Genomic DNA, 144,179 nt, shown 5'->3' with positions numbered 1-144,179 from the left:
GTCCCAAGCAATCAGTGATGCTTCCCCTTTTCATGAGGAGGAGGGCCCTGAGGCACTTTTGCCAGACTGAGGAGCTTATGGCCACATGGTTGTGAAATCCTCAGGGTGGCAAAGTTCAGTTCAGGCAGCCAGGAGCTCCTGGCTGCCTGACCTGAACAAGAAGAGTGCCTGTCAGGATCACTTTTGTTCAGTCTGACAGACAATCTCCTTGTTGGGATAAAAGGAGAGGGACTTTGTCCCTCAGGTAATACGGATGGGCCACAGTTGAAACGGTGTGCACCTTATATTGTTTTACTTCATAGTTAAACATATTTTTCTATGAGTTTACACTGTGGGCCTAGATTTACAAGGCTGTCCTACATCACAGTACAGCAATCAAAATTATATATTTAGGCTAATTTTAAAACATTTTCTACTTTGGATGTACTCTACAATTCAGCACATATGTAACGTGGGAAATGTTAGAAGAAATTGAAGCTTTTTTCCTTTTTAAGCCTGCTTCAAAGTGACATTATTTTATGGTGCAAAACTATTTCTACTATTGATAGTAGATAGAGTAAAGTGTCAAAAACCATGGGGCATATTTAAGAGCCCCCTAGTGCCACCAGAGCGTCACTTTTAGTCACGCTCGGGTGGCGCTAAGCACTGCATCGTATTTAAAAGGTGGTGCTAAACCACTTTTTGTGGCTTAATGCCACCTTGTACATGCAGAATCTTCACACGCAGCACTTTGCTTGGAAGGGGCATGCAATGGGTGTTACTGTGGGCGATCCACAGCAAAACCCATTGCCTTTTGATGCTGCCCCAGATTTACAAGTTTTCGTAAACCTGAGGCAGCGCCAAAATCTAACGCCACCCCAGGGGTGGCATTAGCATGGCACAACGAGGAGAAATGCTTTCATTTTGCATCGTTTTTTGTTTTTCTAGGTGTGCTGCATTCTGCAGCACACAAAGAAAGAGTAAATTGCCATTTAAGATTGTTTTTGTGCAGGAAGGTGCTCCTACCTGCACAAAAGAATCTTCCCTTCAACTCAGCCATCCTTACACACTGGTGCAAGGGTTGCTGCGTTGGTGTACTGCAGCAAATACATCGTCAGCACAGGGGGAAACACAGGGGTGCACTGTATTCTTTTAAATATGGCGTATCCCTGTGATTTGAAAATGACGGCGCTTGACACTGCCAAATTTGGCGCAGCGCCATGCACCGTCATTTTTTTTTTAATTTCGCCCCATCGGTGGTTGCATGAGAACACCTGTGTACCACCCATTAAACACTTCATTGGCACAGAGTAACACAAAGCAGCACAAAAAGTATACCGCTAGCTAGCGCCATTCCAAGATGCCGGCCAGGCATCATATTTATGGACTAGAGCAATCCGACGCAAAGGGTGGGCTTCAAACTTTCTTTGCCGACTGGGACAGACATGGCTGATCCCTTATGTTATGGGTAATAATAGGTTAGACATTTAATTCCAATAATATGGAAAGACAATAAATTTAAAGACCATGCAAATATAAGCCCTGAAGAAGTCCTTTTGTGTAGGACGAAACGCGTTGGCTGGTTGCTCATTTGTTCAAGAAAAAGCAATAATAAAAAATGAAGATTTTTAAAAGACAACGTTGTGTTATTAAACTTTACTGACTTTGCGCAGTGGTGCACTATCCATATCTTTTTGCATGTGTTCCTTTCAGGATTGCCCCTGTGGTGGCAGGTGCCATGATTTGTGCACAGGTATAGCCATAGATATTGGGCGACAATATAGTTCACAAAGTTTTAATATTTATGGTAGTCCATGACAGGTGCGTTTGTAAGGTTTAACCCGCCACCAATTCAGTAGCAGTTTTTTTTCCTCTTTGCAAGTCATTTCAAGTTCGTAGCCAGTTCTGGTGTAAGGCCAGGCCCTGTTGATCGCTCCTAAGGCCATCATTTCTATTGATTTTGCTGATAACTGGATTAGAAATGTCTCATGAACCTTATGTGTTAATAAAATTATGATATTAGCCACAGAGGAAATAACCTTTTACCTTAAGTTTTGAAACACACTTGTTATGCATGCTAGCCTGTTTGAAACATATCAAACTGTGAAAATACAAAGTCTAGTCTGCAAATTAAACTATGAAAACTATGAAAATACAAGGTCCAGTCTGCAAATTAAACTTACATAGTGAATTCTTCCCATTTCAAAATGAAAGTAAATAGTTCATGTAGGAGGCTGGCTGTTCCAGCTGCATATCTGTAAACTAGGGAATTCACCTTCATTATCAATGGGTCAGAAAACTGGGTCAGAAAATTGGGTCAGAAAATTATTTTAAAAAAATGTGTTCTGAATTCTCTCGAACGTTTCTGTTCACAGATACCCATTGTGGCTGGTTTTGCACTATACAAGAGGCCTGTGATGATGGTTATGACGAAGATGATGAAATATTTTCTTCTTGGATAGTTGCAATGGAAGGAACTCATTGTGACATGCAGAGCTTAACGTTATATATGTGTGCACTGTATTTTATTGTTCTCACATATGCGCTACGTGCATTCGTGCAGTGGCACAGCTCAAATGACGATTGATTATTGCACATGTGATTTCGCTGTTTTGAAACACAAAAACAAATCTGCACAAATGCTACTTCCTTGTGCATGTACCCAAATAAAACTTAAGATTCAAGAGCAATGACAAAGTACTCAAAATCACCAATTCCAAACCATCCCGTACCTCTATTGTGCTAACCTTTGCAATTGTCTTGTTGATTAATATTTACGAGTGAAATACTGTTGATGAAAATACATTAACTAGACTTACCTGAATGAAACATAAAATTGACATTCTCAGCCCTGGTGAACATGGGATCGGCCACCTTGCAAGTTACACATTCTCAAACAAACTAGCCTGGTTTGGACTATGACCATTTTCCATGCTGCTTGTGATAAGAAGCACACCTAGGGCCCAGTTTAGAATTTGACACAGAGGGTACTCTGTTGCCTCATATTGAGTCCGGTGGACTTTCAGTATGTCGACAGGTCTGATGGACTAAGGGCAATTGGAGATTTTGGCCCTCATTATGACCCCGGTGGTCGGCGGTGATGTGGAAGAAAGTACTGCCAACAGGCTGGTGGTACTTTTCTCCTTATTATGACATTGGCGGTTTAGCTAAAGCCAAAGCACCAATGTACCACGCCAACCGCCACGGCAGTAACGACCGCCGTGCTGGAGACTTTACTTTCCAGGCCGGCGGCCGGCACTTTCCCGCCTGCAGGATTATGACCCCACCGGCTGCCATGGTTTTCGTGGCATCCCTACTGCAACGAAAACCATGGCGATACGCACTATCAGTGACAGGGAATCCCTTCCCTGTCACTGATAGGGGTCTTCCCTGCCCCCCTCCACTACCTCCTCCCTCTCCCCAGGTTTTCCCCCAACCCATCTTCCTCTCCAGACCCCGCTTCATACACACCCCTCCCTTCACACACCCACACACACATACAAACACCCATTCCAACATTCATCCACACATGCATACATCCATTCACACACACATCCGCACACACATACATACAAACATGTATTCACACAACACAACGTACACGCACTCACACATCCATACATGCACACACATACAACATGCAACACACACCGGCATACACGCAAGCACAGACATACACAGCCCCACACACACACAACATCCCCCACCTCCCTCCCCTGTCAGAGCACCCGACTGACCTGTAGTCAGGGGGTCCTCTGGCAGGAGACGGGACGGGGCACTGCTGCCAGCAGCAGCGTCTACCAGCAGAACACCGCCAGGTTGTATCTTGTGTCATGATATGGCCGGTGGCAATCTACTGGTGTGCCATTGCTGCTGGCAGCAGCGCCACCTTACCGTTATCCGCGGGCATGGCAACTGGCGGATTTCACCATCCTTCTGGTGAAAATCCGGCTGTGGTCATAATCCGGCGGACAGCTGGTAGCTGTGGCGACAGTCTTTTGGAGGCCGTCGCCGCGGCGGTATGTTATTTTTACCACCGGGGTCATAATGACCCCCTTTGTAATTTGTCTATCCACCCTATTTATATTGGGAGAACAAATGGCAGGTATTTACAGTCTGTCATGTTTTTCACTGCCTGTCTATGTCTTGGCATGAGATGATCTTTTCAGAATACATTAGCCATGGAGTTTCACCATTAATTGACAATTAGGCAAATGCTTGACTTTAGGGCCCCCTGCTTAGTCTATAATTTGCAATGCACTGCTCCATTGCACCTAAATTACTTAAACTATAACTCCCGAGTAGGTACTCAAGGTAACTCTATCAGGATCACCTCAAACAGCTCCTATCCAGGTAGAAATGGGCTGGGTGATAGTCTCTTTTTTTAAAACTTAAACTAAAGATTTTGGAACAGAGAAACATGCACAGAAATGCAAGGATTCACATTGCATCTTCATTATAAGTGAATCAAATAGGAAGTTTGAAGTGAGACACCAGTTCAAGAGTGTTTTACCAATTGTTTAAAGCAGTACAAGGGTAATGAAGGCCATCAAGTTGTTAATTAAGCTAATTCAGGATTTACGGCCCACACCTGTGAAAGTCATGGAGGGAGATCATGTGACAAATATTAATTTGGTGTATGTTATGGGATACATATCTTACATCATTTATACAATTCCCATCTATCTTGACTTGTACAAAAGGGAGCCAAAATCTTTTGTATATTCTTATGTAAAGATACTACTAAAAAAAAACCTTTGTGAATAGCAAACAGTAATAAGCTTACACAAAACTTTAAGTTTACCTTTGTGATTCACGCCATCTGTGTCTAAAGAGCTTGTCTATGACAGCAGCTGCTACTTTTTATACAGCGCACGCTTTTGGAGGTGGTCCAACTGCCACATAACAACTGTGGTGGTCCGACCACCAGGGAACCGTCAGCTCCACCAGGATCTTGGATCCTAGTGGTCTGGTGGTGGCCAAGATCCTAGTCCACCAGGACAGCGCTGCAAGCAATGCTGCCCTGGGGATTATGACTTTGTTCTCCTCCAGCCTTTTCATGGCGGTAACACTGCCATGAAAAGGCTGTTGGAAAACAGGTGCAGGAGGCCACAGGGGGGCCCCTGCTTTGCCATGTGCTTGGCATGTGCAGTGCAGGCCCCCCCCTGCCCAGCACTTTCACAATGTTCACTGTCTGCTCTGCTGACAGTAAATATTGTGAGGGTGCTGGTGCACCCTGCAGGCTACAGCATTGCCGCCGGCTCTATTACAGGCCAGAGACAATGCTGTAGCCTAATTCCCGCTAGGCCAGTGGGTGGAAACTTAGGTTTCCACCTGCCGACCCAGTGAGAAACCCTTAATAACTACGGCAGGGAAGTCGCTGCGTAGGCGGCAGCCACCGTGTCAGGATTTTGGCAGACAGAGTTTTTCATCCGCCAAACTCAAAATGACCCCCTTTGTTTAGAAATAAGAGCTGATTAACATAGGATTTTATATCAATGGAACTTTGGTGTGCACAATGTGCATTAATTTGAGATAATACAATCCTAATCAAGATATAATGTATCTGAAATGGTGCCAATTTACAGAAATAGGGTGCTTAAAAAGCTTGTATTACTTTCAAATTCCAGTATTCATGAGTTTAGAATAGGTGTTGAACTGATGATTTTCTCTACAGGTGCGCGACTACAAAAGTAGCTGAACACCCACTAGTGAGCAAAAGTGCATGTTTATAGGTTTTCATATATCAGGTTAGATTCAAACCTAGAAACAAAGGCATATTTAAATATTTTAGTGGTAGAGTAAACATGTTTCCAAGGTGAGAAAATTTTGTAACAGACACATGTTTGATATGGTCTGCAATGGGAGAGATTTCTACATTAGGAAAACATTTTACCTGTGAATCAAAAACAGACGTGCATATTCAGAAGTGCAATTAGGTTCAATTTGCAAATATTCCACCTTTTTTCCAAATAGATAAATTACCTTGAGTACGCCGCAAATTCTAAGATTATTGTAGATTTTCAGAAGATCCTTTGCGGGTCTCTGAAATGTGCTACAAACATAGGAGTAAATCTGCAGAAGCACACTTCTGACCCTTTCACTCTGCCTTTGTGAACTTTTTCACTATGGGCTTTGTGAATTTTGACTTACTGCCACCTGCTAGTGCAGCATGTGGTGACATTCCCATATATGTTGCCATTTATCTAATTTCCTTTCCTTTGATTAGGCACAGGCTTCATCGAAGAATTGCCCCAGCAAGATATGTTCAGTTGTCAAACGTTACCTGAAAGCTACTGTATGTAACACTAATTACCCTATCCGAGAAAGTCTGCTCATCTCTCTGCTTTTTTCCAAGACAAAATAAAAAAACACAATCTGGCTTCTTAGAATAACCTCCTCTAGACCTGTCATTCCTCAACTCTCAGGTCTGCTTCTCCAAAGGTCCGCCACATGACTTTCTCAACTCCCTCTTTAACTGAAATATCCTTGCTTGTCTCTACCTTTAAGTCTGATTCTCCTCTCAACCCGTGCTCTGCGTTCATATTCACTCTTACTACTGAGGCTCTATTTCCTGCTTTACCCAACCCTTGCAAGTTATCTCTTGCCTGTGCTACTGTTTCCGACTTATGGAAGCTTGCTTTAGTTATGCCATTCTTTAAAAAAAACGACAGTTTTTCCCAAAACACACAGCATTTATCAACCCATTTCACCATTCCCATTTCCATGTACACTTTTAGAAAAAGTTGTTAATGCTCACTCTACAAACTATCAAGAAGAACAAAATATGTTATTGGATCTGGTTCAGTCAAGATGTCTTCCTGTGCACTTTCCTCTTACCTGTGGAGTGCCTCAAGGGACTTTGTTCAGCCCCACTCTCTTTAACTGATACATTGCCCCTCTTGCCACCCTGTAAGCCACGTGGGTTTTTGACATACTGTCTTACACTGACAATACTCAGAAGATTATTTCTATTCACAATAATTTCGTTTAACAAAAATGTGATGCTTGCATGACCCAAGTGAGTACCTTGTTGCAAATAAACTGTTAAAAATGTAAATTGACCAGTCAGAAGTCCTTATCTTTGGAAAAGATGCCCATCTGGTCCTCAGCATGGCCTGCAGACCTGCACCTTCTCTGGCCCCATGGCCTCTACAAAGTCTTGGTGTTACAAACTCTTCCATAGCCTCTCACTGCAACCAAGTCGCTGCTGTCAGTTTTTCCTTGAATGAGATACTCAGAAGTGTTATTCCATTACCCTCAACAACTCTCGGAAGACAATTTGACAGGAATTCATTATTCTTTCTCGATTACAGGATATCTCCTTTTTGGCACTCCAGACTCCCTGATTCAAAGATTCCGCACAGTGTCAAAACTCTGCTGCCTACCTAATTATGAAATCTCCTCTATGATCTCATGTTTCCTCTCGGATAAAAAAAGAAATCACCGGCTCCCAATTCAGAAAGGGAGAATGTTTAAATCCTGTATTGTACACAGGGCCTTACAAAATCGTAGTGCACTCTATTGAAGACACAATTTGCACTTGTATCAACTTTCACCCTGCTCATCCTTTGCCCACCTGGTCACTTTTTCCAATCCTCGTACCCATTCCAGTGGCGTTCCTTCTCTTTCTTAGCTACCAAATCGTGGACCTCCCTTCCACAACATCTCATGTGTCCCAATTCAGAAAAAAGCTCATTACATGGCTTTTTAACTATTACCTTCTTGGATTTTCAACTTCCTATCCTAATGCTAGGACGCCTGTGTGGGTAAAAGTAGCATTTTCTAAATAGACATTCATTTCTTCATCACAAGAGAACTCGTCTTACTATTCACATAAATTACCTAAACTTCCTGCGTTTTTGAGTCACTATTGGTATGTCACCGCACAATGAGGAAATTACCAGGAAGAGATGAGCACAAACAATTTGGCAATATCCAGGCTATTCAACATTTTTTTTATGTATGATCAAATGAACTTGCGTTAAGGATGGCGCCAAACTGAATATATTGATTTAGAAACTCGTCATTCTCTTCTATCGTTTTTTAAATTTATTTTCTATTGATCATGTTTATTGCTAAAACTATAAATGGTAAACTACCTTTCATATACTTTTTTGACAATTAATCAGTGGTAGAGATCACTTTTTGTATCGTGTACGGCCATGTATTTCGTTCTGTGCTTCTATTTATGTATTTGTATACTTTCTGGTACTTGAAAGAAGTACACATGATCTTCTTTGTCTAAGCACATTTGACATATTATTCTTGAAGGATTTCTATTCCTCTTACTAAGATGCAGTTCTAATGCTGCAAACGTTTCGAAATATATTGACAAGCTTACATTGAAATATTACATTATATTTACAAACGAATATAAAAAATAGGCAAAAAAGCCAATTTTTATTTAATTCGTATAAAACATTTTAGCAGCAGGGAAGCTATTGATAAACTACAGCTCATTTTCAAGAGTGCTTTCGTCCAAGGCAGTAAGGAATTAAATAGAATTTAAAAGTTCAAGGTCAGTCAAAAGCTCTTCTCATGGGCCTTCTTTCAACCTCAGACAATATTACTTAAGAGAATCCGTCTTTGCTGACTATCAGAGACTACAAAGAAACGTGTTTCTGGGAGAGAGGTAGGCTAGCTTAGTCCAATATGGCGATGGGTTGTGGGTAATGGCTCCATCAATAAATTAAATACTGACATAAATACCTCCTGAAAAGCAGTGAATACTTCGGCAAGCAAGCAATTGAAATCGCATGTGCCAACACGCGTCAACAATATTATGCAACATTGTTTTTTTGCATTTATATATCTATTAAAACTAAAATTAAATGTGACATTCATATGTTTCAACACTATCTGATATTTGGTTATTGTCACCGACACGCTTAACGTTATTTTAACACAATGTGCATGTTTATGTTTTCGGTGTTTGTTGTCTTTTTCAGTTTTGTTAGACATCCCTCCTAAAGAGAATGATATTTTCTGTTTTAACAATATTTTATACTGAATATTTAGCCCTTTAGTAGTAACCCCTTAATTGCTGGGCATTCACGTCTTCCCTTCCCACCCTCTACCCCCTGTGCTGAGCCTTTTTTTGGCAATTAGGGCTAAGGCAGCTTAAGGCTCCATAACCTTTTGTTCATATATATTATCCATGCCAAAAATATAGCCTTGTTTCAATATCATTGCCGTTTTAAAATTAAAGGTACATAGGGTTTCTGGATTTCCCGGTTAGGGGATGGAGAAAATATGCAAAAGATAGCTGCATTTGAATATTTTGGGAAAAATAGGAAAAAAATGTTCCCCATAAAAGTGTCTGTTTTGTTGCTAAAATGGCATCAGAGAAAAGTTTGTTGCACTAAAGTCACCATCCTCCCAGCTTTCAGGAACATGCAGAGCTGAATCATAAAACCTAATTTGTTCCCACAGTTGTGGCATTTTTCAAAGAGCTAGCACTTTTTTCCTTATTTTGTGCTTTCAACATATGTCCAGTTTGTGGGTGATACTAGTATGAAAGCCATGGGAACTGCAAAAAAATCCCATATTTAGCACGGGGTGATATGTGTAGATCTCTCAAGATTTTCTCCCCAAAAACTAACTGTTGAAATAAAAAAAAATTGAACATTAGTAGGAAAAAATGGAATTTGTGACAACGTTTTCATCTGTAACTTTTTGTGATAGTGGGCAATTTATAAAAGCAATATACCATTATATCCAATATACCCATCTGGTTGCAGGGATATGTAGGTTTTGTACGTTCTCCCAAACCCCAAGGCACATAGAGTGAGCCTCCGCAAACGTACAATGCTTTTTCATTGTGTACCAAGTACAGACCAATTCATATGGTGAAATATGTAGAGTGAAACAGAGGTATCATGGAGAACTATACATTGTTGAAATCGGCATAAGATGTGGCATTTAAGAGCAGTGGTTATTTGTACACCTCTGACTTGGTGACTATCCATACTAGCATATGATTTAGAGGGTGATTTTCAAAATATCTTCTTTCTTACACACTGGCTTACATTTGGAAGGCACTAATGCATCATAATCTAAATTGTAATAAGAAATGCTCTACTATTCCATGCTCCCACATGTCTTCCTATAAAAATGGTGCCTCATTTGTGTGGGAAGGGCCTAGTGCCCATGACAGGAAAGAGGCCGAAATGCAGCATGGACACATCACAGTTTTCTGTTAAAAATTGACCCTTTATTCTCAATCTAGGTAGCTGTGGATTTTGGGCCCTAGCACAGGCGACACCTAGGGAAAGCTATTGGACCTGTATTTTTTTTTTAAACTAGGGCCCGAATTTAAGAAACATGGGGCCAGATTTATGGAAAAGTGGCACACTGCTGTGCTATGCCAAAATTGGCAGTGCCGCATTGCGTCACCTTAGAAATGCAAGGATGCACCGTATTTAAGTGACTACGGTGCACTGCGCTGGTGCTAAATTCAGCTGCCAGCTCCAAAGCAGGCATGCTTGCACCATTGTCCAAGGATGTCTGCGTTTAGGGGTTTGATTGTTGAAGGTGTCCCTTCAAGCACATAAACAATCACTAATGGCACTTTGGCACTTCTATGTGTGATGTACAATGCAGAACACACAGAAGTGCCAAAGTGTAATTTTCAAATGATTGTTTATGTGCAGGAAGGGACACCTTCCCGCACATAAACAATCATTTCTGTCATTTTGCTCTTTCTATGCCTGCTGCAGAATGCAGCACACATAGAAAAAGCAAAAAACAAGGAGGAATAAAAGTATTCCTCCTTGTTGCGCCCTGCTAATGCCACCCCAGAATCCATTGAAATCCTCTAACTTTGAGTAAAAAGACATATTCTCCATATTTCTGTGATGGAAAGCTCTGGACTCAATGGGAAGCCACAGACCTCCTACTACGTATCATTCCCCTGGTTCCAGACAAAAATGATACCTCACCTGGATGCCTAGTCATAATGCCTGCAAACAAGAAAGGACCCAAAATGTAATATGAACATATCACATTCTTCTATAGAAAACTGACCCTTTTTTTGCAAAGTTGGCAGCTGTAGATTTTGGGCCTAGGTCATGCTTCAACTACAGAAATCTAAAAAACATGCACATTTTTCAAAACTAGATACATGGGCAAATTCAGGTTAGGGTGGCCTGCAAGGTTTTCACAAGGTGTCCTTACCCAGAATTCCTTGCAAACCTCAAAACTTGATCAAAAACACACATTTCCCTCACATTTCTGTGATGGAAAGTTTCAGAATCTGTGGGATGCCACAAACCTCCTTCCACCTATCATTTTCACAAGTCTCACAATAAAAAATGGTAACTAGCCAGTGTGGGTAGGCCTAGTGCCTTTTGCAGGAAATGGCCCAAAAAGGAACTTGGGCTTATCACATGTTTCCACAGAAAAAAACCTTTTTTTGCAATATGGATACCTGTGGATTTTAGGGCCTACCTCAGCCAGAGCCTAGGGAAACCTTGCATGCCCAATGCATCAGTTTGTAATCCCTTGCATCACATTATACCTGCACCAGGCATAATGTATGCAGGGAAGGAATTCCCACAGGAAAAGCCATGCAAAACTGACACAGTGAAATTTACAAAATTTCAATGTATCATTCTGCGACTACACTGCATCAGAATTTTACCACCTACTCAGAACAGGTGTGAAATTGATGCAGGGCTTTTCTTTATAGGGTCTGCCTCACATTGCTGGAGTAGTATCATTTTTTTATGCTAGTCCAACAATGCGTGAGTTTAGCGCCAACAGAATTTCTGACGCATCTGTGAAAACATGCATTATGGAGCTCTGTATTGTATATATAGTGCATTCATGGCATTGTTAGTGGATCGTAGGGCAGTGCAAGAAGTCTGATTCATCTCGGCCAATGTGTCAGATTCATGTAAATGAGGCCCTTAAGTTCAAACTTAAATTTACAAATTCAAAGAGTTAGTGCGTGGCGTGGACTGTCTGGGCTCTGCCTTCTTAATATTCATTAAAGAGGTTTGAAAGAGGGGCTTATAGAGGAACAAGTTCGAGGCTGCAGCATTGATTCCCTCAACAAACTAATCATATTTGTCATTCTGATTGACTGCAGGATCTGGGATCAAAGATCAGAATAGAGCGAACAAGCTTTTACAGGTCCTCATAACAGAGCCATCTTCAAACGTCCAGCTAAGTCTTCTGAAATGAAAGAAGAACTCATGCAGATAGGTCTAAGCAAGAATAGGAAAGATGAAGAAGTAGAAAACTTGGATTATGCCCATGTTGTGGAGAAAAAGGGCATCTTTTGCGTACATGCCCAAGTCATCCTTCTTGTAATCAATGACCTCCAGAAAACTATTTGGCTTGTCTCTTAAACAGGGAAAAGGAACCAGTATATTCAAAATGTAGACCCTATGAAGCACATTACATTCTTCTTGATTTAGTATCTTGAAAGGAGAATTGAGTTATTCAGAAACAACCTACCTTGTCTCTGTCTTTGAGGATGTTGGTGCCTCCAACTCTTTTATGGATATTAAGTGGGCTTAACAGCTTCAGGATTAGTTACTGAGAAAGTCACTAACCTTCAGCTAATGATAACCACCCATTATGAAACCATTAACTTTGACCCAATATCTATACCACATTATCCAGTAGTTCTGGGGATTACCTGGCTAATAAAACATAAACCTTATATCAGTTAGGCTGCCCAAACATTATTTTTAGGATTTGACTGTTGTGTTTCTTTTTTACCACAACAGGAACAAAGGATTACATTTTAGAACCTGACAAAAACAAGTATCTGTCTTTTAAAATGAGTGTCCAGGCCTCTACCAAGAATTATTGGATGTCTCTTCTGGAACAAAAGAAAGATAACCTTTCCCTTATTGCCCGGAGATTGTTCAATAGCTCTAGTCACAGACAATGGTGTTCCTTTTGTTTGAATTTTCTCATTGTCATCCTTGGAGTAAACAGCCCCCTGGAATATCTTGACTGCTTTGTTTGTACAATCAAAATCTCCAGCAGGAAGATCCTTATTTTTTATACCAAAGATGGATTCAACTGAACATCATCCTTACATCAAATCTGATCAATACCAAAGACCATTATCCATTGACCTTGATATCTGATATTCTTGGTGCAGTTCAGGGTGCCAAGGCTGTAACCAAACTAGACTTAAGGGGGGCGTATCACCTGTTGTGCATCAAGGAACGTGAGGAGTGGAAAATCACTTTTCAAACTCCCTTGGGCCACTTTGAATACAGAGTGATGCAAGTTGGTCTTAGTAATATCCCATAAATTTTTCAAAGATTCATGAATGCAATGTTTACTAATCATCTCCTGCAGTCAATGTTTCTCTACCTAGACAATATATTGTTTTTGCTAAAGACCACCTTCCATCATCAAAGACATTTAGCTAAACAAGAAACATGCATTTTTAGTCAGTCCCTGTATTAATATTAAAGATATGTCATCTCAGTAAATGGTTTGTCTAGGATACTAGTAAAGTAACTGAAGTTTGGATTGGCCGGTATACACCTCAATCAAAAAAACTCAAAATGTATTTGGCATAGCCATCTTTTTATCATAAATTAATCAAAACAATCTTCTATCTAGTTTTCCAATTAAGGATTTATTGAAGAAGCACAAGACATTTATCTGATTCCTCAAGCCGATTCCACATTCACAAATTTGAATAAAGAATTTGCCTTTTCTACTCCAACAACACAACATCAATGTTTCTGATTAAGGGGTTGGCATCGTCCTTATTCAGGAGGACTCCGATGGAGGAGAACATCCTTGTTTATTTATTTTTTTAATTTGTCCTCTGCAGAAATACATTATTCTGTGCTAGTAAAGAGCTTTTGGCTATTAAGGATGCCTTTATTAAATGGCCACACGTTTTACTGGAAGACCCATTTAGGGCTGTTGTTTGGGCTGATCACTGCTTCATCAAGCAGAGTAATGGAACAGAAGCCAGGCAAGATGGAAATATTTCTTCATGCAATTAGATTTTTTCATCACATATATTCCTGATGACCACAACATGTTTACTGATAGTCCTTCTCAAAAGTACCCTGGAGAAAATTGGAGGCCAGAGAAAACTTTCCTTCCATAGAAAGCCTTTACTGCAACCCTGACTACATCTTTATTTGAACTCATTCAAAAGCAAACCAAATGCTGGATAACTACCCTTTTAGTTAACAGTTTCACAAGTCAAATGTTAAAAAATCCATGGCTTTTTTCAAGGAAACCTGTTTGTATCCACTTAGGAGCGCCAAAAGATATGCTTAGACATGCTTCAAAATGCTCCATGTTACCAGAACAGGAGGCCACAAAGGTCACTGGGCAACTCAGGACCTCCTTAGGCAAACAAAATGATGATCTAAACTATGGTGTTCAAAATTGTGGTGTCAGAGCTAGAGACGTGTGCTCAAAGTAACACTGCAACCCACATAGCTTATTAGGAGACCCGGTGGCACCGGCAGTGCAGGCCTCTCAACACTGAAAGGGAGACAGCTGTCTATTGCGACAACGGCACCCTGGGAGGGAACATAGAGACCCTGCACGGATGAATGACGTCTGTAACCTGTGTCATATAGACAGATCTACCACCACACTACCATTTAGACTGAAAGCTTTTGGGGCAGGGGTGTTTAATTTCTAAGTTTTAAAGTATTGGCATGTCTTTCGCTAACAATAATACTATGGCTGAAGCAAGTAATGAAGATGATAATATGGAACAATAATTACGCTGCATCTTAAAATTGCTTGTTGTCTTTGTATGATGATTATCTGCTGTAACATAATTGTGAAAATGGCAATAAAAACAATTTAAGAAAAAAAGATCCCTGAACTAGAAAAAAATGTTCACGCTGTTTGAGATATTTTGAAAAAGCTAAGCAAAGTACAGGGAAACATGATGTCTAACTCACAGCTTTCTGAACTAAAACAAAATAAACAGGCCAATCGCCCTAATTAACCTGCTCCTGAATATAAACTAGGAGATACGGGTTGACTACCTTCTGCCAACCATTGAAGTTCCATAAACAAATCTATGTTAACTCCAATATTCTTTGGTTCCTTTTAAATTTCCAGCATTATTAATCCTGTTATGGCTCTTCTGACAACTTGAAAAGTTCAGCCTTCCTTCTATGTTTCACTCAACAAACCTTACATTCATCATTCAGAATCTTCCAAGAAAAAGGCCTCTTTATCAGTCTTAGTCAATGACCAACAGGAAAATAAGGTTAATGAAATCTGTGATTCCTGCTTCCCATCCTATTTTGGCCAGGAAAATCGTTTTTCTTTTCTTTTCTTTTCTTTTCATTTCTCTTCTTTTCTTTTCTTTTCTTTTTTCTTTTCTTTTCTTTTCTTTCTCTTCTTTTAGTTATTGGGCTTTGTACTAGCACTGTGTTTTTACTACTTTTTGACTTGTATGTGGCTCTTTTGCAATACCTTTGAGTGGTCATGTGTGATATTTGACTTACTCCAAGGATTGGCTTGAGTAGATTTGAGCTTCCAAATGTAGGTGTGCGTTTTGTGTATTGCAACTAACTTATGGTTGTGTTTTTGCAGCTTTTTTTCCATCCCGATTGTCATTCCCAATTGTATCTTTCCTCCTCCCACTGTGTGGTACTCATTCACATTCACTCCAACTTGACACGCCCAGATTTTCAACTAAAATATATTAGAACCCAGGATTTTTTGCATAGATTTCCAAGCACTCTTGACAGTAAACTCCACTAATGAGAAATAGTTCTGGCATAGTCATAGGTATACGCTTGTAACTACTTGAGGTGCGTTAACAATTACATGGAGTTGTATTGCATCTGTACTACCTCGGATATTCATAAATACCCTTGTAAATTAGGCTCAAAGTCCTGATACCCATACTATCTGATATGAAGAGTCGAGTGCTCTGTACATCTTTTCAGTGATAATATTTGACTGCATTTGAGTATAAAGGTAAAGTGAGGCTTCAATTTGAATGATTATGTTACATTCATGAGCTTTCGTCTAATTCTCATTAGAATATTTGTTTCATTATTCAGTCATCTTTTTATGTTGGAGTTTTTGCCCTTGAATTTCATTCAGCTCCTAATAAAGTGTGCGTGACACATGGAATACACTGAGCTATGAATGAGAACTCATATCATAAATGACATTACATGAATCTACATTTCAGGAATGTGAAATATTTTTATAAAGTACTTAGCAACTTTACTGACATTAAATAAGCTTACATTTCGAAGATTGCTCTGTAGTCTTCAGTAAGCTCTTCCGTAGCTGCTTTCACGCATTCCACTAAAGACCATTTCATGTTCCGCTTAGTGGGCGCTATGATTCCTATTGGATTTAATATTACAAAGGCTTTGTCTTCTACTGCCGTTAACAACATGCAACTTGCTATGAAGTTAATTTACTGAAGTAGCGAATCATTATGTCTATTATGGTTGTGCAGGTTGTACTATTACTTCTCTCACAGTGACATGACATGTTTCAAAGCAAGCAGTGTGTAGAGATTATACAAGCATTAACCCACATGTACACATGCATGAAATGTCCTGTGTCTAAAACCAGATTTGCCATGCACGAGTTCCTGAGTACAAAGGATTTTTTCCGGTAACTCCGACTAATGAAATTTACCTTTGGAGCAGCGTTGCGGGTTTGAGTTAATTGCTGTTCCTACCAACCTTAGGATCAAACCCTCTGTTGAAAATATGCCAACATAAAAGAAGATTAAGATTCTGTTACCTGAGAAAGGGAAGAGCGGTGTATTTCAGGATCTGTTAGCTTCAACTATCTGTTAATTAGTAGAATGGATTTCCTCAGTCTGAACAGCAAAGAAAAATCAGACGTCTATCTTTAGTGTCCGCAAGAAACAAGATTGAAAAGTCTTTGTTCATAGAGACACGTCCAAATACATCTCCAAACAGCAGATGTGCACTGATGTAGACAATTTGCCACCTCGAATGCTTTCTAGCATGCTGTACATAGTACTTTAGAGGGAGAGGCGGAAGGATGTTATGGCATCTCTAAATTTGGTCAGTGCTTCTCTAACTGGGGAATTTTTCAACTCTTTATTTAAACTACTGTGCAGACAGGATGGTTGAGAAGAAGCCTTATAAAAAAGAGAAAGACAGCTGACAACACCGTCCTCAAGCACTAGTAAGCACCCACTTCGAACATGTTATAATCATGCCTGGTCATTTTGGATCTTTGCCTTTTAGAGTGAGACTGCATGTTATTTTTTGAGTATGGTTAGGATCTATGCAGTCTTTAGGCTGTCGTTAGGCTGAGATTTGATATTAACAAAAATTGCTGACGGGCTCTACTTTGTTAATGAAAAGTTATGTTCAAAATTGTAGGCTTTTGTTGTTCGTTTTGAAGAGCCTGCAGTAGGCTGCAATAAGCTTCATATATGTTGAAGGCAATTGTTTGTTAGGAGGTTTGTTGGAGGGGTGTTACTGTTTAACTATGTTAAGGCCTGCAGCCATGCAAAAGGTTGCATAGAAACCCCCAGATTATAGAAGCAGATAAGGTTTGTGGGGTTAGTTACCCTTCTAATAAAGCACTAGGGTAGATGATGTATAAACTGGCAATTATTGTGTGGCTTCTTCGGACGGGTTCTGAATTGTGTTACTATAATTTTTGATTTTGTGCATAGTATTTTTGCTAAGTATACATTATAGTACTTTTACTTTTTAAAGTACAATTACTGTTACACGTTAATTTATTGAGCCGTCTATCCACTCGCACCTCCCTGAGCCAGTCTTGAACTGCTCTGGCTTGATATCTTCAGAGTTGAGTGCTAAAAGTGGTTCCTAATTTGAGGGTCCACGGTACAGAGGCTTTAGAACACCTGAGATGAGTTCTCCACTTTACTGCAAAATATGCCATTTACTTCTGATTGCCCTGGTACCCTTTAATCTTATTTCCCACTCTAGTAAGGTAGTGGGGACACACACACACATACTACTAGACATGAATCTCTACCCAGAGTGTTTGAATTGCATTTAGGTGGAGATGTAAACTAGGAATAGGCATAAATGATTACTAGTGAACATTACCGCACATATAGATCTAGTTTATGACTTGCCCCCTAAATATACAGTCACATAATCAATTCACAAAAGTTTAAAACATTTCACATTCATACCTAGCCTGAATATGTAATGTATATCTAACACCAATTGTATTGATTTTTCAAAACTACATACAAAAGATGATACATCAGCTTGATCTTTAGTATTTCTGTGATAACCAATTCACATTGCTGCATATGTGCATATGTTTTATTTACCGCTTGTGGGAAAACTGGTCTGATTGCAGAAGCCCCGTAACTTTTCACTCCCATTTTTCACTCATACTGGTTTTTTTCTGACTCTGATGGTGCCCTGGGCACTGCTCAACAGTTCCAGGGCCTGTGCTTCGTATTAAAAAAATACATATGCAAATTAGACTAATTATAATTTGCTGTACCAACCTACCTTTAAATCCGTAGTATATGGTAGGGCATGTAGGTTTAGGGGCCCCAACATAGGTAGTACACCCATAGGTGCACTGCTGTGGTGCCCAGGGTCATTCTAAAGGCAGGCCTGTCTTGCTTGCTGCTCTTAAGTTAAGGTTAACCCCAAATTTGACTTTGGAATTAAAAGTACTTCCAAAGTCCTAAGCCACCATATTTTTACATATAAGTCACCCCTAAGGTGTGCCCTATGTGCCCTCAGGGTTAGGTGTGTCGCATAGGCTCTCATTATTCTAATGAGACTACTGGATTTGAGCGGCAGAATCGCCTGCGGTGTGGAAGACTGAGCCTTAACCCACTACAGGTGACACATGTCTCCCCAATCCAGGTTTTGCTCCGGCTAATTAGCAGTGCCTCATCTCTACCCAAGAGCAGGGATGATTGGGCAGCCGAGCGCATGACACAATTGACTTCTCAAGGAAATCGTGGTTACTCAGGTCTCATCCGTTTCTCTCAGTTACATTAGTCTCACATATACAAATGACAAACAGAGGCAGTATTAGTTTCAATAAGGTTTTAATGAAGTGACTGCATCTAAGACAATAAAGTATGTATTGCAATAACCAGGACGACAAAGCTTGACATAATTAGATTTGTGACAAGGAATAACGCTACCATATTGTCACTAGAGTCAAGTAGACTAATTCCTACCTAAGCGATATTAAAGCACAGCATGTTAAGCTCTAGTTCTATCCTGAGGTCCCCCTGCGAAGACGTCATCCCCCATACGTGAGCAAAGGTCTGAAGTCTGCATAAGCAGCTGTAGCGAAGCATTCAGCAATCAGCATACAGGCGTGGTCCTCTGGCTGGAATCTCCCTTTAACGTGTAAGGGACAAGGAAGTGTTTTTATAGTAAAACAGCTCATGTTCTGAGAAAAGGTCCCTACGTAAGGATGTGTAATTTTCTATGAATGCCAGAGACAAAACCTTTACCAGGTTCATCGGCAACCTATCTTACTGCAACCATGAAAGAAGCACAAAGTGAACAAGAATGTCTTGTTTGAGAACGTAGTGCTGGCCTAAGCAAAGAACAGCTAGATAGAGAGAAATAAAACAAGACCACAAGTGTGGATATTGTTAAAATTATAAACAAAGCTGAATAAATTATATCTAGGCTAAAGTGCACAACGGCAGGCCTGGTGTGCTAAAATAACATGCATGGAGCTAAAACTAAAATGGGTACACAACAGGTGCAGTGTAACTATAATCAGGGACTTCATAAAAGATGTTTTATAAGCCCTGTTGAGGGAAAAATAGCTACAGTCATAGGCTAACATGGAGAGACTTTATTTTTAAATAATAAAGTCTTATTTTCCAAAGGAAGGAGCTAAATATGGTATTTTTAGGATCAAATTAACAGTTATAATAAATCCAACAACTTGCTACTGTTGAATGTAATATAACTTGTACCTAGAAAGAGTTTTAGAAATCTTACTAAAAGTTACCAACTTCAGCCCTGTAGTGCTCTTCTCAGACTGGTCAGACTCTGGCAGCCCAAGTCAGGCTGCCTTGATGAGGTCTGAAGTGGCCTTGGCTGAAACAAAGGACGCATCTGGTGGGAGGAGATCTCCCTCAGCAGATGGTAGAACAGGAAAGTGGGGGTTGGGGGAATGGCCAAACTGGTCTTCGAAGGAGGGAAGGACATTTGGGACAGCAACTGTACCTCTCCATTTGCTGCAAACCCAGGCAGCCAGGTGCCCAGTGATTAGATTAAAGAAGGGGTGTGTTAAGGGAAGCTTAGCCACACCAGTGGGTGGGCTTAGCTGGACCTAATCTCTGAGAATTTCATTGTTGCCATTTTGGATTTTTGGAGACTGTTGCTCCCTGGAATTGATTTTTGCCACACTTCCCAGGAAGTGGTCACTCAAGCGAGTGGTGGCCTGCGCCTTATTGGAAAAGAGCCCCCCCCTGCTTTCCACCCCAGGAGCAAGGATAAATATGGCAGTGCTGCACCCTACCTCAGATCCCTACAGGAAAAGGACAGGAAGAAGAAGAACTGCCCTGCTGGCCCACAGCCTGCACTTGGAGACTGCACTCAGAAGAACTGCACAGCTGCACCCTTGTCCCACTGAAAAGCTCCGGAGCCCCAGACTTTTAGGATTTCACTGGGGGCTCGTGGAAAGGCAATCACATCCAGATCAGCTTGCTGTGGAGGGACGTCCGACATCAGTGAGAAAAAGCTCCCAAAAAGTGTTTAAGTCAGAACGTAAAAAGTTTACTGAGGCTTCCTGTGCAGTGGATCTGAGGAGGGCTCCAGGGAGGTCGACTTCAATTTCAACGTGGTCCCGAACAAAGATTTACGTCCCAAAAAATAATCCAAGCCCGAATGTAGAATCCTTTACCGAGGCTTCCTGCAACGTGTATCTGAAGAGGGCTCCAGGGAGGTCAGTGTCAACAGATGACCTCGTCCCAGTCGAGAAAATCTTCAAGAAAAAGACTAAGTCCAAAGGTAAAACTTTAACTAAGGCCTCCCGCTCACTGTAGCCGAGCAGGGCTCCATCCCGGTCGGCCTCAAATTTTTACTTTGCCCCAATTGGGTGTAACCAGATGTCCAGATTTGCGCTTTTGATTTCTGTGCACTAGAAAATATTTAGGCCCACATTACAACATTGGCGGTATTGGCCGCCTACCGCCATGGCAACGGCAGCCAAAATACTGTTGCCGTGGCTTCCAGCCACCCACCCACATTATGACGTAGACAGAATTCTACCGGAAGGCTGGCGGAATACCGTTGATGGTCATGGCAGAGGACGGCGCTAAGGTAGCGCTTCTGTCAGCAGCAGCACCATGCCAGCAAAGCACTGCCAACTGTATCATGTGCAATGATACAGCCTGGTGGTGTTTTGCTGGTGGACGCTGCTGCTGGCAGCAGCACCACGTCCCGTCTCCTGCCAGAGGACCCCCTGCAAGCAGGTAAATCGGGTTCTCTGACAGGAGAGGGGGTGGGTCGTGATGAGTGCGTGTGTGGGGGTGTTGTGTGTGGGAGTGTGTGTCTGTTTTTGTATGCGTGCAAGCGGGTGTGAGTCGCATTGAATGAGTGCATGAATGACTGAATGTGAGTGTATGTGTATGTTGTGTGTTGTGAATGCACGTGTGCAGCAATGTATGTTGTTGTGTGTTGCAGTGTGTGGGTATGTGTGTGTGCATGCATGGGTGGATGTGGGTATGCATGTGTGTATGAGTGTGTATGTGTGCGCATGTGGGTATGTAAATGTGTGGGGGGCAGGAGAGGGACTGGGAGGGTGGGGGAGGACTCTGGGGAGGGGGACAGGGGAGACCCCTATCTGTGCCAGGGAAGGAATTCCCTGGCACTGATAGTGCCTACCACCATGGTTTTCGTGGGGGTATGCTTGCCACGAAAACCATGGCGGTAGGCGGGGTCATAATCCCGAGGGTGGGATTATGACGGCCACCTGGCTGGAGACAGAAGTCTCCAGCCCAGCGGCGGTTACCACCCTGGCAGACGGAGTGGTACATTGGCGGTTTGGCTTGGGCCAAACCGCCAATGTCAGTATTTGGGAAAAGGTACTGCCAGCCTGTTGTCGGTTCTGCCAGCCAGGGTCATCATGAGGGCCTTAATATTTGAAAATTCATATCTCCGGTTCCTTTTATTGGATTTTTGTCATTTTAGTGTAATTTTAAAGATAGAAATATGATCTATTTCTATAAGTTGGAGGTGCAATTTTATTGTGTTTTGCTTTTTTACTGTTTTCTGATTTTTTAATGCTTAACACACCTGTCTCCTAAAATAACCCTAGCTGCTCATTGCCAAGCTACCAAGGGTTGAGCTGGGATTCATTTATTGAGACCCTGACTTGACCTAGTGGGGGATTGTGGCTTATTGCTAAGTGTAGTTACTTTCCTACGCTTACCAAAAACCCACTTTCCAAATCTTCTTTATCCCTGTATTAGCAATTCACAGTAGGATCAGTCAATCACAATGTTTTACCCTCCCTCCCCCCACCAATTGGTGCAATTCACCTGGGACTTTTTAAAGAATTATAGGGTCATTATGAGTTTGTTAGACAGAAAAGGCAATCCGCCAAACTCCTGCGGTCAGGTTGCCACCAGTGCAGCCCCCTTCCCACAGGCCCCATTAGGAGTTTATTGCTAGGTCAGATGGCAGAAATGGTGCCCGCTGGCCCGGCAGGAAACAGCCTACAACATTGACAGTGGCTCATAATTGAGCCGGCGGCAATGCTGCATTGCACAGGCTGCACCATCACCCGATGCACTGTTCACTGTCAGCAAAGCAGACGGGTCTGGCCATGGGGGTTCCTGCACTGCTCATGCCAAATCCATGGACAGTGCAGAGGCCTCCCTGGGGTCCCCTGCACCCCATCTCCACCAGCCTTTACATGGCGGTGCTACAGCCATGTGAAAGCTGGCGAAGAGGGAGGTCGGAATCCCCAGGGTGGAGTTGCTTGCAGTGCTGCCCTGGATGATTAGGACCACCAGCACTGCCAGTCCCTCCTGTGGAGAAAAACTGGCAGTGCTGGTGGTCTGACCGTGGCGCAACCGCCATAGTTGTAGTTTGGCGGTCAGATTGCCGCAAAGTGGTCAGACAAACGTTTTGGCCGCGGTCAGACTGCCACTGTGACCCTCGTAATGACCCCCCTTAGTGTTTTGGTAAATATTTTAAAAAAACATTCCACCTGGGTAGTCTGTATTACTGTTTCAGCATTGTGGTGAACCACTTCACTCGAAGTTTGTGCTTGGTTTACAGCAGTTGTTAATGAAAGCTTGAAGTATTTCTACTTCTTCACATGTAGCCTTTAATCTAAACTTAAAGAAAGCTTCCCCAATTCAAAATTCATTTTAAAATAGTGCCCCAATCCTCTCTTCTAGAGAGAGCATATAAGAAGCATTCTCTTTATCCATTCTAAAGAAGTATTTAAAATCAATATGTTCTTTGGAATGTTTACAATGCAATGTGTCAGGCTTATGGGGCCTTGTTGACAAAGTTAGGTAGGTGTGACTTACTCTTGTAGTACTCCTGGCTTAATTCCAGGTGCAAACTAACAGGATTCAGGTATTAAACTCAACCCTATTAGCTATGATCCACTAATAATCCTATCAATGTCATTTTCAGAGTGTTATTAGATTTAGGCGGTCATTCTGACCGCGGCGGGCGGCGGTCGCCGCCCGCCATGCGGTTATCGCCGAATGACCGCACCGCGGTCAAAAGACCGCACCGGTCATTCCAACTTTCCCGCTGGGCCGGCGGGCGACCGCCAAAAGGCCGTCCGCCGGCCCAGCGGGAAAGCCCCTGCAACGAGGAAGCCAGCTCCGAATGGAGCCGGCGGAGTTGCAGGGGTGCGACGGGTGCAGTGGCACCCGTCGCGATTTTCACTGTCTGCAAAGCAGACAGTGAAAATCTTTGTGGGGCCCTGTTAGGGGGCCCCTGCACTGCCCATGCCAGTGGCATGGGCAGTGCAGGGGCCCCCAGGGGCCCCACAACACCCGTTCCCGCCATCCTGGTTCTGGCGGTGGACACCGCCAGAAACAGGCTGGCGGGAAGGGGGTCGGAATCCCCATGGCGGTGCTGCAAGCAGCTCCACCATGGAGGATTCCCTGGGCCAGGGGAAAACCGGCGGGAAACCGCCGGTTCCCCTTTCCTGACCACGGCTTTACCGCCGCGGTCAGAATAGCCCAGGAAGCACCGCCAGCCTGTTGGCGGTGCTTCCGCCGCCCTCCGCCATGGCGGTCATGGACCGCCAGGGTCGGACTGACCCCCTTAATATTTCTGAATGTACAAAGAACCGGGATCCGTTTATTTTATTTAAGAATACCTAATGAAGAGTCACATATGGATGAGTTTCCTTTTGTTATGGAAATGATTGATTGTGCATTTCAAATTAATCCTTGGGAAACAAGTTCACATAGGCCCAAGTTCCTATGGGAATAGTCTTTGTATCCTATTATAACTTTAGCTGTTTAAATAAACAAATATTTTACAGAATGAAGGAGGGAAAAGCTTGAACGTTCTCTGTAAATACAATGATAACTAATTTTTCATTAGATTGACCCCTTCGCCCCAGGTCATCACAGATACTCTGCCGAGCCCTGAATTTTTGCCTACTAATCGTTAATTTGAGTTGTATTTAAATAATTTGTTCAGTGAAGGCAAAACAAGACTATATTTAGAATGCATTAGGCTTTCAAACAATAGTCCAATACTGGAAACAGGGTCTGTAATGAGCTGGAGAAGGTGGTCACTAGGCCTGGGCAAACCTTAAATTACACTTTCTTGATTTGCATAATCTCAAATTACTCAATAATGTTACTTTGCTTAATTAAGTGCTAGAAACAGTCAAAGCTTACAGCAGATTTGCCACTTGTGGTAAGAATTTACTGCAAATGTTTTTTTAAACAAAAATTAATGTAATGTTTTATTTCATACAAATATATAGCATTAAATGATAGATTTACATTTTGTGTAAATTCACATAATTTTGCCAAACGTTTGCAGAATTATGCAAAATTTAATTATGAGGATTTGGCACATGCCTAGTGATCATTCAATTTCTAAGATTCCTGTTTGGTTATTTTCTGTTTGGTTCTATGTGGGAGTACACAGTCATAGGCCCTCATTCTGACCTTGGCGGTCTTTTCGCAAGACCGCTGAGTTACCGCCGCGGTGAAGACCGCCGACCGCGGCGGTGTGCCGCTGTGCGCATTCTGACCGCTGGGAGCGTTCAGCCGGAAAACCGCCAGCAGCCACACTGGCGGTCGGCGGGAAAGTGGAGACTGGTCAACCTCCACCGCCACGCCAGCAGAACACCGCCCACAGAATTACGACCCACATTTCTGTGTGGCGGTCTTCTGTTGGCGGTCTTCTGTTGGCGGTCACGTCCCTATGGCTCCCGTCGCCTCCCGGAGGACCAACGCACAAGGTAAGTTGATCGTCCGTGAGGGGAGGGGGTGGGGGGGTGTTGTGTGATGTGGGCGTGCATGGGGGTGTGCGTGTGAGTGTGTAGAGGGAGTGTGTGAGTGCGTGTATGCGGGCGGGGGGTGCTGCTGTGTCTATGGGTAATGTGTGCTGTTCGGCAGGTGCGCATGTCGGCATGTATGTGTGCGGGTATGTGTCCCCGTTGTGTATGTGTGTGTAGGGGGTGTGTATATGTGCATGTTGGGGGTGTGTGCATGTCGGGGTACATGTATGTGCATGTCGGGGTGGGGGTGGGGAGGGGGTTCGTACCACCTCTGGGGGGTGGCAGGGGGGTGGAGGGTGTGGGGGGAGGACTCGGGTGGGTAGTGGGGGGTGGGGGAGACCCCTATCAGTGCCAGGGAAGGAATTCCATGGCCCCGATAGTGCTTACCGCCATGGTTCGCACGGCGGTTCCCGCCCGCAAGAAACCGCGGCGGTAGGCAGGGTCATAATACCCTTGGCGGTCTTGGGACGACCGCCGGGCCGGAGTGCGCAAACTCCAGCCCCGCGGTCATGACCGCCGTGGCGGTCGGAGTGGAGAAGTAGCGGTCGGTCGCGGCGGGGACCGCCGCGGTCAGAATGCCATTTTTAATACCGCCGGTCTGTTCGCGGTCCGACCGCCGTCTCTCCGCCGACCGCCAGGGTCAGAATGAGGGCAATAGTCTGCTATAGAGCTAGGCAGAGGTCAAGTGGGGGAGGTACATCTTCAGATCCCTGTGAAATTTAAATGGGTTACAGTTAGCTCTGAGATAGGGAGAAATAGTGTTTTCAAGACTGGCACCTTGAATAAGGACCAGTTCCCATATTTGTATTTTTTAGAACAGATGTTCAAAAAGGCTAATTTCAGTATGATAGTTGCAATGTATAGCAGGCCCATTGTGATCAGATATGCACAAGATTGGAATTATTTCACTTTACAGATAATATTTACTACATTGCATTCTTGAATTGCATTCTTTTTAAATGGAAACCACTGTGGAGCTTCCAATGCAAGTCTAATGTGTCCTTGACATATCAGACAAATAATTAGCAGGACAACAGTATTCTGGGTCATTCAGTGCTGTGACAAATACTTGTTTGGCAGACACAATTAGAGGGAATTTCAATAGAAAGAAATCACTATTGTGAGCATTACAGGAGTTTTCTGATGGCTGTTTTTTCATAAATGCCATAGACTATGGAAGGCACTGTATTTTTAGCATGTGCAATCATTACTACCAGACTAGGCAGCACTGACCAGACATTCTGGAGGACTCCTCTGCATAAGAGCAGAAAGGGGCTGGTATATAATGTCTATTTAGTATGTCCATAGGTCTAGTAAGCCGCTGAAGACCCTTCCTTTTTAAAGTGATTCTGGTGTGGTTGTGTCATTACACCATCCAGGCAGCTATGCTCAAAGCGACTAACTAGAGCATGGTGCATGTATAGCTCTAGTGATAGTTAATTATGATCCTCATGCCTGCTTTAATTCTCTTACCAGAAAGTAGGTAGCAAAACATAAAAGTAATGACACATTTGTTGAAACACAAACACACACACACACACACAGACCTTTCCTTGTACCATAGATACTTTTAGGATCTGCCAGAGGGAGAACAAGTCAAAAGAGGTAAACTTCATCTTGTTATGCTCTCAAAAGCTATGACTTTTTGGGGAATATTGATCCACACACATGGCATGCAATGACTACATCAAGCCACTTTTGTGATGTAGGGATGGCAGATGTTAGACCAGGCATCCTTGGTGTGGTTCCCCTGACTTTTTTGCCTTTAGAACTTTTGTTTTGCTGACGTTGGTTTTGCTGGCTTTAAGACTTTGGCCACTATACCACTGCTAATTAGTGCTAAAGTACATGTGCTCTCAGCTTAAAACATGGTAACATTAGCTTACTCATAATTGGTATATTTAATTTACTTATAAGTCCCTTTTAAGTGTAGCACCTGAGCCTAGTGTTTATAAATCAAATCCTTCTAGTAGGCCTGCAGCACTGATTGTGCCTCCCACGTAAGTAGCCCTTCAAACGGGTCTCATGCCTGACATTGCAGAGCCTGTGCATGCAGTTTAAAACTGCAATGTTCAAGTGGCAAGCTAACCCTCTTGCCAGGCCCAAACCGTCCTTTTTAATACATATGTCACCCCCAAAGTGGGTCCTGAACAGACCAAGGGCAGGGTGCAGGGCATTTAAAAAGAAGGACATGTACTTTTAAGGTTCACATGTCCTAGTAGTTTAGAAAAATGTAATTTGTTTTTCACTACTACAAGGCCTATCCCTTCTGCAGGAAAACAATGGGATTAACTTACTACATTTTATGAGTGTAATTTCCATTTGGATAGCAATGAGAACACCTTGGTTGGTGTCTCTGGAATCAAAATCTAAAATCACAACTTATGGTGAAGTCAGATTTTAAATTGATTCAAAGCACTGTTTAACAGTTTATTCTTTAAACATTCATAACTCACGTTCTACTTATTGGATTTTTTTCAGTTTGGTCTTGTTTTATTTATTAAATTAAGCTCAAGTTTTCTGACTAGATGTGCTATGTTTTGTGTGGTGTTTTCACTGTATTACTGTTTGAAGTGTTGCTCAACTATTTAACAAGTTGCGTGTTAAGTTGAGCCTGATTGCACTGTGCCAAGCTACCAGCGGGTGAGCACAAGTAAATATAGGGTATTGGTGACTTACCCTTACTAGGATTATGGTTCCTGATGGGACAAGATACATCCCTCTTCCAACCATAAACCCAATTGCTAACAGCAGCAGGAGTTTCTGCAGAACTCCTATTTTGTGTATGAATTTCAAATGGATCCGCTATCCAGTCCTGTTTGTTCACTGGTATTTGGCCCTTCTATGTGTATGTTAACCAAGTCTAGATTGAGAGCCCTAGATCAATTAAAGTGTAAAGCTGACACAAATAAAACTGTGGACGACTAGAGCAAGGGATACTAGGAGGACTGGGGACTACTGCAGGTACCACCATGCACACATTTTACCCATTATCAGGTCACGGATTTAAATACTGGCAGAGCCAATTCAGCCCTCAGTCCTTCTGGGTCAGTAAATTAAGCACATTGATTAATAATGACATATGTTATTTATGGAGCTTAGAGATGGCAATAGCATGGTATGAACTGTATTTAAAGACAAATTATACATGTGGGGTTGATCATACTAGATTGAGCACATTGTTACAATGGATAAAGGACGACCACTCAGAGTGTGAGACCAAAGAAACACTGCTGCAAGAAACTTCATGTTGAACTTTGCCAAATAGGCCAGATAGGTGCTTTATTCTCATAGCTTATCTCCCTCTCGGCAATAGGTGAGAAAACAGGCCTCATGAAATACAACAAGGATGTTAGCAAGTAAAATGGTTTATCAGTAGAAGGTTATGAAAAATAAATGCAGTCGAAGGCAAATATGATGGTCTACGTTTAGCCCCAGATAGGTGGCTTGTTAGTATGCAAGGATTGTGAAACCTCGCCTCTGGTTGTCAAATTTTATGGTGCCAGCCTGGATTGTTTTGCCAAAAGTGCATGGATTTGAACAGCAGAATCACCTGCGGTGTGTGAGACTGAGTCTTAACCCGCTACAGGTGACACCTGTTGCCCAAATCCAGGTTTTGCTCCGGCTAACTTTGCTCCAGCTAACTAGCATCTCTACCAAGAGCAGGGATGATTGGGCAGCCGAGCACATGACAGCATTGACTTCTCAAGGAAATCGTGGTTACTCAGGTCCCTTTTGTTTCTCTCAGTTACATTAGTCTCACATATACAAATGACAAACAGAGGCAGTATATGTTTCAATAAGGTTTTAATGAAGCAACTGCATCTTAAACAATAAAGCATGTATTGCAATAACCAGGAAGATAAAGCTTGGCAGAATTAGAATTGTGAGAAGGAGAGCAAAGCATAGGAATAAAGCTACCATATTGTCACTAGAGTCAAGTAGACTAATTCCTACCTAGGCTATATTAGAGCACAGCATGTTAAGCTCTCGTTCTGCCCTTCAGGTTCCCCTGGGAAAAAATCATTCCACATACCTGAGCAAAGGCCTGAGGTCTGCATAAGCAGCTGTAGCGAAGCACTCAGCAATCGGCATACATTCGTGGTCCTTTGGCTAGAATCTTCCTTTAACGTGTGAGGCGCAAGGAAGGGTTTTTAAAATGAAACAGCTGATGTTCTGAGAAAAGGTCCCTACATAAGGATGTGTAATTTTCTATGAATACCAGAGACAAAACGTTTACCACATTCACTGGCAACCTATCTTACTGCAGCCTTGAAAGAAGCACAAAGTGAACAAGAATGTCTTGTTTGAGAACGTAGTGCTGGCCTAAGCAAAGAACAGCTAGATAGAGAGAAATAAAACAAGACCACAAATGTGGCTGTTGTTAAAATAATAAACAAAGCTGAATAAGATATATCTAGGCTAAAGTGCACAGCGGCAGGCCTAGTGTGCTAAAATAACATGCATGGAGCTAAAAGTAAAATGGCTACACAACAGGTGCAGTGTAACTATAAGCAGGGACCTCATAAAAGATGTTTTATAAGCCCTGGTGAGGGAAAAATAGCTACATTCATGTTTCCACATTGTAGGGAAAGGGCTCCATAGGCTAACATGGAGAGACTTTATTTTAAAATAATAAAGTCTTATTTTCCAAAGGAAGGAGCTAAATATGGTATGTTTAGGATCAAATTAAAAGTTATAATAAATCCAACAACTTGCTAATGTTGAATGTAATATAACTTGTGCCTAGAAAGAATTTTAGAAATCTTACTAAAAGTTACCAACTTGAGCTCATAGTGCCCTTCCCAGATTGGTTAGCCTCTGGCAGCTAGGCTGCCTTGATGAGGTCTGAAGTGGCCTGCGCTGAACCAAAGTACACATATGGTAGGAGGAGATCTCCCTCAGCAGATGGTAGTACAGGAAAGCGGGGGGGCAAGCTAAACTGGTCTTCAAAGGAGGGAAGGACATTTGGGACAGCAACTGTACCTCTCCATTTCCTGCAAACCCAGACAGCCAGGTGCCCAGTGATTAAATTAAAGAAGGGGTGTGTTAAGGGAAACTTAGCCACACCAGTGGGTGGGCTTAGCTGGACCTAACCTCTGAAAATGTAATTGTTGCCATCTTGGATTTTTGGAGACTGTTGCTTCCTGGAATTGATTTTTGCCACACTTCCCAGGAAGTGGTCACTCAAGCGGGTGGTGTTCTGCACGTGATTGGAAAAGAGCCCCACCTGCTTTCCACCTTAGGAGCAAGGATAAATATGGAAGAGCTGCACCCCATCTCGGATCCCTACAGGAAAATGACAGGAAAAAGAAGAACTGCCCTGCTGGGCCCAGCCTGCATCTGGACACTGCACTCAGATGGACTGCACAGCTGCACACTTGTCCCGCTGAAGAGCTCTGGAGCCCCAGACTTTTAGGATTTCTCTGGGGGCTCCTAGAAAGGCAATCCGATTATGTCACATTGAAATCAGCTTGCTGTGGAGGGTCATCCGACATCAGAGAGGAAAAAGCTCCAAAAAATTTTCTAAGTCAGAATGTAAAAAGTTTACTGTTGCTTCCTGTGCAGTGGATCCCTGGAGGGCTCCAGGGGGGTCGACTTTAATTTCAAGTTGGTTCCCGATGAAGATTTCTGTCCCGAAAAATCATCTACTTCCGAACGTAGAATTCTTGACCGAGGCTTCCTGCGACGCCTATCTGAAGAGGGCTACAGGGAGGTCAACGTCAACAGGTGACCTCGTCCCAGTCCAGAAAATCTTCACGAAAAAGACTAAGGTTCTCATTACAACATTGGTGGTAAATCCTGCTTACCGCTGTGCAGAATAACGCCAACAAACTGCCGCGGCTGCAGGATCCCGCCACAGCCATTACGACCCACAGCTCAGAATCTGCCAAAATCTAGACACCCACACAAGTCCGCCACACCAAAGGTCAGTGATAAACTGGCGATAACAAAACCTCCACCATCACGCCAACAGCCCACACTATCACGACCCACGAATTCACGTGGCGGTCTTTCAACCGTGGTATTCCATTGGCGGTACACACCGCCACGCTCAAAATACACACACATTTACAAAACACAACCACATTGGACAATTCCAAATACACACACCTGATACACATACACACACCACTCCCACACACCCAATACAATGTAAAACACCCACCCACATTACCCACAAACCCTTACAATGAACAATTTGGAAGAAGCAGAGAGACAGCAAAGCAAAGACCACACCAGCATACAGAGGCACACAACACCATTACTCATATACATCCACGCACAAAACAACACACACCCCTAAACATGACCGCACACATCACAACCCACACCACCTCACTCATCACTCACACCACCCCATGGCGCTGCAAAGACACCCCAGGTTTTCAGAGGAGGAGCTCAGGGTCATGGTGGAGGAAATCATCCGGGTAGAGCCACAGCTATTCAGATCACTGGTGCAGCACACCTCCATAGCTAGGAAGATGGAGCTATGGCGCAGAATCTTGGACAGGGTCAATGCAGTGGGACAGCACCCAAGAACACAGGATGACATCAGGAAGAGGTGGAACGACCTACGGGGGAAGGTGTGTTCTGTGGTCTCAAGACACCACATTACTGTTCAGAGGACTGGCGGCAGACCCCCACCTCCTCCCCCACAACTACCAACATGGGAGGAGCAGGTCTTGGCTATGCTGAATCCTGAGGGCTGCGCAGGAGCAGCAGGAGGAATCGACTCTAGTAAGTCAAATCTTTCACTACTTCATCCCCCACCCTACCTGCATGCTATCACATAACCCCACCCTCGCCCTCACCCCCATCCCTCCAACTCCTCACATATGTCCCACTATCACAAACCACACATCCCAACACCATGCCCTGCATGCAACAACAAAGCATGGACACCCATCACCAATGCATGTCCACTACAGATACCCACACAGACCCCTAAACAATTATCACACAAGGTCCTACACAAGAATGTAAGCACTGGGGTACAGGGTCACCCACCCATTGCACACCATGGCACACACAGATGCAATAATCATGCCTTTACACCCCTGCAGGACCCCTACCCAACGTCACCGGACAGGAGGTTCCAGACATGTCCACTCCGCCCGCTGAAGAGGCCCACAGTGATGACAGCAACTCTGTCCAACTGGATCTCTATATGACCAGCCCGCCCCATCTGGGACCTCGGGACAGTCGGTTCCCCTCACACAGTCACAGGCCACTACAGAGCCTCCCCCCTCAGGAAACACCAGCAAAGCATCCACCAAGCAGGCCCATACCTCTGTCCCCAGGAGACGTCAAGCAGCAGTGTGTCCACCACTACAGGGAACCCAGGCTAACCCACCACCCCAACAACACCAGGGACCTGGGGGCAGTGGCAGTGGGCACACGGTTCAGGGGACAGAGGCCCAGGAAAAACGGGGAACTGGGAGGTTTGCTGTGCGGCAGGGGGAGGACAGGCCCAGGGAACCCACTCTCCATGAGGCCCTCTCCAACATCATGGGAGCGTACCATCATTCCCAGGAGACTATGGCAATGATACTGACCAAGTTTCAGGAGACCCAGCGGCTGCAGGAGGAACAGTATTTGGGGTTCATCGAGGAACTCAAGTCCATCAATACCACCCTGGGCACCATTGTATGGGTGCTGAAGGACCTCGTGAACACCAGGAGGGACACTGTGGCACAATAAGGGGCCCCTGACACTAGCCTGGACGATGAACTGCCCACCACCTCCGCCAGCGCTAGTGGACAGGAGGCACCGCCACAGGACCACGACACCAGCACCCCACCCCCTGCAGATTGAGAACCACCCCGCAAGGGGTCCCTGTGATACAGGACAAAGACAGAGAACAATGCCAAGACCCCCGCCAAGAAATGAGACCACCCTGAATGCCATCCTTCTGTCCCACTTTGTCACCCTGTCCATCCTTAAACTGCCCTAGCTCCACTTCCTATGCCCCTTTGGACAATGCACCCGTGAGACTAATAACTGGACTCTGCCATGGATATTCGTCCACCATCACCCCTGCCCATTTTACAAACCCCTCCACTATTTAGCACTTAAATGAACACCCTTGAATCACAAAACAATCTGGAGTCAGTCTATGCTTTCACAAATGTGTATTTGCAATAACTGAGGGAAATAGCAATGTCCATTGTATTGTCAACATACCTATGTCACATAGCTCTAGTCCATGAGGTAACATAGCAGAGGTCACACAGTGGGACCCACATCTGTGAAATCGAAAGGGAAAGTGACAAATTAGGGTCCATACACTGGGTGAATGTGACAGACAGATGATGGGTCGAACAATTGTATCAGATGTAGGAGGCAGTGATGTCTTCTTACCTGTGTCTCACTGGAAGTATTGCTGGATCACAGTGTTTCTGTTGTCTATGTCCTCTTCTTCTGCCTCCTCCTCTTCACTGTCCACAGGCTCCACAGCTGCCACAAGACCTCCTTCTGGACCATCCTCCTGCAGAAAAGGCACCTGTCGTCGCAAAGCCAAGCTGTGCAGCATACAGCAGGCCACAATGATCTGGCACACCTTCTTTGGTGAGTAGAATAGGGAACCACCTGTCATATGAAGGCACCGGAACCTGGCCTTCAGGAGGCCAAGGATTCTTTCAATTATCCTCCTTGTTTGCCCACGTGCCTCATTGTAGCGTTCCTCTGCCCTTGCCCTGGGATTCCTCACTGCGGTCAGTAGCCATGACAGGTTGGGGTAGCCAGAGTCACCTGCAAATGTCGAGGGACAACTGTTAGACACACAGTAACCATTAGGGACAACCCCAGAACCAGACAACTATTCACACTGTATAGGGTCCTTGTTCTCACCTAATAGCCACACACGGTGCCTCTGGAGTTGCCCCATCACATAAGGAATGCTGCTATTCCTCAGAATGTAAGCGTCATGCACTGAGCCAGGAAATTTGGAATTCACATGGGAGATGTACTGGTCGGCCAAACACACCATCTGCACATTCATCGAATGGTAGCTCTTCTGGTTTCTGTATACCTGTTCACTCCTGCGGGGGGGGTACCAAGGCCACATGTGTCCCATCAATGGCATCTATGATGTTGGGGATATGTCCCAGGGCATAGAAGTCACCTTTCACTGTAGGCAAATCCTCCACCTGAGGGAAAACGATGTAGCTGCGCATGTGTTTCAGCACGGCAGATAACACTCTGGACAACACGTTTGAGAACATAGGCTGGGACATCCCTGATGCTATGGCCACTGTTGTTTGAAAAGACCCATTTGCCAGGAAATGGAGTACTGACAGCACCTGCACTAGAGGGGGGATTCCTGTGGGATGGCGGATAGCTGACATCAGGTCTGGCTCCAACTGGGTACACAGTTCCTAAATTGTGGCACAATCAAGTCTGTAGGTGACAATTACATGTCGCTCTTCCATTGTCTACAGGTCCACCAGTGGTCTGTACACCGGAGGATGCCGCCATCTCATCACTTGCCCCAGCGGATGTGCTCTATGGATCAGAACAGCGAGCAGAGGGTCAGCCAACACTGAGGTACTAAAACAACAACTATATTGCACACATTTGTCAATCCGCTATGTGCCTGTCTTAGTGTGTATGCAAGGCCTAGATATGTGTGACGCATTTAAAAATAATGCCATGTGGCTCCCTGAAATGGCGGCTGCCTGACCTGTAATGTGGGACAAGGGGATATGAGGTAACTGCGCTGGCGTTGTACACCGTCACAGTAGGAGGTCGAAGACCGCGGCGCAATCCTGTATTGGTTAACATTGGCCCCTTTGGGTCCCAGGAGCCAATGACGATGTACGCTGGCGGTGACGGTACACACTGCCGCGGACGTGACCGCCATTTTCTCTCTGTTCACTCACTTGATACCTGATCTTCAACAGGAGAGGACCTACACTGCAAGTGCTGCTGTGACCTCAGTCTGGAAGTGACGATGGCTCGTGTGTCTGGGGAAAGGGCCCCTGCCTTCACATCGAAGGAGTTGGATAAAATAGTGGATGGGGTCCTCCCCCAGTACACGCTACTCTACGGTCCTCCAGGTGAGTACACTGTGAGCATGCTGTATGGGCAATGCCTGTTTGGAGTGGTGGGGATGGGAGACGGGGGGCATGAGGCATGCATGATCCAACAGTGTATGTGCGTCAGGGCAAGGGTGGGAACGTGGGCCAATGACTGTGACGGTCCGGACGAATAATGTTGTACCTTTTCCCCTGTACTATTCCTGTAGGTCAGCGCCCACCAGAAGAAGGATATTTGGCGTCACCCACTGCTGAAAAAAGATGGGAAGACCTTTGCTGCTGGAGCAAGAAGACTGTGGAGGTCCAGCTAGGGATGGTCTCCCAACGTGGGAGGAGTGCCCATCGCACCATGACCCCCCTGATGTTCCGGATCCTGGCGGTGGCGTATCCGGAGTTGGATGGGCGCTTGAAGGCATCACAGCAGCTACAAGGGGGTGAGTACAGTCACATCCATCTGACTCTGCGCACATTGGAGGTGTCTGGGTGTGGTAGGTGGGCTGTGGTTCCCCTAGGCTAGGGCGAGCCTTGTAGGCAAGGACCCTTTGTGAGGCAGGCTAAGTGGCACCCCAACCCCACCAGTATTAGGAGCCATCTACACTTAGTCAGGCTCCTGTGACTTCCATGTATGCAGCAATCGGGCATAGGCCATGTACCAAATGTCCCTGTGAGGAATTAGGGAACTCTAAGTGCATGTTGTTGTGCAGAGGACTGCTGTGTCTGTAGTGTCCGCCAACGGTAGCGGTATTGCATGTAATGAACAGGTCTTTCTACTTTCTTCCCCCCCTTTTGTGGTCTCCCTCTTCTTGTGTGCATTAGCATCATCAGGCGGAGGAGCAGTGGCAACGGAGCAGGAGGGAGCTCCACCCCACATGGCCCTCGAGGGCGACACCACGGAGTCAGAATTCACCAGTGGGACGGAGGGCGAGGGGAGCTCCACGGCGGGGACTGGAGCAGAGACCAGCGACATCGACATCGACTCCTCCTCTGATGGGAGCTCCCTTGCGGTGGTAGGCCCCTCTGTGCCCCCCACAACTACAGGTACAGCCACCACCCACCCTACCACAACCACCCTCCCAGCAGCCCCTCAGAGTGTGCCCCGTGGCCGCTCACCCAGGAGGGTGGGCATCTCCTTCGCCCAAGGCACCTCAGCCCCTGCCCCAGTCAGCCCTGCTGCCTTCAGTGAGGAGGCCATTGACCTCCTCAGATCTCTCACTGTTGGGCAGTCTACCATTCTGGATGCCATCCAAGGTGTAGAGAGGCAATTGCAACAGACCAATGCATACCTGGAGGGCATTCATTCTGGTCAGGCAGCCCAACAGCAAGCTTTTCAGACTCTGGCCTCAGCACTGATGGCAGCCATTGTCCCTGTGTCCAGCCTCCCCCTCCAACTTCCTCCACCCCAGCCCAAAACCCCTGTACCTCAGCCTATCCCAAGCACACTATCAGACCATCACGCACACATCTCAACACACAAGGGAAGCTCTGGCAAACACAGGCACTCACACGAGCATCATACCCATTCAGACATACCAACAGCTACTGCCTCCACTGTGTCTCCCTCCTCCACGTCCTCCTCCTCTCTCCCTGTCTCGTCCCCACTCACACCTGCATGCACTACATCCTCAGCCACTGCCTCCATCACCAGCATGCCCATCACCACACCCAGCTCTCGTGCCCTCACCCCCCCACTACCATTCACACATCCCCTGTGTCCTCTCCCAGTGTGTCTGTGAGCCCACCTCCCAAAGTACACAAACGCAGCCACACACCCACCCAACAGCCATCCACCTCACGACAGCCTCCAGCCCATGCACCTTCACCCAAAGTCAGCAAACGTACACCTCCCACAACCACAACTCTTCCTCCACTCCCAAACCCCCTCCATCTACCTGTCCTAGTGTGTCTAAAGAACTTTTCCTGTCCAACCTTGACCTCTTCCCCTCACCTCCCCTACCCCTTCAGTCCCCTAGGGCACGCCTTTCCAGGTCCCAACCCAACACCTCAGCCACCACATCAGCAGGAACAGTGGTGCCGGCAGTAACCAGCTTCTGGAGTGCGCCAAGCAGCAGGGCAGCCAGTGTGCCAAAGAGCCAGACCACGGACAGTCCCCAACCTCAGAAGCATAAGAAGTTGGCCACTGCCCAGAGGGAGAAGGGTAAAACACCTGCCACCAAGGGCCCTCCCAGGACTACAGTTGGAAGTGGGAAGAAAGCTGCGCCACCATCCTAGGTGGGGAAGGGGCACAGAAAGAAAGGAAAGTCGCCGCCAACCTGCATGGCGGACAAGACCGCTACCAGCACCGCTGCCAAGGACACTGCCGCAAGCAGCACCGCTGCCCAAAACACCGCTGCCAAGGACACCGCCGCCACCAGCACACTGCCGCCACCAGCACCGCTTCCAAGGACACCGCCGCCACCAGCACCGCTGCCCAGGACACTGCCGCCACCAGCACCACTGCCAAGGACATCGCCGCCACCAGCACTGCTGCCCAGGACACCACGGCCGCCACCAGCACTGCTGCCAAGGACACCACTGCCACCAGCACCGCTGCCCAGGACACCGCCGCCAGCAGCACCGCTGCCCAGGACACCACCGCCAGCAGCATCGCTGCCAAGGATACCGACGCCACCAGCACCGCTGCCCAGGACACCGCCGCCACCAGCACCGCTGCCCAGGACACCGCCGCCACCAGCACCGCTGCCCAGGACACTGCCGCCAGCAGCACGCTCACTGAGCCACCCACCAGCACCGCAGGCCCATGAGCACTGCAAGCACCGCCGCTACTGAGGCCACCACGAGCAGGATGAAGCACTCTGGGCACAAAGCCCCCTCCAGAACCAGTGGAGAAAGACATCCACTACCTCTGTCCTTGGCAGGATGAAGCACTCTGGGAACAAAGCCCCCTCCAGAACCAGTGGAGATTCACATCCACTACCTCTGTCCTTGGCAGGATGAAGCACTCTGGGCACAAAGCCCCCTCCAGAACCAGTGGAGATTCACATCCACTACCTCTGTACTTGGCAGGATGAAGCACTTTGGGCACAATGCCCCCTCCAGAACCAGTGGAGATTCACATCCACTACCTCTGTCCTTGGTAGGATGAAGCACTCTGGGCACAAAGCCCCCTCCAGAACCAGTGGAGACTGTTATCCACTTGAGAGACTGTGGCTTTGCACTCCCCAGGATAAAGCAGTGGGCAAACCACCCACTGGAAAGACTTGAGAGACTGTGGCTTTGCACTCCCCAGGATAAAGCAATGGGCAAACCACCCACTGGAAAGACTTGAGAGACTGTGTCTTTGCCCTCTGTTATACGCACAAGATTAGTAAACAGAAAGGAAAATACCACACTGGAAAACTACCAACACGATGTTACTCAATGTCTGTAAATATTGTATTATAATTTATGTTGTAATATGTATTAGGATGAGTTAAATTGGTTGTCTATAAATTACGATCTAGTAATGGTATGCTCCTGCCTACCTTAGAATGTTGCCATTGGGCTGGCTTGGAGTTTGCCATACAATGTTGAGGCTGTTATGGCATTGTTCTGTGAGGAGTCATTGAATAAACTGGATATTTCACTCACTCCGTGTAGTCCAAGGTGGTTCCTTATTTACAACAAATCACTTGGCGACAAGGGTGGGATCTTCTTAGAAGAGGCTGTGCAGGGGCAGCTGACTCCTCACCCCTGGGCCTGTTTGAACCATTTTCTCTTTGCTGGCCTGTCGATCTTTTTTGCAGGCCTGTGTGGAGTGAGCACTCCAGTGAAGTCTACAAGCAACTTCCTGGCTTTTGCGGTTGGCACGTGTGCTGACCATTGGTGTCTTCTCCTTCGTTGATCCAGTGTCAGTGTGGCACGTAAGGGCAGCTAGTTCTTCTGGCTCCTGTAGCGCGGCACGGTGTGTATACCGGCGCCCTGTCTTCCAAGGAACCTAGCTTCAGGAAGGCGGCACGGCGGAGATCGTGAGGGTTTCCTGCATGGCGGCCCCTTTTCAACCGCCTTGTTCTGGTGCGGAGACAACGGCAGCGGTGACATTAAGAGTGAAGCGGTCCCTGGCAGAGCCTCCAGGACGACCGCTCCGTCGATCTTCGACAGTTCCTGTGCGTTAACTCAGCAGTGGGGACGCCGTAGGAGGAGGCGGTCCCTGGGCGGAGTTGGAGAGGAACGCGCCCCCAGGGATTTTAGACTGCCTTCGTTCCGGTTAGGACGACGGCAGAGGTGACGTGTTGAGAAGGAGGTGGCCCCTGGGTTGCCAACACGCCCCCAGTAATTACGGCAGCAAGCAAGCGTGTTTGTGTGACAGTGGTTGGATTCTCTTTCACCTTGTCTTTGAGACACCCCCTAGCTCTTTCCTCCCTCCTTTAACTTTCCATCCTCCTTACTCCTAAGAGTGTGACTACAAGGGAATACCCCTCCCCCGGCGCTATTCAGACCAGAGGCCAATCGCCCCTGACTCCGGGGTAAGTTAATAATGCATGTGGTTTTGAGTGTTTTTACACTTGTTTAAAGTTTGTCACATTTTTTGCTGTGTTGTGTGCAGTGGTGTGCCACTTTTTCACCCCCAGTAATTTGTGGTTCATTTATCAGCCATTGCAGACCTACCACACCATGAACCATCTGTTCAGGTAGGCTCTTTATGATTCACTTTGAGCACTTCACTTACTGCTAGTGCTCCGGGATCCTAGACCCTGAAGAATGCCCCTGACCTACCAGCACTTTGAGAGGGCAGAAACATGTTGGTCATATATATTCCTTTTTAGACTCTTGGAGACATTATTCTCCAGTGAGCCTCCTCCCTATTTCTTAATCTTACCAACATGCACCTTCATTAAAATTTATCTAGTACTAAATGGTGACATGTATGGTAATTTTATTTCTATCTCCACCTCATCTGGATCCCCGCATTTATCCAGCTAGTTTAATTTCAGCACTCCTTCTGGTTCTTTTAACCAAGAGGTTGAGTCCGCCCAAGTAGTATCATCTCACTTCGGTGGGGCTAGGTGGTCAAATGATGAAGCAAGACACTATTATGTGTGTGAGACCACCTAGTCCGTAAGGGGACTCCCCCTTCCCCCCCCCCAGGACAACACAGTCTCTCATCCCTGGGACACTCTTTGCTCATGCCTTCTGCAACCCGTACATTAAGGCGACCTTACTGACACCGCCCTTTGAGGGAACACTGGTTAAGTTCCACCCTCAACCTCTACTACCCCACACCCTTAGTGGTTCTATAGATTTCTTTTGGGAGGTGGTGTGGGTTAGCTAATACTCCCAATACTCTCCTTTTGTGTTTTATGAGTTAGCGCAGCGGCCAGCTGTGGGAGTCTAGGTTATATACTCATTTACTCCGAATCCTGTGACACTTTCACAGATGTATTATAAGTCCTTCTTATTCTATCCTATCATGGCTGAAGGACTAGCCATCAGCGAGGAAGAGCTCCAGGCCATCCTCGCAGCACCCTCACTTTTAGGAGACGCTTCTCTCTCTAAGACAATAGCTCTATTAGTGGACTGGGACACACTGATTGAACTAAAAAGGACACAAGTAAAAACAATACTACATGGGGCTGTCTTAACAGAGTATCTGAGAAAAAACACAGCACCCAACGGACTGATCGTCACCACCGAGCCACGTATCTTCCTAGATGACAAGGAATTTAGAAAAGATTAGTCACTGATAGCCTGGAAGTGCACCAGAGATTGGTTGATCCTAATCATCAAAACTGCCTCCAGACTTTCAGATACCCTAATGATTCAAATCAAAGCAGCTGAAAGTAACTTAAAAACTGGTCTCACAACCGCTGCTTTTAAAAAGAAAGTAGAGGAAACAAATAAAACAATCAGCGAGTTTAAAGACTATTTAACTCAACGTAAGATTACTAAGTTCCAGAAAGACCTGGATAGATTCTCTCTAGAAAAAGTACATCCTTACTCAAGGGAAGACTTCACAGCTCAACCCTCTTTACCCTCTGACACATCTTCCGGGGGTTATTCCAGTTCTGATTCCGACAATAGCCGGGCACAATCCTCATGGCCAAGGCGCAGCAGGAGAGGGAATCCACAGAACAATTGGCCTGCCCCATTTACAGGCCCCCGCCCCCACTGCTGAACATGTCACCCTGGTCTTGGCCCTCACCATATGGGCCATCTAACCAATTCCAAGCCCCGCTGTACCCCCAACCACCGACTACTTGGACCTACCCAAATGTTCCTTTTTTTGGGAGAGGCCCTGGACGCGGAAGGGGAAGGAAAAAGGGAGTAAGTTGGAACCTGAAGGAGGGACCAACAGACGACGAGACCCCCAGCACAAGCAGAACACAAGCAGGGGCTCAACAACGGTTGTGAATTTGAGCACCAAGGTATTGAATAAAAGTGAGCTTCAAGCATTAGAGAAAGGCTTGGGCTTCGTCCCCACTCCCAAACTTGACATTTTCAAATTAAGGGTTGAACTGGCTGAGTTCTTCCGCAAGATCAGGCTAAAAACTTTCTTCCTCCAGAACCCCGTACCTAACACAGAACAAGAAAAGAATACAGGGCTGCGTCCAAAATCTAAGTTCACTCCGACCTCCCACCTAATGCCACCAGAAGTTCTGGCTTTCGAAAAATCAGTAGGCAGGAAAATCGATGATCTACAGAATAAACAGGGTGAGGTCTTCCACAATATTAGCTCAGAAGAACTCACAGCCCTTAATAACTTAAGTAATGACCCCTCTATCACTATCAAACCATCTGACAAAGGCGGGGCAATAGTGATAATGTCTACGGCTATGTACAATGCGGAATGTCTACGCCTATTAGACAACAACCATCACTATAGGAGACTAATGAAGGATCCTACAGAAGATATCAAGGAAGAAATCACCTTTCTGGTCAACAAGGGCATTAACAACGACGGGATCAACAAGCATGAGGCTGCCTTCCTTATGCAACCCGACCCTAAAACACCATACTTCTATATCTTACCCAAGATTCATAAAAATAAACATCCACCCCCAGGAAGACCAATAGTCTCCGGTATTGGCTCCATTCTGGAACCATTGTCTCAATTCTGCGACTGGTTCCTCCAACCATTTGTTAAACGGATACCTACGTATCTTAAAGACACCACAGATGTGCTTGCATTACTTAGCACTCTTGAATTTGACAAGGACAACGAACAACTAATGACTCTGGATGTGGAATCACTGTATACCAATATCCCACAAGAGGCAACTCTAGAAGTGATTAGTGGGTTACTCAGTAAGAGTACCTGGAACTATATTACCTCACCAGAATTTATCCTGGATCTAGCCCACTTGGACCTTACCAGAAATTTCTTTGAGTTTGACAAACATTTCTTCTTACAGATCCAGGGTACCTCAATGGGGAGTACTTTCGCACCTAGCCTGGCATGCCTATATGTGGACCATTTCGAAAAAGAAATGGTCCTTACAGAAGACAACCCCTACATCAACAGCATCAGGCTATGGAGAAGATATATTGATGATATCTTGATCATTTGGAAAGGCACAAGGGAAGAAGCAACAACCTTTGTTACATGGCTAAACACCCTTAACCCCTTTCTAAAATTCACAGCCACCCTGGGAGACCCAGCAGTCTCCTTCCTTGATCTTCTAATAACTGAAAGGAATGGCTCCCTCGTAACAGAGGTGTACTACAAACCTACTGACCGAAACACCCTCCTTCAGTTCCAAAGTTTCCACCCACACTCCCTCAGGGAGAACCTCCCGGTGGGCCAGTTCCTCCGCCTCCGGCGAAACTGTACCGAAATAATTGACTATAAAAAACATGCACAGCAACTCACAAACAAACTCCGAGCAAGAGGGTACCCAGATCACCTCCTTAGGAGAGCCGATAAACGGGCCCGCGTCAGCCCTAGGGAAACGCTACTCCAACCCACCACCAGAACCAATAAGGGAGATACACTGATCTGTGTGACCACTTTCAACCCAGCATCCAATATGATCAAGAAAATAATAAACGAGGACTGGAAAATCCTTACCTCTGGGGGCCTCCAATTTCAGGTACCTATGAATGCCTACAGGAAGGCCAAGAGCATCCGGGATATGATCATACACACCCGTCCGCGAGCGATCACCACCGGGAGCAGACAAAACACCCTCTGGGGTCTCCCTCCACCCAAAGGACACTTCCCATGTGGCAATTGTAGCGTATGTGCTTTCACCAAAAAAAAACCCTCAGTAGACTTGGGCTTACAGACACCATGGGAACTAAGACAACTAACAAACTGCAATAGTAAAAATGTAGTCTATATGATCACATGCCCCTGTGGTCTAAAATATATCGGAATGACAACAAGAAGAGTGGGTACCTGCATCTGCGAACATTGAAGCACCATCCGCTGCAAAAGAGATGCCACGAGACTCACAGACCACTACGTCACCCACACCCACCATCCCGACCACCTACAATGGGTGGTATTGGACCAACTGAAACCAACAGCGACCAATGTAAAACAGAAACTCTTACTATACGAACAGAGATGGATATGGAGATTGCGGACCGACACCATTGGGCTCAATGACAATATCCAGTGGTCAGCCCTAGGCTAAGGGCTTCACCACAAAAGATACCCTGACTGAGATATACCACGCACAGGATCTCATGTGTCCCTCGCTTGGGAACTCCATGCTTTGACAACCACCCACTGCCATTGAGTTTCTCAATGACCTTGGCTCAATCTAATAATCCCCTATAGCAACGAGCTACTGTCATTTCATCCTTTCTCTTTTCTCACTTTTCTTCTCTCTTTTATTTTCTCTCTTTTTTCTTCCCTCCTCTGTTGTTAGTTTTCCCTCAGCCCTCACCTTTTCTTTTTCTTCCCCCCTCTTCTTTTATGTGCTCTCTTCCTTTTTTTTCCCCCTCACCCCGCCTTTTCTTTCTTCTCTCTTTTTTTCCCCACCCCTTCCCTTCTTCTCCTTCTCTTTTCTAATTTTTCATTTTTCCAACACTTAACACCCACCCGCCCCTCCCCCCCTCCGCTTCCCCCCTCTCTCTTCCCCCGCTGCCCCTTCTGTCATTCCCTCTTCCCCCCACCCCTTCCCTAACTCCCAGCGCCCTCCCCCCCTTTATTTTCTTGAGAATTCGACAACATTTCTCACCGCGCAACACGCAACACGCTGGCTCCGTACTGCGGGACTCTCTTTCCCAGAGTCCCCCGGCCCAGCATTACACGCCGCACTCACTGCGGCGTGTCATCACTAAGCGCCCGACCGCGCCGCCCACACAGGACGCGGTCGGAGCGCCCCGCTCCGTCCCCGGGCCCTGGGACTCCCTATTTGGGGAGACCAGAGGCCCTTCATCCCGCGCCACTTTCCGCACAGCACGTCACCATTAGGCGCCCGGCCTCGCCCTCCACACAGGACGCGGTCGGAACGCCGGCCTCACCATAACGGGGCAAGCCACACCTGGACATCGGCTGCGTAATTAATACGTTTCTTGTACGCCGATGCCTAATGGGCACCCTCATTACCATAAATACCGGGCCAGCCCCTCATTCTACACCAGAGCAGTCTGGCACCGGCACGTAGGTACTCTCCACGGTAATCCCTTTGGAGTGGTAAGTTTGATCTACATGGCACTTTTGGATTCTCTTTCACCTTGTCTTTGAGACACCCCCTAGCTCTTTCCTCCCTCCTTTAACTTTCCATCCTCCTTACTCCTAAGAGTGTGACTACAAGGGAATACCCCTCCCCCCGGCGCTATTCAGACCAGAGGCCAATCGCCCCTGACTCCGGGGTAAGTTAATAATGCATGTGGTTTTGAGTGTTTTTACACTTGTTTAAAGTTTGTCACGTTTTTTGCTGTGTTGTGTGCAGTGGTGTGCCACTTTTTCACCCCCAGTAATTTGTGGTTCATTTATCAGCCATTGCAGACCTACCACACCATGAACCACCTGTTCAGGTAGGCTCTTTATGATTCACTTTGAGCACTTCACTTACTGCTAGTGCTCCGGGATCCTAGACCCTGAAGAATGCCCCTGACCTACCAGCACTTTAAGAGGGCAGAAACATGTTGGTCATATATATTCCTTTTTAGACTCTTGGAGACATTATTCTCCAGTGAGCCTCCTCCCTATTTCTTAATCTTACCAACATACACCTTCATTAAAATGTAACTACTACTAACTGGTGACATGTATGGTAATTTTATTTCTATCTCCACCTCATCTGGATCCCCGCATTTATCCAGCTAGTTTAATTTCAGCACTCCCTCTGGTTCTTTTAACCAAGAGGTTGAGTCCGCCCAAGTAGTATCGTCTCACTTGGGTAGGGCTAGGTGGTCAAATGATGAAGCAAGACACTATTATGTGTGTGAGACCACCTAGTCCGTAAGGGGACTCCCCCTTCCCCCCCCCTAGGACAACACAGTCTCTCATCCCTGGGACACTTTTTGCTCATGCCTTCTGCAACCCGTATGTTAAGGTGACCTAACTGACATCGCCCTTTGAGGGAACACTGGTTAAGTTCCACCCTCAACCTCTACTACCCCACACCCTTAGTGGTTCTATAGTGGTTGGTTAAGACCACACAAGTATACACAGTGTTGGTCAAATTCTCGCTTAAATCATATTGGTCCATTGACTTATATCAGCTGAATTGAGGCTGTGAGGAGTATTTGCACATAATTATGAGAGCGATATATATATATTGTGAAGGCATAGATGTGATATTGTATTAAGATTGGAACTCAATGTAGTATTACTGTATGACATAATTCTCCCCCAAAAAAAATGTAATACATTGTGCAGTTTGCCATATAGTACAATATTATTATTATTTTTTGGTGTGTGTGTTTTTGGAAGTTGGTGAGCGCAGGTTCTCCTTTGGATTATTCATTGTAAATTTGTAATTCAGGTTATTATGGCTGCGGCCAGCATGTCGCAACCTCCTCCATTCCTGAATGAAGTTGGGGAACCCATCTTGCTCTGGAAGGACTGGAGGAGATTGTTTGAGTCATATTTGATTGCAATTGGGTGGGAGAAATTATCTCCACTAAGAAAGCAACACATCTTATTGCACAATTTGGGCATACATGGAAGGAAGGTCTATGATAGTTTAAGAGAGTTGGGAGAAGAGGATGAAGAGGAGGAAGTGGAGGAAGTGGAGGAGTTAGATGTATATAAAATAACTCTTAAAAAGTTAGAGGGTCACTGCGGAGTAAGAGTGAATGTGGTCCTTGAGAGGCACAAATGTTTTAGCAGAGCGCAGGGTAGAGAGGAGAAGGTATCCAGCTACATAGCCAGTCTCAAAGGTCTTGCCGCGACATGCGATTTTGGGGGTCTAGAGGACTCTCTAATCAGAGATCAATTAGTGAGGTGCACCAACAATAGTAAGGTGCAGGAGAAATTATTAATTTTAAGTCCCTCCTTGAAGGAAGCTATTGAGATAGCCAAAGGCATTGAACACACGGCAGAGTGTATCAAGTTAATGAAGAGTACTGCTATAACAGACGAAGTAAAAGCAGTCAGAGCTGTTCTTAATCAAGAGTGCAAGGAACCTAATGAGGAGGAGGAAATTAAGACCCAAGAAATCTCTATAAAGAAGAAGGCTGTAGGAAACACCAAAAATAGATGCTACAGATGTGGGAATGTTAGGCATTTAGCTAACAGCCCAGATTGCCCTGCTCGCAATTGTATGTGTAGGAAATGCGGAGCCAAGGGGCACTATGCAAGGGTATGTAGGGAAGAGAAGAATGAATATAATGACAGGAAAGTAGTGCACAAAGTGGAGGATTTCCAAGAACCCCAGAGATAAATTGTATGGCAGATTAAAGGGGGCATGGAGAGTACATGTAAAAACACCTTATATCCAACGTGTGATATAACCCTAAATGGGGAGCAAGTAAGAGCCTATGCTGATTCATGTTCTCCCTTCACCTTCATAAATTACAGTATTTATGAGAACAAGTTCAAAAGTAAGGGATCCAGTTTACAGTCTGCAGACATATCCCCTGGGGGGTACAATAGTGATCCCATACCATTGAAAGGGATGATGATTCTGCATATAACTTTTAAAGGCAGGTCGACCACCGGAAAGCTTTACTTCACTAACAAGGGTTCTAATCTGTTGGGATTGGAACATCAATGCGAGTTAGGAATAAGCCTAGACCCCAACAGGGAAGAACCAGGGTTATTGGTGGGAAGTCCAGAGAGTGAGCATGCCATATGCAAAGAGTTCCCTGGCCTCTTCGAAGATAAGTTCGGCCGGTTGGTTAATTACCAGCATAAGATAATAGTGAAAGAAGGGTGCAATTCCTGTTTCTCACAAGGCTAGTCCTGTACCGCATTTAATGCGGGAACCCCTTAAACAAGAGTTATATCGCTTAGAACAGTTGGGGGTCATTGAACTGATTGAAAGTGCTCTTTGGTTGGCACCTATTGTTGTTACTCGGAAGTCTGGAGGAAAGGGTGTACGTGTCTGTGTGGATTTGAGGGATCTTAATGCCAACATTTGGGTGGAAAGGTTTCCATTACCCAGAATCAATGAAATGTTGAGTACTTTGGGTCCTGCTAATTTTTTCAGTGTCATAGATCTATCCTCTGCGTTCCATCAAGTGGAGCTACACCCCTCCTCACGTTCCCTCACTTCATTCATTACGCAGTTTGGGGCTTTTCGGTACTGCCGGATGCCGTTTGGTCTAGCATCTGCGGCAGCCGTGTTCCAACGGATTATGCAAAATATTCTGGCAGGGGTGGAACATAGTCTGTGTTCCAAGACGATGTCTTGGTTTACAGAAACAGCAGAGCTGAACATGATGACACCTTGAGACAAGTGTTCAATGTCTTGAGCAAAGCAGGAATGACAATTAAGAAGGAGAAATGTTAAATTGGTATGGCTTTGGTAGAGTTCCTTGGGCATAAGATTACCTGGGAGGGTATACAACCTAAGCATGACCTGGTTAAGGCTGTGGAAGAAGTGATAGCCCCTACTAGTAAACCAGAACTCAGATCCTTCTTGGGATTGGCCGAGTACATGGCAAAATTTGTATGGAATTTTGCCATGGTCACGGCCCCTATGAGGGCACTCTTAAAGAAGGACGCTCCGTTTTTATGGACTAGTGATTGCCAACGAGCATTCAATGATATCAAGGAAGCCATCATTCGTTCTCCGCATTTAGGAAAATTCGACCCGAAATTGAAAACTTTTGTGACCACTGATGCGAGTGGCCAAGGTCTAGGGGCAATGTTGTCGCAGCAAGTCGATGGTCAGGAGAAAATTGTGGCCTTTGCTTCGAGAGCGTTGAGTGGAGCAGAAGGTAATTACTCGACTGTCGAAAGGGAAACATTATCCTGTTATTGGGCCATAATCCACTTTAAATGTTTCCTATGGGGCCTACCCTTCACGATTAAGACGGATCATAAACCCTTAGTCAACATTTTTACTACACTAGGCAGGGAGCGTGCTACCCCACGCATAGCTAAGTGGATGTTGGGTCTAGAAGGTTACAACTTTAATGTTGTGTATGTGCCTGGCAACAAAAACACTATTGCCAACTATTTGTCCAGATCTACGAGACCTAATTCGTTAAGGGAGGGCAGTCAAGAAGAAGAATCACAGATGTGTGAACCCATATCGTGGATAGACTTAGCCAGTCTTACGAAAGAGGAGTGTGTGGAAGAAACGGAAAGGGATCAGACGCTACGATTACTTAAAGAGAGAATTGTCAGAGGGTGGCCAAACAAAATAACGGATGTTGAGGAAGATCTTAAGGGCTATTGGAATGTCAGACTCAAGCTACATATCTCCAACAATCTAGTGATGAGGGGCGGAAGAATCTGTAGTGAATCCTAGTTTGTTTTAACGGGATAACAGGAGTTAGCTTAGCCGTCGGCTTGGAAACTCGTGCCCCCGTCACCCAGTGACTTTTAACCTACTTAGCTTGCTCTGTCTTAGTCCATTTAATTATTTATTTCCTTTAAAATGGCGGCCTTGTTTATAGTTAGGCCACTTGTTATGGGTTCTATTATCGGTGTCACTGCGCCAGGGCGTCAAGATCAAGCACGAAAGACAAACATACAGTAGGCATTCACACTTAAGGATTTTCCCTTTCTATACTTTCGAGGTATTGTTGATATTAATTGCCGTCCCAAGCATGCCTGTTATCTATTGTTATGAATAACACTTATGTCGGGGGACCTTGTAGATCTGTATAAATACAACACACTTTTAGACAGATAATCAGAGGGATTCCGACCAGAGGGCATCGCCACCATCGCTGATACCGATGCTGCAGTCATCTTGACACTGACCCAGTCTTCGTGTCCCTGCGGAGTCTGAAATAGAGACCTCATTCCAAGGTAACGAGGGTTGGGGGCTCCTCTCATGGACACGGCTTTGGCAGATTAGGTTTAACGAACCCAGCTCTCCTTGAGGTATTAGGGCTTGTGCCATCTTTTACATATACATATACTTCTTTCATATATTGCATAATGGTGGGGGTCTTTATAACAATGACTCTCCTCTTCATAATACTGTTGCGTGGTATATTCATTATCCTAATCATTGCAGTTCATGCAACTTATCACAAATTGCAGTTATGTTGACTAAAAACTATTATAACTTTACTGCATCTGTGTTATTGCCTTTGTTTGTATGAGACATAATAAATCTGTGAGAAAAGGGTAATTTCCGTTTAACCACGACAACCCTGAGATATTGTACTTTGAGTCCATGCGTAAGCGACTGCTACAAATCACCTTTGACTATTGTGTTTATGGTGAGGTACTGCTAGTAAGCCGGTAAGGTTTGGACAACAGTTACAACTAGTTGTAGGAAGAGACTTAGGGCCAGATGTAGCAAACGTTTGCGACTCGCAAACGGGCCGATTCGCAATTTGCGACAGTGCAAAATCGGAAATGGGATGCAAAAAGCCCATTTCCGACTCGCAAAAAGCAATGGGACCCGTTTGCGAGTCGCATCCGTTGCGACCCCATTTTGCGACCCGCAAATTGCAAGTCGCAATTTGCGAGTCGCAAACCTTATGCAATTGCAACTCGCAAATTGCGACTAGTCGCAAAAAGCCCAGTTTGCATGTCCCATTTACCACTAACTCAGAGCAGGTGGTAACCATTACCAAATTATAAAAGGGGACCCAGAAGGCATCTGGGTTACTCAAGATGGCGGAGATATACCTGATAGCAGTGAGGAGGAGAGTCTACGCAGCCCAGCAGAGGAGGAGGGGCCACAGACAGGAGAAGATATATAGAACCAGGCAGACTCTTTTTCAGCAAACTGAAGAGGAGATCTATGACAAATACCGCCTTAGCAGCGCAGCCATTCTAGAATTAATAGATTTACTGAAACCACAGCTAGAACACAAGACTCTGCGTGGCTGCGCCATCCCTATGCATGTGCAAGTGCTATGCGCACTGCACCTCTTGGCCTCAGGGAGCTATCATGGGGTCATTGCCGTGGCAGGTGGGGTATCCCAAAGTGCAGTGTCAAGGTTCCTCAGGGCATTCCTAGATGCCTTAGTCAAGCACATGTCTCACTTCATATACTTACCAAGGAATGAGGCAGAAATTAACAGCACCAAGCTGGACTTTTACTGCATTGTCCACTTTCCTCATGTCATAGGGTGTGTAGATGGGACACACATTCAAATATGCCCCCCTGCTAATCTGGAAAACATTTTCCGCAACAGGAAGTGTACCCACTCACTCAACATACAGGTTGTTTGTGATGCCCATTATGTCATCACGGACATCGTAGCTAAGTTTCCTGGCAGTACCCATGACTCATACATTTTTAGGCATAGTGGGATACATCAACGCCTGGAACGTGGGGAATTTGGAGACGGTTACCTCCTAGGTAGAGCCACAGACACTTGCAGACATACACACAGGTCACTGTGCACGACAATCTGGACTTCCTAACCGTGTACTTTTGTGCCCAACAGGTGACAGTGCATATGCTCTCAGGCCTTGGATCATGACTCCGTTTTTAACACCCAGAACTGAATCAGAGAGGCAATACAACAGTGCGCATAAGAGGACCAGGAACCTGATCGAGCGCACCTTCGGACTGCTGAAGGCAAGATTCAGATGCCTCCACCGCAGTGGAGGCGCCCTCCAATACACCCCCATTACCGCTTTCAAAATCGTGGTCGCATGCGCCATCCTCCACAACATAGCCACCCGACGTGGGCTACCTCTCACCCCTGCAGACCCAGATCCTGATGATGAAGAGCAAGAACAACCACATCGCCATCATGGGGATAGGAGTCTAGCTAATCAAGGCAGACTGAGACGGGACCACATTGCAATGCAATATTTTGGACGGTACGTGTCAACTCCCACCATACTCACCTATTAACCATTTGTTAAGTGGAACAAAAATAACAGTTTTATTAATGTCATGAAGAAACTATATACAAGTTGAAATTGTCCATGGGCAGGAAAATGCCAACCAGTCATGTGGCACATTAACGCCATGTGCCACATGAATCTGTCCTGGCTGTTATCTATGATCTCCTGCCCCTCCTGCCAGCCTGGCTGGTCCCTGCTGCGTCCATGGTGCTGTGCCTACCACTCCTCAGCACCCTACTGTGAGTGGCAGAGACACTGCTCACTGTTGAGCCCTCCTCCCAGGTGTATTTGTTAACTTTCTGGCTGTGATGTCATCATCATGTGCCAGGAAGTGTTTCCACGGTGTTCTGGTATGCTTTCTGGAGTGTTCTGCTGCATCTGCAAGCAATTTTGAAGGTATTCGCAATTTGCGACACCCACTCGCTAATTGCGAGTTCGTTTTTTGCACACTCGCAAACAGCGACCTCGCAAACTGCGGACTCGCACACAGCGTTGCGAGTCCGGCTGCGAGTCGCAAAATCGGATTGCTTTTTTTTCTGACATTCCAATTTGCGAGTCGCATCAACTCGCAAAATGCGAGTCGCAATTTTTATTTTTGCTACATCTGGCCCTTAGTCACCTACAAACAAAAGTAGTGTCATCCTGAGACCAGCAGTCTTCCTCAGAGCAAGAGTCCAAACTACGACATTGCCCCACCAACGATGGTGTTTAGGCACTAATTTACGGTTACCCTGACTATCACTGTCTCACAGACAACAGGTACCCTCAGTACCATTATACGGAGATGTCTGTGGTCTTTGGGAGAATCCTCCTCAGCCAAAAAGGTAATACCTGATTAGGCTGTAGGTTGTTCGAGCTCGAACTCACAAAAGGAAAAAAACTTCCCCTATTTTGGTGTTCCGTTTCTCTAACAACAAATATGGCCAATACCATAGACATTCCTGCAAATGCTAGAAATGCACTTACACAACATTTAATAGCGCATGGCCTTACGGAAGAGGGCGGGGAAGTTACTCTGATTGTAGAAGCAAGTGAAGCCTACCAAACAGAAACATTTTACTGTTGGGTTGCCTTTCCTGAGGCTGACCAACGGACGCACACATTTCACACATATGACATTGCGGACGTACCCGTAAGATACGAAGCATACCAATATCATGAAATATCGCTCACATATCAAGAACACCAGAACTGGTTTGAAGGCGCCCAACCACATGTACTAAGACGGGTGAGGCTAGGTCCTTTAAGTAATGAGGGACCTACATGGCCTATGTTTGCCTCATATACACCTCACCCAGGCATACAGAATATGCCACTCGCAGATTTACGAATATTATATAATGAATTAGTGGCATTTTATAGACGATTGGTTCAGTTTGTGATGCGAACATTGAATACTACCCCAGCGCGTCCAGCACCGCCAGTAGCTGGTGGATATCAATTGGCTACCGGGATTAATCCACAAACAGTGCATACCATTATGGGTAAAGTGCCCACGGAACGGGAAAAAATACCGTTCTGGATTGCCCAGAAAACAAATCAGCTGGAAGCTGTGTTCCCCCATACGGGGCCACAGGACAAACATAGATTGCTCACTATGTGCTTTCCGTTTGGGATGGTTCCCTCGGTGGATGAATGTGCCACTTGGGGTACACTCTTCGCTGCCGTTTATACTACCACACATCGTACCCCTACACTTGTCAATTTACCGGAAGTGTTAAAACAAATCCAAAATGAACATGGGGCCGCACCGGCCCTGGATCTGGGGATGAAATTGATGCGTAACTTTGATGCCGTCTCCTCGATAATACTAAGTAATATTAAAGGGGAAGCGGTGGCACTGGCAATACGCCAGCGTCTCCGGGAAACTCCAAATGTGGAACAACAGAGACAGCTGCCGAGAATAATATCTGATACCTATACTAGTATAGGACGGGATGGGCTGGGAGCCAAACCTAAAAAATTGGACATACCGAGTACCACCCACAAGGAAGGTACAAAACAAGCACAAGAGGGCTCTAAAAAGCGCTGGGACAAACAAAAAGATTTCAAAGATAGGAGAAATAAAAGAGCTGATTCTCCACATCCGGAGTACTCCGAAAGGAGGTATAATCTCAGAAATAGGGATAACATTAGAACTCCAGACAGATATACTGATTCACGTCCTTCTCGTTCCTTTCAGGACGCACCGGATAGACGTAGCGAGAGAGGGGGCGTCAAGATCGACGTCCGGAATACGTGAAAGAAAAGAAAGACTCGCCGCAGTCTACCATTAAAAAAGAAGAAAAGACTCCTCAGCAAAAGCCACAATTTAAAAAGAAGAAGGTGGCAGCACTGACCGTTAAAAATGCCAATAGTATTGAGAACACTGTTGAGGAACAAGAGGTGGGCAGTGACTCTGTTGGACAGCGCGGCAGAGGTCACGATATGTCGCCAGAGTCTGAAAGATCATCTGGATGCGACAGCAACTAGCGATTACATCGTAGTTGAGATGGCGGATGGCTGCGTTCTCCCACCCGATCGGGTTTATGATTTAACACTTCAGATAGAGGGAGACGTGGAACGCATTATTAGTGTAATATTCTGGGATGAACTTACTAGTGATATCCTGTTGGCCGAGAGAGACTGGCCACCTGAACATGTCCGCAAGCTCCCACATGGGGAAGATGTAATTTTGCCTTCTTTCTCCGATCTTGTTCCGGAGGCAGACAAACAAGCCTATGCTGCTGAATGGGCTTTAGTGCAGGCACCTGCATTATACCGTAATCATGTAGGATGGGACAAGGACTCTCCTTGTCATGTTATTCCCGTTCGGTCTACACCACACCCGCAGCCACAATACCCTGTTAAACATGAAGCAAAGGCTCCAGTGACGGAGATACTGTCACAACTTGAATATCAGGGAGTAATTGAGCCCTGTACATCGGCAATGAATAATCTGCTATTTCCCGTTGCGAAACCTGATCATTCATATAGAATAGTGGTTGATTATAGGCACTTGAATAGTCATGCACGCACATTTGCTATACAAAATTCACACAGCACAGCTCTGATTAATAATATAGTGCGTAAAAAATAAAAAACTACATTGGATATATCTAATGGATTTTTCTGCCAGAATTTAGAACATGAAAGTAGAGACCTAAGTGCCTTTTCCTTTGGTTCTCAAAAACGCTTTTGTCGTTTACCCCAAGGTTATAAAAACAGCCCAGGACTGTTTTCGGCCCGTGTCACATCAATCTTGCACGAGCTTGATTCCGAGGCATTATCCTATGTGGATGATATCTATCACACTGATGACACCCTTGACATTCATCTTGCAAGGGTCGATCGGATAATTCTGGGATTTGCTGCCTACGGATATAAATTTAATTTTAAGAAAAGCAGAATTACCTTTTTTAGTGTATTGTTCCTGGGATATGAGCTATCAAACGAGGGGAAGAGCCTGGCCCCGCACTTCCTAGAGAAGTGTGCTCAGCTACAGCCTCCGAACACGCTAAACAAATTGCAGTCATTACTGGGTTTCTTTAATTTTGGCAGAACATACATTCCTGATTATGCTGAACGCGTCAAGCCACTATATGACTTAATTCAGCCTAATTATTCTAGCAGGCGATGGACAATTGAACACACACACATCCTAAGGGACATACAACGAGACATGCTGGAAGCTAGACACTTGTACACACGGGACAATAAAACGAATTTGGTCATCAGAATAATAGCTGGTGCCCTAGGATTTACCTATGTCACCTTTAAAGAGGGTGACACAGTGCCAATAGCATACAAATCACATTTGTACTCCAATGCAGAGAAACGTTTTGCTCCTACTGAAAAATTTTTGACGGCAGTTCAGATGGCCATCATAAAGGAGAGACCGCTTGCCCAGGGGAAACGCATTGTTGTTGTCTCCCCGGTTCCGGCCTTAGAGGCTGTCACTAAAGCGAGCGTTCCAAACGCTAAGGCATTGCATCCACGCTGGATTCAGTGGGCAACGTCTCTGACCGCCACTGATGTTGATTATGTGTTTGACCCAAGACTTCAGACACAGGAATTTCTCCAGTATGAACAGGAGTACCCCGCTCCCTTACACATATTGCCAATAGACAGTTATGATACAATCATTTATACTGACGGATCGGCACAACCGGCTGTGGGTACTAAACATCAATACTCGGCAGCTTGCGCAGCCGTGTGCGGGGTAATGGAAGACGGAGTTTTCCATCCTCATAATACCTACACTCAGACCTTAGGGGACTGCACAGCCCAATTGGCCGAGCTTAAGGCTCTTCGTCTAGCGCTCGAACATTCAGAGCCAGGAACACAGACTTTGATTGTCTGTGATTCGTATTACTGCGTCCAGTCATACAATGAATACCTTAATCATTGGAAACTGAACGGGTTTAGAGATTCTAAAGGGAACACCATTAAACACAAAATGTTGTGGGGAAGGGTGGCTGATCTTAAGGATAAGCTGCCATGTGTCCATGTAGCTCATACATTAGGGCACCAACGTGTAGGAATACATGTTGCCGGTAATACATTGGCTGACGAAGCAGCCAAAATATCAGTAGCTACGGCTTCTGTGGCTGCAGTGACTCGTTCTCGGACGAGGTTGGATAATGAAATACTGATTGCTGTTAAAGCCTCGGCTGCAGGCAGGACACTTCCGAAAGGATACCCTACGAACTATACCTATCATATCAGTGCACAGAATGTTGCTTTTGCAACAATTCCTGATGTTGGTGATCGAGTGATTCCAAATGAAGACCAAAGATTGGAACTAATTACAGCTGCACATGAGGGTGTCGCTTCTGCACATGCTGGTATACAGGCCACAATCACCATTCTACAACAACGGTACTGGTGGCCTGGTCTATGCAGACGGACTAAACAGTATGTCCTTTGCTGTGACATTTGTCAGCAGATTAAGGGCTCGAATATCAGACGCCCTCCGCAGACATCTCTCTTAGTGTCAGACAAACCACTCCATTGTGTGTACCTGGACCATTGTGGTCCTTTGAACCTGATGGTGCATACAAATACATTTTAGTGGCTGTAGATTCCTGTTCTAGATTCCTGTGGGTATGGCCACAGCGGTCGGCTGACGCCCGGACTGTTATTAAAGATTTGCTGATCTTTATCGGTACATATGCGGTTGCAGCATTCCATTAGGACCAGGGCCCTGCATTTGCCTCTAAGGCTTTCAGGGACACCATGAGGACGATGGGTGTTGAACTTCATTACTCCTCACCATACCATCCCGAGGGAAATTCGGTCGTGGAGAGGCGGAATCGTGATCTAAAGCAGTCCTTAACAACTCGAGTATTAGGTTCAGGCCGCAGTTGGTTACATCACCTATATGGGGTCCAGAGAGCACTGAATAATCTGCCAAGACGGTCCTTGGGGGGAAAGTCTCCATATGAGGTTCTCTTTGGGACAACTATGTATGTTCCCGATCTTGATGCCCCTGGTATGGTGGCAGCAGAAACACCATTTGACATAAAAGAACGTCTCGCTGTTTTACAGGAGCTTCAACAATTCCGTGATGATAAATCTTCTGCAAGTGCTGCCACCTTGGGAATAAGGGACTTGGCGAAAACTTCGACTGGCTGGATTCCTAACGTTGGGGATCTGGTTCGTGAGAAGATCGATGTGAAAAAAGAGTTTGGTCCAGCATACAGAGCACCTGTACCGGTCTTGGGGATAAAAGGCACCAGGAATGTCATCCTTCCGCCGTTGTCTGGTTCTAAATCAAACAGATTCATCTCCATTGACGACATCAAATTACACCATGTGGCCGATTCTTCACAGTAGACCAGGAGGTCCCTTGGGTAGTTCCCGATCCCCTCTCACTACCCAACAGGACATCCCTCTACATAGTAGGATGACCATCGCTACTACTGACTATGCAACTATGTCAGCTGCTGTTCCAGAGACTTCCTCGACCATGGGGAGGGCGGAAAATGAACTTTTGTTGGTTCCAGTAACAATTTCGGAGAACACACCGCTACAGGATTTGGCTGTATTTTACACGAACACTTCCACGACTGGTGACGTCATCTATCATGAACCTCCACGAACAGTGGATGTGAATTCGATGAGTCCTGTGTTTGCGGAGACTTCCTTTGGCTATTTTGTGGGCATTGATGATTTTTCTTACGATTCATTCTCAACTAAGACTGACAAACTTTCCAGAGGTAGCAAGTTCTATCGATGGCTTAAAAAGAACTATTTGATATATCCATGGTACTATCTATGGTTCTGTTAGGCATTTGTTGCATTGTTTTTATGGATTGGTTTTGTGACTGTTTTCTTTTTACTAATTAATGGTAACTATATTGCTGATCGCTCATCAGTGGAGCCTGTTGATGTACTTTTAACACCAAATCATTCATCACATAAGGTCGGACGTGATTTGTCCCCTGTCAATATTACAGCTATTCCAATTTCTGATGGTATTGTTTGGGACAAAGTTCCGTTCGATATATACGGGCCTACAGAGGTAATTCAAATACCATACGTGTTCAAAAGTTCTATGTCTGATGTTATTACACCTAATGTTGTCTCTGATGATTGGGATGTCCAAACAGTTGATTCCATGCTAACTGAAATGAAGGACTACTCCGCTTTTGGAATTGATGATGTATATGATTTTACAATGAATTATGGTGAAATGTTCTGCTATAATAATTGGGGACATCACTACCTGCACCATGCAACTAGATATAGGCCTCTCTTTAACTACACACAATGGGAACATTGTTCAACACCACGGGTGGGGAGTCCAAAGTATTACAGTGACAAATTCACATATTTTTCTGGGCATGATACAAAGAAAGCTGAATCTTATTATTTTAAATTACCCACGACACATTAGAAAACTATTGCTAACAGATACGAAACTGATTTATTCAGATCCCTTTGTTTCCCGACTTTCGATTGAGGGTTATGACTATTGGAAGAACACTATCGATTTGAAGAGTGTATGGGGGATGCAGGATTGGCAGATACAGGGTAAAGAGGCTTTGTTTCGAGCTTGCTTAATTCCTGTGCAAATGATTTTTTTGAATGACACTGTTGAGCAGATATCATGTCTAGGATTAGCAAAAATTAAGGATCTAAACACGCCCAGTATTCCTACACCGACAACATTTATGGATTGGCAACACTTTTTAAATGTTTCTGAGGAAAGGCTAGATGCATTGGTTAAGACTGGTGCCTATAATTCTTCACTTTCCCGTCCCGGGGGATGGTTGGTATGGCCCACCGACACTGATGAGTGTCAAAGGCGTTTTTTTAACTCTTCAGGAGGTTTTTCCATTCTTAGGCCAGACCCTCGCTTTTTGTCAGGTCAGCATACTGGTATAATTACAACATACAGTGTGGGTAAGCTGTGCCAGCAATGGGTACAAACGAACACCTTAACAGCGGTAAAACACCACCTGAATACTCTTTCTGACAGTATAGACCTACAAGATTTCCTATTAGGTCCTAGAAAACAACACTCAAAACGGTTTTTATATGCCATGTATAATGAAATTTGGAAACTTTCTCAAATTGAGGCTGCTGAACGTTTACGGCAACTTGATAGAGAGAATTTGGAAAAAACATTGGCTGTTGTCGACAATGGCATGAACACGCTATCCAACAGGATTTATTCCCTGTCGAATATAGTGTCATCTGCTATTGATATCACTCAGACTGATTTGTCTCGGTTATATCATGGGCAAACACAGCTGCGTTCCATCATGCAGCTGAGTTGGGCATTGCAGACGCTGAGAAGTGTCCACATTCCATGGAAATACATTAATGGGAGTGAACGATTCGCTGCTTTTAATTTTTCCAGGGAACAAGAGACAATGGCTAAAAGGGAGGCTCGTTTCACCTTGCTTCAAGTTGAAAAATTAGATAAGTTGCCCTTCACGGTAGCAGGGAGTCCTTCAACTATCTGGCTCTTACACGGCATTATTAATTTACCGTTTTCAACGTTTCGTTTCTCAAGCTGCCTGAAACATCTTGCAGTGGGACGATATGAACGGCTAGGAGATAGCTTTATTAAGGAAGAGTGGGAGTTGCCCTTTGAGTATCGATGTCTGAACGACGAACAGGAGGTCTTTCTTAGCGGAAGTGAATGTGAGACTACTGGTTGTCATTCCATGATATGCAAACAGGTGTCTCTTCACGGTCTTTGCAATGCGGGGGTCGCGAATTTGGCCTGTTTTTTGAAGGGTACTCCCGTCCCCTTGATTCGTTCAGTGTTTCATGTACTTTCTAATGGGAGTTATGTTCTTCTGAGCAATGACAGCTGTTGCGGCTTGCGACCTGGAATTGCCTACGCAATCTCAGTCACGAAGGTCGTTACGTGTTGTGGCCATGTTTTGTTTCCCCCCACACGAGAGATACAAGTATCTGAAATGTGGCCCCACATTGATACTATTAATGTGAACTATGACAAGTTGAGTAGACTGAAGGCGCTATTGTTTCAAAAACAGGTCGCCTTGACATCCACAAAAGAGACGTATGCTCTCCAGGTTGCGAGATCATCAGCCGAGATACAATCCCTTTTAAATACCGATTTCCCCAAACACTTTGGAGAGTTGGTGTCCAGAAAATTCAATGCTTCAAGCACAACTGGGATTGTTCATTTCTTTAAGGCTGTCGGGTCTGGTTTCGTGTCCATCTTCCAGACTGTCTTCGGAGTCATCCCATCAGCCATCCATTCTCTCTTTTTCAGTGTGTTTGGTGGCTTTCCAATTATTTTGGCTTTAATTGGCGGACTACTACTGCTATTTTTTCTGATTCGCGGTGGTTGTTTTTTTCCAGCGACACAGAGCAATGTAGCCGCTCCCGTCAACACCGCTGTGCTGTGAACGCATGGTTTGGATCTTCAGTACACCTTTGCTGGTGGAACTGGAATTTGACTGGTCATTGTCATTCCGGCCTCTACTGTGGTGCGTACAACCAGTGTTCCGTTGCATATGGTGTCTCTTTGAACATCTGCCTATGGTCTGTCTTGCTGTTGCGCCAACATCTCCTGTGGACCACGAACTGCTGATGTCCCCGATGAGGGTTCATACGCGGTTATGCCCCGTGAGACTGCGGTTGCTCCGCGAGGCCACCTATGAGCCTTCTGTTATACGATCTAACATGGATGAGGACACTGCAGCGAGTGTCGATACACCGATGACCATGGCTCACTTCTGCTCTGTGGATCCGTTTGTCCGTCCAGCTCTCAATTTCACTTCAGACGATGTTGACTCATTTTTTAGATCCCTGAATGGTGACTTCGATGACATTCTTCAAGATCCTGCATATAGCACATAGGGGGTGATTCTAACCCTGGCGGTCGGTGTTAAAGCGGCGGCCAACCCGCCAACAGCCTGGCGGTAAAAAATATGGAATTCTGACCCTGGCGGGAACCGCCAACACAGACAGCCACTTTAACACTCCGCCCGCCACGGCGGTACAAACAAACAGCGCGGCGGTCACCGCCAACAGCCAGGCGGCAGACAATGTACCGCCCACACTATCACAACTCACCAATCCGCCACCTTTTCTGGGGCGGGAGCACCGCCGATAAAAACACGGCAGAAACAGACTACGAACGGGAAAACGCTCACCACTACGCACTCCAGGAGGAAGGAGGACAGCATGGAACCCGAATTAAACATCCTACCTGCTCTCGTCTACCTTCTCATCTACCACGAGTACGAAGTCCGGCGCAGACGACAACGGTGAGTACTGCACCTACGACACACGGGAGGGGGGAGGACGAAAGGTTACGGGCACACACATATGCGACCCCCCCCCCCAACTATGTACACACCAATGCAGAGCAACAAGTCACAGTGACACCACCCAAACACCCCTGAAAAATGCTAGGACATAATCAAATTTGGAATAAATATTTATGTACCAAAAAGCTCCTGAAAATTATCGTACAACCATGAAAGATATTCACAAGAAAACAAATGACATACACTTCAGTTTATAACTGAAGTAACAAGTCCTGCACATCCTACGAATTCATCATGTCCGTGGGCCAAAGTTTTGAGAAACAAGGGCAAAGCCCACACAGGAGACCTGAGTCCTTTGGAGAGAACACTGCAGGGGCATCAGATGTAAAAACTACAGGCACCTCAGGGGGAAGTGAAGGGGGGGGCACCACAGCCACATGAGTCCACGACGCCAGATCCACGAGGAGCCACCATGCCCACTGTACCATCCTGGGGAGTGCAAAGCCACAGTCTCTCAATGTCTCTACAGTGGGTGGGCTGCCCACTGTACCATCCTGGGGAGTGCAAAGCCACAGTCTCTCAATGTCTCTACAGTGGGTGGGCTGCCCACTGTACCATCCTGGGGAGTGCAAAGCCACAGTCCATCAGGTGGATGACAGTCTCCACTGGTCAAGGAGGAGGCATGGTGGGCACAGTGAACCATAAACAGTGATTGAGACGGCGGTGCCCAGCGGAGCGGTGCTTGACAGGAAGGGCCCAGCGGAGCGGTGCTTGAGACGGCGGGGCCCAGCGGAGCGGTGCTTGAGATGAAGGGCACAGCGGAGCGGTGCTTGAGACGGCGGGGCCCAGCGGAGCGGTGCTTGAGATGAAGGGCCCAGCGGAGCGGTGCTTGAGATGAAGGGCCCAGCGGAGCGGTGCTTGAGACAGCGGGGCCCAGCGGAGCGGTGCTTGAGAAGAAGGGCCCAGCGGAGCGGTGCTTGAGATGAAGGGCCCAGTGGAGCGGTGCTCGAGATGAAGGGCCCAGCGGAGCGGTGCTTGAGATGAAGGGCCCAGCGGAGCGGTGCTTGACAGGAAGGGCCCAGCGGAGCGGTGCTTAAGACGGCGGGGCCCAGCGGAGCGGTGCTTGAGATGAAGGGCCCAGCGGAGCGGTGCTTGACAGGAAGGGCCCAGCGGAGCGGTGCTTGAGACGGCGGGGCCCAGCGGAGCGGTGCTTGAGAAGAAGGGCCCAGCGGAGCGGTGCTTGAGACAGCGGGGCCCAGCGGAGCGGTGCTTGAGAAGAAGGGCCCAGCAGAGCGGTGCTTGAGACGGCGGGGCCCAGCGGAGCGGTGCTTGAGAAGAAGGGCCCAGCGGAGCGGTGCTTGAGATGAAGGGCCCAGCGGAGCGGTGCTTGAGATGAAGGGCCCAGCGGAGCGGTGCTTGAGATGAAGGGCCCAGCGGAGCGGTGCTTGACAGGAAGGGCCCAGCGGAGCGGTGCTTGACAGGAAGGGCCCAGCGGAGCGGTGCTTGAGACGGCGGGGCCCAGCGGAGCGGTGCTTGAGAAGAAGGGCCCAGCGGAGCGGTGCTTGAGATGAAGGGCCCAGCGGAGCGGTGCTTGAGATGAAGGGCCCAGCGGAGCGGTGCTTGACAGGAAGGGCCCAGCGGAGCGGTGCTTGAGATGAAGGGCCCAGCGGAGCGGTGCTTGAGATGAAGGGCCCAGCGGAGCGGTGCTTGACAGGAGGGGCCCAGCGGAGCGGTGCTTGAGACGGCGGGGCCCAGCGGAGCGGTGCTTGAGAAGAAGGGCCCAGCGGAGCGGTGCTTGAGATGAAGGGCACAGCGGAGCGGTGCTTGAGATGAAGGGCCCAGCGGAGCGGTGCTTGAGATGAAGGGCCCAGCGGAGCGGTGCTTGACAGGAAGGGCCCAGCGGAGCGGTGCTTGAGACGGCGGGGCCCAGCGGAGCGGTGCTTGAGAAGAAGGGCCCAGCGGAGCGGTGCTTGAGATGAAGGGCCCAGCGGAGCGGTGCTTGAGATGAAGGGCCCAGCGGAGCGGTGCTTGAGACGGCGGGGCCCAGCGGAGCGGTGCTTGAGACGGCGGGGCCCTCTTCAGCGGTGCCTATCCTCACTGCGGGGCCTGTTCAGCGGTGCTCTTCTGCACCGCGGGCCCTGTTCAGCGGTGCTCTTCTCCACGGCGGGCCCTGTTCAGCGGTGCTCTTCTGCACCGCGGGCCCTGTTCAGCGGTGCCTATCTTCACGGCGTGGCCCTGTTCAGCGGTGCTCTTCTCCACGGCGGGCCCTGTACAGCGGTGCTCTTCTGCACCGCGGGCCCTGTTCAGCGGTGCTCTTCTCCACGGCGGGCCCTGTTCAGCGGTGCTCTTCTCCACAGCGGGCCCTGTTCAGCGGTGCTCTTCTGCACCGCGGGCCCTGTTCAGCGGTGCTCTTCTCCACGGCGGGCCCTGTTCAGCAGTGCTCTTCTCCACGGCGGGCCCTGTTCAGCGGTGCTCTTCTCCACGGCGGGCCCTGTTCAGCGGTGCTCTTCTGCACCGCGGGCCCTGTTCAGCGGTGCTCTTCTCCACGGCGGGCCCTGTTCAGCGGTGCTCTTCTCCACGGCGGGCCCTGTTCAGCGGTGCTCTTCTCCACGGCGGGCCCTGTTCAGCGGTGCTCTTCTCCACGGCGGGCCCTGTTCAGCGGTGCTCTTCTGCACCGCGGGCCCTGTTCAGCGGTGCTCTTCTCCACGGCGGGCCCTGTTCAGCGGTGCTCTTCTCCACGGCTGGCCCTGTTCAGCGGTGCTCTTCTCCACGGCGGGCCCTGTTCAGCGGTGCTCTTCTGCACCGCGGGCCCTGTTCAGCGGTGCTCTTCTCCACGGCGGGCCCTGATCAGCGGTGCTCTTCTCCACGGCGGGCCCTGTTCAGCGGTGCTCTTCTCCACGGCGGGCCCTGTTCAGCGGTGCTCATCCAGCAGGTCAAGGGAGCCAGACCTGGCCTGGACTCCCTGCTCAGTCGCCCTCGGACCGTGACGTTTCTGGACCCTTCGGGGACGGACTCCTGGCCTCCTTAGTGTCCTCCTTCCCAGCTGGGATGTGACATGTGGGGTCCACCTTCTTCGCGCTCCTGCTGCCCTTCCGCTCCTTTGATGGGGCTCTCGGGCCCTTGCCTCCCCTAGATGGTGTGGGTGGTGAAGTGGCCGCACATTGCTCCTTGGGGGCAGCCCTGTCGGTCCTCGCACGGCGGCCCTTGTTTTTTGCGGGTCCTCTTGCCGGGGGGACGGCTGGACGTGTCCTTGCTGCTGATCGATGTGTCACTGCTGGCAAAGGGTGGGCTCCAGAACCCATGCACAACAGTGACACCCGAAGCTGGGCTGGTGGTGGCTGCGGTGCTCTTGGGACTCTTTGCAGATGGAGGGGGGAGCTCATCGGAGGGAAAGAGGTCAAGATTAGCCATGAAAAGTTTTTTAGGGCCAAGGTAAAGGGTAGGAGAAGTGGAGATGGAAGTGGAGGAAGAGGAGGTGGTTGTAGGAGAGTCAGGTGTGCTGTCATTGGGTGAAGGTGCTGGTGCTGTAGGCTGTCGTGAGGTGGATGTCTGTTGGGTGGGTGGCTGCCTGCGTTTGTGTGTCTTGGAAGAGGGGGTGACAGACACAGTGGGAGAGGACACAGGGGACGTGTAAATGGCAGTGGGGGTGGTGACTGCACGAGTGTGGACTGTACTGGAGGGTGAGGTGGTGATGGAAGCACTGGCTGATGTTGGGGTGTATGCAGGTGTGAGTGTAGACGTCACAGGGAGGGAGGAGGGAGACGAGGAGGAGGGGGACACAGAGGTGGTTGTGACTGTTGGAATGTCTGCATCTGGGTGTTGCTTGGGTGAGTGTTTGTGGGATCTGTGGTGCTTGTGTTTGGATGAGCTGCTCTTGGGTGTTGAGGTGTGTGCAGGCTGGTCTGATGGTGTGGATGGGATAGGCTGAGGAACAGGAGACAGAGAAAGGCTGGAGGCAGTAAGAAGAGGGAGGCTGGAAACAGGGACAATGGCTGCCGTCAGTGCTGAGGCCAGAGCAGTGAACGATCGTTGATGGGCAGCCTGACCCGAATGAATGCCCTCCAGGTAGGCATTGCTCTGTTGCACCTCCCTTTGCACACCCTGGATGGCATTCAAAAGAGTCGTCTGCCCAACAATGAGCGTCCTTACCAGGTCAATGAGCTCCGCACTGAGGGCAGCAGGGGCAACAGGGGCAGGGGCTGAGGTGCCTGGGGCGAAGGAGACGCGCGCCTTCCTGGGCGAACGGGCACGGAGCGAAGACTGAGGGGCTGCTGGGAGGGCGGGGCTGGTGCGCTGGGTGGCGGCTGTACCTGTAGAGGCGGGGGGCACGGATGTTGCCGCCACCGCTAGGGACCTCCCATCCGAGGACGTGTCGCTGTTGCTGCTCTCACCAGCGGTCCCCGTCGTGGTGCTCCCCTCGCCCTCCGGATCACTGGTGCCCTCGGTGTCTGTTCCTGGGCCCACCGGGGCCTTGTGTCCTGCAGCTCCCTCGTGCTCCGATGCCAAATCTCCTCCGCCTGATGATGCTAATGCACACATGCACAAGAAGATGAAGAGAAAGGGTGGGGGGAGAAAAAAGAAGACCAGGTTGAGTGCATGCAATGTCAACACCGTTGGCGGAGAGGACAGACACAGGAGCCTAATGCACTAAGCCGCGCATTCGGGGTACACTACTCAGTACTACTGACTAGGACAACAGGCCAAGAGACGTCAAACGCGCACATGGGAGATGCTGGACCTTCAATGGCTGTACTTGTCACCCTACAGAGGTGGGGGCCGGGGGCACAGGGCCATGCCTAAGGGAGAGGACTACACTACAGAAAGCGCCCTGGCCTAATGTCACCCACAGCCCTCCTCCCCCACCCAGACGCCTCCACTGCGCAGAAAGATAGGAGAATGTGCTGATACTCACCCCCTTGTGTCTGCTGTGATGTCTTAAGGCGCCCATCCAATTCAGGGTAGGCCACCGCCAGGATCTGGGACATCAGGGGGGTCATGGTGCGACTGGCACCCCTCCTAGGTTGGGAGGCCATCCCCAGCAGTGTTTCTGCGGTCTTCCTTGTTCCGCGGCGGATGTCCTCCCACCTCTTGCGGCAGTGGGTGCCCCGTCTGTTGTGGACCCCCAAGTTCCGGACTTCCTTGGCGATGGCACACCAAATCTCGATCTTCTGATGGGCGCTGACCTATTTGACATGTACAGGGTGGAAAGGAGGAAATCATCAATGACCTGCATGTTAGATGTGATTGGCCCCCCCCACCAACTTTGCCATATGGCACATGCTCTCATCTGTCGGGCGTTGCACTCCTCATTCGCCCCCCACCCCACCAACTTACATCCACCCCAATCCACACAGGCATAGCCCATTCCATGTGTACCCGGTGTACTCACTTGTTGGTCTGGAGGACCGTAGAGTAGCGCATACTGAGGGAGGACCCCATCCACGAGCTTCTCCAACTCTTCAGACGTGAAGGCAGGGGCCCTTTCCCCAGTCGCAGCAGCCATTGTATCTTCCAGACCGAGGTCACAGCAGCACTTGCAGTATAGGTCCTCTCCTGTGGATGATCAGGTCTCGAGTGATTAATCAGATAGAAAATGGCGGTCACGCCCGCGGCGGTGCGTACCGCGGCAGTGCGTACCGCGACCGCCGGCGCACATCGTCATTGGCTCCTGAAACCCATAGGGTTCAATGTTAACCAATGCGGCTTTGCGCCGCGGTCTTCGACCGCCACGGTGTGCCCCGCCAGCGCATTGACCTCACATCCCATTGTCCCACTTCACAGGTCAGGCAGCCGCCATTTCAAGGGCCTACATGGCTTAATTTTGACTGCGACACACAGGCCTAGGCCTTGCATTGCCACACATACACGCCTTTCAACCCATTGCCATTCTTTAACTGTGCAAGCTGTCTGTACGTACCTGTGGTTTGCCTGACTCTGTGCTCCATGTTGTCCTTCCTAGGCACCGTCCGCTGGGACTTGCGAGGAGAAGGACGAATCCTCGCGTGTACCGACCGCTGGTGGACCTGTCGACAATGGAAGAACGCCATATAATACTTCGATACAGACTTGACCGTGCCACTATCCATGAACTGTGTGCCCAGCTGGAGCCAGCCCTGATGTCCCCCATCCGCCAACCCACAGGGATTCCCCCTCTGGTGCAGGTTTTGTCAGTCCTCCATTTTTTGGCAAGTGGGTCATTCCAGACAACAGTGGCCATGTCATCTGGAATGTCTCAGCCTATGTTTTCAAAGATTTTGAGCAGAGTGTTGTCTGCCCTGATGAAACTCATGCGGAGCTACATCATTTTCCCAGAGGAGGGTGACTTGCCTACAGTGAAGGGTGATTTCTATGCCCTTGGACATATCCCCAACATCATTGGTGCCATTGATGGGACCCATGTGGCTTTGGTACCCCCAAAAGACGATGAGCAGGTGTACAGAAACAGAAAAAGTTATCATTCGATGAATGTCCAGGTGGTCTGTTTGGCTGACCAGTACATCTCCCATGTAAATGCCAAGTTCCCAGGGTCAGTGCATGACGCGTATGTGATGCGAAATAGCAGCATCCCCTATGTGATGGAGCAGCTACAGAGACAACGTGTGTGGCTAATAGGTGACTCTGGTTACCCCAACCTGCCTTGGCTACTGACCCCAGTGAGGAATCCCCGGACCAGGGCAGAGGAACGGTACAATGAGGCCCATGGGCGAACTAGGAGGATCATCGAAAGGACCTTTGGCCTCCTGAAGGCCAGGTTTAGGTGCCTGCATATGACTGGGGGATCCCTGATGTACTCACCAAAGAAGGTGTGCCACATCATCGTGGCCTGCTGTATGCTTCACAATCTGTCATTGCGATGTCAGGTTCCTTTCCTGCAGGAGGATGGTGCAGATGGTGGTGTTGAAGCAGCTGTGGAGCCTGCGGAGAGTGAAGAGGAGGAAGACTCAGAGGACGACACAGACAACAGGGACAGAGTAATAGAACAGTATTTCCAGTAGCACACAGATAATAATCACCCATGCCATTTTACATTTCCTGAAAGCCTCCTGCATCTCAACTTTGTCGATTTCCCCCCAGACCTATAAACATGATGTTTGATTTTCCCTTCCCTTTTCTGTGCTGTATGAGCCACTGCGTGACCTCGGCTTGGTTGGCCCATGGACTAATGCTAAGTTACCTCGGTATGTGTAATTCACAATGTTAATAATACGTAATTGATATGTAATGTGTCATACATTTGTAAATAAGACAGGCTGAGTCCTGATTGATTTCAGTGCAATGTGTGATTTATTATTAGTGCATAGATATTGGTACATGATAGTGAAACAGTGATGGGTGGGGGTGGAGTAATGTCCATGGCGGAGTCCAGTTCTCAGTCTCACAGGTGCATTGTCCATATGCCTGTGGCAGGATGGAGCAGGGGCAGTTCAAGGTTTGACAGGGTGGCAATGTGGAACAGTGGGAGGACTTCAGGGGGTATGTGATGCTGGCGGGGGACTTGACATCCTACTCTGTCGTTTTTTTTTATCTCAGGCTCCTTTTGCGGGGCGGTTGTTGTTCAGCAGGAGGTGGGGTTCTGGTGGGCTGTCGTTGTGGTGGGGCCTCCTGTCCACTAGCGCCGGCGGAGGTGGTAGGCTGTTCCTGTTCCTGGCTAGTGACAGGGGCCCTGTGTGATGCCACATGGTCCCGAAACGTGTCCTCTATATGGTTCAGGGCCTGGACTATGCTCCCCATAGCGGTTGAGATGTTGCTGAGTTGGTCGCTGAACCCCATGTAGCGTTGCTCCTGCTGTGCCTGGATCTCCTGGAACCTGGCCAGTACTGTCGCCATCGTCTCTTGTGAGTGGTGGTAGGCTGCCATGATGGTGGTGAGGGCCTCTTGGAGAGTGGGTTCCCTGGGCCCCTCCTCCCCCCCCTGTCGCACAGCAGCCCTCCGAGTTGCCCTGTTTCCCTGGGCCTCTGTCCCCTGGACGGTGTGCCCACTCCCACTGCCCCCAGGTCCCTGTTATTGTTGGGTTGGTGGGTTACCCTGGGGGCCCTGTAGTGGTAGACACACCGCTGCTTGACCTGTCCTAGAGACAGAGGCATGGGCCCGCTGGGTGGGAGCTGTGCTGTTGTTCCCAGAGGGGGTTGGGTCTGCAGTGGCCTGTGTCTGGGTGAGGGGAACCGACTGCCCAGAGGTCCCCGATGGTCCGGGCTGGTCGTCAGGTTCCAGGTCGACAGAGCTGCTGTCATCACTAGGGGCCTGTTCCGGGGGTGGGATGGACATTTCTGGTCCCTCCTGACCGGTGTGTTGTCGGTCGGGTCCTGCATGGGGTAAGAGGGTATGGTTATTGTTTCTGTGTGTGCATTAGCTTGCGTTTTATGGGTGCCCTTGTCCCCCAGTGCTGGCATTCCCTTGGGGGAGGTGTTGTGAGGGTGTTTTGTGGGGGGGGGGGGGATGGGTATGTGCAGTGGTCATGCTTAGGTGATGGGTGTCCATAGTTTGGGGGTGGCATGCAGGGGTTGGTGTTGGGTGGGTTGTGCTGGGGAGACATTCTCAGGGAGGATGTGTGCTGGGGGTTGGGGGTGAGGGTGGGGGTTAGCATGCTGGGGGGGGTTGAAGTGGTTGGCCTTGTACTTACCAGAGTCCATTCCTCCGTGTACTCCAGCGAGGCCATCAGGATGCAGGATGTTTAGTACCTCTTGCTCCCATGTTGTGAATTCGGGTGGAGTGAGTGGGGGTCCCCCGCCAGTCTTCTGGACTGCGATGTTGTGTCGCGAGACCATCGAGCGCACCTTCCCCCGTAGGTCGTTCCATCGTTTGCGGATGTCCTCTCGATTTCTGGGATGCTGTCCCACCGCGTTGACCCTGTCCACGATCCGCTGCCAGAGCTCCGCCTTCCTTGCTATGGTGGTGTGCTGGACCTGTGAGCCGAAGAGCTGGGGTTCCACTCTTATGATCTCCTCCACCATGACCCGGAGTTCTTGGTCCGAAAAGCGTGGGTGCCTTTGTGGTGCCATGGGGTGGTGTGTATGAGGTGTGGGGTGGTGTATGTGATGATGTGTGTGTTGGTGTGTGGTGCTTTGTGCTTCTATGTGGTGTGTGTGATGTTGTGGTGTGCCTCTGTGTGTCTGGCTCTCTATTCTCTGATGTGTCTCTCTCTCCTTCGTCTCTGGTTTTTGTTGGTAGGGGTTTGTGGGTGATGTGGGTGTGTGTTTTATATGGTATTGGATGTGTGGGAGTGGTGTGTGTATGTGTTTCAGGTGTGTGCCTTTCAAATTGTCCAATGTGGTAGGGGTTTGTAAAGGTGTGTGTATTTTGACCGCGGCGGTGTGTACCGCCAATGGAATACCGCGGTTGAATGACCGCCGCGTCGATTTGCGGGTCATAATGGGATGGGCGTATTTCTGTTGGCGTGGCGGTGGAGGTTTGGTCTTCTCCTGTTTACCGCTGGCCGCTGATGTGGCGGACTGCAGTGGAGGGCGGATTTTCGGAGGTTTTGCAGTTGTGGGTCAGAATGTCCGTGGCGGCTGACCGCGGCCGCGGCGGTATTGTGGCGGCCTTCTGACCGGCGGTAATCGGCTTTTACCGCCGAGGTCAGAATGACCCCCATAATTTGCTGAAATTTGCTTGCCAGTTCCCGGTTCTAAGAAGTAGCGATTATACTAAAAGTTTGCTATACTTGTCATGGTTGATATTAACATCTCTGAATGTTTTTTGAACGTATTTTAAACACACAGCATTTATTTTTTTGTCATTAAGGTTTTTTTGGCTTTTAGTTCAGTAGCAGCTTTTTAGCGATTGGGTTTCTTTACCTTCATCATACCTGTTACGGCAATGGGGAGGGTGTAGTGAATCCTAGTTTGTTTTAACGGGATAACAGGAGTTAGCTTAGCCGTCGGCTTGTAAACTCGTGCCCCCGTCACCCAGTGACTTTTAACCTACTTAGCTTGCTCTGTCTTAGTCCATTTAATTATTTATTTCCTTTAAAATGGCGGCCTTGTTTATAGTTAGGCCACTTGTTATGGGTTCTATTATCCGTGTCACTGCGCCAAGGCGTCAAGATCAAGCACGAAAGACAAACATACAGTAGGCATTCACACTTAGGGATTTTCCCTCTCTATACTTTCGAGGTATTGTTGATATTAATTGCCGTCCCAAGCATGCCTGTTATCTATTGTTATGAATAACACTTATGTCGGGGGACCTTGTAGATCTGTATAAATACAACACACTTTTAGACAGATAATCAGAGGGATTCCGACCAAAGGGCATCGCCACCATTGCTGATACCGATGCTGCAGTCATCTTGACACTGACCCAGTCTTCGTGTCCCTGCGGAGTCTGAAATAGAGACCTCATTCCAAGGTAACAAGGGTTGGGGGCTCCTCTCATGGACACGGCTTTGGCAGATTAGGTTTAACGAACCCAGCTCTCCTTGAGGTATTAGGGCTTGTGCCATCTTTTACATATACATATACTTCTTTCATATATTGCATAATGGTGGGGGTCTTTATAACAATGACTCTCCTCTTCACAATACTGTTGCTTGGTATATTCATTATCCTAATCATTGCAGTTCATGCAACTTATCACAAATTGCAGTTATGTTGAATAAAAACTATTATAACTTTACTGCATCTGTGTTATTGCCTTTGTTTGTATGAGACATAATAAATCTGTGAGAAAAGGGTAATTTCCGTTTAACCACGACAACCCTGAGATATTGTACTTTGAGTCCATGCGTAAGCGACTGCTACAAATCACCTTTGACTATTGTGTTTATGGTGAGGTACTGCTAGTAAGCCGGTAAGGTTTGGACAACAGTTACAACTAGTTGTAGGAAGAGACTTAGGGGGTCATTCTGACCCTGGCGGTCATGGACCGCCAGGGCCAACGACAGCGGAAGCACCGCCAACAGGCTGGCGGTGCTTCCTGGGCAATTCTGACCGCGGCGGTAAAGCCGCGGTCAGAAAAGGGAAACCGGCGGTTTCCCGCCGGTTTTCCCCTGGCCATAGCAATCCTCCATGGCGGCGCTGCCAGCAGCGCCGCCATGGGGATTCCGACCCCCTTCCCGCCATCCTTACCGCCAGGAACAGGATGGCGGGAACGGGTGTTGTGGGTCCCCTGGGGGCCCCTGCACTGCCCATGCCACTGGAATGGGCAGTGCAGGGGCCCCCTAACAGGCCTCCATAATGATTTTCAGTGTCTGCTTAGCAGACACTGAAAATCGCGACGGGTCCAACTGCACCCGTCGCACCCCAGCAACTCCGCCGGCTCCATTCGGAGCCGGCTTCATCGTTGCTGGGTCTTTCCCGCTGGGCGGGCGGGCGGGCGGCCTTTTGGCGGTCGCCCGCCCGCCCAGCGGGAAAGTCAGAATGACCGCCGTGGTCATTTGACCGCGGTGCGGTCTTCTGGCGGGGGAACTTTGGCGTGCCCGCCAAAGTTGGAATGACCCCCTTAGTCACCTACAAACGAAAGTACTGTCATCCTGAGACCAGCAGTCTTGCTCAGAGCAAGAGTCCAAACTACGACAAATCGTTCCTACCTGTAAACTATAGGGTAAATTGGTGGAACTAGCACATGAAGGTCACCTGGGACGCAGTCTCACCAAAAATAAGCTACGTGCCACATATTGGTTTCCACAGATGGATAGTGAAGTGGAAAATGTCATGCGAGAATGCCTGGCGTGTGCAATGAGTGACAAAACCCATCTATCACGTAAGACCCCACTGTTGCCTGTGAGCATACCAGCGAAGCCTTGGGACAAACTTGGGCTTGACATTCTAGGTCCCAGTGAGTATCTGGGGAGCAAGGGGCATTACATCTTTGTGCTAATAGACTATCATTCACATTGGACAATGTTTAAGATTGTGAATCAGATATCTACTGTAGATGCTATCAACTTCCTAACAGAGGCATTTCTGAAAGAAGGCATTCCCAGCACCTTAGTAACTGACAACAGGGTGCAGTTTACTTCCGACAAAATGAGAGAGTTCCTTCAGAACTGGGGTGTCCAACATTGCAGAACTGCTCTATACAATCCTAAGGCCAACGGGTTGGTGGAAAGAATGAATAGGATGTTCAAGGAGTATATTCAAAGAGCTAGAGCCTCAGGGTTGGCATGTGAAACAGCGTTGAATCAGATGTAGTGGTCGTACCATACCACTCCAAACACAGACACAGGATTATCATCTTTCCAGTCTCTGAAAGGAAGACAACCGGGTACTAAATTAAACCCAAATTGGTTACTGGGGGGTGAACGTGTGTGTGTACAAGAATAAGTGACTGCAGAGTGCTTCCGACGCAAACAAGAGAAGTACGTGAACTGGTATAATAATAAATTCGGAACCAAGAATAAGACATGGCAGGTGGGGCAATGGGTCAAGGTCAGGCTCCTTGATCGTGCACAAAAAGGTTGTAGTAAATTTGCGGAACCCATTAAGATTAAAAATGTATATCGGAATGTGGTTAAGTTAGAGGATGGAAGAATTTGGAGCATAGACCGGATTGTGCGCCATCAAGGGGCTGTTGACAGGGAAGAAGGTGATCCAGTTATCACGAACATCGCCGAACATACTGCCAGAGCACAGCGGGAAAGATGGAATCCTCGAACCAGGAAAGTACCTGTGTGGCACAAGGACTTTGTATTCGCTTCGTAAGGGAAGGAGATATGTTATAAGCACAAGATTTGTAAACAGAAAGGAAAATACCACACTGGAAAACTACCAACATGATGTTACTCAATGTCTGTAAATATTGTATTATAATTTATGTTGGAATATGTATTAGGATGAGTTACATTGGTTGTCTATAAATTATGATCTAGTAATGGTATGCTCCTGCCTCCCTTAGAATGTTGGCATTGGGCTGGCTTGGAGTTTGCCATAGAATGTTGGGGCTGTTATGGCATTGTTCTGTGAGGAGTCGTTGAATAAACTGAATATTTCACTCGCTCCGTGTAGTCCAAGGTGGTTCCTTATTGACAACACACTTCTCAGGATACAGCAGTGGGCATGGATCTCCCTCGTGGATCTGGCATTGTGCACTCATCCGGCTGAGGTGCCCCCCTTCCCTTCCCCCTGAGGTGCCTGTTGTATTTCTATCTGATGCCCCTGCAGTGTTCTCTCCATTTTGATCGGGTATTGAGTGTGGGCCTCGCCCATTCATTTTTGGCCCAATGGTCCATGGACTTTAATGGTGCAATACGTATTCTTGTTGCATATATTTGTTTATAGTGTATATATATTTTTGATTACTGGATTTTAATAGATTACAATGGGTACAATAATTTCCTTTTGTCTTTGCATTCTTCTGGGGGGGTTTAGGGGTGTAACTGTAATGTATCAACATGTATTAGTGTGTGTGTTGTGGTGGGTGAGGGTGGGGGTGTTGCGTGTGTGTGTCACTCTCTTTTCCCTCCCCCCTCCCCTGTGTTGTAGGTGCAGTACTCACCGTGGTCTTCGCCGCCGGCGTTCGTTCTCCTGGTATAGGAGCAGTAAGACAAAGGTAGGGAGAATATGGAGTTCCGGCTCCATAGCGTCCTGGTTCCTCGTGGGGTGTGTAGAGGTGAGCGTTTTCCCTTCCAAGTCCTGTTTCTGCCGTGTTTTTGTTTGCAGTGAATCTGCCCGGGAAAAGGTGGCGGATTGGCCTGTTGTGATACTGTGGGCGGTACATTGTCTTCTGCCTTTCTGATGGCGGTTACCGCTGCGGTGTTTGTTTGTACCGCTGTGGCGGTCGGAGTGTTAAAGTGGCTGTCTTTGTTGGCGGTTTCCGCTACGGTCGTGATTCCATTTCTTTTCTGGCAGCCTGTTGGCGGTTTTACCGCCACTTTAACACCGACCGCCAGGGTTGTAATGACCACCGTAATCTTTAGAAATTCATAATGCTTTACACATCTGTCTCCTAAGATGACCCTAACTACTCATTGCCAAGCTACAAAGGGTTGAGCTGGGATTCATTTATTTGGACCCTGACTGGACCTAGTGGGGGACTGTGGCTTATTGCTAAGTGTAGGTACTTACCTTTGCTTACCAATAACCCACTTTCCAACTCTGCTTTATCCCTGCATCAGCAATTCACAAAAGGATCAGCAATTACAGGGTTTTGCCCTCCCTCACCCCAGCAATTGGTGCAATTCACCTGGGGCTTTTTTAAGAATTACGGGGTCATGAGTTTGGCGGACGGAAAAGACGACCTGCCAAACTCCTGCGGACAGGTGATTTACACAATTTGATGATCCATTTTTCCCTAGGACTCTTAAATAGGGGACAAAAAAACAAAACATGTTCAATTGATTCCTCCAATGTGTTGCATTTTAAGCACTTATTTGCCTCAGAGCTGTTCTTCGACCATCGAGCAGTAAAACTATTGACTGGTAAAGTTCCATATCTGAACTGGAGCAATAAAACACGGGTGTAAGCAAGTGTGGGAGATTGAAAAATTGCTCAGGCCATGGTTCTTGTTTTACAAGCAGGAACTAAGATGTTAATCGACCCACCCCATTACTATGGAGGATCTCCACATTGGCCTTATCCCAGTATCTTTGTTTGACCAATGAGGTGGCATTGGTAGGGATCGACTCGGGTCTCTCCCAAAAATGGGAGAAAGCCAATTCGTCCCAGGCCAATTTCATCTCCCTCAACCAGCTGACCTTTTTCCAGCTATACTGGGTCTTTATAAGATCTTTAATTGCCTCTTGGAAGGGTTCTAGTTCTTCCGTTTTCCATAAGCGGATCCAATATAAAAGGGGTCTTAAACCCGCTACATCTTTGATGCTGTTTGTTCCAAGATCAAATCTGAGAGGGATCATCGGTGTACCCTTCCCTAACCTAGTTATATACCTAAAAAAATGATTCTCTTTAATTTGGAGGACATCCAACTGCCTTTGGGAACCCCGTAACTCTGCCCCATACAGTGCAGCACCTCAAATTTGGTCTTGATATATCTCAAGGATAGGATGCAAAGGTGGACTAGCTAAAGTTCTAGCTTTACATCCTAGGGCCCCCCTCTTTGGCATATGGTATGAGTCCCTTTTCTAATAGCTGCAACCCAACTACCCGAGTCCATTAATCTGATCCCCAAGTAATCATACTCAGTGACCCTTTCCAAAGGAATGGAATTAATTGAAATGGTCACTTTTGCTTTTATTTTCTGGGAACTACATATCATAAGCTTGGTTTTCATAATGTTAACTTCCAAACCAAAGTCTTTGCAGAACAAGCAGAATTGGTCAGCCAAATTTTGCAATCCCTTGGGAGTTTTGGCTAATAGGATAGTATCATCCGCATAAAGCAGACCTGGGATTTTCTTGCCTGCCAGCTTGGGTGAGTCATTATTGCAATTAGTTAGATATTTGATACAGTTGTTTATATATAGAAGAAAGAGGGTACGTGCTAAAACACAGCCTTGCATACGTCCTGTGTAGATAGCAACTGGGTCAGATAATTCACCATCCTTGCCGCTCTTGATTTGGTCAAAAGTACTTTCATGGAGTCGGACTATAAGATTTAGAAGACCTTTAGGGACACCCATGTTAGTTAGAATCAGCCAAAGTTTATTCCTGGGTACCAGGTCAAAAGCCACTCTAAGATCGACAAAGGCCACATATAGGTTCCCACCTCCAACGTCCACTGTCTTCCATTTAATTGCTAAGAACCTCAAGATCTGGTCTATTGTACTGACCGCAGGTCTAAACTCTGCCTGTAAGTCAGAGATGGCTCCGTTCTCTATTATCCACTCATCTAAGTGGAACAAAATCTGCTTTGTAAAGAGTTTTTGGAGGTTATCGAGTAGACATATTGGGCAATAATTAGAGGGATCACTAGGTGTAAGGAAATGGCTCCCTGCTGCAGTTACCCCCCACCTTTTGCCTGATACTGATGCTGACTTGACTGAGAAGTGTGCAGGGACCCTGCTAACCAGGCCCCAGCACCAGTGTTCTCTCACCTAAAATGTACCATTGTTTCCACAATTGGCACACCCATGGCACACAGATAAGTCCCTTGTAAAAGGTACCAGTGGTACCAAGGGCCCTGTGACCAGGGAAGGTCCCTAAGGGCTGCAGCATATGTTGTGCCACCCTAAGGGACCCTTCACCTAACACATGCACACTGCCATTGCAGATTGTGTGTGTTGGTGGGGAGAAAAAGGCAAAGTCGACATGGCATCCCCCTCAGGATGCCATGCACACAAAATACTGCCTGTGGCATAGGTAAGTCACCCCTCTAGCAGGCCTTACAGCCCTAAGGCAGGGTGCACTATTCCACAGGTGAGGGCATAGCTGCATGAGCAATATGCCCCTACAGTGTCTAAGACTATTCTTAGACATTGTAAGTACAGTTGTGGCCATATTAAGTATATGGTCTGGGAGTTTGACAAAAACTAACTCCACAGCTTCATCATGGCTACACTGAATACTGGGAAGTTTGGTATCAAACTTCTCAGAATAATAAACCCACACTGATGCCAGCGTTGGATTTATTAAAAAATGCACACAGAGGGCATCTTAGAGATGCCCCCTGTATTTTACCCAATTGTTCAGTGCAGGACTGACTGGTCTGTGCCAGCCTGCTGCTGAGAGACGAGTTTCTGACCTCATGTGGTGAGGGCCTTTGTGCTCTCTGAGGACAGGAACAAAAGCCTGCTCTGAGTGGAGGTGCTTCTCACCTCCCCCCTGCAGGAACTGTGACACCTAGCAGTGAGCCTCAAAGGCTCAGGCTTTGTGTTACAATGCCCCAGGGAACTCCAGCTAGTGGAGATGCCCGCCCCCTTGACACAGCTCCCACTTTTGGCAGCAAGTCCAAGGGTTACAATGAGAAAAACAAGGAGGAGTCACCCACCAGTCAGGACAGCCCCAAGGTGTCCTGAGCTGAGGTAACCCCTGCGTTTAGAAATCCTCCATCTTGATTTTGGAGGATTCCCCCAATAGGAATAGGGATGTGCCCCCCTCCCCTCAGGGAGGAGGCACAAAGAGGGTATAGCCACCCTCAAGGACAGTGGCCATTGACTACTGCCCTCCCAGTGCTAAACACACCCCTAAATTCAGTATTTAGGGGCTCCCCAGAACCTAGGAAACTAGATTCCTGCAACCTAAAGAAGAAGAAGGACTGCTGACCTGAAGCCCTACAGTGAAGACGGAGACGACAACTGATTTGGCCCCAGCCCCATCGGCCTGTCTCCTTACTTCGAAGAAAACTGCAACAGCGACGCATCCAACAGGGTCCAGCAACCTCTGAAGCCTCAGAGGACTACCCTGCATCTAAAGGACCAAGGAGCTCCAGAGGACAGCGGCCCTGTTCAAGAAACTGCAACTTTTTGAAACAAAGAAGCAACTTTTAAAGACCACACGTTTCCCGCCGGAAGCGTGAGACTTTCCACTGTGCACCCGACGCCCCGGCTCGACCTCTGGAAAACTAACACTACAAGGAGAACTCCCTGGTGACTGCGAACCCGTGAGTAGCTTGAGTTGACCCCCCTGAGTCCCCACAGCAATGCCTGCAGAGGAAATCCAGAGGCTCCCCCTGACCACGACTGCCTGCTTCAAGGAACCCAACGCCTGGAAACCACACTGCACCCGCAGCCCCTAGAACCTGAAGGAACCGAACTCCAGTGCAGGAGCAACCCCCAAGCGACCCTCTGCCTAGCCCAGGTGGTGGCTACCCTAAGGAGCCCCCCCTGTGCCTGCCTGCATCGTTGAAGAGACCACCGGGTCTCCCCATTGATTCCTAGTGGAAACCCGACGCCTGTTTGCACTCTGCACCCGGCCGCCCCTGTGCCGCCGAGGGTGTACTTTCTGTGCCTGCTTGTGTCCCACCCAGTGCCCTACAAAACCCCCTGGTCTGCCCTCCGAGGACACGGGTACTTACCTGCTGGCAGACTGGAACCGGGACACATCTATTTCCATTGAAGCCTATGTGTTTTGGGCACCACTTTGACCTCTGCACCTGACCGGCCCTGAGCTGCTGATGTGGTAACTTTGGGGTTGCCTTGAACCCTGAACGGTGGGCTACCTTGGACCCAACTTTGAACCCTGTAAGTGTTTTACTTACCTGTGAACTTAACATTTACTTACTTCCCCCAGTACCTGCTGATTTTTGCAGTGTCCACTTTTAAAATAGATTATTGCCATATTTGTCAAAACTGTATTTGTTATTGTGATTATTCAAAGTTCCTAGAATACCTGAGTGAAATACCTTTAATTTAAAGTATTGTTTGTAAATCTTAAACCTGTGGTTCTTAAAATAAAATAAGAAAATATATTTTTCTATATAAAAAACTATTGGCCTGGAATTTGTCTTTGAGTGAGTGTTACTCATTTATTGCCTGTGTGTGTACAACAAATGCTTAACACTGCCCTCTGATAAGCCTACTGCTCGACCACACTACCACAAAATAGAGCATTAGAATTATCTCTTTTTGCCACTATCTTACCTCTAAGGGGAACCCTTGTACTCTGTGCACACTATTTCTTACTTTGAAATAGCATATAGAGAGCCAACTTCCTACACTAGGGCTGCCTTTTTTTAAAAGGGGAACTATCTCAACTCCCCTCCAGGTCTGGGGAATGGGAGCTCCTGTGGCGACTACGTTGCAACCCACATTCAGATTAGGAGCCCAGATTTCGGGGTTCGATTTATAAAGATCGCGGGGATTTTGTTGAGACCCGGAACCTTCCCCCACTTCAAAAAGGTTATTGCTGCCTTGGTTTCTGCCAAGGTGAATCTGATTGGAGGTACATCAGGTTTCCTGATTTTGACCAATTCCCTGAGGTTTGATGCATCTGCCCCTGTTTAGAGAGACCCAAATGTTTTACCCATGTTACAGGGAGAATTGAGGTACCATGCAAGGGCCGGGAGTCACCACTGTCGCCTGAAATCAGCTTCCAGAACTTGGAGGTGTCATTAGCTCTTGCGGAGTCCAAAAGAGCAGCCCACCTCGCTTCCTCCCAGCACCTATGGGCCTTGATGAGTTCCTGTTTATAGCTCTCTCCTGATTGTCTTATAGGCTCTCTATCCCCCCTTCTCAAATCCCTCAATAGCTTGAGCTTAGCTTCCCTGCATGAATGTCATTTTCAGAGTGTTGTTAGATTTAATATTTCTGAATGTACAAAGAACCGGGATCAGTTTATTTTATTTAAGAATACCTTTATGAAGAGTCACATATGGATGAGTTACTTTATGTTATGGAAATGATTGATTATGCATTTCAAATTAATCCTTGGGTACCAAGTTCACATAGGGCCAGGTTCCTATGGGAATAGTCTTTGTATCCTATTATAACTTTAGCTGTTTAAATAAACAAATATTTAACACAATGAAGGAGGGAAAAGCTTGAATGGTATCTGTAAATAAATACATTGATAACTAATGTTTCATTAGATTGACCCCCTTGCCCCAGGTCATTACAGATACTCTGCCAAGCCCTGAATTTTTGCCTTTTAATCATTAATTTGAGGTATATTTGAATAATTTGTTCAGTGTAAGCAAAACAAGACTATATTTAGAATGCATGAGGCTTTCAAAGAAAAGTCCAATACTGGAAACAGGGTCTGTAATGACCTGGGGAAGGTGGTCACTAGGCCTGGGCAAACTTTAAGTTACACTTTCTCAATTTTCATAATTTCAAATTACTCAGTAATGTTGTTTTGCTTAATTATGTGCCAGAAACAGTAAAAGCTTACATCAAATGTGCCACTTGTGGTACGAATTTACTGCAAATGTTTTTTAACAAAAATTAATGTAATGTTTTATTTCAAACAAATATATAGCATTACATGATGGAATGACATTTTGTGTAATTTCACATAAGTTTGCCAAACATTTGCAGAATTATGCAAAAACTAATTATGAGGATTTGGCACACACCTAGTGGTCATTCAGTTTCTCAGATTCCTGTTTGGCCATTTTCTGTTTGGTTCTCTGTGGGAGTACACAGTCATAGTCTGGTATAGAGCTAGGCAGAGGTCAGGTGGGGGAGGTACATCTTCAGATCCCTGTGAAATTTAAATGAGTTACAGTCAGTTCTGAGATAGGGAGAAATAGGCCCTCATTACAACCCTGGAGGTCAGTGTTAAAGCAGTGGGAATCACGACCACGGCGGAAACCACCAACACAGACAGCCACTTAAACACTCCAACCGCCACAGCGGTAGCAACAAACATTGTGGCGGTATTCACCAACAGACAGGCGGAAGACAATGTACCGCCCACCACATTATAACCCGCCCATCCACCAGATATTCCGGGGCGGTACCAACACCATCAAAAGCACGGTGGAAACAGTACACAGAAGGGAAACCACTCACCTCTCGACACTCAAGGAAGAACTAGGATGCCATGGAGCCCGAACCACAGGTGTTACCCATGTTGGTGTATCTTCTCATCTACCAGGAGTATGAACGGCGGTGGCGATGACCATGGTGATTACTGCACCTAGCACACAGGGGAGGGGGGGAGGAAAAAAGAGAGTGACACACACACGCAACACCCCCACCATCACCCCCAACACCATACACACAAACACATGCATCAGCATTACATATACACCCCGTTACCCTCCCGAAGAATGCAAGGACTAAAGGAATTGAGTCAAATGAGTGTCATATTAGAAATAGTCAGATATACGTTACAAGTTAAAAAACCGTATTTACAATATATACAATATGTACAGAAGGCGTTACATTGTCCACTCAAAATGTCAGTGGGCCACTGGGCCAAAACTCATAGGCCAAGCCCTCACTTGACTCCTGCCTCAGCACGGAGAGAACACTGCAGGGGAATTAGGTTGAAAACACTCAGGCACCTCAGGGGGACTGCTCCTGGAGGTGGCTCCATGCCCACAGCGATGTCCTGTGGAGTGCAAGGCCACAGTCTCTCAAGTCTCTCAAGTGGGTGGTTTGCCCACTGCCTGGTCCTGGAAAGTGCGAAGTCACAGTCTCCCTAGTCTCTCAAGTGGGTGGTTTGCCCACTGCTTGCTCCAGGGGAGTGCAAAGCCACAGTGTCTCAAGTCTCTCAAGTGGGTGGTTTGCCCACTGCCTGGTCCTGGGGAGTACAAAGCCACAGTCTCTCAAGTGGATGCCTTTCTCCACTGGTTCTGGGGGGGGGCTTTGTGCCCAGTGTGCTTCATCCTGCCAAGGATAGGGTGAGTGGATGCATATCTCCACTGGTTCTGGAGGGGGCTTTGTGCCCAGTGTTCTTCATCCTGCCAAGGATAGGGTAAGTGGATGCATTTCTCCACTGGTTCTGGAAGGGGCTTTGTGCCCAGTGTGCCCGGGCTGGGTTTTGGCCACCCCGGGCCGAGGGGAGGGACGTGGGGGAGGGGGAGGGAAGATGTCAATGTTTGCCAGGAAAAGCTTCTTAGGGACACTGGGGTGGGAAGAGGGAGAAGGTCTGGGACTGGAGGAAGAGGGAGTGGTTGTAGGAGGTGCCTGTCTGCTGAGTTTAGGTGCAGGTGTATGGGCTGGATGCTGTTGTGAGGTGTGGCTGTTGGGTGTGTGGGTGCTTACATTTGTGTACTTTGGGAGGAGGGGTCACAGACACAGTGGGAGAGGACACAGGGGACGTGTGCATGGATGTGGGGGTGGTGAATGCCAGTGAAGGGTGTATAGTGATGGGTGTGCTGGTGATGGAGGTAGTGGATGAGGATGTAGTGCATACAGGTGTGAGTGGAGACGCTACTGAGAGGGAAGTGGACAAGGAGGGGGACACAGTAGAGGCAGTGGATGTTGGTGTGTCTGCATGGGGATGGTGCGTGTGTGAATGCCTGTGAGATGAAGTGTGGTGCTTTTGTTTGCCTGAGTCACTTTTGTGTGTTGATCTGGGTGAATGCCGGTCTGAACATGTGCTGAGGATGGGTTGGGGTTGAGGGGATTGGGACTGGGTAAAGGAAGTTGGAGGGGGGAGGCTAGAGACAGGGACAATGGCTGCCATCAGTGTGGAGGCCAGAGCTTGAAATGCTCTCTTTTGGGCCACCACACCAGAGTGAACGCCCTTCAGGTATGCAGTTGTTTGTTGCAAATGCCTCTTGACACCCTGGATGGCATTCAGAATAGTTGACTGTCCAACAGTGAGGGATCTGAGGAGGTCAATAGCCTCCTCACTGAGGGCAGCAGGGCTGAGTGGGGCAGAGCCTGGGGTGCCTGGGGTGAAGGAGATGCCTACCCTCCTGGGTGAGCAGGCACAGGAAAGACGCTGAGGGGCTGCTGGGAGGGCGGTGTAGGTAGGGGGGTGGTGACAAAGGTGTCCGCCACCGCCAGGGAGCTTCCATCGGAGGAGGAGTCGCTGTCTGTGGTGTCCCCTCCTGTCACCATCATGGTGCTCCCCTCGCCCTCCTTCCCACTGGTGCTCTCACCATCGGTGGATTCGGCCTCCAGGCCCATGTGGGATGCAGCTCCCTCCATTGCAGGTGCCTCTGCTCCTCCGCTAGATGATGCTAATGCATACAAGGACAGGGTGACAAAACAAAAAGGGGGGGAGAGACAGAGGATACACTTTGTCAATGCCAGCAAAAACACTACAGTTGGCGTATACAACTCACAGGGAACAGCCCTATGCACTATTCCATGCACTACCAGTTACAATGCTAGTCACCAGCCCATGGGGTACAATGCCTCATGCCATCAGCTACACACCTGAAACATACAGGGCCCTGACCAGTAGTAGATGACCACTAACACTATTAGGGTTGGAGTGCTTCAGAGCCTGCCCAACAAGGGACCTACCCTGCCATGTTCGCCCTGGCCTAGGGGCACCCACAGTCCACATCCCCACCCAGGTAAAACCTTAATGCGTGCAAAGTAAGGAATCTGAATTTGTACTCACCCCCTTGTGGCTGCTGTGATGCCCGCAAGTGCCCATCCAACTCCGGAGAGGCCACCACCAAGATGCTGAACATCAGGGGGGTCAGGGTACGACGGGCACCCCTTCCTCGTTGGGAGGCCAGCCCCAAATGGGCCTCCGCCATCTTCCTTGCCCAGCGGCGCTGGTCCTTCCACCATTTGCAGCAGTGGGTGCTCTGCCTGTCAAAGACCCCCAGGGTCCACACCTCCTTGGCGATGGCATGCCATATACCCTTTTTCTGATGGCCGCTGACCTGTAGGAAAAAGACAGCAGAAAAGGGAATTAGTTAACCGTCCGGACCGTCACACTAATGGCCCTCCATATCCCTCCCATCCCCTGACGCACATACATTGACCACCATACATGCAGCACTCTGGCCAGGACGCCTCAGCCCCCCCTACCTGTGGCTTACACACAGAGCACTCCATACATTCATGGCCCACGCATCATGCTCACAGTGTACTCACCTGTTTGTCTGGAGGACCGTAGAGTAACGTGTACTGGGGTAGGACCTCATCCACCAGTCTCTCCAACTCCTCCGCAGTGAATGCAGGGGCCCTTTCCCCAGACACATGAGCCATTGTCGCTTACAGACAAAGGTCACAGCAGCACTTACAGTGTAGTGCCCCTCCTGTTGAAGGGCAGGTAGCAAGTGAGTGAATAGATAGAAAATGGCGGTCATGTCCATGGTGGTGCATACCGTCACCGCCGGCATACATCGGCATTGGCTCCTGGAACCCCTAGAGCCCAATGATAACCAATGCGAAGTTGCGGGCGGTCGTCGACTGCCTACCACAACGGCACACAACGCCAGCAGAATTACCTTATTTCCACTTGTCCCACTTGCAGCCGCCATTTCAGGGGGGCACAGGCCGTGGCACCTAACTGCATCACAGCAGACATTGGCACAGCAACTAACTCTCTGATTCACATACTTGCAATAGATGTGTGATTATGTCCCTCTGCTCACCATTTTCCTCCCTAGTCTTCAACTGCTGAGGATGTATATGAGAGATAGAGACATCCTTCAGTGTACAGACCCCAGGTGGACCTTGCGACAATGGAGGACAGACACATTATTGTAACTAACATACTTACTTGATCGGGCCACAATCCAAGAACTGGGTGCCCAAATGGAGCCAGATCTGATGTCAGCTATCTGCCAGCCCACAGGTATCCCCCCTCTTTTGCAGGTCCTGTCAGTGCTCCATTTCCTGGCAAGTGGTTCCTTCCAAACAACAGTGGCCATGGCATCAGAGATGCCCCAGTCAATGTTCTCCAACGTGTTGACCAGAGTGTTGTCAGCCCTGCTTAAACACATTTGCAGCTACATTGTGGTGATCATTACAACCCTGGCGGTGGGTGTTAAAGCGGCGGTAAAACTGCCAACAGGCCAGCGGTAAAAAACTGGAATCACGACCGTGGCGGAAACCGCCAACATAGACAGCCACTTTAATACTCCGACCGCCAATGCGGTACAAACACCGCAGCGGTAACCGCTAACAGACAGGCGGAAGACAATGTACCGCCCACATTATTACAAGCCATCAATCCGCCACCTTTTCTGGGGTGGATTCACCGCAAACAAAAACACAGCCAAAAAACAGGACTTGGAGGGGAAAACGCACGCCTCTGCACACCCCACTCGGAACCAGGACGCCATGGAACCCGAGCTTCAGATTCTCCCAGCCTTTATCTTCCTGCTCCTCTACCAGGAACAACAAAGGCGGCGAAGAAGAACGACACAGGGGAGGGGGAATGGAAAAAACAGTGACACACACACACAACACACAACACGCAACACGCAACACCCCCACCCTCACCCACTACAACACACACACAAGTACATGTTGACACATTACATTAACCACCCCCAAACCCCCCCTGGAAGAATGCAAGGACAAAAGGAAATGAGTCAAAAGATTGTAATATTTTCAAATACATTAATCAAAAATATATACATGTATAAAGATATTCCCACTCTAAACTAATATATACACCAAGAATACAAGTCCAAGGTATTCCACCATCATAGTCCGTGGACCACTGGGCCCAAAATGCATGGGCGAGGCCCACACTCAATACCCGAAAAAGACGGAGAGAACACTGCTGGGGCATCAGATAGAAATAAAACACCTCAGGGGGAAGGGAAGGGGGGCACCTCAGCCGGATGAGTGAACAACGCCAGATCCACGAGGGGGCTCCATGCCCATTGATATATCCTGGGGAGTGCAAAGCCACAGTCTCTCAAGTCTCTCCAGTGGGTGCTTTGCCCACTGCATTATCCTGGGGAGTGTAAAGCCACAGTCTCTCAAGTCTCTCCAGTGGGTGGTTTGCCCACTGCTTTATCCTGGGGAGTGCAAAGCCACAGTCTCTCAAGTCTCTCCAGTGGGTGGTTTGCCTACTGCATTATCCTGGGGAGTGCAAATCCACAGTCTCTCAAGTCTCTCCAGGGGGTGGTTTGCCCACTGCATTATCCTGGGGAGTGCAAAGCCACAGTCTCTTAAGTGGATAACAGTCTCCACTGGTTCTAGTGGGGGCTTTGTGCCCAGAGTGCTTCATCCTGCCAAGGACTGAGCTAGTGGATGTGAATCTCCACTGGTTCTGGAGGGGGCTTTGTGCCCAGAGTGCTGAGGTAGTGGATGTGAATCTCCACTGGTTCTGGAGGGGGCTTTGTGCCCAGAGTGCTTCATCCTGCTCGTGGCCTCAGTAGCGTCGGAATCTTTGGTGCTCACTGGCCTGCGGTGCTTGTTGCGGCGGTGTCCTTGGCAGCGGTGCTTGTGGCAGCGGTGTCCTTGGCAGCGGTGCTTGTGGCGGCGATGTCCTTGGCAGCGGTGCTGGTGGCGGTGGTGTCCTGTTCAGCGGTGCTGGTGGCGGCAGTGTCCTGTTCAGAGTTGCTGGTGGCGGTGTCCTGTTCAGCGGTGCTGGTGGCCTTGGCAGTGTCCTGTTCAGCGGTGCTGGTGGCGGTGGTGTCCTTTGCAGCGGTGCTGGTGGCAGCGGTGTCCTGTTCAGCGGTGCTAGTGGCGGCGGTGTCCTTGGCAGCGGTGCTTGTGGCAGCGGTGTCCTTGGCAGCGGTGTACTTGGCAGCAGGTGCTCGTGGCGGCGGTGTCCTTGGCAGCGGTGCTTGTGGCGGCGGTGTCCTTGGCAGTGGTGCTTGTTGCGGTCCTGTCCGCCGTGCAGGTTTTCCCAGACTTGCCTGTTTTACTGTGCCCCTTCTCCACCTTGGATGGGGGCGCAGCTGGCTCCACACTCCCAACTGTACCCCTGGGAGCGGCTTTGGTGGAAGATTTTTTTCCTCTCTCCCGCCGGGCACTAGCCAACTTTTTGTGTTTTTGAGGTGGGGGACTGTCCGTGCTCTGGCTCCTTGGCACACTGGCTGCCCTGCTGCCTGGCGCACTCCAGAAGCCGGTTACTACTGCACCACTGTTCCCGCTGATGTTGTGGCTGAGGCGCTGGGTTGGGACCTGGAGAGGCGGGCCCTAGGAGACTGAACGGGTGGGGGAGGTGAGGGGAAGAGGTCAAGGTTGGACAGGAAAAGTATTTTGGACACACTGGGACGGGTAGATGGAGGGGGTTTTGGAGTGGAGGAAGAGGTAGTGGTTGTAGGAGGTGTACGTTTGCTGAATTTGGGTGAAGGTGCATGGGCTGGAGGCTGCCGTGAGGTGGATGGCTGTTGGATGAGTGTGTGACTGCGTTTGTGTACCTTGGGAGGTGGGCTTACAGACACACTGGGAGAGGACACGGGGGATGTGTGAATGGTAGTGGGGGTGGTGAGTGCAAGTGAGCGGGGTGTGGTGGTGGGTGTGCTGGTGATGGAGGTAGTGGCTGATGATGTAGTGCATGCAGGTGTGAGTGGAGATGAGACTGGGAGGGAGGAGGGAGACGAGGAGGACACAGTGGAGGCAGTGGCTGTTGGTATGTCTGCATGTGTATGATGCTTGCGTGAGTGCCTGTGGGATGTGTGGTGCTTATGTTTGCCTGAGCTTCCTCTGTGTGTTGAGGTGTGTGCATGCTGGTCTGATGGTGTGCTTGGGATAGGCAGAGGTACAGGGGTTTGGGTCTGGGTGGAGGAAGTTGGAGGGGGAGGTTAGAGACAGGGACATCTGACCTAATTGTTCTAACTCTCATCTGTCTGTCACTTTCACCCAGTGTATGGACCCTGAGTTGTCACTTTCCCTTTCAATTTTCACAGATGTGGGTCCCACTGTGTGACCTCTGCTATGCTACCTCATGGACTAGAGCTGTGTGACATAGGTATGTTGACAATAGAATGGACATTGCTATTTTCCTCAGTTATTGCAAATACACATTTTGAAAACACAGACCGACTCCAGATTGTTTTGTGATTCAAGGGTGTTTATTTAAGTGCTAAATATTGGAGGGGGTTGGAAAATGGTCAGGGGTGATGGTGGAGGAATGTCCATGGCAGAGTTCAGTCTATTAGTCTCACAAGTGCATTGTCCAAAGAGGCATAGGAAGTGGAGCTGGGGCAGTTTAAGTATGGACAGGGTGACAAAGTGGGACAAAAGGATGACTTTCAGGGTGGTCTCATTTCTTGGCGGGGGTCTTCGCATTGTTCTCTGTCTTTGTCTTGATCTCAGGAACCGTTTGCGGGGCGGTTCTCCATCTGCAGGGGGTGGGGTGCTGGTGTCGTGGTCCAGTGGCGGTGCCTCCTTTCCACTAGCGCCGGCGGAGGTGGAGGGCAGTTCATCATCCAAGCTAGCTTTAGGGGCCCCTTGTGGTGCCACAGTGTCCCTCCTGGTGTTGACGAGTTCCTTCAGCACCCCTACAATGGTGCCCAGCGTGGAATTGATGGACTTGAGTTCCTCCCTGAACCCCAAATACTGTTCCTCCTGCAGCCACTGGGTCTCCTGAAACTTGGCCAGTACCGTTGCCATTGTCTCCTGGGAATGGTGGTATGCTCCCATGATGTTGGAGAGGGCCTCGTGGAGAGTGGGTTCCCTGGGCCTGTCCTCCCCCGCGCACAGCAGCCCTCCCTGTTCCCCTGTTTCCCTGGGCCTCTGTCCCCTGAACCGTGTGCCCACTACCACTGCCCCCAGGTCCCTGGTGTTGTCGGGGTGGTGGGTGAGCCTGGGTTCCCTGTAGTCGTGGACACACTGCTGCTTGACGTGCCCTGGGGACAGAGGTATGGGCTCGCTGGGTGGGTGCTGTGCTGGTGTTTCCAGAGGGGGGAAGCTCTGTACTGGCCTGTGCCAGTGTGAGGGGAACCGACTGTCCCGAGGTCCCAGATGGTCCGGGCTGGTCATCTAGATCCAGTTGGATAGAGCTGCTGTCACCACTGTGGGCCTCTTCTGTGGGTGGAGTGGACATGTCTGGACCCTCCTGTCCGGTGATGTTGGGTAGGGGTCCTGCAGGGGTGTAAAAGCATGAATATTGCATCTGTGTGTGCCATGGTGTGCAATGGGTGGGTGACCCTGTAGCCCAGTGCTGGCATTCTTGAGTGGGACCTTGTGTGATAATGGTTTAGGGGGGTGTATGGGTATGTGCAGTGGATATGCTTTGGCAATGGGTGTCCATGCTTTGGTGTTACATGCAGGGCTTGGGATGTGTGGTTTGTGATATTGGGACATGTGTGAGGAGTTGGAGTGATGGGGTGAGGGCGAGGGTGAGGGTTTGTGATAGCATGCAGGTAGGGTGGGGGATGTAATAGTTAAGAGTTGACTTACCAGAGCCCATTCCTCCAGCTACTCCTGCGAGGCCCTCAGGATGCAGTTTAACCAAGACCTGCTCCTCCCATGTTGTGAGTTCTGGGGGAGGAGGTTGGGGTCTGCCGCCAGTCCTCTGAACCGCAATCTGGTGTCTTGAGTCCACGGAACGCACCTTCCTCCACCTCTTCCTGATGTCATCCCTAGTTCTTGGGTGATGTCCCACTGCGTTGACCCTGTCCACGATTCTCAGCCATAGCTCCATCTTCCTAGCTATGGTGGTGTGCTGCACCTGTGATGTGTGGGGTGATATTTAGAGGTGTGTTGTGTGACATGCGTGGATGTTTTGTGAGTGATGGTGTTGAGTGCCTGTGGATGCTATTGTTCTTTCTGGTGGTGTCTCTCTCTGGCCTTCAGTCGCAATTGTTGTCGTAAGGGTTTTTTGGGTGATGTGGGTGTGTGTTTTATATTGTATTAGATGTGTGGGAGTGGTGTGTGTATGTGTATCAGGTGTGTGTACTTGGAATTGTCCAATGTGGATGTAATTTGTAAGAGTGTGTGTATTTGGATTTGTGGGTTGTAATAGTGTGGGCGTATTCCTGTTGGTGTGACGGTGTCGGTTTTGTTATCGCCAGTTTATCACTGACCTTTGGTGTGGCAGACTTGTGTGGGTGTCTGGATTTTGGCGGATTCCGAGCTTTGGGTCATAATGGCAGTGGCGGTATTCTGCGGCCGCGGCGGTGTGTTGGCGGTCTTCTGCACGGTGGTAACTGGCTTTTACCGCCAATGTTGTAATGACCCCCTGTATTCCCACAGGTGGAGGATTTGGACACAGTGAAAGCTGACTTTTATGCGCTGGGACATATCCCCAACATAATTGGTGCCATTGATGGTACACATGTAGCATTTGTTCCCCCCCCTGCATAAATGAACAAGTGTTCAGGAATAGAAAAAAGTTATCACTCTATGAATGTGCAGATGGTGTGTTTGGCGGACCAGTACATCTCCCACGTGAATGCCAAGTATCCTCACTCTGTGCATGACGCCTTTATCTTGAGGAATAGCAGCATCCCACATGTGATGGTCCAACTCCAGAGGCACCGGGTGTGGCTCATAGGTGTGCCCAAAGCTCCCCACCCAGGATATGTTGGTGTCTGGGTATGGAGTTGTCCCTAAGGGTTAGTGTGTGTCTAACAGTTGTCCCTCGGTGTTTTCAGGTGACTCTGGTTACCCCAACCTCTCATGGCAACTGACCCTAGTAAGGAATGCCAGGTCAAGGGCAGAGGAATGTTACAATGAGGCACATGGGCGAACAAGGAGGATCATTGAAAGAACGTTTGGCCTCCTGAGGGCCAGGTTCCGGTGCCTCCTTCTGACAGGTGGATCCCGGTACTACTCACCCAAGAAGGTGTGCCAGATCATCGTAGCATGTTGCACGTTGCACAACCTGGCCTGGAGATGGTCTTGTGGCAGCGGTTAAGCCTGTGGACAGTGAGGAAGAGGAGGCAGAGGAAGACGATGTGCACAACAGAAGTAATATCATTCAGCAGTACTTCCAATGACACACAGGTAAGACACTGTAACTTCACTTTACTTTTCAGTTTTCTATTGGACATTGTACATGGCAGCCTTTTTTCCCTATGTCTATGGCCACTTACTGTACCCATTGGCATCTCTATTTTCAGATCTCTGTGGCCCACTCTGGCTCCTGGTATGTTTACTGCTGCCCACTAAAGGTCATACCAATGTATATATAACTGTAGATATGACTATGTTTTCAGAATGTTGTACTAATACATATTTCAATCATTTGACTGACTCCATGTTTGTATTTGTTCCAAGGGTGTTTATTTAAGTGCTCATAAGTGGGATGTGCAATGGGCTGGGGTGATGGTGAAGGAATGTCCAGGTGGAGTCCAGTCTCTTGGTATCACAGGTGCATTGTCCATGGGGGCATAGGAAGAGGAGCAACAGCAGTTCAATGTGGACAGAGTGACAGAGTGGGACACAAGGGTGACAATCAGGAGAGTCTTATTTCCTGGTGGGGTCTTGGCAATGTTCTCTGGCTTCCGCCTGGATCGCAGGGACCGTTTGGGGGGTGGTTCTCCTTCTGCAGGTGGTGGGGTGCTGGTGGCCTGTTGTTCCTGTGGTGGGGCCTCCTGTCCACTAGGGCCAGTGGAGTTGGAGGGCTGTTCTTCGGTGTGGCTAGTGTCAGGGGCCCGTTGGTGTGCCACTGCCTCCCTCATGGTGTTGGCCATGACAGCCAGCACCCCTGCAATGGTGACCAGGATGGTATAGATGTGATTGAGGTCCTCCCTGATTCCTAGGTACTGTCCCTCCTGCAGCCGCTGGGTCTCTGCAACTTGGCCAGTATCTGGCCCATGGTCTCCTGGGAATGGTGGTATGCTCCTAGGATGTTGGTGAGTGCCTCGTGGAGAGTGAATTCCTTGGGCCTGTCCTCCCCCTGTCGCACAGCAGTCCTCCCAGCTTCCCTGTTGTCCTGTGCCTCTGTCCCCTGAACCGTGTGCCCACTGCCACTGACCCCAGGTCCCTGATCGCCCTATGTTTGTGGGGTTGCCTGGGGTCCCTGTAGTGGTGGACACACTGCTGATTGACGTGTCTTGGGGACAGTGGCATGGGGTGAGGGTAGGGGTAGGAGTTTCTGATGGCATGCAGGTACGGTGGGTGATATAGTAGTAAAGATTTGACTTACCAGAGTCCAGTCCTCTTGCTACTCCTGCAAAGCCCTCAGGATGCATGATCGCCAAGACTTGCTCCTCCCATGTTGTTAGTTGTGGGGGAGTAGGTGGGGGTCCACCGCCAGTTCTCTATACAGCTACCTGGTGTCTTGCAACCACGGAATGCACCTTCCCCCGTAGGTCGTTCCACCTCTTCCTGATGTCATCCCTTGTTCTGGGGTGCTATCCCACAGCATTGACCCTGTCCACGATTCTCCACCATTGCTCCATCTTCCTTGCAATGGACGTCTGCTGCACCTGTGATCCGAATAGCTATGGCTCTACCCGGATGATTTCCTCCACCATGACCCTTAGCTCCTCCTCTGAAAACCTGGGGTGTCTTTGGGGTGCCATGGATGTGGTGTGAGTAATATGTGTGAGGATGTGTGGGGTGATGGGTTGGGGTGTGTGCTGTGAGGTACGTGGATGGTGTATGTGTGATGGTGTTCTGTGGCTCAGATTGAGTGGGTACTCCTGGCTTCTGTCTCTCTGTTGGCAATCTTTTTTTTCATTGAAAGGGTTGTGGGCAATGTGGGTGGGTGTTTTATAGTGTTGTGGGTGTGTGGGTGTGGTGTGTGTATGTGTGTCAGGTGTGTGTATTTTGAATTGTCCAATGTTATGGTGATTTGGACGTAAGTGTGTATTTTGAGCGCAGCAGTGTGTACTGCCAATAGTTTAACACGATTGAAAGACCACTGCGGTGATTCATGGATCCTGATACTGAGGGCATATTCCTATTGGCATAACGGTGTGGGTTTTGGTACTGCCAATTCATCACTGACCTTTTGGCTGGCGGACTTGTGTGGGTGTCTGTATAGTGGCGGATTTCTCTGTGTAGGTCATAATACCCATAGCAGTATACCGCCGTGGTCACGGTATTCTGACGGCCGTCAGCAAGGCGGTAGGCAGCATTTACCACCAGGATTGTAATGAGGGAGAAATAGTGTTTCTAAGAGTGGCACCTTGAACAAGGACCAGTTCCCATATTTGTATTTTTTAGAACAGATGTTCAAAAAAGCTAATCTCAACATGATAGTTGCAAGGTATAGCAGGCCCATTGTGATCAGGTATACAAGAGATTGGAATTAGTGCATTCTACAGACAATATTTATTAAATTGCATTATTGAATTGCATTCTTTTTAAATGGAAACCACTGTGGAGCTTCCAATGCAACTCTAATGTGACCTTGACATATCAGACAAAATATTATCAGGGCAACGGTATTCTGGGTCATTCAGTGCTGTGACAAATACTTCTTTGGCATATACAATTAGAGGAAATTTCAATAGAAAGAATTCTCTATTGTGGGCATTACAGGAGTTTTCTGATGGCTGTTTTTTCATAAATTCCATAGACTATGGAAGACACTGTGTTTTGAGCATGTGCGATCATTACAACCAGATTAGGCAGCACTGACCAGGCATTCTGAAGGACTCCTCTGCATGAGAGCAGAAAGGGACTGGTATGTAACTTCTGTTTAGTATGTCCATAGGTATAGTAGGCCGCCGAAGGCCCTGCCTTTTTAAAGTGATTCTGGTGTGGTTGTATCATTGCACCATCCAGAAAGCTATGCTCAAAGCGACTAACTAGAGCATGGTGCATGTATAACCCTAGTGATAAATAGTTAATTACAATCCTCAGGCAGCAAAACATAAAAGTAATAATACATTTGCTGAAAAAACACACATGCATACACACACACATGGACCTTTCTTTTTGTACCATAGATGCTTTTAGGGTCTGCCAGAGGGAGAACAAGACACAAGAGTTAATCCTTATCTTGTTGTGCTTTCAAAAGCTGTGACTACTTGGAGCTATTGATCCACACACATGGCATACGATGAGTACGTCAAGCCTCTTTTGTGATGTTGGGATGGCAGATGTGAGACCAGGCATCCTTCGTGTGGTTCCCCTGACTTTTTTTTTGCCTTCAGATCTTTTGTTTTGCTGACTTTGTTTCTGCTGGCTTTAAGACTCTGGCCACTTTACCACTGCTAATTAGTGCTGAAGTGCGTGTGCTCTCTGCTTAAAACATGGTAACCTTGGCTTACTCATAATTGATATATTTAATTTACTTATAAGTCCAGTACCTGAGCCCAGGGTTTATAAATCAAATGCTTCTAGTGGGCGTGCAGTTTAAAACTGCAATGTTCAAGTGGCAAGTTAACCCTCTTGCTAGGCCAAAACCTTCATTTTTAATACATATGTCACCCATAAGTGGGTCCTGGACAGCCCAAGGCCAGGTTGCAGTGCATTTAAAAAGAAGGACATGTACATTTACGTTTTGCATGTCCTAGTAGTGTAAAACTCTTACAGTTATTTCTCACTACTACAAAGCCTGTCCCTCCTGCAGGAAAGAAGTGGGTTTGCCTTATTACATTTTATGAGTGTAATTTCCATTTGGGAAGCAATGAGACCCCCTTGGTTGGTGTCTCTGGAATCAAAATTGTTAATCGCAACTTATGGTGAAGTTAGATTTTAAATTGTTTCTAAGCGCGGTTTAACAGTTTATTCTTTAAACATTCATAACTCATGTTCTACTTATTGGATTTTTGTCAGTTTGTTTTTGTTTAATTTAGTATATTAAGCTCTACTTTTCTGACTAGATGTGCTATTTTTTGTAGGGTTCCTATTCTCTTGGCAACAATTGAGAAAACAAGCCTCTGGAAATACAACAAGGATGTTAGCAAGCAAAATGGTTCATCAGTAGAAGGTTATGAAAAAAAAATGCAGTTGAAGGCAAATATGATGGTCTTCGTTTAACCCCAGTTAGGTGGCTTGTTTGTATCCAAGGGTTGTAAAACCTCGCCTCTGCTTGTCAAACTTTATGGTGCTAGCCTGGAATTGTTTTGTTAAAAGTGCATAGATTTGTGGGACAGGAGCATTATCAGCAAAACTGCATGCTGAGTGGGCTACCAGGTTGTTGCCCTGCATTCTGCATTTTTTTCATTTTGTTTGCGGAAAGATGACATCAATGCATGATTTTCTTTCTGCATTACAAAACAGAGCTTCTATGTCAACCTACGGTGTTTTAGAAGAACCCACATAAATTAATATCTATACTTTAAATGTACCATAAGTCGATGTACAAGATGAATTTAATCAATGCTCATGTGGCTGAATTGGTTGGATAGAGCATGTGCTACACTTGTGTAGTGGGGTTGCTTTCTGAGTTGTTACTGGAGAGGGAGATTCACAGCGTGAAGTAAGGCACTACAAAGGTAGGGTGAATTAGAAGGTTCATGAAACATATGAGTGAATGCTATATCATCAATCCTGCAGGACATCATATTTTCTTTCCTAGGCTTTAATTTAAACACAGTGGAATTTGATCATTATGGTCCTTATTCTTTTTAAGCAATTGGTCTAGTGTACCTGATTATAATCCTATTTAAAAGTAAGTCTAGTAATGGCAATACTGAATTAAAAATATCAACATAGGCCCCACTGTGTTTATATTTATTATGTTATGTGTTTAATTGTTTGTAAATGTTATTATTGAATGCTTTACATGACTGTTTTTAACATTTTACATTGGTATACTTCTTGGGCAGTCGTTTAAAAAAATATATAAATCATTTTATAATTTTCCTTTGGATTGTGGTGTTTATTTGGGATACAGTAGGTGGTGTTTTATTTTATGGTAGGTTAGTTTTGAAGATTTCTTAGATATGTAGTTTAAGTTAATGTCTTAATTATTGATTAAAAAGTTTACAAGAATTTTTAAAGATTTATTTGGGGTTTATTTGAGTACATCAATTTTAAAAAAAATTGTGGAGTATTTTGCTGTGTATTTAATTCTTTATCAATGCTATTTATATTAAATTCAGAGGATGCTAGTGATGTATTTTTTATTATATAGTAATAAAATATATTAATGTTTATTTTTATAACATGTTACTAAATTATTGTGTGCAGTGCATCTATTCATTTTCATCTGTAGAAGAAAAACAATGAACATAAAAATATATATTCAAATTAATTGTCAATTGCTATTTTTAAATTTGTCTTTAGGATATTAATAATAAATGTAATACTTTGAAAAAAATACTGTATATTTAATTAAAATATATTTTAAATTATTGTTAATATAATTATGTGGTTTGTATATATTGGTGTTAGAATATTAATTCTGACCCTCCCACAACTGTTTCATTTAGCCCAAAGCTTTTGGCCCTGGATTTAGAACAGAAATGTCAGTCTGCACCCAATTTATATGCACTATCCATGTTTGTCAGCTTGATGGTACAATAGTAATTCTAACCTCCTCCCAATGTTAGCACTTTGCCAATGTAGCAAGGGCTAGAGTTATACTAGTAAATCTCACACTCAGCCGAATGCATGTACATCCCCTAATGAAAGTGGGTTCAGATTTAGCACAGAAAACACGTTTCTTCCCAAATATATGCATTTTGTCAAAGGTTTATTGGACAGGATTTAGAAAGATGATTCTGCCTCCCCTCTCGAGAAATAAACTTTCCACCAAACTTTTCACTTTTATTGTATGCCGTCCTTATATTTATGTTGGACTGGAGTTAGAATAGGAACCCTACAAAAGTATACACTTTCCCCAATGTGAGTGGTACAGGAGTTAGAGTAGTGATTCTGTATTGTTCCAACAAAAGCACCTTTTCTAATTAAAGTGGAACTAGATTTAAGAATAATAAATTACTTCCCCATTCTGATATTTTTACTTTTCCCAGTACTTTCTGCAGTAGAATTAGAATTATAAATATGACCTCTAAGCATATTCCTTTTCTCCACTGGAAATTGGATTGGAGACAGAATATGAAGGGCCTAATTCAGATCTTGGTGGTCACACTGCCAAGCTACGTCAGCGGGAAACTCGAGAAGGCGGTCAAGTCCATGGTCTTCTGCTTGCCGTATGTAGATGTTACAGCTCTGCAGACAGTGTACTGGCAGTGGTTCGGCGATGGAGGGAGGACATCAAGGGACTCAATGGACCCCGTACAATGGCAGTAGCAGTAGAATAGAGGTAAGTCTCACACACACACACATACACACACACACACTCTGCCATTGCCATATGTGTGCCCCTGCATCACACACAACACAACACACCACATGCACATCCATATCTACTGCCATACCAACACAACACAACTCATACCTGCCGCACTTTGATGGATGTCCACAGGCCACCCAGTTTGCACTAGGGACCACGGGGGAGCCTCAAGGATCCTGGGATTCAGCAATTAATTTGGTAAAATATGAAGACTGAAAAATAGGTATCAAGGAAAGCTATGTATTTCCGAAATGGGCACAACATATGGAGTTTAGAACAGTGGTTATTTGCACATCTCTGAATACGGACTACCCATAATAGCATGTGAATTACAGAGCATTTCTCAAAATGACTTCTTTCTTACACACCATCTTCCATTTTGAAGGCACAGAGGAAGTGTGAGAAAGTAGCCTCTTTCAAGCATGGTTGCCCCACTTTTGGCCTGTTTGTGAGTGCGTGTCAGTGTGTTTTTACTGTCTCACTTGGATCCTGCTAGCCAGGACCCCAGTGCTTAAAGAGAAAAACCTATTTGTCAGTGTGTTTTGCCTGTCTCACTGGAATCCTGCTAGCCAGGACCCCAGTGCTCATAGTTTGTGGCCTAATGTGTGGGTTGTCAGTAGTGCTTAACTGTGTCACTGAAGCTCTGCTAACCAGAACTTCAGAGCTTGTGCTCTCTCTGCTACCAAATTAGTCACTATAGTTTAATGACTTAATTTACCAATTCCAATTGGCACACTGCCCCCCCCTTAAAAGTCCCTAGTATATGGTACCTATGTACCCAGGGCATTGGGGTTCCAGGAGATCCTTGTGGGCTGTAGCATTTCTTTTGCCTCCAATAAGGAGCTCAGACACACCCTTTCACAGGACTGCCGCTGCAGACTGCATGAAATAGTGCACACACTATTTCACAGCCATTTTCACTGCACTTAAGTAACGTATTATTCACCTATTTGTCTAACCTTCATTTTCTGAAGGCTAAGTGCAAAGTTACTAAGTGTGAGGGCACCCTTGCACTAGTAAAGGTGCCCCCATGCTGTCCAGGGCAAAATCCCCAGACTTCGTGAGTGCGGGGATACCATTACACATGTGCACTACATATAGGTCAATACCTATATGTAGCTTCACAATGGTAACTCTGAATATGGGCATGTAAGGTGTCTAAGATCATGGAATTGTCCCCCCATTCCAAATCTGGTATGGGGGGCCAATCCCATGCATCCTGGGAGCTCCACCATGGATCCCCAGTACTGCCAAACCAGCACTCTGAGGCTTGCACTGCAGCTACAGCTGCTGCCACCTCATATACAGGGTTCTGCCCTCCTGGGGTCTGAGCATCTCAGTCCCAGGAAGGTAGAACAAAGCACTTCCTTTGGGAGTAGGGTCTTACACCCTCTCACTTTGGAAATAGGTTTTACAGGCTTGGGAGCCTCTGGAAATGCTTGGAAGAGCACAGATGGTGCCCTCCTTGCATGAGCCAGTGTACACCGGTTCAGGGACGCTGAGTCCCTGCTCTGGCGCAAAACTGGACAACGGAAAGGGGAGTGAGCATGTCCCTGTCCATCACCACCCCAGGGGTGGTGCCCATGGCTCCTCCAGTGTGTCCCTGGCATTAGCCATCTTGTTTTCCAATGTGTGCGAACACTCTGGAGATCTCTGAGTGGCCAGTGCCAGCAGGTGATGTCAGAGACTGGTTAGGTAGCCAATCCCCCTCTCAGTACTATTTAGGGTCTCTCCTCTGGGTTCCTCTTCAGATTCAGCTTGCAGGTTTCCACCAGGAATCCTCTGAAACTCCTGCTTCATCCTCTGACCATCGGACAAACCACAGACTGCTCCAGGAACCACTGTAACTGCAACAAAGTATCCAGAAAGGCTACTGTGACCCTGCAACTTCAGCTCCAGCCAGCAACTACAACAATTTCCAAAGTGTGCATGCTCTGGGGACTCCCTGTCTTCACCTGCACCAGAAGGATCAAAGAAATCTCCTGTGGAGTGACAGAGTCACTTCCCTGCTCCAGCAGGCACCTTCTAAGATGGCGACCAGTTCTCTGTGACTCCTCTCCTGGCGACAAGCATGCTCCCTGGTGGCGGACCCCTTTGACACAGACTGTCCTAAAGTCCAGCTGTCCAAATATGGCGGAGGTAAGAGCTTGCCTTCCCCATTTGCGAAAGTACCCCTGTCCACTTCGTTATCTCTACCTCCTGAGGCCTCTGTTCACTGTTTGCAAGAATCCTTAATTCACAGCCTGGTCCAGGTCCCCAGCACTCTATCCTGTGTCGCTCAAATCGCTGAGTTGTCCTCCGGCGACAGGGAACCTTCTTTTGTAGTGCTGCAGCTACCGCAATTTGCACCTTCTTTGTTCCAGTGTCCTGGGACCTCCATGGGTGCTGTCTGGTCATCTGTGGCTTCCCTCCAGTGTTGGGAGCCCCTTCTGCCTCCTCAATCCAAGTTGAGGCCCCCAGGTCCCTCCTGGGTCCAGGCAGCGCCATTTTGACCCAATCCGTGACACTGCTTGAACCAAGGCTTGTTGGATGAATTCAGGGCTGAAACTCACCTGCGTCCAACATCTCGACGTGGGACATCGTTTGCATCATGCAGGAACCCGCAGCCATCTTCTTTGGTGCTCTTCTGCAGACTTCTTCTGACCGGAGAATCCTCTTTTGCACCATCTTCTAGGTTAGCAGGGGCTCCTGTCCTTTCTGGAATCTTCTAGGACTTCTGGGCTTGGTCTCCTCTCTTTACAGGTCTTCAGGTCCAGGAATCCACCATTTGTTGTTTGCAGTCTTACTTGGTTCTTGCAAACACTCTAATCACGACTTGTAGGGTGTCCTGAGGAAACTTGCAGTACTTTACTCCTACTTTCCTGGGCTCTGGGGTGGGGTATTTTACTCACCTTTGTGGTTTTCTTGCACTCCCAGTACCCCTCTACACACTACACTTGCCTATGGGGGAATTCATGATTCAAATTCCACTTTCTTAGTATGTGGTTTGTGTTGCCCCAGGCCTATTTCTTCCTATTGCATTCTTTGGTATTTTCTAATGTTTGCACTATTCTGTAACTATTTACTTACCTGATTTTGGTCTCTAATGTATATATTGTGTGTAATACTTACCTCCAGAAGGAATATCACCTCTAAGATATTTGTGGCCTTGTGTCACTAAAATAAAGTACCTTTATTTTTGGTAACACTGAGTATTGTCTTTTATTGTGTATACATACTGTGTAACTACAGTGATATTGACGGAGCTTTGCATGTCTCCTAGTTCAGCCTAGCTGCTGTGCTACAGCTACCTCTAACAGCCTAAGCTGCTAGATCACTACTACATTTCACTAATAAGGGATAACTGGACCTGGTATAAGATGCAAGTACCTAAGGTACCTACTACAAACCAGGCCATCCTCCTACAGGAAGAGAACGACAATTGGCAATAACACTTTTTCTTCTATTCTGTGTTCCTCCAAGTCTCCCGCTAAAAATGGTACCTCACTTTTGTGGTTAGGCCTAGTGCCGATGACCTTAAATGCCCCAAATGCAATGTGGACACATTCCATTTTTCCACTGAAAACTGACTCGCTTTTGGAAAAGTGCCTAGCTGTGGATTCTGGCCTCTAGCTCAGCCGATATCTAGGAAACTTAGGAAACCTATACATTTATGAAAACTAGACATCTAGGGGAATTGAGAATGGGATGACTTGTGGGTCTCTCACCAGGTTCTGTTATCCAGAATTTTTTCCAAACATCAAAATTTGTCTAAAAAGCAAGTTTTCCTCACATTTCAGTGATGCAAAGTCTGGAATCTGAAGGAAGCCACAAACTTCCTTCTACCTAGTATTCCTGCAAGTCTCCCAATAAAAAAGGTACCTCATTTGTGTGGGTAGACATAGTGCCCACGACAGGAAACGTCCCACAACACAACCTGGGCACATCACATTTTTCCAATGAAAACTGACATGTTTTTTGCCAAGTGCCCAGATGTGGAATATGGCGTCTAGATCAGCCATTAGCTAGGGAAACCTAGCAATCCTATACATTTTTTAAAACTAGACACCTAGGGGACTCTAGAATGGGGGGACATGTGAGGCTCTCGCCAGGTTCTGTCACCCAGAATCCTTTGCAAACCTCATAATTTGTCAGCCAAACTGCAAAGGTAAAACGTTGAATAAAAGCACTATTTTCCTTTGCATTTCTGTGATGTAAACTACAGGACTTTGCATGGATGCACAAACTGCTTAATACCCAGTGTTTCCCAACTTGTCCTGATAAAAACGCTACCCTACTGGTGTGCCTGTCCTCATCGTCTTCCTCAGAATTACTGGAAGAGGAGTCATCGGATGGGACTCCGACTGAAAAATCACTCCCAGAGTCTGCTCGATTGTGCTCTCCTCTCAGATGCTGTGTCAGTATCTGCTGTCTCAGTCTCTGATCCTACCTTAGAGCTGTCCTCCATAACCTAAGGTAGGGGTTGAGCAGCAGTCACATAAGGAGATGCCACTCTGCTACTGGCTAAACTGTTCCTCTTAAACACTAGCCTACGTAGCAGGCAGATACGGTCACAAAATTGCTGGTGGGTGTGTGTGTGTTGTGTGGAAGAGTAAATGTAAGTCACCTTACCATTGCTTCTTCCCTCAATGAGCAGATTCTCTGAGGACACTGAAAAAAACAAAAAAGACACACTATTACTTCATCTTGACACATACCCATCATCACAGCCTTTAGCACTCGTGGCGCCAACTCCAACAATCATTTTTGGTGCTCCCCACTCCCATGACCTCCTCATCAGATTCCCTCACTATCACCCAGCAAAAGTACCCTTCATCTATCTGTAGGCCCCCTTGCACATACATTTCATTTGTTTTAAAGTGCAGGTAACAGCTGGCTTTACTAATCCACTCAGCAATACACATAAAATGTGGGTCTGTATCTTGCAGCGGGCATATAAACCTCCTGCGCTACTTTATGGCATCAAAACAGCAACTAGACAAAAGTCTGATCTCTTTCTCTAGCAGGAACATAATCACAAGAGTTATCTTGACATTTTCATTGCTGCCTAAAAACTAGGGTCGAAACGCATCAGTTGGAGTATGTGCATTGCTTTGAGAATTAGTAAAATTGGTTATGAAAGAAATCCCTGGCGTGGATCGTTATTCTGATGATATGTACATGTTAAAGAGGTATGGTCGACCTCTGACGCTGGCAGCGACAAAGAAGCACACTGTATACAAAAGTTATACATATATATAGGTAGAGAGTGTCTCTCTCCTTATGTATATGTAAATAGGTAACTTTTATATGTGTGTGTAATTTCCCTGGGGGCTGATTGCAGCCCCTAGAGAAACCAGACTTACATTGAGAAAAGTGATCTCGGTATCTATCAATCTCTTTCTCTCTCTCTCTCTATTTATATATATATATATATATATATATATATATATATATAGTTTTAGGACCATGAATAATATTGTTTGAATTATGCATACAGCCGATTCAAAAGGATGCGAGAGAGCACGTATGTATTTTTACTGCTTGTTAAGGATGTTGTATATATTTAGGGTGGATTGAGGATAATTTTTCAAAGTAGGCCATGATGAAGACCCTTTTGCGTTGAAACGCGTAGCTGAATAACACTTTGATGAAAGGATGCAGACACGCTGAGTGCGGCCTTTTCTTTTGGTGTGACAACCCTGATGGATACTTTTGTTTTATAAGTATATATATATATATATATATATATATATATATCAAAAGTCTCTGTTTATATATATATAAATATATATATATATATATATATATATATATATATATATATATATATATATATATATAGATATATATTCTCCACAAATTGACAAAGGTCAAGCACAGCACTCACAGGATTCCTTCTTCTTTATTCATCATTCAGTGAGGGGGCCATTTGGAGAGATATATATCATTTGGAGAGATATATATACATATGTGTATAAAATATACATATATATATATATATATATATATATATATATATATATATATATATATATATATATATATATATAGCTATCTGTGAAAGAGAGCTTTCTCTTCCTCCATAGTCTCTCTCACTCTCTCTCTATATATATATATACATATATATAATAGCTGTGTGGTTTATCTGGGGTGATGATCATAAGCATGTATCCATAAAAAAAGATTACAAAATGCCATCTTAAGGGGCCACGCTTGCTCACGGGCGACCCCTTGAAATTTCATTTTATTTTTTATTTTTTTTATTTGTAAACCATGGGGAGTGATCGTGCCACCCACAGGGGTAAAGTAAACTACGTTTGTTTTGTTTTTTAAATGCCCCCGGGGGTTAGCCCATTTTCGAAAGGGCTGACCCCCCAGACTAAATCCCTGACATCTAGTGTTGTTTCCTGGCCAAGGACCACAGGGCAGCCTCAATCAATGCCCAGGAAACACTTTTAGGAAGGCCTTGTCTGAAAGGGGAGAATCTCCCCTTTCAAACAAGGCCTCCCTAAAAGCTGGGGAGGCCCTTTTGGGCCTGTTTTCCCTACAGGAGTAGAAAGCGTCCTTACCTACTGCTTCCTCCTCCAGTGGGCAAAACAAACTGTGTTGTTATTGCATCGCACACCGCGTTGATGTCACAAATGGGCAGGTGGGAGGGCGTGCAGAGACACGAAGCTTTTCCATGTCTCCTGAGAGGTTTTCAATGTAAAAAAAAATCCTCCGGTGCAAAGCACCAGAGGATTTTTAAAACCCTTCCCTGGTGTCCGCAAATGATCATGGCCGCACCAAAGAGGGGGTGCGTGTGTTGGCTATTCATACCAGTTAAAAAATGTTTTTGTGTGCGTATATATATACATATATTTATATATATATACATATATATATATATATATTTATGCTAAGTCTAGCATGAAAGCAGCATCAGGATTGGTTTCAGCGGCTTGGGCAGCCACTCAGACACAACCCTGGGGCCTGTGCAGTTTCTCCAGCACGATTGTTAAACACAGCCGGGTTGGAGAAAGCTGAATGTGCATGTTTGTTTTGCTGGCCTGGGACGGCAGGCCAAACACACATGCAGACTGAGGTGCACTCTCTCCTCCTCCCCCTCCCATGGTCCATCCCTGCCCCTCCCTTCACATGCTGCTGGCTAAAAAAAAAAAATGATAGTGAACTATTGTTTTATTTTTCTGCTGCTGGCTCAGCCAGTGGGGTGATGCTCCTTCGTCATTGCGAAGGAGCCACCTCTGTTTATAACCTTGTTTGCCTGTGTACATTTGTGGGTGTATATAGCAGAAGCATATGACGGTTTTGGTGCACGGCCATTAGTACCAAAGATAGGTAAATCTGCACCAGATGCAAGACTTCCAAGGTCTCGCACAAAGGAAAGCAAACAACAGGCAGTGTTTGTCGGTGGCGGCTGTGTCTGCAGTTGTGCAGCTGACCAACAAGGTAAATCAAATCTTCTGCCAATACATTCTTCTGCTGTCCAGATAAAACGTCGTACTAAGCTGGTGAACTTTCACCCTTCACCCGGGCTCTCTAAGCCAAAGTACAGATTAAAAAAATCAATAGCCTCAATCGATAGGAAAAAAATTTTAGTCACTAACTGAACGATATGTTTTGACAAGGCCAAAGAGGTGTATGAAGAAACGGTAGAAGATAAAAGAGAGAATATTGGGGTTTTGCTTTATTGGCTGCGGTCGACTCGCAAATCACGCTCTTCCGTGACATTAGCTGGAATTATCTCACTATAAGGAAACGAAAAGTAAGGCTATTCATTTAAAGAATTTCATGATTTATTCTCCTTGTTATAGCACATCCTGCTTGCGTTCCCACAGCCTCTACCCTACCCTTGTGCCGCGTTTATATATCCTTACAGGTGCATGTCATCTCAAAAAATGCAGGAAATCCGAAATAAAGGGAGGAGCAATAAATGTTAAATAATCTAGGTCGGATTGTTTAAAAAAAAAAAGAAAGACTATATAAACCTTAAAGTCATTTCGCTTAATTGAATTGTTTATTTACGGTTTGAACGTTTATGAAATACAATTACAAGACGTGATATCAACATTTTCATGAGAAAGACGTAGGTACAATCTGTGAACGCCCCTCTCCTGCGCTTTCCCCACCCCCCCAAGCAAATATGCCCTTGTTGTTGACCTGCAATGAGCAGAATATAAATAATGGCACAAAACACGATGTTTGGAACACCCGGATAATAGGCGTAATGATTTTTCATTAACGGCAGCATCTAGTCCAGTAAATTATAGAACAATCGAATGTATTGCCTCTCAATTCCAAAATATATAGTGTATTTTCACGGCCCACAAGGTTGTGTAAGGCTATTTCCTTTCCATGTTATAGCATGATAATACATTTGTGTATATCACAAAGTATTGTTTACCTTCTATTTCTGCTGAAGTAATGTTTTAGACGGTGAGAAATATATCTTCCTCTTGAGCTAATTTAGTGGTTTCATGCGTGGTCTGAAGTATTTTTTTGCGAAATGTAAGGTGAACAGTTTATTTACTATGGTTTCATTGCTTGCATCTGCATTAGTTTGTTGTGCCAGTTGTGACATCCAAAACATTTAACATTTGCGCATGCTATTTATTTTGCTACAATTGACAGCAGAGATTTAGGTGAATTAAATAACCAAACGAGTGCTTTGTGTATTATGACAAAAGAAAGGGACAATCATTTTTTGAGTGATACTCAAGGGAACTTGCACATTGCTATAATTTCAGTATGATCAACTAAACTAAAACTTATTTTAGATAAGCCTGGTTTCTATCCATGACAGGCCACAATATTAAACTGTGCATGGATGACGTCAATAATTGCAGCAATTTGTAATAATTCTGAACTTCCATGAAGTTTTATATTCAGTTCTAAAATGTGTACATGACGGTTTTGTGTGTGATTTTTGGGACAAATATTTATTTTGCTTGCACTACCGGTGCCCAGGTAAATGGTGATTTATTTTCCCCTTCTTTTTTAAAGTTGCATTATTAATTGTATGTGTGACATTGTAACCATGTATCTGCCTAAATTTAGGGTTTTTGGTTATTTTGTAAGTTATTCCTTTCTCCTGCACAATGAATAATGATAATATATAAGCAGAAGGGAAATGCTAACAATTTGTTGTTTTATTTGCATTTCACATTTCACAGTGTCTAGTGCAAAATATGCAATTGGTCAGACATCTGTTTGGCTGTATAATTTCTCCATAGCAGTACCATGAGTTTACAGCATTGTGAAACTACCGATAAGGCACACAGAAATATTGTTTTGCTTAAGGTCACCCAAAATGGTTGTGTAGAGATAGGACTTGAAAAATAGGCACTCTCCAAATAATTCCAGAGTTTTTGATACTGAGTGTATTTTTTATTTATTTTATTTAGTCTCCATGAAGCCAGCAGTTTAACAATATGGAGACATGTTGGACCTGGCAGCATCTGCAGGGTCACCTTCAAACTTTTTGACATCACCCCTCCTGTTTTCTGGACTCACTTTTTGAAGGAATTTTGAACTCTGTACACTTAAGCACTTCTGACCAGTGCTAAAGTGCCTTTACAATTGGCATACACCCAATTGTCACATTTAATTTGCATGTAAGTCCCTAGCAAAGTGGTACCATAAGAACCCAGGGCCCGCAAATTAAAAGCTACTATTAGACTTGCAGCACTTATTGTGCCCCCTTACATAGCCTTTTAAAACATGCCCCAGGCCTGCCATTGCACCTGTGTTTGTAGGAGCACCTTCCTGCAAAAAAACAATTCTGATGGACATCTTACTTTTTCTATGTGTGCAGCAGAATGTAACTCACATAGAAAGAGGAAAAAACTAGGAGAAATAAAGATATTTCTCTTTGTTACACCTTCCCTAGAAAGCATATGTTTTGGCCGTATTCCCGTGTTTACAAGGTCTTGTAAAACTGGGAATGCATCAAAAACTATGGAGGTTGCATGGGAACACCCATGCAACACCCATGGAATGCTCCCCCCTTTGGACAGCGTTTTAGTGCTGTCTTGCATTACTCCAAATTTTTTGAGACATACAAAGCCGCACAAAGTGGTTTTGTGCAGCTTAAAAAATACGACTTAAAGGTTTGTGCCACGCATATACCACATTGCATGGTGCAAACATGACACAACCCTCTATGCCCCCTAGTATTTGAAAGAGCTTGGTGTTGGCATGGTCACTGTGAAGGCCATTAGCTATCTTATGAGAAAAGCTAAAGCTCAGAATAAAATACTTTTTATGCTAACTCTGGTTTTGGATAAGCCAAAGAAATGATCGTACCACTAGTTATAATATTTTTTTTAAAAATCCAATCCACCAGTGTAGTCAAATTGTTAATAAAAAAATAGGAAAAGTAACTTCCATAAAGTTAGAGTTTGTCTGCTAGCAGTCATAGTAGGATTATTTGGCCTGAATCACAATGATAAACTTACACATTTGTGTAAGTTACCTCTTATTTTGTTATTGACAAAATATGAGTTAACAGTAAATTTACAACTGTGGAGACTGCACAGTTGGGGCAGACTCTAAACAAGAAAGAACAGGCCTATCTTTTTATGTGCAAAATTTTCCACCCCAACAGTGGAGTCTTTGCAGTCATAGACCTTTGATTAATAGCAAAAAAAACAGTAAACTTCAACAAAAGTATAAGTTTATGTTGGTCAATCATTATCATTAGCCTGTCAGCAGCTAGCCCCTGCTAGTGATTTCTCCTTAATGAGATGCGAAAATTGCACCCAGATAAGAAACTATGGCTCTGGCCTTTTGTGAAGAGACCTGGGTGTGAGGTATATGGCTCCTCTCTGTTTGGGAGGGTTCAGGAACTTCATTAACTTGAAAGAGACCAATATGAGGTCTGCCCATTAATAGCTGAGTGTAACACAGTGACTAGGGGAAGAGAAGCCGTTGTTCTCTGGCCCAACTGTAGCCACCTTGGCACCATCCCAGTAGGGGGTATAGCTGGTCCCAGAACCTGAACGGTGGTGTTGAGGAGAAGGGGAATGCTTGTGTCCCTGAATACATGGCATGGACACCAGAAACTTAGAATGGTAGAAGGATGGTGCCACGATGGATTTTACCCCTATAAGTGCACGGTTGAATAATGTGCAGTAAGGCAAACAGGATGTGCAGCAAAGGTTTGAAGGGTTGCTTCTAGGAACTTTTTTCCTCATTGGTTAGAGAGTATTTAGGAGTCACCCCACTCCAGGGGCAGCTGGTAACCTTTGAAAGTGGAGGTGTGAGTGAAGTGTTCCGCCACTTCCCAACAAGACAGAATAAACCCCCCACCTCCAAAACCTCAAAGTAAAACACCCCTCCCTCCAAATGCCCAAAAGAAAATATCCCTCTCCAAAAGCCCAAATAAAAACATAACACTAACTACAAAAGAAAACACAACCACAACACTTACATGCATTAAACACATAAAATACAATCAAATAAAATAAAATAAAATAAAAAAAAACAGCACTTACCCACAGGCTGTGCATAATTCTCTCTGTGTTCTTCTCCTTCACAGGTGCACAAAGAGATTCCCTAATCAATCCAAGTGCTGCTCTCATGCTGCTAACCAGCATGAGAGAAGCACCTTAATTGGATGGAGAGGACTGGCTGGATGCTCCTTCAGGCCCTGGAGGCCTGTGCTTGGTCTTCACCCAGCTTTCCTAAGACAGTTGAATGGAGAGCTTCAAAGTGCACGTCAGTTTAGCCGGCGAAACACAGCCAGCAAAAGCGAAATGCACACTTTGTGCCATCTAGTCAGGTCGTGGGGCCCCTGGGGGCCCCTGCACTGCCCATGCCACTGGCATGGGCAGTGCAGGGGCCCCCTAACAGGGCCCCAGCATGATTTTCACTGTCTGCCTAGCAGACAGTGAAAATCGCGACGGTTGCAACTGCACCCGTCGGACCCCTGCAACACCGCCGGCTCCATTCGGAGCCGGCTTCTGGGTTGCAGGGCCTTTCCCGCTGGGCCGGCGGGTGCTCCCTTGGCGGGCGCCCGCCGGCCCAGCGGGAAAGCCAGAATGGCCTCCGCGGTCTTTTGACCGCGGAGCGGCCAAGTGGCGGTTCCCGCTTGGCGGGCGCAAGGAATGACCCCCCTATGTCTCTGGGCTCGGGGACGGCACTGCTGCTGTGCGCACTACACTAGCAAAAACAAAAAATTGGCAATTAAATATTTTCTTTGCATTTTATTTTTTCCTGTGTGACTTGCAGCAGGCAATGATTCTCAGCCCTCAAGAAGAAACCTCCACTGCCCCACTCACCAGCTAATGAATCTTACAAAACTGCACATCAACCACAGCTCCTCAGAAGACATCTGAAACTGAAAAGAACAGAAGAGGACTGGACATGTTGTCTGTGAACTGCATGGAGATCTGAGATGCTGGACCTGTTTCAACTTGTTCCCAGGGTGGAGAAGAGGACTTCAATGGTCAGTTGATGGACTTCCATTATGCCTACAGAAACCAGTTGACCTGGAAAGGACCCTACTCATGAACTCTTTTAGAGTGAGAAATGACCCCTAAGTGCTATCTCTGAGGTCATGGGAGCTATCAGAGTAACCACGAGGAACTGTTCAAGAAAATCTGAAAGGTTGAGACCTGAATCAGCAATGTCAGAAAAGAAAAATAAATAAACTTTTAAAATTCCCCAAATACAAACAGCCTATGACATTTCCAATACTCCTCCAAAATACTTTTAAAGTTGCAAAAAAACCCATAAAAACACGTCAGGCCTGTCATAGATACACCAATGCACACACAATTGGTGGGGAAGCACATGGGGAAGAAGGTAACACTGAACAAAGGAACATGTCTGGCAACATGAGCTTGGACTCCAGGAGCCACCCCCAAACATAGAAAATGTATGTATCAAGTGCTTCTTTTAAGCTGGTCCTAGTTAGGAGGAAAACACACAGGGTAAAAAGAACTATTTTGCAGTCTTATAGCTCTTGATTAAAGAGTTGAAGATTAATAATTAAGTTATTAGCAAGTCTCCAAACTCACCCTTTCATCAGGGAAAAGCCACTTAAGAAAATTCAGAAGTAGATCCAGTAGCAGCTTAAGTTGCTAGAAGCAAAATGCTAAATCAGAATAGCAGGTAAGCACATAATATGACATACAATAGGGGGGCAAATGCACCGTAATGCATTGATCATTGATCATTACGAAATTTCTCCTCATATAAGACTCAAACAATAACTAACATCATGGGTCAAGAATCTACTTCATCTTGGTTTGGGAACCTCAGATACCAGTCTAAGAAAACAGTCCATTTTGGCAAGAGCAATTTATAAGGCTTGTCCACATCCCTCTCCTGTAACTCATGGTGTTAGTTTGACACATTGGGGGTTATTACAACTTTGGAGGAGGTGTTAATCCGTCCCAAAAGTGACGGTAAAGTGACGGATATACCACCAGCCGTATTACGAGTCCATTATATCCTATGGAACTCGTAATACGGCTGGTGGTATATCTGTCACTTTACCGTCACTTTTGGGACGGATTAACACCTCCTCCAAAGTTGTAATAACCCCCATAAGCAAGAATCCCAAGATTGACATTCTTTTCACTGTGCTAAAATCCAAAGTCCAGCCACCCCCCTATAGCCTGAAGCTCCACAAGGCTTAAACAACACCCTACTGACTGACTGAGACCCCAGAAATGTAAGTGCTGTTTGGGTGCTGAGGATGATTTACTATGTGCTGAGCGAGGTGTCAGGAAAAATCCTGTCTTTCAGCATGAGAAGCTCCCTGTATTATTCTGAACATGAGTCATTTCTGGTAAGTTCTTGGCATAGCTCTCAGCACAGATATTCATTTGTGATTATCATTATGGTTAGGTAAAGTTATTGATCAAGTGGTTTGATTTTGGTATAATGGTGTCAGTGTCATGGTACATCAATGGTATGGTAATGTTGGTGGTGGCATATGTCTGTGCTGAAATTCATTTGAGCTGTAGGGGTATTGTAAGTACAAGACATGGATTTCCTGTTAGCTTGCTCAATAGGTAATACCCAATATACAAAGCAATACAATTATTCTTTGCATGCTAGGAAATGTCACCATGCAGGAGAATTATAAGATGCATGTAAAAACCTTTTTTAAAGTAATAATCAATGAAAAGTTTCAAATAGTACATACATTTTTCTATTATTTAAAAAGAAGTATTAATGCTGATCCACAATTCATATTTATTGTTATAGTTTAAACTACATTGATAGGATATGTGGGGCTAGTAGGTAATCTTTTTTGTTTTATTTGAAGTGCAATTTATTCTTTTATGTCTGTAACACAGACAAATGGTTGAAGAGCTTAACACTAATTACTGACATCTACTGTAACCTGCATGCCATCACTCAGAAGCCCCTCAAGGACAAATCAACCTTCATCCTTTCATAGTTGTCAACTGAGTACTGTTGTGGTGGTAGTTTTAACATCTGTCACTTAAGGGCATGGAATTACTAAAATATGGAATATCTGCAGGTAAGCAGAGTCTCACAAGCAATCTAACGCTTTTAGAGAAGTGGACAAATGTCACTTCTCTGCAAAGTAAAGCATAAAGCACAAAGTGGCATCGCATGGGAGAGAGAGGAAAATATTGAAGCTTTTTTAGAATTTGGGGGGCCATGACTGTAGTCTTCTGTACTGTATATTAAAACTTAACTTTATTTCCAGAGATAAAATCCTGTGTCTGACAGGCCAGACGTCAAGAGCTTCTCTTGTGTCCACCCAACCACAATGGAACCTCCCCCGTAGAACTTTTCCATGCCACTTACATAGTGATCTTCCAAATACAACAAAGTGCTGTAGGAATGTACAAGTACTACTTATACAATATAACACAATCCCTTACCTTCACATTCATAGAACATACACATGAGTGATAACAGCATATTCTGGTGTCACATGATATGGATAAACTACAGAGACAATTGGAGACAAATAGAAAGCCATGCAGCACAAGACAAAAAACCCACAATACAAAAAATACACAAATCCCTTTACTACACACAGAATCACCCAACAAGTTGGTGGTCTACTACACCCTCCAACCTTCTATTTCAAATGAGTCCATCACCTCTGCCCCAGCTTCTGCCAGTGCACCACATTCAGAGAGCTCCATCTGCCTGATGTGAATTAATCAGATACAGCACACAGCCTGTCCTTTACACATCCTCTCAATCATGCAGAGCATTCTTATTCGATAAAAGGACTATCTTTCCCTTTATCCACTGCGTGGACAGGATGGAGGAGTGTTACCTGTGGCATCAGAAACGACCCTTCCCCTTGCCCCATATGCCCAGCATTCACATCTGACACATGATTCATGGCATTCAAAATGGAGACTGCAATCAGCCCAATCCACTTCCTCACTGGGTACTCCACAGAATGAAGGCAGTGAGCAACTAGGGGTATATTCATTTAAAAAAAAAAGTTTTTTTCCTGAGTAAAATGAGTACTGTTATAATGATGATTTTAATACCTGTCATTTAAGACCATGGATATTAATAAATTACAGAATATCTGCAAGTAGGTAGAGCAATGCCACATTTTGGAAGAGGTTGATAAATGTCACCTCCCTGCAAAGTAAAGCATAAAATGAGGCATGGCTTCAAATTATTGAAGCTTATTTGTAATTCAATGGGGGCATTCCAACCTGCTGTGTCAGCCAAGTCCATCACTTCTTCACTACGTTTGAAGGTGTGAAAGCTGAATTTACTTACTAAAAATTTTCATGTCTTTTTTGGTTATGAGTTTGCATGGAATTTGACTAATATAGAAAAAAATGTGTGACTTAATACATAATGCTTTTAGAGAATGCATATTAATTATTATTCTAAGTGTATGCATTTAGAAAATTGTAGTAGTATGTTGTATTAATGACTTCACATTATGTATTTGCTTATTAATTATAGGCCTTAAGTTAGCGAGGTTTGGGCCTAGTCTGCACAGCCTCATATTAAGCTGCAATGTTTAATATAATCGTTGGAATGTATGTCCCGAGAAAGCAATACATTTATTGTTCACACTGTGTTGACCAAATGTTAGCAGATGTCTTTAACTTTCTCATGAGAACTGCCTGCTAGAATGTCTTGTATCAGGAGTTGCTACTGTGTATAGTTTGATGCGTGAAACAGCGATGTTCCCAGGAACCAACAATGGATGCACTGACTGGAGTAAGGATCGTTACAAGAAGGTTACCTGATGAGTCTGACGATGGGAACAGGAGAAGAAGAGCCAATCATCGATATGTCTAAGACAGTTTAGGTATATCTTAGATTTGGGGTTTAATTTCTATTAAACTAATTGTAAATGTACCGTTTTCTGACCAATGACAAGGTGGGAAGTTATTTAGGACATTCCAACTTAGCCGGATTGTACAGAGAAGGGGGCTCATTCTATTCTGTTTGAGGAGCTGAACTATTCTTGAGGACTTTATTTCTACAACTTTATTGCTTCAGTTTTCTAATGCTGAATGCTGACCCCATAGATATTGTTTCCTAACTGGTTCAGATAGCTTAGAGTCTCCTGTCTCTGAACCACTCCCTTTCATTGTCCGTTGCTGAAGCTGACCGAACAGATGTCCAACTGATGAAGAGAAATGGCAGCTTGCTGAACCATATAAGGAGAGGTATAAACAAATGCTATTGTTTTTGTTGTAGGTTATGTTCTTTGTTTTTAGGTACCAACTGCTATTTGATAGAGCCATAGTTAGATGTTTTCCAAATGAACTTTGACTAAATTGTTTTGCATGAAACCTAAACATGCTATTCTAATCAGAAGGTTGGTTAGGGAGACACCGAAAATGCAAACAAATTATTATCAAAAGGAGTTGATGTTGTTCATTTGCTGAATCTATATGCATGCTATTTCTATTGTGCAATTGTTCTTGTTCTTACTTTGTACTGCAACTCTCGAATGCTTAGTTATAAATGCTTTAGTTAAATTGAGATTCTTTAGAAGATTTGGTCAACTGGTGTTGTTTAAGTATGTCTATCCGTTGGTTTTGAGACGAATCTATGTGACATTAGCCTTGTTAATGCAGGGAAATAAACTTTATAACTTTTAGGTAAAGGTGTGGTTATTCATGGCAAAATAAATCATAGTGTGTAAAAATTATTGACTTCCAAAGTATTTTGGTGATGTTTCATGGATTAAGGGAGTTGGATTGTCAGTGAATTTAGGACTTGTGGTGGAATCACTCTAAGCGTAGTCAAAAGGTCTATCAAACCTTTAACGCAACCCCTTCTAATTTAAACTATAAAAGAGCAAATGAGGATGGACGGACTAACAAAGGCCACCTCGCCACATTTAGAGAGCTCCACCTGCCTGAGGTGAGTCAATCAGATGTAGCACAAAGACTGTCCTTTACATATCCTCTCAACCTCGCTGCACGTTCATATTTAATAAAGGGACTACCTTTCCCCTTATCCAGTGCAACCACTATGAGCCCATGCCACTTCCTCACAAGGCACACAGCACAATGAACACAGTGGCCAACTGCAGGTACATTCATTTTTTAATTAATTTTTGTCTATGCTGGTTACCCTTCTTATTTTTTTCTTTCTCAAGAACGTTTGATGCTCACAAAAATGCTAAATAAATTTGCCAATACAAGCTTGGCTCTGGCACCTTCTTTTAAGAGTAACCAGCCTTCATATACACCTCAAAGAACAAATGAGCTTGATACTCTGCCACATAAGAGATCATTCTGATGCATTGCAGTTTAGAGAGTCATTATCTATTCTCGATTTGCACATTATTACAGCCACGTTTCTAGCAACAGAATCGATCAGTCTGATAACATTAACATTGTACATATGTACAGTTACTCACTACTTCTCCCATTTTTCGTTTTTGTTTCTCATGCTTATATGTATGTAGCACTGTTACATAGGAGCCTTCATGCAGGTTTGAGTTGAAGTAAAGCACCATATGACTGTAGGGTAAGACTTACCTCATTGTCAAGTGCCATCCGTTTTTAGAATGACACTAGTGATGGGCACATTTACCTATGCATGTCCACTGTTACATGATGGGCACTATTTACTGGACTTTGACTAGGCAATAATTGTGATTTGTATATGTTGATAATTTTGTATATATTCTTTTAGGGTAGAACAATGGTGGATTCCACAAACAACAACCTGTGGGCCACCTTGTGTAACGTTCAAGTTTACATACATATACAAATGTTCTCTACGGAGTGACTTCTGTTTGCTGCTCCTGAAGAATGCCTAAAATTCCGATAGATTTATCATTGACAGGAAAGAAATATGTTGACCTTCTCTTCCTAGGGAAGATCCTTTGCTGACTCATTTACTGTTTTTCTCACTGCCTTGGCGACACCAGAATAACATTTAGATTTAGCCTATCAGGAGGTAGTTTTAGCCCACTACACTTAGAAATATCTATCACTCTGTATCGCTCACTCATACAAGTATTCTCACTAGAGTTCCTAGTCACCATTGTTAAGGAAATACCTCAAGAGCTCCTCTCCATAGCAGAGAGCCTTAGCCCACTCCAGGAAACTGCTGTGTTTATTGAGCCCACTTGGCCTTCTCTTCTGTTTTTCAGTAACACCCCCCATGTGTGGGTTTCTTGCTGAACAACAAAAGACAAAGGCCCATATTTATACTTTTTGACGCACAACCGCGCCAACGCAGCTGTGCGTCAAAAATGTTACCGCCGGCTAACGCCATTCCAACGCGCCATGCGGGTGCCTTATTAATGGAATGACGTTAGCCGGCGCTGAGGACTGGTGTGCATAAAAAAAAATGACTCACACCAGGCAGCGCCGGCGTATGGGAAAATGGAGGTTGTGCGTCAAAAAATGGTGCAAGTCAGGTCTGAGGCAAAATTCAGGCCTCAAACCGGATTTGCGCCATTTTTTTTTACGCCCAACCTCCATTGACATGACTCCTGTCTTAGCAAAGACAGGAGTCATGCCCCCTTGCCCAATGGCAATGCCCAGGGGACTTATGTCCCCTGGGCATGGTCATTCGGCATAGTGGCATGTAGGGGGGCCCAAATCAGGCCCCCATGCCACAAAAAAAATCGGAAAAAAATACTTACCCGAACTTACCTTTACTTCCCTGGGATGGGTCCCTCCATCCTTGGGTGTCCTCCTGGGGTGGGCAAGGGTGGCAGGGGCTGTCCCTGGGGGCAGGGGAGGGCACCTCTGGGCTCCTTCCGAGCCCACAGGTCCCTTAACGCCAGCCCTGACCCAGGCGTTAAAAAACGGCGCACATCAGGCTGTGCGCCGTTTTTTAAGTCTCACCCCCTCCTGTGCGTCAAAATGACGCCAGAGTATAAATAAGGGGCACAGGCCTTAAAGTCATTTTTTGGAAGGGAACGCCTACCTTGCATATAATTAACGCAAGGCTGGTTCCCTCTTCCAAAAAATTACGCACATGGTGGAATATTGATGCCCGCGGGGGTCGGGCGTCAAAGTATAAATATGGGGCAGGGTTTGCGCCGATTGTGCGTCAAAATTTTTGATGCACATTCAGCGTAAACAGAGTATAAATATGCCCCAAATTTCCTTGGTACGCAGTGAGATTTTCTCTCTCTACATCAGTGACATTTTCGACATTTTCTGAGCAGGACTGTCATGCCCACAAGGATTGGGGCAACCACCACTGTGACGTGGTAGCCGGTAGCCATTTAACTGAGGGACATAAACTTCAATTCAGTAAAGTGCCTGGAGTAGCAGAAGTGACATCATACGCCCTTTGACTTTAAATTTCACTCACACACACATGCTTACAGATACACATTCCAACTTCCGCTCTCTCTCATATAAACACGACCAATACGCACACAAACATACATTTACATATTTTTCTCAGCTGCCAGAGAAGGCCATATTCCAGCTAACTGTACTCTATTTTCTATTATACTAATAGTGAATAATGGTACATCATTCACTATTAGTGTAATAACAATTAATAGAAAACAAAGAGTTGCGCTCCAAACGACATACATAAGAACGAGCTGCCAGTGTGTTCCTGGCACTAATTTGGCACCACTGAGGCCAGGGGTCGCAAAAGCAGTTCCAGGGGTCACACAGGGCAAGCCAGAGGTCGCAACTGCGACCCCTGGTGATCCCTAAATTACGTCAAATAAAGAGGAGGGATTGGAGGATTATCTGGTCCAGTGTATGACCTCCAGTCAACCTGATAATGAAATATAATACACTGTTCCAAAGCTGATACAAGGAAAAAGAAAAGGAGTCCTGATAATCAGGAGCAAAAGTCCTCACACACCACATATGGTGTCATGCTTCATCATCGGACGGCTCCTCGTCAGGCCGGCGCTGCAATGCCTGACGGGCACCCCCCGAAGGGGGGCTCTTTGCCGGAGATCTTTTTATTAATGATGAAGCCGCGGAACCAAATGTGGGTCCGAAAAAGAGGAGGAAAAAAGGAAAGGACAAAGTAAAATTGGCTCAAAACCCTCACTAAATGGTTTATTATTTGCTGTTGGGAATTGGTCAAGATTAAAAGAAGTTACAAGGGAGTGAAACAAGAGATAATGCTCAGGCACTCGTACAAAAAATCAGGGCAAAGGAAGACGGTAATTATCCGAAATCCCTCAGTATATGGTCAATATGCGGTCGACATGTTTCGCGTCTCTTATGGTCCAAAAGGATCCCCTGACGCTTCTTCAGGACCTACTAAATCATTGGATAATTCCAATTGAAAATAAAGGAAACAAATATTATTATCCCTTTTCTCAGCTCCTGCAATCTAACGCTCACAGTCAAGACGTCATCAGTCACTTACTAGAGATAAACCGGACTGGCTTTTCTTTCCTATCAGTCACCCAACTCCATTCTGAGAAAGGGTATCATGGGATCACGCAGGCCTGTTGCCCGGTTCACAGTGAATTTGCAGTGTTGCCGGAGCTCACATTCGGGAACGCAGCCGCGGGGGTAGGTGCACCACTGAGCTCCGGCAACACTGCAAATTCACTGTGAACCGGGCAACAGGCCTGCGTGATCCCATGATACCCTTTCTCAGAATGGAGTTGGGTGACTGATAGGAAAGAAAAGCCAGTCCGGTTTATCTCTAGTAAGTGACTGATGACGTCTTGACTGTGAGCGTTAGATTGCAGGAGCTGAGAAAAGGGATAATAATATTTGTTTCCTTTATTTTCAATTGGAATTATCCAATGATTTAGTAGGTCCTGAAGAAGCGTCAGGGGATCCTTTTGGACCATAAGAGACGCGAAACATGTCGACCGCATATTGACCATATACTGAGGGATTTCGGATAATTACCGTCTTCCTTTGCCCTGATTTTTTGTACGAGTGCCTGAGCATTATCTCTTGTTTCACTCCCTTGTAACTTCTTTTAATCTTGACCAATTCCCAACAGCAAATAATAAACCATTTAGTGAGGGTTTTGAGCCAATTTTACTTTGTCCTTTCCTTTTTTCCTCCTCTTTTTCGGACCCACATTTGGTTCCGCGGCTTCATCATTAATAAAAAGATCTCCGGCAAAGAGCCCCCCTTCGGGGGGTGCCCGTCAGGCATTGCAGCGCCGGCCTGACGAGGAGCCGTCCGATGATGAAGCATGACACCATATGTGGTGTGTGAGGACTTTTGCTCCTGATTATCAGATCCCTAAATTACATCCGTGCTGACGGATCCATGGGTCAATGTTTTCTGCCGTTGGCACAAGCTTTGGTTCTACCAGCAGACACTCTTCAATTCCTCTGCCTAAAGCTGGAGGACATGGCTTCTGCATTGTTGTGCCGGTCGTATCTCTCAAACCCTAAGTGATTCCCATAGTGCTTTAGTTTCAGTTCAGTATACACTCTTACCTTTCTATTTTCACCTTATATCAAATTACTTTTTATGCCAGTACTGCCCAAATAAGAAAATAATGACCAGAGGGGGGTGATTCTTTTTGATTCAGTGTTACAACGTAATCCTATGTTGGAAAATATGTGCAGAATAGTTCTTTTCGCAAAGGGCATGAATTTCACTTGACAGTTTCGAGGGGGAAATCTCAGCAAACTAAGTGAAACTGGAGGTTTCCATAAGCAGTTACGAAAATTCCAACTAAACTGTAATTCTGTAAACTGTTGTAATTCTGTCACCCCGTTCATAACTAGTTGCTAGTCTCTCTACACCAATATCCCTCTAATTGTATGTATTATATTAATTAATGCGAATGTATTCCCTTGCATTGTTTCTGGAACCTAATAAAGATAGAAGTGTGCAATCATTTCTCAGCTCCTTTTAGTTTACATTAATGATAAATACAAAACATTGAATAAAGATTTAATTCACATAGAAAATGATAACGTTAACAATATTCCTATCACTTCCACTATCGTTGAGTGAAACAGCCAGACAAATTAACTTGACAATGCAATTCCTTTCAAATGAATGGTGGAACCAAGAAATCATTAATTGCTTATGCTCTTCTTTTACGCAGGTATCTAATATCTGTCTACCTGCAGAAAAAGACTAGGTTCGATTTTGCTGTCTGCCACGCGGGGACAGTGATGTCTACTCTTCTACTCTCTTGTGTCTGAGCATGACGGGAGCCACAGCCTTGGCCACTGGCAGGGTTCTCATGTCTCTTTTCATTTTAGGACAGTCTGGTCAGCGTTTGATGATTACGGGATATGGCTGCTGCCTAGTAAAATAATAGCACATTCCTACAAGGGGTTAGTATAATATTAGAAGGAAAATAGATTTAGTGTACACTGCCATAAATGCAAAGCGGCAAAACCTTTTTTTTACCAACTGACACATTTCATATTGCGTTGGGTTTATTTATTATTAGAGAGGTGTTTTCAGATTGTGGCCATCCGTCTATCAAAACAAGCATTTGCTTTAATAAACTAGCATTAGAAAAGCCAGTGGGTCTGAGGTTTATTTAAGTAATATTATTTCTTCATTGATTGATATGTTTGTCTGTGTGGCAGTGTGGATTGGTGACATGAAGAATGAGTCAATGAAGGAAAAGGTGGGAGCACAATTAAGCGAATGTTTAGATGAACACATGAATGGTTGCATGTAGGTGAATGGCTGTATGATTGGCAGACTGGGCCCCTGGATGGATGTATAACTCAATGCAAGACTAAGCAGACAGATGAGAATGAGTTTCACAGCTTACCATGTGCTTTGACCCATCACTCAGTAGTCCTAAGTGCATATTCAGATTTGTATCATCACTCACAAATCTTGAAAGAGCAGCTACATTTTCCCTAGCGTCAATTATCCTTTGGGTGTATACATCCAAGCACCACCATTCATTAATCTTGTATGTATTTCTGATTGGTTTCATTTCTTATTAATGGGTAGTGTATGTTCAGAGTTGTCACATCACTCAGAAGTCATTAGCTCATCTTCTGTTTTGGACATTAATCCTCAATTCAAGCAAGGGAGCCCTACTACCTGCAAGATTCGCACAAGCATCCAAACTAGAGGACACATTAGTAGAGTGCATGAAGGCTATGCTGTGTGTTGGGAGATCAGCTCTAAATAAAAAAGGCAATACAGCTACTTTGCTTGCAGCACCATGGCTGTTGTGCTTCACTTATATTATGCCCTCCGTTCCTTATCTGATCTACACATTCTCCTGAAAAGAAATTCTGAAGCATTGGCTGCAGGCTGACCATGGGATGGGAGTCAGAGGAGCTATGGAGGAGAGGATGAGCAGGCTAGTGATGCTCTGAGGCAAGACACCCACAGTGAGTACAAGAAATTAAAAAAGGAAAATTCAGCTTGGGATTGAATAGGCAGTAGCACTCATGCTGTATGACCAGGAAGATATTGTCATATATGATGACTCTGTAATCATATTCATATGACAGCCATTTTCCAAGAGATTGTACTACTGAATATCAACTTCAACAAAATTGTGGAATATTAAGGTGCACAATATCAAAAGGTAAGTGCTTACAAGGAAGTCAAAATTTACTATTCCTAACTCCACTCCTACATACCTTGAATATATATGTACCACATAGGTACATATATGTGGAGTTGGGATAGAAAATCTGAATTACGAGGCTTCAAATACAAATAATTCTCTAGTACACCAAGCAACATATCCCGCTGCCAAGACTGAAAGCAGCAAACACAGAAATCATGTTTGCCCTTTAAAAAAGCAGTATATCACAATCAAAAACAAGTTTGTTTTACTTAGTCACATAATGCAGTGGAAAGAGCTACACCAAATGCGCACATCCACGAAATGATATGGGCGGATTCAAAATATGAGGAACTGCCCATGGAGCCAGTGAGAGAAGATGGCTTGCATAAAAAAAATCCATGAATCCTACTGCATGTTATGTGTTGTGTATTGTGGGTTGTGATCTCATGAGATCTTGCCAGACAGCCACAGTTGTTTGTAGCCAGATGCAATAAACTGATTGAAAGACATACTGCAAAAGAAGCACATGTGCGAGTTTTGCCGGTATGCTGCCTGCAGTTGTCAATGGTATTTCATTTGCATTCACATCATAAATGTATTGCAGGAAATATTTATCTAGAAGTAGGAACAATTGTTTATTTGGTGTGCGAACCAATATTCGGCCAGCTGCCTACCGCCCTTCCATCTAGAACCATTCTCCTCTGAAGAATGCCTACAGCTTCTTTATATCTTTAAACCAGCATTTAAGCAAGGAAATGTCATCCTGTCCTAATAGCTGTGACTCCTATTGAGTCTCGGGGCTCTATTGTATCAGTCATGGTTCAGAAATTACACTCACCTCTGATCCCTAATCTTTGAGAGGGTGACATGTATGCCTTATCCTCCTCACGTCTTTCTAGCCAGGCTAGCCACCAGTCTTAATATAAAGTGGCTGACCTTTACCACACGAGAGGAAAGACGACGAGAATCAACAGAGATAAATATGAAAGGCAGGTACCTCTATCTATTAATACGAGACTGCCTTTTTTCCATTTTCTATTCGAAATCCAGAGTTCCTTCAAATTACAAATGACACTGTGTGGACTTTATTGTTACTATTTCTTTCTCCTGATAGTCTTCATTCCTCTTTCTTCCCTCTGTCTTCTTCCCTTGTTTATCAAACTGCTAAGTTTTCATTTTATATGAGAAGTGGTTTTCTACAGTTGTCAATTTGATAGAGTGGAAGAACATCAACCTTACAGCTAGAGAGAGCAAAACTACATAACAGATACATACATAAAATTCTAAAATGTTGGATAGTGGGTTATTAGTAGGTGCAGGTAGGTACTTACAACTAACATTAACACCACAATCACAAATAAGTTCAAGTCAAGTCTCTTTGCTCAGCCCTTGGTGGCTTGGCTGACAAGGAGTCAGGCTTAACTTAGGAGACAGGTGTGTAAAACAGTAATTATCAGCAAAACAGTCAAAAATAAGACACAACACATAATAAAGATACAACACCAATTTATAAAAATAGAACATATTTTCATCTTTAAAGTGACACCAAAATGACAAACATTTAATGTAGGGAACTGGAGATATGTATTTTTAACAATTAAGTATAAAAACATGCTTTCTAGTGTCAAAAAGTAAAAGGTGTCTGGGCACACCTGAATGTGGAAATGTCAATGTCGCAATGGAGAGCAAATTGGCTACACTGAGTGGTAGGCCTCTGTCAAAAGTTTACCTTTGCACTTAGTCACTTTTTTGTTTTTTTTCCTCTTGAAGTTGAGCAAGTCGACTCCGCAGGCCGGCTTGTGGTTTGACGATGGCAGCTTGCTTCATCGCAAGGCCTCAATGATTCCTGGAGGTCTTGGTTCTCGCCATCGACGATGTAGAGCCCTGGAGCTTCAGTGGGGCAAACCTGAATTACAGGATGAGTTGCATTTCAACATTGCTGGCTTGACCCGACGATGGGTCAATCAACTTTATGGAACTTTTTCCCCAATTTATCCAAATGATTCCAGACGTCTGGATCTTCTTCTAGAAGGTCATTTTTGCTCCTTGGAGAGTTGGGACCACAATTCTCAGAACGCACCTGGGCAAATCCATAAAAGTCCAGCTCAGCTGCTCAGCTGGGCATGTCCTTGCAGGGGTTGATGTAGGTCACACTTGGTAGCTCCTTTATACCTCGTGCTTTCAGGGAGTACACTCCTTAATCCCTCTGAAGCCAGGCAAAGTCTTCTTTTGTGAAGCCCAAAGTGTGAAGCAGGTGCAGTCCTTATGCATGCAGCCCTCTTGGGGTGCAAATCAGGTGGTCAGCAGAGCAGTCATTTTTCTCTTGATATTTCCAGGCAGGGATCTGAGTTGCTGGGCAGCTCTTCCATATTTAGCCACGTTCCTGGCCTGGCAAGCAGGGGGTCACCCCCTGACAAATTGGTTCTAGGGTGCCACCTGTCTGTGATGTCATCTTCCTAAGAAGTACGGCATATTTTTGTACCAGAAAGCTCTGTTTCATAACAAAACTAAACACTGAAAAAATATCTCCTGGAAGTTTATGTATAGCTAACCCAACCCACACGAGTGGCTAGCTTTTCCCTACTCTCCATTTTCAGCCCCCCTCCTAATCTAATTAGAGAGGCTCCCATCTGACTGGCAGTGCAGGAAGTGGGGGTGGAACTGGGTCCTGCACTATCTGTCCTTCTCCCTTTGAAGAACAATTTGGCTACCCAGCCCCCTTCCTGTCGTGGCATCTGCAGCAAGAGATCTCCTGTCACCAGATGGTCCCTTTGTTTCAGTTCAGGCTACTTCACACTAGGCCCGGGTGTAGAAATCCACTCCGGGGGCAGAGTTTGTAGAACCCGGGCACTGTGCTCTAAGTGGAACAGCGTGGAGTTCCCGAATTCAACAATCCTGCATGGAGCAGAGTTTGTTTGCCTGCACAAGGTTCAGTTTTGGTGATTTCTCAAAAGCACCATGACGCTCCCATCTGCTAGCTTGCATATGTGAAACGCTGCATTTAATCTTGCAGTTTTGGGCTGGGCCTGTGAGACTTCGCAATTACTCATGCTGCTTCTGGCAGCAACAGTAGCCAAAACATTCCAGCTTACAAGCACAGATGCACCTGAAATACATTTTCTACTCCAGATAAATCTAGTCAAAAGTGTTTTTTGAGTGCATTTTCTTTTCCAATGAACCCTTCAAGTTGTTTCTTAGATTGAACAGCCTTTTTTCTTTCAGACAGGAAGGAGTCCCCCAGAGACTCCAACTTCCTATTCCTCTCCAGCATGCTTCTCCCAGTGCTTTGTTCATCTCTTGGTCATATTTCACTTGAATTATGAGGTGGAAGGATGACTCTCTTTGTCTCCTGGATATACCTTTGGATTTAAGGCCTTTGTTTTTGAGAAATAACACAAGTAAGTTCCAAAAATATTGAATAAGGGTGTTATTTTGTTTCCTTGGGCATGCAACAATATTTCTTTGTACATTAATGTGATTTTAAACATTTATAGTGGTGGGTGAGGTTTAAGTATGGGCCTAAATATTTATTTTGCATTTCATAGATTTTTCATCTTTTGTAAAGGAAAACTGTTGCACAGCTCAGTGCCTGTGCTTTTCAATGTGTTTGTAACTATTGCAATATTATTTTACTATTTGCCTATATTTCCAAAGGGCCAGCTAGCCAGTATGTCCAGTACAAGTAGTCATCAGTGCATGAAATAAATACTTCATTGGTATACGTTTTTAAAACTTAATTTAGGGCAGGGATGGCATTGAATTAAATTAGAAATTTTGACTATTTTTTACATTTCATTTTTTTAGCAAAAAATGTATATGTTGAGGGATAATATTTGATGACATAGGAGGATGTGTGTACTGTTGTTATTACATTTTTATAGCTCAGTTGATCTTCGTGTTTTGCATTGCTGAAATAATGTTGTTTTTAGGGTTGAGCCTGCGTCGCATGCGCTTGCGCATGCGTTTTGCTAGCGAGGCGCTTTAGGAATTATAAAGTGCTTGGAACCCCATCCACGTCACGTCAGTGTCTTTCATTGGTTCGTGGGCTTGCCTGTTAGAATCTGCTTGATTTCATTAGTAGAAGGCATGCATACGTCATGCCTTTTCCGGTGGTTAGCACTCCTAAAGCGCATCGACCAAGTACAGAAAACATACGAGGCTCGCTGTTTTCCGTCTGGTTCGTGGACTACTTTTTCTCTATTTTTGCAGCACGATCTCTCTTGGCAGAAGTAGAGCGCTTTGCATAATATCGACCCTGTTACACATTTTTGGTTTTTTTAGGCTGTTTATTAATTTTTATCGTTGTTTACATTTATCTGAGCATATCACCACATTGTTACATCGATTTATCTTACATTTGGTGTGTCTCTGTAGTTTACATGATGTATCAGCAGATCGCTCAGTTTATGTCCAATTAGAAGATAAAACAAAGGAGAAAAAGGTTAACAATAACAAAAGACGCCGTAAATAGGTTGAATTGCTCATATGTGGTTTCGGTATGTGCCCAATGATGTGGGGAGAAATAACCCAGAGGGAGGGTGGGACGTATCGAGGGGGGGGGGGGGGCTGGTATTAGGGGGTGTGCGGGCCAGGGTCAGTTGAAGAGATGAGTTATCTATTTCCATGCTATCTTAGCGTCACAGAGAAATGGCGCAAGGGTGTGTCAACTCCAGGGATTCTGAGCGATTACGCAAGTATATCAACGCGTCATCTGCGTATAGGGAGACAACCTTATGTGCTTCTCCATCAAAAATGCCCCATTTTGGAGCTTCATGCCGCAGTTGTGCTGCAAGTGGTTCAATTGCCAATGCGAACAGTAGAGGTGACAGGGGGCAACCCTGTCTGGTGCCTCTGCCTATTTCGAATCTCTCCGATATTGTACCACCTGTCTTCACTCTTGCTTTCGGGTCTGCATACAGTGTTTTTATTCATCTTATGAATGTGTTGCCGAAGCCCATACTTTACAGGGATCTCATCAGGTATGGCCAGCCCAGTGCGTTAAATGCCTTCTCTATATCCATTGAAACCACTGTTCGTGTATAATCCAATTTTGGGGTTTCGGCTCTTAATCGCAAGAGGCATCTAATATTTGTGTGTGTGCTGCGGCCAGGTATGAAACCGGACTGATCCGGGTGGATTAGTGTTGGCATCAGTGGGAGAAGACGGTTTGCCAGCACCTTCCCTAACAGTTTACAGTCAGAATTTCATAAAGACAAGGGTCGGTAGGATCGGACATCTAGTGGGTTGTGCCCTTTTTTGTGGAGAACCACTATAATTGCCTCGCGCTGTGATTCTGGGAGGTGGCCTTTTTCGAATGCTTCTTTTAGCATTTCTAAATATGGTGCTGTTATTTGCATTGCGAGAGCCTGATAGTACTCTGCCGGGAGCCCGTCTCCCCCTGGGGCTTTATTGTGCGCCATTTGTTTCAGCACCTGTTGAATCTCGTCCAGTGCAATTGGTGTTTCTAGATCTGACAGCTGTTTTACCGTCAACTTGGTTAATTGGGGTGTCTGGAAGAATTCACTTATTTGCTGTTCGGGCGGGGGGGGTTTGCCTTGTAGAGAGTGGCATAATATTGTTTAAAGGCCTCGTTGATTTCTGACTGTGTATTAACTATGTTACCTTCATCTGTACGGATGGCATTTATGGTGGAGTGTTGTTGTTCGCTTTTTAATAACCAGGACAACAACCTACTAGGTCGGTCGCCTTCGGCGTGTATTCGCGCTGTGTAGTGCCAGTAATCAAATTTTCGTAAGCGCGCATTGGTTTCAGCCCATTGTTTTTTCAGCTCAATCATATTTCCCTCGCCCTCCCCATTCAGTCCCGCTGTCCTCTCCGCCTCCCTTAGTCCTCTCTCGATGTCACATAACTCCTTATGCAATGTCTCCGCCTGACGCTGCTATACATAAGCTCCTTATCACCACCTTGTGTCTGTCCCATTCCATTGCCCTCGTCGACACCGTGTTTGTGTTTGCTTTGAAATATGAGTCTATTCCCTCTGCTAGTTCTTCTCGGAAGGGGGGGTCACGTAGTAAGGACGGCTGTAAGCGCCAGGTGGGTGTGCGCATGCGTGCTCTGCCCCATCCCACTGTAGTCACTAGGGGGCAGTGGTCTGATATAGTTTTAGCCAAGTAAGATGCCTTGACTAATAATTGAGTGATTTCACTTGTGTATAGCTGCAGATCTATACGGTGTGTAGTTGGTGTACAGGGGAGAAGAAGGAGTACTCTCTGTCCGTGGGGTGTAAGCTCCACCATACATCATGTAGTCTTCTATCTGACATCCAATTTCGTAGCGTTTGGGAGAGTCTTCTGCTCGGGGTGCCTTCTAGTGGGGGGTGGGATCTATCCATGTTAACATCTGGTACGCAATCAAAATCTTCCCCCCATATGCTAGGTATCAGTGGGTCCCATGCTAGAGCTGCATAAGTGGACAGCAGAAAATCCGGCAGTCTAATATTAGGTGCACATATTCCTGTGATGCTCAATTGTTTCCCATCTAGTTCCCCTCTTAAGTGGACATATCTACCATCTTTGTCTATTTGTGTGTACTTCACTGTGTAGGGGCTATGTATATCAGCACACCTCTTGTGTACGTCGATATGTTAGTATCGTATATCTTTCCTGACCATTTCCTGTCTAATTTACTTAGGTCTTCAGCCATGAGGTGTGTCTCCTGCAATGTTGCTATGTGTACTGTATGGCTTTTAAGGTGATTGTATATTCTATTGCATTTGATTATGTTGGCCATCCCTCTCACATTCCAGGTTAAAATATTATATGTAGCCAATGTGTTAGTTTTGCCTTACTTGGTGGTTTCCCTGAGGTGGTTTTAAATCTCCATCATTTTAGAGCCCTCCCCCCCTAGTCCCCCTCCCCCTGAGCATACTATCTGTGACCCCAGTTGGGATGTGTGTATTGGCCAACTAATATTAACAAAAACCAAAATCAGAACAAACTGTGTGGCACAACCGGTGCCATCATTTACATTACTTAATCTCGGGTCCATTCGGTGATCCCACTGGATGTGGAGACGTGGTCAGAGAGGATCTAGGTTTACTAATGTTCGTGGCCCACGTGGATGATCCTGCATCCCTGCACGTCTCGGTCGTCCGGTCTTGCATCTGCCTCCGGTACTTTGAGGCCAGTCTATTCTTGCTTGTCATTCCGAATGGTCATCTGCTATCCTCTCTTCCGGGAGGGTGTAGCCTGTCCTGTGTGTTTGTTGATTTATATTAGTCCCGGGCAGCCCTGGATCATTTATGCTTCGTGTTATTCTGTTGTGTCTCTGTTGATGTAGTGCCCTAGCTTTTCTTAGTCTGCCTGCGCGGATTCATATGTCATCTGCTGCGCGTGGAGTCAGAGCGGGGCCGAACATGAGTGGCGACGAGGGGGGGCTTGGGCAGTCGCGTGAAGAATTTGAGTCCGTGTCCCTGGTTTAGTTTCTGGTAAATGTTTGCGCCGATGCAAATATGGTTGCCACTTTGAGGACCTGTGCCTGCGCATCTGCGGTCTGAGACTTTGATGGTCGGGTTTTGATCCTGGTGTTGATTTTCTTCTTTCATCTGGGTTGTTGTTCCAGCCATTCACCGTGTCCATCGGGTTACGTCACAGGGTCTACTAGTCCCTTAGCATGTAGCCATGTCCACGCATCTTCGGCGGATGGAAAGAAAAGAGTCCTGTCGTCATCTATCACTCTCAGTCGAGCCGGGAACAGGAGAGAGTAAGCGATATTCGTGTCTCGGAGTATCTGTTTCACTCTGATGTAAGTGGCACGCTTGCGCTGGACTTCCATTGTGTAGTCAGGATATGCTCTTATCTCGGCATTCTCCATGCGGACAGGGTATTTATTTCAGAAGCTTTGCAACACTTGGTCACGATCCCGGTAGTTTAGGAACCTTGCCATCAGTGGGCGGGGTGGGGCACCTGGTCGAGGTGGTCCTCCCGGGACCCTATGCGCACGTTCTATTACCAGCGTCTGTGGTGTGGCCTGAAGAAGCACCGTGTCTCTGAGCCATTCTTCCAAATAGTGTTCAGCATTCTGAAGTTCCATTCGTTCGGGACCCCTAAGAACCTTACATTATTCCTAGAAGCTCTCAGCGTCTTCAGCTCTGCGTTGTAGTGATGACATTTCACTTTCCATACGCTGGATTTGAGCCTTCATCTCGGCTATTGCCGGTTGGGCCGTTTCGAGTTCCGACTCAGTGATGGTGACTCTCTCTGCCAGTTTCCGTTGGTCGGTGCGGAGGAGATTGACTTCCAGCACCATTGAATCTATTCTTCCCTCTAATGAGGTCTTAGTGTCCAGTACCGCTTGCAGCACTTTGTCGAATTGTGTTGAGTGAGTGGTCAGGGTTTCAGACATCTTTTGCAGACCGTCAGTTTGGGTTCCTGTGTCTCCTTTGAGGGGGGGGGGTCCCGGTCTCTGCATTTGCATGTGCCTTCGGAGGTTTTGTTTTGCCCATGACTGCTCTCGCCACGGTTGCATTGTTTATTGAGTAGAGCGTCAGTTGTCCGGGTCTTGCCGTGTATTATGTTTCATTTGATTGTCTTGGCAAGCCGCTGAGTTCTCTTCAGGGTCTCATACCCCGCCTTTTTACCACTTCGTCCTGTTTCTCTTTTACTTTTTTCTCCCTTTCACCTCCTTTCTCGTACACGTTCACTGCTCTGGTGAAGTCCTTTATGTGTTGGGCTGTGGAGCTGTTGAACATTTGGGGAGAGCCAGGGTGGCTGTGCAGGCGCGAGTGGCCAACAATTTCCAAGGAAGTTGTTATATTTGTCTTGCTTTGGTGTTGAGGTCCTCTGGGCTTCACTGTTCTGCCCTTTTCTCTGATTTCTCCTCCTCTTTTGTTTTCCCTTCCCTTCTCTCTTCCTTCTTACTTTTGCCCTTCCCTTCTCTCCTACACCCCTTTTCTTCTTCTTTTCTGTTTTGCCTCCTCTTTCCTTTCCTTCTCTCCTTTCTTTCCTCCTTCTTCCCAAGCTTTTTCTTCCTTCACCTTTTCTTTCCGGTACTCCTCTCTTTCCCTCCTTCTTTTTTCGTGGGGACCGCTCACACCGGCGAAGGGAAGTGCCGGGGGGATCCCCTCCCGTCTCCCCGCTTCAATGCTCTGGTCGTGGCTCGAGAAATCAGCTGCCACTCCTTGTGTGCGCCCCTGTAGCTACCGCGCGCGAGGGTCACCACCAGCGCCGCGTGGATCCCAGGAGGGGGACTGCGTCTTTTCTTCAGGGATTGCCGCTCCGCCTCACCTCTTTGCTGCGGTCCTTCTTTTCCCCTGGGGACCGTTCACACAGATGAAGGGGAGTGCCAAGGGGATCCCCTCCCATCCCTCCACTTCGGTGCTCTGCTTGCGGCTCGAGAAATCAGCTGCCACTCCCCGCGTGCGCCCACGTAGCTACCGCACACGAGGGTCACCACTAGCGCCTCGCGGGCCCCATCTCACCTCTTCGCCGCGGTCCAGTGCGGCCGTCCCAGGGCCGTCTTCGCCCTTGTCGATGAGCTCCGACAGAGGGGGAAGGCCTTTCCCCTCCCATCTGGCCTCGCGCAGGGAGCGACGCAGTGCTGCCCGTCCGGATCATCCCGAGCCTCGAGCAGGGTGGCGGCTGATGCCGGAGACTCTTGGTATCTCCGCACAGCCGAATCTAGTGTCCGGACGGCTGCAGGGACGCCAGTATTCCGCTAATCAATGGTGGGCCGCGAGCGGAGCTCGGATCGCACGTCCGCTCCGGCTGCCATGTTGACGACGCCCGACCCTGTTACACAGTTAATTACACTTTTTCTGGTTACGTACATAATTGCACTTTTGCCTTCTCCATATTCAGCCAATCGTTGTGTTTTGCTAAACACAGCTTGGACGGATTTTACTTTGTTGCGTTTTATTGTTAAATGTGCTTAAAATGGAAAAGAGTCCTAAAACCAAACGCTGCAGAAGACGTATTCATTACAAAGAAAACAAGACAGCTCTTTGACTGAATAAATCTCATGCGCTGATTAAAGGATGTCAAAAATCTGTGTAAGGTCTAATTTCCTTGGGAATGATGTGTGCTGCAAACCGTATCAGTTGAGGCAGTGTGCAAATGTAGGGTCCATGGCCTGTAGGTCAAAGCTGTGTTTTAGGCACACATCTTAGCTGTCTGAATTCTTATCAGATTTATTTACGATTTATTCATTACAAAGGAACAGTCATTTTGTTGCAATTGTGTTGGTGCCAATTGTATCTTTGTTGCTGAAGTTTGTCAGTTTTTCAGCTTTTCTCTTTTTTTCTCACAGTGTAGGCCTTTTAGGCCTGCCACTGTAAGTCTCCCTTGGCGTGCTCCAATCTGCTTTGTTTTCCATATTACCTCTTACTCAATAATTTACTGGAAGTGATGCTTTTTCCTTCTGGTTTCCATGACGTACAGCGCAGATGCCAATGAAGTCCTAATTGTGAAATACCAACAGCTTTTGATGGCAAAGGCGACAGGAATTGGTATAAGCACACGCAATGTACTCTTCAGCCTTCGTTCAGTCAAATGAAAACACATATATTTACAGTCTCTTTGCTATGGGATTCAACTACTTCAGACAGAACTTAGGTATGTTATTCTGTTATCGTATGTGCAGCAATGACACACATATTTTAAGGATTCACAGTGCTCTACCGAGCAGCTACAGAGACATTCTGCTTGCCCTTTGCACCTCTGTGCTTGCCCTATGCTTCTAAAATTTGTAAATTATGGAACGCGTTTGTCGTCTTTGGTGTCACATGTCGTTCGAAAGTTGAGCCATTCCTCGATAACTGTCAATGACATAGCCACGAGCACGCCAACATATTGGAAGGGAACGAGTCTGCATTGCATGCGCAGCGATCTCGCTTGGCAGAAGTTGAGCGCTTTGCATAATATCGACCTGTTACACTGTTAATTTCACTTTTTCCGGTTACGTACATAATTGCACTTTTGCCAATAGGTTTCATTACGATTGAACTGTAGCAGCGCAATCGCGCTGTTTTTTTCTTTCAGCTTTAAATATAGATCTGCATGTATGTAGAGACTCAGCGCTAAACATGATTATCACGCTTAGTGCCCAACATCGGGACAGGAATATAGAAGGCTTATTTCCTGGTCACGAATAAAATAAATGCAACTGTTACAGCGTGTGATGGCCCGCCTCTGGTTTTGGTTTAGACATTCACTCAAGGAGCCAATAACTCTCACGGCGGCAGTGGCACTTTGAATCGGCTCGCTTCTGTCAACTGTTTTACTTTTCGTTTTTTAACAACCGGTGGACGGCGGCACCTCTATCTCTCTTGTAGCTTTGGGGGGGCCCTAGTGGAGCAGCTCTTATTGGATTGCATTGTTCATTGTAGTTTCAGAAAAGGGTTGTGTCTGTTTCAGAAGACTCTCCTCTCGCCCGCTGAAAAATACGTGCACTTATTTACTTTCGCATAGTGTCTCCTTATTACGAACTCCGAAATATAAACAAATATTATATTTACTGACAATTAAAATAGTCATGAATGAGAAAAACAAAAACTAACATCCCGGCACTCTCGAGGTGCAGCAATTATTTATTTTTCCACTCATTTCATTAGGGAATATCAGTGACTGGATCCACTTCTAAGAGTGCGAGGGTGCAGTGCCACCGGTCGCCTGTAGATGTCCCTGTACAGACAGCAGCACAAGCTCCAATGCGAAGTACCAATACCATGGTTTATGTGGCAGGAAAAGTCCAGTTAAGAGTTTACAACGCTACTAGCTCTAACACGAGCAAACGTGAGACCCGTTGCATTGCAAATGCTTGTTTCTTTAGTGTTAGGGGCCTTTTGTGTAGTCTATGTCCATAGGCTTGCATGTGTTCTTTGTTCTCCATGCCTCCTTGCTCACACTTGTTGTTTGACCATGTCCCTGGCAGCCATTTTGTGCATGAAGCCAATGTTCCTTTGCCATATACTTGCATGTGTTTTTTCTTTGTTCCTCGTGCCTCCCTGTCCCTTGTTGTTGTTGTCTGACCATGTGGCTGGCAGTCATTTTTGTGCATGCAACCAGTGTTCCTTTGCCATAGGCTTGCATGTTTTCTTTCTTTGTTCCCATTCCTCCTTGCTGTTGTTTGACCATGTGGCTGATGGCCATTTCACCCATCTAGCCAGTATCCCTTTGCCATAGGCTTGCATCTTGCATGTGTCCTTTATTTGTCATGCCTACTTGTTCCTTGTTGTTATTTTACTGTGTGGCTGGCATTCATTTTGTGCATCCAGCCAGTGTGTCTTTGCCATAGGCTTACATATAAACACTATTAATGGCTGATCATTTGTTTATTTTTAGTTTATATTTTAATTCTTAATTTTCATTTTCTATTTTATTTGTTTATTTTAATTGTTATTCTATTATTTTTAATTATTTGTTTTGTTTTAATTTTTACTTAATTTTTTTCTTTTTAGTTTTTTCTTTGATATTTTTCTATTTCAATTTTTTGTTTTTTATTTCTAGTTTTTTAAATTTCTTGTATTTTTAATTTTTATTTTAGTTTTTTCTTTTTTAGATTTTTTAGATGTTTTAATTGTTTTCATGTTATTTAATTCTGCATTTTGCATTGATCAATCCAACCATCCTCCTCCATTCCTCCATCTATCCATCCATCCACCGAAGGCACACAGTCGCACTACAGCACTCAGGTTCTTTTGGTGTATTATAATTCCATTTCCTACTGGACACCCAGGTTGTTGCAGCATAATTCATTTTTTAATGATTATTCCATTTCCCTTGGACCACCTTACCGCCACGGGTTAGTTTAAGGATTATTCTATTTATCCATGCTCCTCTCTCAGACTACCCCGGCTGTCTCCTTTAAATAGATGGAGATAAACCAAAGAGCTATATTTGCATGTTTTGCTGCCTGATTTGAAATGAAATCATATGATGTGGTGGTATGGTTTGACTTTACATTGTTTGATTAAATTGGTATTTATTACATAAGTAACAAACCGTACTAAGGTTGCATTTGTCTGTACTATTTCAACCTACAAGAATACCCCATTTCGCTAACTACATGTTTGTCTTGCCTGGTTGTTTTTAGGTGCCCAAGATATGAGACCTCACATCACTGCCAAAGAGAAGGCTCGAAAAACGTAGACTGGAAATGGTAACTACTAACTATTGCACCACTGAGTAGTGATATATTGACTGATTGTGAGTGATAACTGATGATGTAGGGTGTGGCTGACAGTGAAGGAGGAAGTTCAACAAATTTGTAAACTTGATTCTGATGATTTGCAATGTTTGGGGGCAGATGAGTGATCATTTTTTCCTGAAAGCTATTGGTCTTTCAAAGTTAGTGAAATTAACTTGCAGGGTCCACTCGTTTTTTCTGTCTCCTCAGACCAGACCAGTCACTTTAGTTACCAAACACAACTCTGCACAAACTACTCCAGTTCTATTTCTCTATTTGTACTTCAACTGCAGTGCACTAATGACTACACAGGTCTACCTTGCTAGGTTTGGTACTGGGACGGAGTTCCTCAGAATCAGGAGGAGGATGGAAGGACTCAGGGCAGGACTACCTTAACAGCTAGAAGGAGAAAGTTATCAAGTTGGAAGAGAAACCATGATGATGGCAAAGACTCTGAGACCTAGTACTCACTCAGTTCTGTGGACTGGAGGGACAGGTATTGTTAGGAAATGCTGCAGAGTATGTGTTTGTTGCATTGCTGGCTCAACTTTAAATTCCTCTTATGTTCTTGCTGTGCCTCTGAGTCTTCTTGGTACTCGCCTGACTCCTCATAAAGCTCAGCATGCGTCCTTTTGTCCTTCTCCTTTACTCTATAATACAGTTGCTGTTTTTTTCAATATATAGGCCATCTCCTAGTCCTCTCCTGCACAAACAAAACGTGGTGAAAGCTCAAGATTCCAACTTACCTACTGGACAGGTTCAACCAGGACCCATGAGTGACAGACATTCTAAGAACAATGGAAATGCACCACCCAATTTGGCAATACAATATCATTTTTCTTTTAACAATCCTATTTTTTAAAATTTGGTGGATTAACTTCAAGCCTCCATAATTTGTATTTTTCAAATCTAGAAGACATAACATTTAGAGATATTCTATCTTGGATCTCTCTGAGGCAGAAAGAGTGTTTGCAATGCATTTAACTCAACTGTGTTATACTTATCTCTGCATCATTTCCTTCCATAACATATTGGGGATAGTGTGCTGCTAAGTGCCACAATGAATATTGTCATGGTTTATCTTATGTAGTGTTTGTCTTTGTCACACCTTTCCCTTAATATCCCTTTCCCATCTATTCATTGAGCCCCTACCCTCTTTCCCAGGGCTGTGTGATTTAATGAGACGTGACTTAATTTTACACCTTAAATGGATCACACACTTGCTGGGGCTTATGTGGTGAAAGCAACACCAAGTCACAGCATGACCTTCTATTACCTGAGCAGTGTTCTACACTGGTCCTATCAACATCATCATTAAAGCCTTGTGTGTTGCATAAACATTTAACCTTGCTAAACCACTCCTAACTCTGAGCCCACTTCTCCTGACTCCATGATTTCATTTCCTAAGTTTAGTTTTTAAAAACTAGCTCCCCACCATTACTCCGAAGAAGTTGATATTACTAGTTTTTATTATCATATCAGGTCTTCTTAATTGTGTATCAAATACTGTCACTGTGGTGATCTGGTCTCAGTCTTTCAAAAGTTATGATATAATATGATGCACTAACTCTCTGTTTTCTTTCCATCTAGTTGGCAGTGATGGGTAACCCTATGACTAATCCTGCAGTTGGAGTGTGTATACACAGGAGTGGTACCTTTTGTCTTCCCTGCTAGTGTGCTAGCCTGCTACTACTACTACCTATCACCCTCTTCAGATGCCACCTTGGGAAAAGCCCTGAAGTAAGAAGACTCCCTCACTTCTTCTATTAAGGTAATAGAAGAACTGTGGATTGAAGTTAACCTGTTTAGTTAGTGATTAACTCCTAGTGAAGAAGATGTTCACTATGTGTATATAGGTTTTTGCAGGCAAAATTGGCAATGGTGATCATCCCCTAGTGGTCAATATAGTTGCAGAAGGCAATAGAGCAAAGGTATAAGTAAATGGCATACACTTTTTTAGCAGATTTGAAAAAAGCAGGCTCCACTAAAACACAGCAGTGCAAACTAAAACACCAAAATTAACATCTGAGGCATAAATCAAGAAAAATAAATTACCCCCTTTTTAATTTGAACAAATACAAAAACCCAGCCTTTCCACCCACAACAGGCCCACCACTCTCTTTAAACAAAAAGCCCCATCCCAAAAAAGTCCAATGAAAAGTTCAATATGAAAAGTTGTTGAAAAACCCGTCCTAACTCCCTCCCCACCCTCTCCATCCACAACATGTCCCTCCTACCAAAAGAAAAAATTGATAAGAAGGGCCAAGAAGAGGGCACTGTCTGTATGGGTCTCGAGCTGGTCCATGCTCTGCTAGATCCTAGCAAGCCAGATCTCCACCTGTCCATCCGCTGCAGAATACGGTGGAACAATGCCCTGTCAGAGCAGGGTCGGGGAACGGCAGCACGTGCAGTCAGGGAAGCTGACAGCTGGTGGTGGTTCCAGCAATGTAGTAGCCAGGAGCCTGGAGGCTATGGCTGGCATGCTGCTGAGCTGCGTCCTGGGTCGGAGCCAGCTATTTCACCCTCTTCCCCCACCAGGACCAGCAGCCACTGATATTGGCCCTGGATGTTCTCTAGCCTCTGCCACCACAGATGGGCTGCTATCTCCTGCCTGGTTAGTGGTCATCCAGTAGGAGTAGCTATATTGAGAAAAACAAAAATAAAAAAGACAAATTGTAAACAGTGCTCTAAACAAACACTTCTTCAAAAGTAGGCAGTGGGTGGCACAGTAGCACTACATTGCTGGTCCTATAGGGACATTGGAATTTGATGTGATTATGATTAGGAGAGTCATAGGGCCAATTTGATAAATTTGTCCACACATGCCTCACATAAAAAACACTGAGTGTCTGTAGACAAAAATGAATAACATCAGTTTAAAAAAATGTAATTTGAATTTTATTTCTTTTAAAGGCTTTTCAAGTAACTAAACAGACACTTTTAGTGGAAAAATAAAAATGAATTACCTCTCATTTAGGAGTAAGGCATTATACACTATGGCATACAAGTTTTGTGCCAAATTAATGGAGGCATGCTCCCCAGCTCTTTTAGTACTTTGCTACTGTATGCAGCTGGGGCAGCTGTAGTTGACGGCTATCTATTTCAAATTCCAATGGCCTTGTTCTTCCCAAAATGGCTTTCACTTAGTTTCTACCTGGACTCCAAAGAGGCAGATGAATAAATAAGATACTTCACACATGTCATGTATAAAATGCAGATATGTTTATCCTGTCTGCCATAAGTAGGCGGTGGGGAAAATGATGCACTGCAGTACAGGGAAAGGGACAGGTTATTTTAATTGTATTTGGCACATGTGTCACAGAGAATCGCTTAAGCCAAACTTGAAAACAAATCGGGCACTTACTGGTCCCACTTTACTCACTGGCCTCACCCACAACCACAAATTCTTTCCAACACATTAATTTGCTGTACAGTAAAGACAGGAAACCTGACTTACTCTGCTGCAGAGTAAGGCAGAGGGATTAGGCAGATAGACAGAGCTTTTGCTGTAGAATTGAGGGGTGTCGCTGATCATTGATTCATCGTGTGCCTAAGCTTTGACTTATTCAGTCACTGTAAAGACGGAAGTCTAAAGGGAAAAATCTGAACAGGCATAAAATGCACTTACTATGGGAAACCATGAAATATATTTTGTAAACACTTCACATAGCCATAAAAATGTGGCGCATGCCAAGAAAGGATTTTTCCATTTGTTTGGTAGGATGAGACAGAATAACGTAGGAAAGAATAAAGGAGTGAAGTACTGACTGAGTGGGCGAAGAGAAAAAAACACACCTTGTTTGCTCAGTTTGCAATGCAATGAAAACTTTGTAAATGCCACATTAAGTGAAGCAGGTGCAGATTGCACAGCCACCACTGCAGGCACAAATTGACCTATACTGTACTTCTTTGGTCATTGGTGGCAAAATGCCATAGGCAGGAAGGGGGTTGATGAATGATGATGGGTGGGACGCATATCTACCTCGTTTAACCGATACAGTGAGTCATGGGTTAGAACACAAATTTAAGTACCCCACACTATGAACACATTTGCTTTAATAACCATAGAAGACAAAGTAAGTAAAGTAGGTGACTGCCATTCCCCTCTACAGAAGAGTTCCCTTGTTTATTCATCCAAGCAAATATTCAATCATCCTTCTTCCAACTATATTCGCCCATAGCCACCATGATTTAAGCTTTATTTTCTCTCATCCAGTCTTTCCCCAAAATTAACAATCCATTATCCATCCAGTCAGTATTCACTATCCACCCTTTTTTATCAATCATCTTTTACCCATCCATCCATTTACCCAATACTCACCCACACATCCTTTTAAACACCCACACATCCTTTCCTTTCATTCATTTCACCCATCCTTTCTTTTAATTTTTCATCCTATCCCATTTACATAAAGCCATCATTTATTAGTTAGCATACATTATGTGTGCTTTTGCTGAGTTTCAGATAGAAGAGGCCATAAGTAACCCAACCTTTGCTTTAGCAGTAAAAGGAGGGGGGGGGGTTCAATCATGATCAGGACAAGACCCTTGCAGGTAGTGATTAATAGTAATTGTTAATAAGTAAGCAAGGTGACTTGTCACCATCCATCTCTGCCGCTGCTTCTCCACCTGCTCCATCTGATCCTGCAGTGGAAATTGAGCCTGCTCCACTGGTGGTTGGTGTGGCTAGAAAAAAAAATTATACAGTTTTTAGATGCAGGTACATCTGCCCTTAATTTTGTTTAATGAAAAAAAATTCAACCACAATACATCATTACAGTTTGGTTAGCACTGCAGTATCTTATATCAAAATATAGCATTTTGTTGGTTTACAATGTTAGAAAACCCAGGTAGTCAGGCCACCCAAAAGCTTTGCACAATGGAGTGGCAAAGCTATAACCTAGGATAATGATGACTCAGAATCATTGAAGCACAATGAATGTGCGAAATAAAAATGGTCAATGAAAGACAGAAAAAATGATAATGCAGGTATAACAGGAATTAAATGTAAATTGGCTAGGTGAGTTGGAAAAAAGGAGACTATAAAAAAGGAAACAAGGCAACATTAAAAGTAGTATAATAGTGGGCAGAGGTAAAAGTTAGGGAAATAACAATAATATTAATTAATAGGACTTATTGGGATGAGCAGAGCCTTCAGCATTGGAGCTGTTGATCTGTGCCGCCTGAGCTCTTGTCGGACCCTGGGGTTCCCCTATTCTTGCCCTTGGGTGCTGCTGTAAGAAATAAAGAAGATAAAAAATAGACTAGTGGTACAGGTAATCTCCACTAAATTAATATATAGCAGGCAAATGCAGTAACATTGTACTTAAATCAGATCGCCTATAATAATAGTATGATCTATCATTGAGTTGGCTATAGCCCTAAAATCCATATTTCAAATTTCCTTTAAAAAAACCTACATTTGGACCTAATGCATTGCAATGGATGATCTTTGACTATTTTCATTTTTCAACCTTGTTAATGAACCAACTCAGTCTCCCTTTTTTGTTATGCAGAGATGCATACTAGTACTACACATCACTGTGAAATTGCTTGGCACTATAAGAGCTACATAAAGAAAATCACATGGAATGCTGACTCACTGATATCACTAATTCAATATGATGACAGGAGTGCAGAGGAGTCTGCATTGCAATGGCTTCTTAAGTAGTGAGCCAAAGCGAGTGCCTACGAGTACAATGATGTAGCACCGAGCACCTGCCTAACTCGAACGGGAACACATTATAAATAATATTCTTAACATAAACTAAATGTAACTTATTTCTGAGTTTGACCAGCATGCTATTCAGAACAAAATATAGCATTGTAGAACACAAACACAATAATATAGTTAATACTCATGAAGCCCCGGAATCTCCAGGCCTAGCAGGTCAAGCAGGTCCTGCTCACGGTTGATGAAATCCACCCAGCGGTGAATCAGCTGCTGGGTGGTGCTCTGGACCTGGGTGTTGCCGTGAACACACCTGCGCATCTTACGCAGCTGATGTTCCCAGGGGATATAGCCACCCCCAGGCTTGCTGTCTCATTTCAGTATGGAGGGAGGTGGTGCTGCACTTAGAAAACCAGTGCTGACACCTCCTCCTTACAAAAGATAAGCCGGGGCTGCACCCCAAGGTAGGTGGCTGCTAATGGCTGCCCGGAGGTTCTGATGATACTGCTACCCTGTTGGCTGGCGCCACCCTGCTCTGCCACGGTGCTGGGTGGTGGGATGAAGAAAAGAAGTAGGAGGAGAAGAAAGGAAAAAAATTACCATGAAAGTGAAGGGAAAGGTAAACAAAAACAAAATGTCAAAAAAGCACAAAAAAATGAAAAAAAACAAAAATAAACAGACACAAAACGACACACTAATACAATCAATAAAAATGAGGAGTAAAGTAATTAGGATGGTGGAGGATTGAAAAGATGATTAAGGGATGAAAAAACAGGCCGATCACCATAAACAGAGTGAAGAACATGATGGTCGCGCCCATATGAACCATGTGGTGCCGTTTGCACACGATTTTGAATGCAAGTACATACTTTGCATTGCATTTGAAGTAAAATGCAATGTGAACATGTGCCACAAGCAGTTCTGTCCAGGCCTATTTCACACATCATCAGAGCAGCTTGGCTCAGCCTATCATACGCTGACCAATTAGAAGATGCTGCTACAGAGCTGATTTTAGAAAAGTTTAGGAAAGCAGTTCTAAAATTAAGGGCCAAATGTACAAATGTCACATTTTCCAACTCACAAATTGCAAGTCTTAGTGACTCGCAATTTGAGAGTTGCAAAAACCTGATGTACAACAGTGTCTGAGACACTGTTAGTGATTCTCAAATGGGTCGTAAGGGACCTGCTTCATTAATATTCATTAGGCAGGTCACAAATTGGGACCCATTTGGGAATGACCTCACTCATGAGATGGTGGCCTGCTGGGGACAGAAGACTATGGCCCTCATTCTGACCTTGGCGGGCGGCGGAGGCCGCCCGCCAAAGTCCCGCCGTCAGGTTACCGTTCCGCGGTCGAAAGACCGCGGCGGTAATTCTGACTTTCCCGCTGGGCTGGCGGGCGGTCGCCTTCAGACCGCCCGCCAGCCCAGCGGGAAAGAGGCTTCCACGATGAAGCCGGCTCGGAATCGAGCCGGCGGAGTGGAAGCTGTGCGACGGGTGCAGTTGCACCCGTCGCGTATTTCACTGTCTGCGCAGCAGACAGTGAAATACATGTAGGGGCCCTCTTACGGGGGCCCCTGCAATGCCCATGCCAGTGGCATGGGCACTGCAGGGGCCCCCAGGGGCCCCGCGACCCCCCCTACCGCCATCCGGATCCCGGCGGTCGGACCGCCGGGATCTGGATGGCGGTAGGGGGGGTCGGAATCCCCGCGGCGGTGCAGCAAGCTGCGCCGCCGTGGAGGATTCAATGGGGCGGCGGTACACTGGCGGGAGCCCGCCAGTGGTGCCGGTCCGACCGCGGCTTTACCGCCGCGGTCGGAATCCCCATTGGAGCACCGCCGGCCTGTCGGCGGTGCTCCCGCGGTCCTCCGCCCTGGCGGTCTTTGACCGCCAGGGTCAGAATGACCGCCTATGTCTGTGAAAGCTTTGTTAATAAAGCAGTTTAAAAAAAAAAAAATGCAGCCCCTTTTGCTTTAAGGAAAATGGGATGCAATTCAAAAATAAAAATGAAATGTTTCAGTTTCATTTTACATTCTGAAAAAATGTTTGTGCCCTCACAAAGGGGAAAGGGTCCCATAGGGACCGCTTTCCGTTTGTGAATGGGTTAACACCAATTTGGAATTGGTGTTAACTGCAATTGTTTTTCATCCACATTCACAGTCACAAAACAATCATACATACCCTTACAACTCGCAGTCAGGAAGGGACACACTTAGCATGCCCCTTCCTAATTGTGATTCCCATACCTATTTTGTGATTCTGTAAATAGATTACAGAATCTCAAGATAGCATTTGTACATACCAAAATCCTTTTTTCTGTGTGCAAATGGCACATAAAAAAGATATGTACATCTGGCCCTAGTTTCCTACAATAGTTACAACACATCTTGCCATGGCAAGCAAGTGGATTTACTCTAAATATTATTTTGGTACTTTGAACCACAGTTGTAGCTCACTCTTGTCAAATGTTATTAAAGTTTAATAAAGCCATTACATGGTAGGAAGCAGTCCTACAATAGGGAAACATGAAATTGGCAGTTTTCCTCTCACCATGGAATTTGAAACATCTTTTATAATCTCTGCTTATTAGTACAATGCACTCTATCTTTGGGGCACCTATGGTAGACCTTGGGGGTGACTTATATGTAAAATAAAGGTAGTCTAAGACTTTGGAACAACTTTCAATTCCAAGGTTGAATTCGGACACTGTTTTATTTTAAAAGCAGCCTGTAAGGCAGGGCTGACTTTAAAATGTCAGCAGACACCACAGCAGTGCACCCTTAAGTGCCGAAAGTCCACTGGGGTCTCTAAACCTACATACCTTACAATATGCTAAGGACTTACAGGTATGTTGTCAGAGCCAATTGAAATTATTCCTATTTACCATATACGTTTTAAACAGAGCACTGCCCCTGGGCCTGGTTAGCAGAGCCCAGAGCAAAATCAGAGTCAGTAACTGTCAAAAAATGGGGGTGATCAGGGCAAACGCGATTACTTTCTCAAAATAAATAAATTAGCTGCTAACAAAGCTATCTTTAGCCCGCCTTTTCTCACAAACACACAATCAACCATATGAGTGCTCTGGCTGCTTACACGCCTGAGCTCATCTTGAAGAACCTAATGTAGACATTGATACTACTCAGACATTAGTCCTGATTGTTCTGTATCAATATATTGTTGGGGTTCCACCCAGTAGATTTCCATAAACCGAAAAGGTCGATTATGGGCCTCAGTTAGAGTTTGTTGTGCATTTCTATGACAGAGACATGTATTCCGATGACCAGGCAGGCTACAACTTACAATATTTTGAGTTCTCCACATACCGGGAGAGATCTCTGTGCTTTCCTGTGAAGGTAAAGTATGCTTTCTGAGTGGGTACAATGCTTCACACAGCTGCTCAGAAAACCTTTTTGTTTTCAAAAACAAATTCACAGGATTTTGTTTTTGAAAGTTGAAAATGATGACTCTTACACCCTGGGAGTTTTCTCCCCGAGTGTGGGGAGTCATTTCTCATTTGTTTTGTGCGGAACTGTAAGGCTTTGCCTAGTGTTCTTGAACAAGACAAAAACTATGTTGGGCCATGTGCTCTAAATAGTCTGTCCATCAAAGATTTGCAATGGCGGAGGAGGTATGGTCACCACCGGCAGACATATGGTGGTTCTGCTGATTCTAATTAGAAGAG

Source organism: Pleurodeles waltl, chromosome 3_1 (genome assembly GCF_031143425.1).
Source record: "Pleurodeles waltl isolate 20211129_DDA chromosome 3_1, aPleWal1.hap1.20221129, whole genome shotgun sequence".
In the NCBI taxonomy this organism is placed as follows: domain Eukaryota; kingdom Metazoa; phylum Chordata; class Amphibia; order Caudata; family Salamandridae; genus Pleurodeles; species Pleurodeles waltl.
The sequence above is the reverse complement of the archived record's forward strand: the minus strand, read 5'-3'. Positions refer to the sequence as shown.